General features: G+C 41.3%; 1 protein-coding gene and 1 pseudogene across 3 annotated transcripts; both read right to left on the bottom strand.

Moving 5' to 3' along the window:
• Positions 1-15,058: 15,058 nt before the first annotated feature.
• On the bottom strand, positions 15,059-15,609 carry LOC115152253 (phosphatidylinositol N-acetylglucosaminyltransferase subunit Y-like; annotated as a pseudogene).
• Positions 15,610-29,870: 14,261 nt separating this feature from the next.
• Positions 29,871-121,656, bottom strand: LOC115152252 (polypeptide N-acetylgalactosaminyltransferase 18). 3 transcript variants are annotated; one of them, XM_029696921.1, is made up of 12 exons: positions 121,202-121,656; positions 89,228-89,423; positions 88,963-89,129; positions 86,519-86,702; positions 83,059-83,256; positions 82,427-82,541; positions 79,543-79,728; positions 79,239-79,376; positions 77,966-78,061; positions 52,685-52,849; positions 30,971-31,042; positions 30,569-30,861 (listed from the first exon to the last, which is right to left on the bottom strand). In XM_029696921.1, exons 1-12 carry the CDS (start codon positions 121,440-121,442, stop codon positions 30,838-30,840), a joined length of 1,782 nt encoding a protein of 593 aa, XP_029552781.1. In that variant the 5' UTR covers positions 121,443-121,656; the 3' UTR covers positions 30,569-30,837. The 3 variants fall into 3 exon arrangements, with proteins under 3 accessions (XP_029552780.1, XP_029552781.1, XP_029552782.1); XM_029696920.1 differs by lacking the exons at positions 30,569-30,861; positions 30,971-31,042 and adding an exon at positions 29,871-30,553 and having other exon boundaries at positions 121,202-121,654; XM_029696922.1 differs by lacking the exon at positions 30,569-30,861 and having other exon boundaries at positions 30,905-31,042.
• Positions 121,657-127,221: the final 5,565 nt, after the last annotated feature.

Genomic DNA, 127,221 nt, shown 5'->3' with positions numbered 1-127,221 from the left:
GGAGATGGTTGATATAAAACATATAAGTGGCTACATTCTACAGTTAAAGTGCATAAATATTTAACATTTATGCTATAGCTCATCAACTGTAATGATCCCTATCCCAATTAGGCCTACTGCATATAAGTATCCATGCACAAGTTACACTATTTACTAGTTATTTATACATACTAGCACAGTTTTACACCACATATAGAAATACCATGGCACGTATAAAACACGAAAATACAATCATCAAGTTAATAAACAATTGTATAACGCTTACTTTTTTCAGATAATAAAAACAATGTTTTGGTCCTAAACAGTATTTGCCCTTCCTTTTTATTTGGTTAGGATAAATAAATAGCTTGAACTACTTAATAATAAATACAAGTGCTTTAAGCTAAAACTATGGAAGCTTAGCCTCCTCACAACTTGATTTCTCCAATACCATTTTAAAATCGCATGCCCTATACATAAATAAGAGTTGTTTAAATAAAACAGAAAAACTATAAAAGTCATGAAATAGAATGAAGTGTCAAACGTGGTAGCCTACAGTCCAGACTGCAAACATCTAATTTCACTGAGCGTTGAGTAGCTTCTCCAAAATGTTTAAAATGTATTCAACTTCGTTTGGCGTTAACTCCTCCAAATCCAGGAGATCCTCGGGAAGAAGTCTTCTGGTTCTCACTTTCTCCCCCCTCTCTGCATTTCGAAGCGAGGCTGTATGGATGTCCCTCAGCTTCATTTGGAGCCAGTCTTGCCTCTCCTGCACGTGCTTGTGTTCCCCAAGGTTGTGCATTAGTTGTACTTCACTAATGGACCTCTTTCTGTAAGAAACAATACATTCTAAGTTATATGTCTTATTTTAAACAGGACATTATTATCATTTGCAAGTAGGCTATAATATAGTATCATGTCATATCCAATCATATTACAATACAATATCATATAGTATATCATATAAAGTTATTCCATAAAGTTATTTCCAGTTCATATAGGGTTCAATCCTACATCACTGGTCGTCCTTCAGATTGCGTTGAATAGTATAAAATGCAGAGTGATATGAGTACCACTTTTACGTCCAAACCTCTGATGGGAAACATTTTGATAACCTGTCAAAGTAAGAAAATAGTTTAGAACATAAACCCATATCTGTAATACATTTGTGTTTGATAAGCTAAAATGTTTCACTTCAAATAAAGTTAAATACGACTACATGTGTTTGATAAGCAACCACTTTTACTACAAATAAAGTTAAATAGGCTATAGAATTAAACTTTGAACATAGGATGTCATGCACACAAAATAATGACAAAGTTGATGAAGTTCAACTTGCCTCTTGTGCGATAGGCTTCTCTCTGGAAAGTTGTGATGTGGGGTGCAGAGGTGTAAACCCGGTTTGTAGATCAGCCTATCTGTTATGATTAGGGTAAGTCTCCCAAAGTTCCTTTTATAGCCCTCTGCCCATTGATGAGCCGCCTTCATTATTAGTGCTGATGTCATCCCTTGCCTTGATGGGGATAGGCATGCGCATGAAAACACCTCCGTAACTCCAGGCTTTCAGCACCTTTGCCCGGGGATAATTAATTGCGCTGCTTTTGAAACTTTGCGCTACTGGGGATAACACATTTTCAATAGCAAATATTTATGATAGACTACATGGATCAGACTTTCAGTGTTAATGTTTCGTTACTGACATAGGCCTATTGCAACTTTTGGGTGGATACCTAGTATACATTTTTATATTAAATTGGCTTAGTAGGCTTGTCAAATTGTGTACAGCCTAAAGTATATATTTATATTGTATAGCTTATAAAGTAGATTATACATATATTGTATTAAGTATATATTTTATATTTATTGTAGGCCTATATGACTTGTCAAATTGTGTATATATTTTATATATTTATATATTTATTGTATAGATTATCAATATTATGCAATACTTGTATTTCAGTACTCATGAGTTTAAATAGATGGATGTCGGCATCTCTTGATTTTTTTCTGCCAAGACTCAAATGAGAAATTAACAGTAGACACATTTATGACTACAGGGAATTATCAAGTTTCCCTGGGATACCAACAACTATCCACTCACTTTCAATCGCTTTTTTTCCTTCTCGTTCCGACAATGACGTCAGAGAATCTTTCAGTGGGCCCAATGGTAATGAGTGAAATGTGACGGGAAAATACCAACCTACTTGGTTGATCCTCCAAAGTGCTATGTTTTGGAAAGTTTGAAATGTGTAGTTGGCGGCTCTGTGTGCAACATATTTTCACAGTGGGACATCTAGTACGGGAGACCAGGGTTGGTTGCAACACTTTTTACCCACATGTATTTCTCTTACAATAGGAAATGGGGAACCTTTTATCCTCATATCTTATTCCAACATGGAGTTATAAGCCATCAAACACACTGTGTGACAACCAGCCTCATCACAGGGTTAGATGTCACACAGTATGGGGTTGGTTGTCACAATGTTTTCTGGTAACTTATTCCTTTTGTAACAGGAAATAAAGCAATATAGCAAACAATCTTTAAAAAAGTCAATCCTTTCTTTGATCGAACAATATTCCTAACAAAATTCAGCATTTTATGCCTTGAGAATTACATTTTGAGACATTTTTTGTGTACGCATGTGTTGGTGTGTGACAGAAAAAAATATGTTTGTGAGAGAGAGGCAACAAAGGGTGCTCTTTATAGCACAAGCACCAAATGACTTGGGATCTATTGTATACCGGCAGTGGTAATGTTTGGTAGTGACAACCCACCTGACATTTCATGTGACCACACTATAGCTCTCCCTTTCCTCTTTTCAACAAACATCCCACTTGGCACAGACATCAATTCAATATCTATTCCACGTTAATTCATTGAAATGATGTGGAAACAACGATGATTCGACCAGTGTGTGCCCAGTGGGATAATTTTTCATGGATACTCCCATAATTCAAACATTTACAAAGAAAAGACCAATATATTTTTTTACTTTCACCTATGAAAAACATACATTCCCCTCACCTCAATGTTTTATCATGCTGACATGAATTGACCAGGTGGATGAGCTCTTTCAAAGAATTCACACATATTAACCGTAAAATTAGTACACAGCGCCAATTAGATTGGAGGTAATTAGTACTGTGACAACCAACCCTTGAAACAACCAACCCTGGTCTCCCCTAATTCATGACTTAACTCAGACACATCGTTGCAGTGTTTAAGATTCAAATACGGCTCAGATGGAAACATAAACCATAAAGCCTAATAAAATGATTCATGCTATATAGATTTTTAAAATGTTTGTAATGCAAGTTCCCTCAAATGTAAACCTACACACCTCATTGATTCAACATCATTGCCTTATATGTCACATTTTCTGTAAGTCATGATAAAATAATACCAATAATTCATAAAAGTGGTTGAAAAATAATCTTCAAAGGTCAGTCGATCAAATGCATTCCAAACCTGCAGAAACATTTTAAGAAGACCCCCCACACCCACCCTGTCTGTCCAGTAATTGATGTGCAGTGTCAACTCCCTAACTAATATCAACTCTAGACCCCCTCCATCTTCCAGATGTATGGACAGAAGAAACCCCATTGGTCTTCATCTATCCAACTGATGAGCCACACATCAGCTCTATTGACACATGTTACGCCATATAATAGCCATAAGTCATTATAGCCATACGTCAAATCTCTCCTTTTCTGATGCCCCGGAGTCGACATATCCTGCTGTAGCTACAGGTGTTTAGGATGATCCTTGGGACACGAGCGACCCTGTCCTACTTTTATGGGCGCTGGGCGGGCAATTGCACATTAGGTAACCCTGAGGGAATCTTTCTAAATGTGGAAGAGGAATGGCTATGTCATGACACAGAGAATACATCCCAGAGAGGAACCAAACAGGTCCGACCTATAGATCTTCCCTCATGGACTGGTTAGGGTTTCTGTCAAGGCTGCCGGCATGCATGCCCCCCAAAATAACTTGCTAACAGAGAGCAGGCAGTCCTTGGCGTTATGTGAGGACATAAGCAACTTTCAGGTGCTTCTGGGCAAAGAACATAATATTTGATATTCACTATGGGGGAGAAACAATGCAGCTTGGGCGTTGGAAAGTTCTGGAATATTTTTCAAGGTGCTCTTTGATGCACTCTGGTGCACGTTGGTTCATGCATAGTTGCACATGTCTCAAGCAAGTTCAATGCACTCATCCCTTTAAGAAAATTATAATCCCTTTATTAGATTGGCATATCCATTTTAGTAAGTGACTTTACTGTTGACCAAATCAATGTCCTGAACTGCTATTATTGATAATGATGCTCCGAGACTGAAACTCAATTTGCACAATGCACGTTTTGGATTTACTATCTAATCATTCTATAAAACAAACTTCCCAGGTGGTGGGCAATTAAAGTTGTTTACATACCAGTTCAACGAGATTGATGGCCAAGCTGACATGCACGTTAAAGATGTTGCCCTCTTACTGGTTTCTCTTGATACTATTATGGACCGCAGCAGGCATGTTTAGATGACACCCACCAAACAAAATGACCTTTGAACTTAGCATGAGATCCTAAACCATGTAGTTCTCATTACCTCATGTTGGTTCAATGCAAGCAATGTCACCGGTGGTATGTGACAGCATTGGGGTGCATGGAAATTCTACCGGGATTAAATAGAAGGTATTGCTAACGACATCTACCCATACAATAATGACAATCATGACTAGCAGGTGCTTACTTATTAATAATTCAATCAATACAGTAAATAAAATCAGTAATTAGTGTAGCAGTACTATTCATAGGTTTCCTTTCGGTTTCGTAGACTATAAGAAAAGCTGGAGGAGCCAGACTTAATGCATAACACCACAGAGATACTCCTCATAAGTCATCAAAATAGTACGTTATGGGTTAGTTAAAATTACACTTCATGATTTATATTGTTTTAATTTTAAAGGATCTACAGATGATCTATAGATCTGCAGATGCATGGTTTGAAAGATTTGCATCATAGCTATGATGGCAAAGTCTGAGTCCAACCGAAATCATACCATACTTAACCGTATGTATTGACATGAGATGATCTTGATACCACAGGGTGTGACCTATATGAGAATGTATACATGGAATGCACCTGCATGACAAAACGCGAAATGGTCATTTGTTAACTGTATGTTGATTAGTATAGCCTACCTTTAGGATTTGCGGTGCAAGGCAAAAGTGTAACCAGGAGAATCTTTCAACGTGAAAATACTGTCAGCTATCTCTGACACTACAGACACCACATTCATCTTGCTCTAGTTAAGACTGACCTTTTTTCCACCCCAGATGTGTCCAGGTGGCAGTGCACTATGATGGGCATCACTGTAACTCATGGCAAGCCAGCATCGACTTTGGTTGATGGTCTGCAATCCATCACCTTCTCGGATCCGGTGCTCTCTAGTACTAACTCTATTCTGCACACGCTTTGAAGCATGTAAAGCAGCCCCCAAAAGTATTTTGTTGTGTGCAGTAGCATGTGGATAACTTTACACATTAGAGGATGCTTGAAATATAATTGATGGCTTATGACGTACATATATATCTGGATTTCTTCTGTTAGGAGTATTCTCATACACGTGTTTTCTCATCAATTCTCTTTTGAGCAGACCTTTCCCACCAGCTTTGAAGACGCATGCAACTTGATTACATTAATAAAGCAAGATAAAATAACACGTTTCCAAGTTACTTCAGAGCCACCAAAACAAATCTTGTATGCCTGACTCATTGACACTGTGTCGGTTGGAATTGACCAATAAGCCAATCATACTAGCAGTAAAAAAGCCTAAATATTCAAGACCTTATCTGTGGAAGCCATCTGAAATGAAAACAACAGCATGCTGTGTAGATATCTGAATGACGGCAGAGACTTGCTGTGTTTCAGCAGGATTCACGCGTGACTGAGAAGGAAAAACGTTATTCTAAGCACAACATTAGACATTGAACATTTCCACTTCCTTTGACTCAGACTGGGGTTTGGGTCCAACAGCTGAGGGGAAGCCGGCATTTGTTCATTTAGAACGTCAGTACATGACCCTGAAGAAATCGACTGGGCCGGTCCGCACATCTTGGAGGAAAGGCATGGCATTATTGTATGAGATATAGTACAGTACTGTGCACTGGAACTCTGGGTCTCTGTGGTGCCGTCTATTAAAGGCCTCATCCCAATTCATCACAACTGTGAAGCTGTTCGCCACACACTTCACTCTCACATGTCTGAATGATCTATGCGTGTACGACAACAGAAGCGTGTGCATTTTCAAAGGCTATCCCAGGGAAGCACGTGCGTCTCACGGTTCCGTTTGCAGCCGGTCACGGGTTGAGGGCTTTCATGCCAAGTGTTACGCAGAGAACAGGTAGTGGCCGCACCATTACAAGCACTTCCTCAGCAGTCAGCACCTTCACACCTGATATAAGTTGCAGAAAGATCCCGCTGGGCTACCTTTGTACCCACGGGATTCCCACGGCAACACAACAGTCTCACCAGATGTGTTCGCAGAGCAAACCAATGCATGATTTTGATTCTGAAGACTCATTGAACGATGTCAAACATTTCTCACTGTTTCATCTTTTTTATAATTGTCCCTGTCCTAAATTAGTCATGGAAGGTCATCGACTGACCCATAGACCCAGACAGCGTGGGCACGTGGAACAAATGAAATGATGGAAGGCATCTGACAATAATGCAGCCCTGACCTTCCCTGTAATTCAGGGATCTAGGTAGAGCTGTAGCATCCACTGCATATTTCACCACTACCTTGGTAATGGCTCATGAGCACCACAATAAATAGCCTGGTTACTACTACTACTACTAAGACAATAAGACAAACAGTCTGGTCACATTATGTGCTATAGCATTAACAAGCTAGCATATTAGCACATTATTTTATTTATAGCAGGGGCCCACTTGTTTGGAGGATCTGATACTATGAATTATATTATTCCATATCCGGAACCATTGCTGGACTAGTGAAAAAGGCTGTAGCTATATGCTGTGTTTTAACACTTAAGGGGTAAAGTTTGCTTCCAAAAATAAGCAAAGCCCATGGTTTTGACACATTCTTCATTGTACCTCCACAGATAAAGAGAATCCCTTGGGTGTGTTGAACATTTACAGGCAGAAGTAATGTAGCGGTCAGACGAATGGAGCATCAAGAGTGGAAAACAGATGAGAGTCTCTATCTGGAAGTCATCCACACATTAGTCAACCAATCATATGTGCAGTGTCTAAATATGTCAAATACATCCGATTCAAAACAGCCACTGTAAATGTGAATAACAACGTCAATGTCAGAAAATGAAATCCCATGTTGTTGATCTAGATATAATATGAAAAATACACAAACATTTCTAAACAGTAGCATAAAATCAACAGCAATCCTATCGATAAGAATATGTCTTAACATTCAAGAAGATATGGAATGTTATTTTCGGACAATGCTATGGCAGTCCTAACTAATAAAAACAGTCAGATTCATTTTGGCATTGCAATACCTAGATCAAACAGGAGGTTATGGATAACTTAAAAACACAATTACATGTATTGCCATTCATACAATGTTGGCACTCTTCATGTCTACTACTTGTTAATGGCAGTCAATGGTCAGACACCGTAGCCTACGTGTTGTGATGACAGAAACAGGGCCTTTAAATCACCCAAACACCACCAACAAATTCTCGCTAGCGGGTCAGCCAACCGGACGTCGGTGTCATCCGCCCACACTAGTGTAAAACTGGAGCCATCGCTGCCTATTATCTAATCTACGCACCAATTAACACTTCAACAACTATGTTAGTTTCAGATATAAATACTTTCCTTCCATGTTATATTGCAGAGATGTTCCCATGTGTGACCAGGTGGTAGAAAGTCACAGTGTAAGCTATGCTATTGTCTGTGTTCTAATTTGGGCAAGCAGGATACGCGGCAACAGTTTCAGAATATTTGCTCCACTGAACTTGGATCCTTTTCAAAACCCAAATGTGGAGCAAACTCAAGAACCTTAATTATTTACCGTACTTCCATTATAATAAAACGTATGGTAAATGTATGGTTTAATACAGCATCATTAGACAAATGATGCTAAACAAAATAGCATAGTGGATGTAATGTTATTGCACCTGCTTTTTTCCCCCTGGCTCTCTAATAACTACGTCACACGCACCAAGTTGTCACCGGAAAGAGGAATTTCCTGAATAACAACCAAAAGCAGTTCTCAATGACTAAGCTTTGCGCCGAACAACACTGGACTATTACTGTATCAATCTGATCATACAAAGAGCGCGTTCTATTTTCACAGACAATATTCTCAATCACCCTTGATCATGGCTTTTGTTGACTGACATCATCAAGGCCACAGACAATAGTAAAGGGAAACTTTTTTCCCACAATAAAAAGAGAAAGGAGTCCTCCCATTATTGTGAGCAAGACATTCCCCTCTCAGCTTGTGAAAACAGTCAGCACAGTAGGATTTGAAGGTGACTGAGACTATGCTATGAGACTTGATGGAAGCTAGACTGGTGACTCATAAAGGACTGAATTGGTGCAAAAAGGTTACATCTGTATTTAGCACCCTGCAGAACACTGAAGGGAAACTGGAAAGGTTGCCTATACAGTACACTGACCATATCAATTTGTAGGGTGATTTAGTATTTGGATATTGTATTAACTTATTATGAAATCTGCATTGAGATCTGCATTGCATGCGGCAAGTATTCAGACCCCTTGACTTTTTCCACATTTTGTTACGTTACAGCCTTATTCTAAAATGGATTACATCGTTTTTCCCCCTCATCAATCTACACACAATACTACTTAATGACAAAGCAAAAACTGGTTTGTAGAAATGTTTTCAAATGTATAAAAAAAAAAAAAAAACGAAATGTGACATTTACATAAGTAATCAGACCCTTTAATCAGTACTTTTTGAAGCACCTTTGGCAGCAATTACAGCATCAAGTCTTCTTGGGTATGACGCTACAAGCTTGGCACACCTGTACTTGGGGAGTTTCTCCCATTTTTCTCTGCAGATCCTCTCAAGCTCTGTCAGGTTGGATGGGGAGTGTCGCTGCACAGCTATTTTCAGGTCTCTCCAGAGATTCTGGCTGGGCCACTCAAGGACATTCAGAGACTTGTCACTAAGCCACTCCTGCGTTGTCTTGGCTGTGTGCTTAGGGTCGTTGTCCTGTTGGAAGGTGAACCTTTGCCCCCCCAGGTTTTCATCAAGGATCTCTCTGTACTTTGCTCCGTCCATCAATCCCTCGATCCTGACTAGTCTCCCAGTCCGTGCCGCTGAAAAACATCCCAACAGCATGATGCTGCCACCACCATGCCTCACCGTAGGGATGGTATTGGCCAGGTGATGAGCGGTGCCTGGTTTCCTCCAGACATGACACTTGGCATTCAGACCAGAGAATCTTGTTTCTCAAGGTCTGAGAGTCCTGCTTTTTGGCAAACTCCAAGCAGGCTGTCATGTGCTTTTTACTGAGGAGTGGTTTCCATCTGGCCACTCTACCATAAAGGCCTGGTTCGTGGAGTGCTACAGAGATGGTTGTCCATCTAAAAGATTCTCCCATCTCCACAGAGGAACTTGGTCACCTCCCTGGCCAAGGCCCTTCTCCCCCTGATTGCTCAGTTTGACTGGGTGGCCAGCTCTAGGAAGAGTCTTGGTGGTTCCAAACTGCTGATTGAGACCCCTGTGTTCTTGGGGACCTTCAATGCTGCAGAAATTTGTTGGTACCCTTCCCCAGATCTGTGCCTCGACACAATCCTGTCTCTGAGCTCTATGGACAATTCCTTCGACCTCATGGCTTGATTTTTGCTCTGACATGCACTGTCAAGTGTGGGACCTTATATAGACAGGTGTGTGCCTTTCAAAATCATGTCCAATCAATTGAATTTACCACAGGTGGACTCCAATCAAGTTGTAGAAAAATCTCAAGGATGATTAATGGAAACAGGATGCACCAGAGCTCAATTTCAAGTCTCATAGCAAAGGGTCTGAATACTTATGTAAATAAGGTATTTATTTATATGTTTTATTATACATTTGCAAATTTCTAAAAACCTGTTTAAGCGTTGTCTTTATGGGCTATTGTGTGTAGATTGATGAGGAATTTTATTAATTTAATCAATTTTAGAATAAGGCTGTAACATAACAAAATGTTACAGAATGCGCTGTATATTGACATCTTCATTATTACAGGGTTTAGACATGGATTAAGAATTTTAGCTGTAACTTCATACCATGTCATCGTAATGCCAAGCTGAGATTTCTTATGGTAGGCCTACTAGTTCCAAACACATTTATATACAGACCAGTGGTGTGTAGTCATGGATGCCAAGGCCCAAAACAATTACCAAGAAAAAACCAAAAAACATTAAATAATTGATCTTTCGTGTCTGTGTTTCATAATTTTCATTCAATTCGCAAGAGGCTGAATGTATATCGTCGGAGCGAGCGAAACAGCGCCCCCTCTGTCTTTCTTCGTGTAGGCCATCTATCTGATTGGCATTGAGCTAAACTGAGCGAGCTCAACGGTGAACGGTCCTGGCGCACCAAAATAAAGTGTCAAGGGAAGCCAGCTTGGATTCGGCATCTCTTCTATCAAATCGCATTGAGAGCGTATGTCATTGACAGAACAACTTGAATTGTTGCATATCGTTGTGTTATTGCCCTCCGGTGGATGGAGATAGGGATTTGGACTTGTGGTTTTACTTAATTCTCCGTACTGGCCAATGATTTTAAAGGCGATCCTGATCCAACCATTAATTCATACATTGTTGTGCCCCTGGCCTGAGAGGATGGAAGTTCAATATGTAGCTAGATGTAGAAAGCTAATGTTAACTAGCTAACGTTGCCCATGAATTGAAGTTAGGCTAGCGAGAAATAATTTTAGCCCGGTTGCCTAGGACAACAAAAAATAAAAGCGTGTATTTTATGACAGAGTGATAGACCGTTTCGTCAACATGAAAGAGATGAGGATGGCATTGGAGTTTCTCTACAAGTAGGGTGTGTCAACATGGTTTTCTACTTGCATGAACGCACACATGCACACAGAAATCAGAACCACGGACAGCCTCATCATATTTAGCTTATGTTGATTGGACCAAATCGTTTTTGGTATATTTTAGTTGTCACTGTATTCGACTAAGCTAAGGAATACCTGGGATAGGATAAAGTAATCCTTCTAACCCCCCTTAAAAGATTTAGATGCACTATTGTAAAGTGGTTGTTCCACTGGATATCATAAGGTGAATGCACCAATTTGTAAGTCGCTCGGGATAAGAGCGTCTGCTAAATGACTTAAATGTAAATGTAACTAAGCTCCTGTTTTCTTTGTGACTTGCAGCAACTCTCTGTGGTTCTAAATCAATAGTTGTTTAGTGGTCCAGAAAGTGTTTAGTGTCAGTAACATTAACTTGCTTGACCATGCTGTAGGTCATGTAACTGTCTGTTACATGCTATATGCTTTGCAGTCTTCAAAGGACAGAGGTTGCTGTCAGGTTTTGTGTTAAAACAACGGTGTGGTTGGTTTGGGGGGGGGGGGGGGGGGGGGGTGCTTGGCTTCCCCAGTGATTTTACCCACGCACTGCTACTGAGACAAACCACCTTAAAAAGAATCAGTTTGACACTTTAGATTGGCCAACATTATTCTTGAAACCTAATATTCTCAGTGAATTACCCTATAGCCAATGTGCAGGTGAGCAATGGGCAAGATTCGCATACAGTAGGTGTGTCGAGATCAGCCAGTAAGTATCCTTGTCAAATGAAACAGCATGAGCACTAGAAAGAGGCGCTCTCGTTGAAGTTTCAGGTAGGATGGTGGGAGTCTGACAATTCAAGTGTTGGGGCCGGAGGATCACTTATGGAGGTAATTCATCGCCATGATTAATATAATTTCTGAAAATGTTAATTGGTATAGATTTCAAAATTCATAATCTCAGTTTTCCATATTCCGGGCTATTTGGCGTATGGTAGCCTATATTTTTATAGCCTAAACAGTATATCTGTATTGCCTAAACAGCTCATTGTGTCGTTGTAGTCGGTCTCCTTACTTTGAAGATCAAAGCCGGTAATATTTTCGAAGTTAAGGCTACTATTTTCTAAGTACTAGGCAACTGTAACAAGTTCCATCATGATTACAAAAAATCTTCAATGTTTAATACAGGTGCTGGGTTACATGGTTTAAAGAAGAATACTAGTAACAGCTCGCCAACATTGGAGGAATAGAAGGTGTCTTTAATATCTGGTAAGAATCAAATACATTATTGCTATAATAAAGTCAGAGAATTCTAATTTGATAAACAGCTTAAAAGCATATACAGTTGAAGTCGGAAGTTTACATACACCTTAGCCAAATACTTTTAAACTCAGTTTTTCACAATTCCTGACATTTAATCCCAGTAAAAAATCCCTGTTTTAGGTCAGTTAGGATCACCACTTTATTTTAAGAATGTGCAATGTCAGAATAATAGTAGAGAGAATGATTTATTTCAGCTTTTATTTCTTTCATCACATTCCCAGTGGGTCAGAAGTTTACATACACTCAATTAGTATTTGGTAGCATTGCATTTAAATTGTTTAACTTGGGTCAAACATTTTGGGTAGCCTTCCACAGGCTTCCCACAATAAGTTGGGTGAATTTTCCTCCTGACAGAGCGGGTGTAACTGAGTCAGGTTTGTAGGCCTCCTTGCTCGCACATGCTTTTTCAGTTCTGCCCACAAATTGTCTATAGGATTGAGGTCAGGGCTTTGTGATGGCCACTCCAATACCTTGACCTTGTTGTCCTTAAGCCATTTTGCCACAACTTTGGAAGTATGCTTGGGGTCATTGTCCATTTGACCCATTTGCGACCAAGCTTTAACTTCCTGACTAATGTCTTGAGATGTTGCTTCAATATATCCACATAATCTTCCTTCCTCAGGATGCCATCTGTTTTGTGAAGTGCACCAGTCCCTCCTGCAGCAAAGCACCCCATAACATGATGCTGCCACCCCCGTGCTTCACAGTTGGGATGGTGTTCTGCGGCTTGCCGGCCTCCCCCTTTTTCCTCCAAACATTACGATGGTCATTATGTCCAAAAAGTACGATCTTTGTCCCCATGTGCAGTTGCAAACCGTGGTCTGGCTTTTTTATGGTGGTTTTGGAGCAGTGGCTTCTTGCTGAGCGGCCTTTCAGATTATGTTGATATAGGACTCATTTTACTGTGGATATAGATACTTTTGTACCTGTTTCCTCCAGCATCTTCACAAGGTCCTTTGCTGTTGTTCTGGGATTGATTTGCACTTTTCGCACCAAAGTACATTCATCTCTAGGAGACAGAACGCGTCTCCTTCCTGAGCGGTATGACAGCTGCATGGTCCCATGGTGTTTATACTTGCTTACTATTGTTTGTACAGACGAATGTGGTACCTTCAGGCGTTTGGAAATTGCTTCCAAGGATGAATCAGACTTGTGGAGGTCTACAATTTTTTTCTGAGGTCTTCAAGGTAGACCATGAAATACATCCACAGGTACACCTTCAATTGACTCAAATTATGTAAATTAGCTTTTCAGAAGATTCTAAAGCCATGACATCATTTTCTGGAATTTTCCAAGCTGTTTAAAGGCACAGTCAACTTAATGTATGTAAACTTCTGACCCACTGGAATTGTGATACAGTGAATTATAAGTGAAATAATCTGTAAACAATTGTTGGAAAAATGACTTGTGTCATGCACAAAATAGATGTCCTAACTAACTCTACAATGAGATAATTTGTTAACAAGAGTGTTTGAAAAACGAGTTTTAATGACTCCAACCTAAGTGTATGTAAACTTCCGATTTCAACTGTACAAATCTATTGTGAGAGGCTACCTCCAGCAGGTCTGGGGTCAATTCCATTTAAATTCCAGTCAATTCAGGAAGTACACTGAAATTACACATTTCTTCAACGCTTTTCAATGAGAAAAATGTGGAACTGTTATTTAGTTTACTTTCTGAATTGACTTGAAAAGGAATTGACCCCAACCCTGACCCCCAGACTATATACATGGGAGTTAGGTCTATGTAATGGAAATGCAATTGTATAATTATGTTTTGATGTAAAAATGGCACAATGATCATTTTCTCAATAAATAGTTCTTTTTTCCAGAGGGAGATGTCTGAAAGAGCGGAGACGGAGCACACAGAATCTGACACATTTTTGGATTTACCCAGGAGACAAAAAAATTATAATTAAAAAAGACAAACATCTAAAAAAGGACAAAACCCAGAGGTGAAAGAGCCTGGGATTGAAGAAAGAAATTCAACCAAAAAGTCCAAAGGTAAGCACAAGAACATTTCCCTGGGAAAGCCCTTAGGGTGACAATGAGATACACTTTCCTGGGACTTATCAGTGGGAGAGGGACAATAAAATGGGACAGAGTATGGAGGGGAAAAAAAACTCAAATGACTGCTGACAATGCCAACGGTGAGAATCTGTTCAAAACTCAGAAGAAATTTATAGTACCATCTTCAGATCACTCCGGCAGTGGAGGCACTGGTGAAGCTATCGCCACAACAGTGCCCAGACATACCAAGTCACCTCTACAGCCAAAAGAGGAGCCACTGTTCTGGAAGTCTACATATCAGGCAGCCACTCAAAGAGAGTACTTCTTTATCTCAGAGATCTCCACATTCCTCAGCTTTCACCAGTCGTGTGGAGCTGCCGAGTGCTCAGAGCAACCTACCGACCTGTCTGGCTAAAAGGATGAGAGCAAAGACTGGCCTACATTGCCCATCCTCACCTAGAAAGGTTAATGACAAGGAAACCAGCCTCCAGAAGTCAGACACAACATCCAGTAAGTAGAATGACCCATTCTGGTGGTGCAAGAGTTGGGTTAAGACTGTATGAATCCTTCTTTAAGATGAAGGACGAGAGGCAGTCTCCGAGACCATATTCTCCCTTGATGAAGCTAACAGTCCAGTAGTGGGAAAACAAAAAAAGTAATAAGTGAAGTTCTTCACACCCACATTTTCCTTTAGAGGGGACCCAAAGGTTCAACTAAAATGTAAAATTCAATCACATTTTATTAGTGGTCGTAATCCACAAGAATACATTTGTTTGTTGATAGATGCTCTTGCTCATAGGTTTCCTCTCCAAAGGTTTCCATTAAAAACATTCAAATGTATTGAATTTTATGGAAGAAATTGCATATCACTCATCAAATAAAGTTGATTAATTTGTCATGGAATGTCATTCCATTTATTACTTACAGAATCATTTGCTGGTTTTGGTAGCGATAATATGCAACGCAACATTCCAAAACATCCATGATATCCACTTCAGTACCAATAATCTAAAACCTTTATTTAACATCATTCTGCTGTAAAGGTATTCATGTAAAATGTACACTAGTTGTGCCTGAACAGCTTGATTCCCATCCATTTCCATAGATTGAAAAATACATAGACAGGAATGGTTACTGGTTACAAAAGACTGTAGAAACACACTGTTAGTGCTGGTGCAACCCTGTCGAAAAATCTCATCTACTGCCACAGAATAGAAAACTCAAAATAGGGAGACTATGGGAACCAGTACTGTAAGGGTAGACAGAGAAAACATCTCGACTTTGGCTTACAAGTTATTTTATACACTGTTCAGGGTCAATATCTTATGTCTTTGGTGTTTCATGCCTTTGTGCTGGTTCCACTGGTGTTTCAGGATCGTTTTTAATCAATCTAGCATCTGTGGGGATCATGTTTGGAATTCCATCAATGATTGGGTATGCGATTCCAAGCTCCTCGTTGATGAGTTCATTGGTCTTTTCCTCGTACCTGAGAGTGAAGAGTACAACAATTAGCTAGCTTGTTGGCTGGCTATCTAGCTGATACGTAGCTAACTCTGGCTGAAAAAAAAGGTGTTGTTTCTGTCTCAGCTAAGCCATGGCAAAACAATACTGTCGTTGGATAAAGTACATTAGTATTGAATTGGCTTTGTATAATAACTCACCTCAATTGCTTTTTGGATAGTGGACAAACCAGAAACTCGAGCAAGGAAGTGTCAAAGGGTAGTGTGTCCTTCACATCTGCCAAATGCCTTGCAGACACAGGCAGAGGTCTTACGCCCCATAACAAACGCACATATTTGACAGACGTTTGAAAACGTAGAGTTTCATTAGATAATCTTCTTAAAGCATTCTGAAACATGACTAAAGTAGCCCGTAGGTGAGCCCTTTAATGATGTTGTGAACGAAATATCCAACAGTTCAAGCGAAGTAGGAAGAACACAAGTAATAGTTTACTGTAGTGCATCCACAAATGCAGTCGTCAGTAACCCCGGTATTTGATTAATCTGTTCCGTCCTCCAGAAATACAACTGCCCATTTGAGACTTTCAACAGCAAATTGTGAAAATATTAAAAAGCATATTTTCAGAGACAGTGTCAAATTGTCAACAATATGAATTATTATTCACTACTGATACATTATAATATAGAACATTACGACGTTGACGTTTGACAGGTATTTTACTAACCACGAGATGGCAGCACGAACTAACGAAATATTTTACTTATCACACTGCCTAATTATATTGCGTGATTAATATCCCACAATATCTCCTTATACATGATATGGAAATGAGTCAAGTAGACACCATGTTTACTAACCACGAGATGGCAGCACGAACTCACAAAGGATTTTACTTATCACACTGCCCAACTATATTGTGTGATTAATATCCCACAATATCTCATTATACATGATATGGAAATGAGTCAAGAAGACACCATGTTTCATGCAAATAAATAAATAAATACATCATCACAGGCTTTATTGTTCAAATGCAGCTTTGACAGTCACACAGATGATATCCAAGATGGCGTAGCAGTCGGACTTGTGTTTTGTCTTGTCCCGTGTAAATAGTAGTTTCTTGCTTTTTCCGTATATATTTCGTATATATTTTAATCACTCTTTACATCCTGAATATACTTTCCTGCAACCCGCCTCACCCAATGTGGCACGGATCTGCTATTTTTATACTTCAGAACCGGAACCCCCATCAGAGGTAGCCAGCTAACTAGCTACTAGCTTGTAGGCATTTAGCCACTGCTAGCGGTCTTCACCTTAACAAGGGCACCAGCCAGCTTCAGCTCAGGCAATACCTGCCAGTCTTTACAGCGCAATATCAACCCAGAGCATATTGGACTGCTTTTTCTCTATCACATCAACGGATTCCTACTGCAAGCTCTGGACCAGTACACCGGATCATCGCAGCTAGCTAGCTGCAACCTGAGTGGATACTCCTGGCTAACGCCTCTGTCCTGAAGCAAGCACCAGTTAGCCTTGAGCTAGCCTCGAGCTAGGCCCATCTCCCGGCTAGCCGAAGAGGTCTACCAGCTAATACTTGGGCTACAATACCTCTTTTGCCAATTAGCCTGGTCCCTTTTTGCCGACACGGAGCCCCGCCTATCCATCACGACTGGTCTGCCGACGTAATCGTCCAAGGGGGTTTCAACAGGTTTTTCCGTTGCAACGTCGCCGTAGACACATCTGCTAGCCCCGGCCCGCTCGGTTTCTGAATCGCCATGTCTCCAGCTCGCCTAGCGTAGTAGCGACTACCGAACGGCTCCCTGACCCACCTATTGCTGCTCATTGGACCCTATGATCACTCAGCTACACATGCCTCTGCATAATGTCAATATGCCTTGTCTACTGCTGTTTAGGTTAGTTATTATTGTTTTATTTCACTGTAGAGCCCCCAGCCCCGCCCTACATGCCTTAGATAGCTATTTTGTCCCACCCCCCACACATGCAGAGACCTCACCTGGCTTAACTGGTGCCTCCAGAGACACTACCGCTCTCATCGTAACTCAATGCCTAGGTTTATCTCCTGTACTCACATCCTACCATACCCTTGTCTGTACATTATGCCCTGAATCTATTCCACCATGCCAACCCTGATGTCCTAGCTGTGTCTGAATCCTGGCTTAGGAAGGCCACCAAAAATTCTGACATTTCCATCCTCAACTACAACATTTTCTGACAAGATAGAACTGCCAAAGGGGGCAGAGTTGCAATCTACTGCAGAGTTCTGTCATACTATCCAGGTCTGTGCCCAAACAATTCAAGCTTCTACTTTTAAAAATCCACCTTTCCAGAAATAAGTCTCTCACCATTGCTGCTTGTTATAGACCCCCCTCAGCCCCAGCTTTGCCCTGGACACCATATGTGAATTGATTGCCCCGGATCTATCTTCAGAGTTTGTACTGTTAGGTGACCTAAACTGGGATATGCTTAACACCCCGGCCGCCCTACAATCTAAGCTAGACCAACTTGCCCTCTAAATGCCCTCTAAATACACCTCTGCTGTCTTCAAACAGGATCTCAGCGATCACTGCCTCATTGCCTGCGTCCGTAATGGGTCCATGGTCAAACGACCACCACTCATCACTGTCAAAAGCTCCATAAAACACGTCAGCGAGCAGGCCTTTCTAATCGACCTGGCCTGGGTATCCTGGAAGGATATTGACCCCATCCCGTCAGTAGAGGATGCCTGGTTGCTCTTTAAAAGCATCTTAAATAAGCATGTCCCATTCAAAAAATGTATAACTAAGAACAGATATAGCCCTTGGCTAGTCACCCCAGACTTGACTGCCCTTGACCAGCACAAAAACATCATGTGGCGTACTGAATTAACATTGAGTAGCCCCTGCGATATGCAACTTTTCAGGGAAGTCAGGAACCAATATACACAGTCCGTTAGGAAAGCTAAGGCTAGCTTTTTCAAACAGAAATTTGCATCCTGTAGCACTAATTCCAAAAAGTTTTGGGACACTGTAAAGTCCATGGAGAATAAGAGCACCTCCTCCCAGCTGCCCACTGCACTGAGGCTAGGAAACCCTGTCACCACGATAAATCTACGAAAATCGATAATTTCAATAAGCATTTTTCTACGGCTGGCCATGCTTTCCACCTTGCTACTCCTACCACGGCCAACAGCTCTGCACCCCCCGCAGAAACTTGCCCAAGTCCCCCCCGCTTCTCCTTCACCCAAATCCAGATAGCTGATGTTCTGAAAGAGCTGCAAAAACTGGATCCCTACAAAGCAGCTGGGCTAGACAATCTGGACCCTCTCTTTCTAAAATTGTCCGCCAAAATTTTTGCAACCCCTATTACTAGCCTGTTCAACCTCTCTTTCGTATCATCTAAGATCCCCAAAGATTGGAAAGCTGCCGCGGTCATCCCCCTCTTCAAAGGGGGAGACACTCTAGACCCAAACTGTTATAGACCTATATCCATCCGGCCCTGCCATCCTGCCCTGCCTTAACAAACAGATCACCGACCATTTCGAATCCCACCGTACCTTCTCCACTATGCAATCTGGTTTCCGAGCTGGTCATGGGTGCACCTCAGCCACGCTCAAGGTCCTAAATGATATCATAACCGCCATCGATAAAAGACAGTACTGTGCAGCCGTCTTCATCGACCTAGCCAAGGCTTTCGACTCTGTCAACCATCGCATTCTTATCGGCAGACTCAATAGCCTTGGTTTCTCAAATGACTGCCTCGCCTGGTTCACCAACCACTTTTCAGATAGAGTTCAGTGTGTCAAATCGGAGGGCCTGTTGTCTGGACCTCTGGCAGTCTCTATGGGGGTGCCACATGGTTCAATTCTCAGGCCGACTCTTTTCTATGTATATATCAATGATGTCACTCTTGCTGCTGGTGATTCTCTGATCCACCTCTACGCAGATGACCCCATTCTGTATACATCTGGCCCTTCTTTGGGCACTGTGTTAATAAACCTCCAAACAAGCTTCAATGCAATACAACACTCTTTCCGTGCCCTCCAACTGCTTTTAAATGCTAGTAAAACTAAATGCATGCTCTTCAACCGATTGCTGCCCACACCTACCTCCCCCGACTAGCATCACTACTCTGGACGGTTCTGACTTAGAGTATGTGCACAACTACAAATACCTAGGTGTCTGGGTAGACTGTAAACTCTCCTTCCAGACTCACATTAAGCATCTCCAATCCAAAATGAAATCTAGAATCAGCTTCCTATTTCGCAACAAAGCCTCCTTCACTCATGCTGCCAAACATACCCTCGTAAAACTGACTATCCTACCAATCCTTGACTTCGGCGATGTCATTTACAAAATAGCCTCCAACACTCTACTCAGCAAATTGGATGTAGTCTATCACAGTGCCATCCGTTTTGTCACCAAAGCCCCATATAATACCCACCACTGCAACCTGTATGCTCTCGTTGGCTGGCCCTCGCTACATATTCGTCGCCAAACCCACTGGCTCCAGGTCATCTATAAGTCTTTGCTAGGTAAAGCCCCGCCTTATCTCAGCTCACTGGTCACCATAGCAACACCCACCAGTAGCACGCGCTCCAGCAGGTATATTTAACTGGTCATTCCCAAAGCCAACACTTACTTTGGCCACCTTTCCTTCCAGTTATCTGCTGCCAATGACTGGAACCAATTGCAAAAATCACTGAAGCTTGAGACTTATATCTCCCTCTCTAACTTTAAGCATCAGCTGTACACAGCCCATCTGTAAATAGCACACCCAACTACCTCATCCCCATATTGTTATTTATTAAAAATGTTTTGCTCTTTTGCACCCCAGTATCTCTACTTGCACATCATCATCTGCATATCTATCACTCCAGTGTTAATGCTAAATTGTAATTATTTCGCCTCCATGGCATTTTTATTGCCTTACATCCCTAATCTTACTACATTTGCCCACAGTGTACATAGATTTTTCTATTGTGTTATTCACTGTACATTTGTTTATCCCATGTGTAACTCTGTGTTGTTGTTTTTGTCGCACTGCTTTGCTTTATCTTGGCCAGGTCGCAGTTGTAGATGAGAACTTGTTCTCAACTGGCCTACCTGGTTACATAAAGGTGAAATAAAAAAAACAAAATAAATAGAGAGAAAGTAAAGGCCAGATAGATATTCCATTGAAATCGTTTCTCAATCTCTTTAGTAAATTAACAAAGCTCAGGAGAAGAAAGTGATGTATTTTCATAGAGTTGATTATATTGCTCTGAGAGTTTTTAGTGGAAGCATCCACTAAGCAAAAAAGGCCATACTAAGACTGCTCCCATACAGTATTACCTGTGTACCTACATTGTCCAACAGACTAATGACAATTATTGCCTACACTCACAGGACTATATCTCCTTGACGGTACCCTAGGCCTGTACAGAGCTAGGTAAAAATAGCATTCCAGTACTCTGTCCCCTCTACTTGGAATGAGCTACACAATGACTTAAAACTACAGGAGCTCCTCTCAATTATTTGAAATCTAGGGTAAGAATAATGGTGGAAAATCATTTAGGGTTCTGTCAACGTTTTGAGCTCTAGTTGAAACACTCAATGTGCCTTATCAATGTGTAAACATGTTTTTAAACTGTAGTGCTTTGTGTTTTATGTTGTACATTTTTGAAACTTTGACTGCTGCTTTTCTGGCCAGGTCTCTCTAACAAAATTGATTTTTATTCTCAATGAGACTAACCTGGTAAAATAAAGGTAAAATAAAATACCTAAAAAATGCTAACATAAAAATAATGCCTCCAGGCTCTAAACTTCAGCAGTGTAATTAAATTGAAACCTTTGAGTGTCCAGGTCACTTTTACCACCACTACACTATGTAGACCCTGCCCACTGGGCACAGATGTCAATTCAATGTCTATTCCACGTTGGTTCAATGTAATTTCATTGAAATGATGTGAAAACAACATTGATTTAACCTGTTTGTGTCCAGTGGGTAAAATCAAATCAAAGTTTATTGGTCACGTACACAGATTTGCAGATGTTATTGCAGGTGCAGCGACATGCTTGTGTTTCTAGCTCCAAAAGTGCAGTAATAACACCTAGCAATTTTAATTTGACAAAACAACATGCACATACACCAAAAAGTTAAAATAAAGAAATTAAGAATTATCAGAACGAGCAATGTCAGCGTCCAGAATATATATATCTATATATACAGAACCAGTCAAAAATTTGGACACACCTACTCATTCAAGGGTTTTTCTTTATTTTTACTATTTTCTACATTGTATAATAATAGTGAAGACATCAAAACTATGAAATAATAAACATGGAATCAAGTAGTAACCATTTTTTTAAAACAAATCAAAGTATATTTTAGATTCTTCAAAGGAGCCACCCTTTGCCTTGATGACAGCTTGCACACTCTTGGCTGCTTTTCCTTCACGCTGTGGTCCAACTCATCCCAAGCCATGTCAATTGGGTTGAGGTCGGGTGATTGTGGAGGCCAGGTCATCTGATGCAGCACTCCATCACTCTCCTTCTTGGTCAAATAGCCCTTACACAGCCTGGAGGTGTGTTGGGTCATTGTCCTGTTGAAAAACAAATGATAGTCCCACTAAGCACAAACCAGATGGGATGGTGTATCGCTGCAGAATGCTGTGGTAGCCATGCTGGTTAAGTGTGTCTTAAATTCTAAATAAATCACTGACAGTGTCACCGGCAAAGCACCCCCACACCATCACACCTCCTCCATGCTTCACGGTGGGAACCACACCTGCAGAGATCATCCATTCACCTACTCTGCGTCTCAAAAAGACACGGCGGTTGTAACAAAAAATTTCACAATTGGACTCATCAGACCAAAGGACAGATTTCCACTGGTCTAATGTCTATTGCTCGTGTTTCTTGGCCCAAGCAAGTCTCTGCTTCTTATTGGTGTCCTTTAGTAGTGGTTTCTTTGCAGCAATTCAACCATGAAGGGCTGATTCACACAGTCTCCTCTGAACAGTTGATGTTGAGATGTGTCTGTTACTTGAACTCTGTGAAGCATTTATTTGGGCTGCAATCTGAAGTGCAGTTAACTCTAATGAACTTATGTAGCAGAGGTAACTCTGGGTCTTCCTTTCCGGTGGTGGTCCTCATGAAAGCCAGTTTCACCATAGCGGTTTTTGCGACTGCACTTTGAAAGTTCTTGACATTTTCCGGATTGACTGACCTTCATGTCTTAAAGTGATGATGGACTGTCGTTTCTCTTTGCTTATTTGAGCTGTTCTTGCCATAATATGGACTTGTTTTTTTACCAAATAGGCTATCTTCTGTATACTAACCCTACCTTGTCACAACACAACCGATTGGCTCAAACGCATTAAGGAGGAAAGAAATTCCACAAATTAACTTTTAACAAGACACACCTGTTAATTGAATTGCATTCCAGGTGACTACCTCATGAAGCTGCTTGAGAGAATGCCAAGAGTGTGCAAAGCTATCATCAAGGCAAAGGGTGGCTACTTTGAAGAATCTCAAATATAAAATATATTTTAATTGGTTTAACACATTTTTGGTTACTACATGATTCCATATGTGTCATTTCATAGGTTTGATGTCTTCACTATTATTCTACAATGTAGAAAATAGTAAAATAAAGAAAAACCCTTGAATGAGTAGGTGTGTCCAAACTTTTGACTGGTACTGTATATAGTGGTGCGTATGGACAGTATATGTAAACATTCTTAAAGTGACCAGTGTTCAATGACTTCATGTACATAGGGTAATGCATTCTGCAAGGTACAGGGTAGAGTACCGGATGGTAGCCGGCTAGTAACAGTGACTAAGGTTTAGGGCAGAGTATTGGGCAAAGTTAGAAACTTTTTATCAATCAACTGTTTATCAGTCAAGGCAAAGGGTGGCTACTGTCACGAAGTCTACCGAAGGTGGCTCCTCTCCCTGATCGGGCGGCGCTCGGCGGTCGTCGTCGCCGGCCTACTAGCTGCCACCGATCCGCTTTTCCTTTTCGTTTGGTTTTGTCTGGTTTTGTGTTACACCTGTTTTGAGTTAGGTAATTAGTGGGGTATTTAGTCTTGCTGTCTGGGTTTAGGTTTTTGTGCGGGATTGTTCGTTGTTTGCCGGTCGTGGGGTGTTTTTGATTTCTACTGTCTTTTTGATGAAGACATTTATTTTGTTGCTGGACTGTTTTCCAACCCTGTTGAGGTGGACATTGTTATTTTTGTCTGGTTCATTTTTTCCTTGTTCATTTCCTATTCTGGATTTGTTGGAATTAGGAAAATAAACACCTGACTTCACCCCATCATTCTAGTGAGCCGTGACAGCTACTTTGATGCACCTTTACTGTATCCTCCTAGATGGTAGCGGGGTGCATAGCCCGTATCTCGGTTGGCTGAGGCCCTTGATGATCTACTTGGCATTCCTGTGACACCGAGCAGTGTGCCCCCGATGATGAGTTGGGCAGACCGCACCACCCTTTGGAGAGCCATGCGTTTGTGGACTGTGCAATTGCCGTACCAGGCGGTGATACAGCCAGACAGGATGCTCTCAGTGGTGCATCTGTAGACGTTTGTGAGGGTCTTAGGGGCCAAGCCAAATTTCTATACTCTCCTGAGGTTGAAGACACGCTGTTGCACGTTCTTCAACTCTGTCTGTGTGAAGGGAGCATTTCAGGTCATCAGTGATGTGAACGCCGAGGAACTTGAAGCTTGAGTAACAAGAGGACAAGCGTCTGCTTCAGGCAGGAACACATAACTTGATGAGGCTGAGGCTCCTCTATGATTAAACTCTGTAAAGAAAAATCTGCTACCCAGTGGAGTCTGATATCCTACTTCTGGTGAATACGTGCATACCGTAGCCTAGAGTTCATTGTGTGCAGATAGTGGAGAAAATTATCCATCTCTCAGCTAGCAGGCTATCAAGATTATTTGATATCTCTCTCAAAATATAGATCAAGGGTCTTTAAAGTAAGTCTCTTTTAAAGTATGTTCACATGTACACATAAAAAAACCCAGATAGTGCCATTTTTTTCTCTCCAATCAAGTCCAATTAGCCTCTCTCTTGCTTCAATCATTTTAACTGACATCCTTTCATCCAGTAGTCATTGGTCGTATTCCCCTGCTCAGACATTGCACGCAACTACTAATGGTTGTGTGCCACGTCATCAACTGTGCAGTTGGGAACCAGATTGCAATAACATCCCAGCTAGCACGTTTGCTTCCTTGGAAGATGTGGCAGTGTCTGTTTTTGGTCTCACATTGGTTAGAGTAGTGGTTCCCAAACCTTTTATAGTCCTGTACCCCTTTGAACATTCAACCTCCAGCTGCATACCCCCTCTAGCACCAGGGTCAGCGCACTCTCAAATGTTTTTTGCCATCATTGTAAGCATGCCACACACACACTTTATGATTCATTTATTAAACATAAGAATGAGTGTGAATTTTTGTCACAACCCAGCTCATGAGAAGTGACAAAGAGCTCTTATAAGATTATTATAATAATAATCAATAATTTTGCTCGTTATTTAACCATCTAACATATAGAACCCTATTCGTTCATCGAAAATTGTGAATAACTCACCACAGGTTAATGAGAAGGGTGTGCTTGAAAGGATGCACATAGCTCTGCATTGTTGGGTTGTATTGGAGAGAGTCTCAGTCTTAAATCATTTTCCACACACAGTCTGTACCTGTATTTAGTTTTCATGCTAGTGAGGGCAGAGAATCCACTCTCACACAGGTACAGTACGTGGTTGCAAAGGGAATCAGTGTCTTAACAGCGTGATTTGCCAAAGAAGGATACTCTGAGCACAGCCCAATCCAGAAATCTGGCAGTGGCTTCTGATTAAATTCAATTTTCACAGAACCACTTGTTGCAATTTCGATGAGGCTCTCTTGTTCAGATATCGGTAAGTGGACTGGAGGCATGACATGAAAGGGATAACGAATCCAGTTGTTTGTGTCATCCGTTTCAGGAAAGTACCTGCGTAATTGCGCACCCAACTCACTCAGGTGCTTCTTTCTATCACATTTGACATTGTCAGTAAACTTGAGTTCATTTGCACACAAAAAAATCATACAATGATGAAAAGACTTGTATGTTGTCCTTGTTAATGCAGAAGAGCTCCAACTTCTTAATCATAGCCTCAATTTTGTCCCGCACATTGAATATAGTTGTGGAGAGTCCCTGTAATCCTAGATTCAGATCATTCAGGCGAGAAAAAACATCACCCAGATAGGCCAGTCATGTGAGAAACTCATCATCATGCAAGAGGTCAGACTAGTGAAAATGATGGTCAGTAAAGAACATTTTAAGCTCGTCTCTCAATAAAAAAAAACGTGTCAATACTTTGCCCCTTGACAACCAGCGCACTTCTGTATGTTGCAAAAGTGTTACATGGTCGCTGCCCATATCATTGAAAAGTGCAGAAAATACACGAGAGTTCAGGAGCCTTGCTTTAACAAAGTTAACCATCGACGACACAAGTTGTTCTGCTTCCACGAGCACATACAACGCTAGCATCAGTAATTCTACATGTTGTTAGCCCAGCTAGCATGGACACATTCTAGCTGGGATTCAGCCGAAGAGCTACTGGCCCCTTACCCGGGAAAGCACCGAACAACAGACAGGGACGTTGGACCTTTGAAAAGGCACAAATATGATGAGAACTACATTGATTTGGGGTTCACTTATATTGGGAGTAGTGCCTTTCCTCAGCCACAGTGTGTTATATGTGCAAAAGTACTCTCTCACAACTCGATGAAACCTTCACTCTTGAGCAGACATTTAGAAACAAAACAATTTGAAAAATAAGCCACGGGAGTTTGACATGTATAAAAGCAACAGATACCATTAATAAGAAGGGGCTAGAAGCGTCTTATATGGTGAGCAACCGAGTGGCTAGGACAGGCAAGCCCCATACTATTGTGGAGGACTTCATTCTTCCTGCTGCCACAGATATGGTTGGGACAATGCTGGGGGAAAAGGCCAAAAAAACTATACATTGCAGGAGAGGTTTTTAAACAATTACTGCTTCGCATACAAGCCAGTGAATTCTATACGTTACAGCTGGATGAGTCAACAGACGTGTCGGGCCTGGCACAGCTCCTGGTATTTGTCCGTTACGTTTATGGGGGGTCAATTAAGGAAGACATCCTCTTCTGCAAACCACTGGAAACCAGGACAGCAGGATATTACTGGACAGCTTTGTGACATCAAATGGACTTTGGTGGTCAAGATGTGTTGGTATCTATACTGATGGCTCAAAAGCCATGACAGGGAGACATAGTGGAGCCACTTGGGTACACTGCAGCATCCATTGAGAAGCTCTTGCTGCCAGTGGAATGTCTGCCAGCTTGAAAGACGTTTTGGACACCACAGTGAAGATAGCAGTACTCTACCTGGTATGTGTCTCTATGTTTCAAAGTCAAGTAACTATCCTGCACCATTCCCAGGAAGTTGTGGGAAGCTTGTACGCAAAACAACCATAGGACAACCACACTCTCACCAAGTTCTAAGAAACATATGGTTCTCAGAGCGTTATGTGCTAGTTGGGATGTTACTGTACAGCCACTGCATTCCAATTTAGCTGCTTATCAGTGCCCAAATCTGCCATTTTCAACCTGTATACAGGTACGAGTGTAAAGGGCTCCGGTAGTTATTAAAAAACAAAAAAATACTTTTAGGGAACCAGAATAAAATTTTGTCAGAACCGCCCTGCAACCTAAACATTTATGTTCCCAGAACAGGCAGCATTTTCACTTCTGTTCTCAGTACTTAAAAGAAAAAACTGAATTTAATAGTCAGGAAACTTATGGCTTTATTTCCACAACCAATGTGAAACCAAAAACAAGGAACCAAATGTGCTTGCTGGGTGGTGTGGTTGAATTAACAACAAATGACAACTAGGAGGCTTCCACAGAAAGTGTCTGGTTGAGAACAACATCGCTTCTCCACTTGAAATATTCAGGACATGAAGGCTCAAACATCAGTGCATTTGAGTCAATTTAATTAGAGTAGCTCAAAAGTGGATATTTCAGTGAGAACACAATAGAAGGAAAAACAATCTATCATACAGAGGCTACTATTACTGGACCTTTTAATCATGCTCCATTTCCCAGCTGCTGCTATAAACAAGTCATTTATTTCTCTCAGCTTATACAGTGCATGAAGAAAGTATTCAGACCCCTTGACTTTTTCCACATTTTGTTACGTTACAGCCTTATTCTAAAATGGATTTAAAAAATCCTGATCAAGCTACACACAATACCCCATAATGACAAAGCAAAAACAAGTTTTTAGAAAATTGTGCAAATTTATAAAACTAATAAACATAAATACCTTATTTACATAAGCATTCAGATCCTTTGCTACGAGACTCAAAATTGAGCTCAGGCGCATCCTTTTTTCCATTGATCATCCTTAAGATGCTTCTATAACTCAATTGGAGGCCACCTGTGGTAAATTCAATTGATTGGATATGATTTGGAAAGACACACACCTTTCATTTTCACATTTCATGTCAGAGCAAAGAACCAAGCAATGAGGTCATTGGAATTGTCTGTAGAGCTCCGAGACAGGATTGTGTCAAGGCAAAGATCTGAGGAAGGGTACCAACACATTTCTGCAGCATTGAAGGTCCCCAATAACACAGTGGCCTCCATCATTCTTAAATGGAACAATTTTGGAACCACCAAGACTCTTCCCAAACAAACTGAGAGATCGGCGGAGAAGGGCCTTGTGATGACCAAGAATCCGATGGTCTCTCTGACAGAGCTCTAGAATTCCTCTGTGGAGATTGGAGAACCTTCCAGAAGAACAACCATCTCTGCAGCACTCCACCAGTCAGGCCTTTATGGTAGAGTGGCCAGAAGGAAGGCACTTCTCAGTAAAAGGCACATGACAGTCCACTTAGAGTTTGCCAAAAGGCACCTAAAGGACTCTCAGACCATGAGAAACAAGATTCTCTGGTCTGATGAAATCAAGATTGAACTCTTTGGCCTGAATGCCAAGTGTCACGTCTGGAGGAAACCTGGCACCATCCCTACGGTGAAGCATGGTGGAGCCCGCATCATGATGTGGGGATGTTTTTCAGCGGCAGGGACTGGGAGACGTGTCAGGATCGAGGGAAAGATGAACGGAGCAAAGTACAAAACCTGCTCCAAAGCGCTCAGGACCTCAGACTTGGGCGAAGGTTCCCCTTCCAACAGGATGACCTTAAGCAAGACAATGCAGGAGTGGCTTTGGGACAAGTCTCTGAACGTCCTTGAGTGGCCCAGCCAGAACCCAATCAAACATCTCTGGAGAGACCTGAAAATAGCTGTGAAGCAACACTCCTCATCCAACCTGACAGAGCTTGACAGGATCTGTGCCAAGCTTGTAGTATCATTTATTTAACTAGGAAAGCCAGTTAAGAACAAATTATTATTTACAATGACAGGCCTAACAGGGAACAGTGGGTTAACTGCCTTGTTCAGGGGCAGAACGACATATGTTTATATATTTTTTTAACCTTGTCAGCTCAGGGATTTGATCCAGCAACCTTTCAGTTACTGGCCCAACGCTCTAACCACTAGGCTACCTGCCGCCTATCATACCCTACACTCAAGGCTTTAAATCTCTGCCAAAGGTGCTTCAACAAAGTAATGAGTAAAGGGTCTGCATACTTATGTAAAAATGACATTTCATATTTTTTTTTTCATAAATTTGCCAAAATGGAGAAAAAAGTTTTTGCTTTGTCATTATGGGTTATTGTGTGTAGATTGATGAGGGGGAAAAAAACAATTTAATCCATTTTATAAGGCTGTAACGTAAAATAGCAAAAGGTCAAGGGGTCTGAATACTTTCCGAATGCACTGTATGGGGGAAATAATTGCATTCCTTGCAAAAAAAACATCACTATTTCTATGTGTTGTGAAAAATATACGTGGTATCAAATAAACTATTTGACTTCATCACCTACAGTATGATTTTATATTAAGGTGTCTTCACAAAAAAACATAACTGAGATGGACAATCTTGATTGACTTTAAATAAAAGTATGAGGAATGATTCAGGAGATGGAAAACCACCCACACAAAATATTATTTGTCATCAGCATTTTTACTGTAGGTTTTTATAAATATCCAGTATACACTTAGAAAATAGCTTGTATATTCTCCCAACATATTGGCAACAGTTCTTTGATACCATCGACTCGATTTCATAATAACATTCAATCTACAAACCTGAGAAACAAACAAAACAAGAATAACAAAGGTTTTTCAAAAACATGCTACACAGTAGCATCAATTACAATGTACATTAGAGCCAATGCAAGCCTGAATTCAGTGTGACAAAAGACAATCTGCTCAAAATACATTGAAACATTTAAGTCTCATTATAGACCCAAGTCTGCCGGTTCAATCTCATATATTAACAAAAGACATTGTTTACATTTATCAAATGATGTCTTTGAGTCTAAGAGACATCAAGGTACTAAAAGTGTCAGCATATTTATAATTCAATTATTGCCTCAATAAATATATCTTTAAAGAAGCAAAGCTTCTATGTCTGTCAGTTACAGATCCAGTGTTCACCATGGGCAGCTCTTTCCCCTGCAGGACGCAGGATCCCCTCATTGGAGAGTGTAGGTTGACAGTAGGTTGGTGATTGTCCATTTCTGACCAGAGCACTTCTGTATGGCCAGCTGGTAGCCAAACTCCGTTTCGCCGTTCTCTACCAGCTCCAGGCAACGTTTGGAATTCATGTTTTCTATGGAGCCTCCCTTTAGGACACAGAGCAAATAGCAAATGTTGAGTCATGCAGTCATTTCACTTTGCTCATATACATTGTGTCCAGTCATTTCACTGTGCTGAAATACATTGTGTCCAGTCATTTCACTGTGCTGAAATGCATTGTGTCCAGTCATTTCACTGTGCTGAAATGCATTGTGTCCAGTCATTTCACTGTGATGAAATGCATTGTGTCCAGTCATTTCACTGTGCTGAAATGCATTGTGTCCATCAGGAGCTCCAACTTGTAATGGCAGGCCAATGAGGCCATTTAAAATCAACATGATATTAAGGTGTACATCTGTAATCACAGAGAGAAAATTAATGCAGATGGATCTTTTACATTTTAGTAATTTAGCAGACGCTTTTATCTAGAGCAACTTCAGTAGTGAGTGCATAGATTTTCATACTTCTTCGTTCTGGCCCTCCGTGGGAATCGAACCCACAACCCTGGAGTTTGCATGTGCCAAACTATTCAGTTCCTGCAGGTGACAAAAACATACCCATAAAATGATGCTGCCACCACATTACTTGAAATTGAAATTTGAACGTAGCAAAACATGACAATTGTGAAAGGGGTGTGTAGACTTTCTCTACCAACAGCCATAAGAGAGGCCATTTGATAATGTCACCTGGGGAATAACGAGAATCTATATAACTGAGGCTAGTCTACAATCACTAAGGATGACGATCTAAACGCTTTCAACCCCAGGTTAATGTCTCTGTTAGGTCCTGCTTTTCCTCTCCCTCTTGCACCCCAGTATCTCTACTTGCACATCATCATCTGCACATCTATCACTCCAGTGTTAATGCTAAATTGTAATTATTTTGCCTCTATGGCCTATTTATTTCCTTACCTCCCTAATCTTCTACATTTGCACACACTGTACATATATTTTTCTATTGTGTTATTGACTGTATGTTTGTTTATGTGTAACTCTGTGTTGTTTTTGTTGCAAGGCTTTGCTTTATCTTGGCCAGGTCGCAGTTATAAATGCGAACTTGTTCTCAAATGGCCTACCTGGTTAAATAAAGGTGAAATAAATACAAATATATATATATATATATATATATACACACACATATACACACATTACTGTAACAAATGTAGACTTCTGCAGGTGCCAGTGGATGTGGAGGAGGATTTGTCCAATGTAAAAAAACAAAATGGCTTGATTGTGTCTGCAGGAAAACTGAAGATCTCTGATTAAGTTAATTAAGGATGTTAAATGGCATCCACCAGATGATAAAGAAACCACTTTAACTGCAGGTTATTAGTACTTGAATAGCATCTGCCGTGGCATGTCACTCAAAGACAGATACAGTGCCTAGTGAAAGTCTACACACCCCTTTCACAATTGTCATGTTTTGCTGCCTTCAAATGAAAATGTATAGTAAATGTGGTGGCAGCATAATTGTATGGTACACTGGTCACCTGCAGAGACTGAGGAGTTTGTCAGCATCCAAAATAAATATGAAAAGAGCAAAGACCAGGTAAAAAAAACCTGCCTAAGTCTTCTGAATGCCTAACCCTGGGATAGAGGTGGATTTTTTTGTGGGACAACTACACAAATGTGAATGCCAAAGACACCATAATGAATTTGCAATAGGTGTTGAGTGTTCCTGAAAATGTCCATTCTCAGTCCTGACAACCTTTTCATATGTGGGTTCCAAATATCTCTAACGGTCGCCCCAGCGTGAGTTGTTTGACGCACACGTGATGTCAGAATGCACTCACTGTTCCAGAAATGTGATTATTACGCAGCAGGAGAGTTAACAAGCACTGCCTGCTAATTATCTATAGGCTGTTTCAACTTGTCAATTTCAAATTCATTTCTAACACGTTGTATTTTCTAACAACAGTTTGAATTGAGGCGTGTTCCGCCTCATTATTTCACATAGAAGTAGCCAATTTCAGCGTTGCAGACAATTTATGTTTGAGGCTTTACGAGCCGGTGTTTGCGTAGATCAAGTACACAGATATTTGCGCGGTCTTGCACGAATTAGAACATTTTCTGAATGAATTAAATCGCTTTAGCCGTGATTGCAAAATGAATCAAGGCTCCTTTTGCTATTTAGTTTTAGAACTAAAATGCTTGACTGTATTTAAAGACATGGATGACTTGTATGCTGTGTGATGACGTGCACAAATGAATGAGTGATTGATTGATGTACTGTATATTGAAGTAGGACTTTATGCCAAAAAGTAAGTTATCCTAAAACAGCTAGAGTAAGAAATGCTTTTTCGTTTTTTTTGGAATAGAAAAAAACAATATTCATCAAATTAATTAAGCTACATTTAAAAAAAAATCAATCCCATATATTCTGTTCTATTCAAGGCTCCCTTTGACTCTTAGGCCTACAGCTCTGTCATTTCAATAACTTAGCTTCTCAAAGATACCCTCTGGTGGGCAAACTAGCACTAACTACAATTAATGGTAACAATGGCTGACACTTAAATAACGTGCCATAGAATTTGGCTGCAGTATGACAACTTTTAAAGGAAGAACCACTGTACGCATCAGCAACCACAGCTAATGAAGTCACTGAAATCCTTAACAAAGAGTTGAGGACTGTTTTGGAATGGGTGGCCAGTAATAAACTGGTCCTGAACATCTCTAAAACGAAGAGAATTTTCTTTGGTACAAATCATTCCCTCAGTTCTAGACCTCAGCTGAATCTGGTAATGAATGGTGTGGCTGTTGATCAAGTGGAGACTAAATTACTTGGTGTTACCTTTGATTGTAAAATGTCATGGTCAAAAACATACAGATTCAACGGTTGTAAAGATGGGGAGAGGTCTGTCCATAATAAAGAGATGCTCTGCTTTTTTTGACACCACACTCCAAAAAGAAAGTCCTGCAGGCTCTAGTTTTGTCTAATCTTGATCATTGTCCAGTCGTGTGGTCGAGTGCTGGAAGGAAAGACCTAGTTAAGCTGCAGCTGGCCCAGAACAGAGAGGCACGTCTTGCTCTTCATTGTAATCAGAGGGCTGATATAAATACTATGCATGCCAGTTTCTCTTGGCTAAGAGTTGAGGAGAGACTATCATTGTACATAACTAATGTAAATAAAAACAGCATCTACAGTGGTACAAATATATTCTTGAATTCGATAAAATTTAAACGCACATCATTTTCAATTTTGTACTAACAAGTGGTTGCCATGTTGAATAATCCAATAATTATTGGTATGACACGGCTCTCGGGAACTCATTAAGGAGGCGGCTTCTAAATGAAAATACTTGCAGATCAATAAAATGTCCCTGTAGATCTAATTCAATTTAGAGGATTGGAGGATTCTAAATTAATATCTAAGAGGCTTTTATACAATTATAATGCAGGGTTAATAATAAATGTATATATTTGTAGGGGTTGATGCATTTTCGCTAGGGCAAATCTGGTCTGTGATATTGATTTCGAAATGTAAAACCTTACAGAACCTTATATAATTATAATGCAAGTTTAATAATAATAAATAATAATACAAATCGTTGGATAACAGACAGAAGCAGCCTCTTAATGAGCTCCGAGAGCCTATCTTCAATATAAACATTCATTCAGAAGGTTAAACCCACAGGTTTTAAGCCTGCAGTAGGTTATAATAATACATCCTGGGAATGTTAAAAAGTCCAAAGGTTATGGGTGGAATTTTGGCTGTCAGAAGTATTCAAATCAACCAATGTCAGCCTTTAAATGCTTTATTATCCAAATGTTTGAAGTGCGTGTGGGCGACGGAGAGAAACAAAATGGTGCAGTTTGAGGCCATGAGGCGGAGAGTGATGCGGGCGCTGGAGATGTGAGCAGGTGGGTCTGGGCAGGTGTGATGTAGTTGTCGTTTGTATGTGTAGGTGCCGAGGCTACATAGAGCATGACTACATGGAACTCTATTCCACATCAAGTAACTGATGCAAGCAGTACAATTTGATTTTTTTTTAAACATTAAAAAAACACAGCGGAGACTGTGAAGCAACACAAACATAGGCACAGACCCATGCATACACACACACACACACAGATTTAGTACTGTAGATATGTGGTAGTAGTGGAGTAGGGGCCTGAAGGCACACAGTGTGTTGTGAAATCTGTGAATGTATTGTAATGTTTTTAAAAATTGTACAAACTGCCTTCATTTTGCTTGGCAGCTAATGGGGATCCATAATAAATACAAAAATACAAATATGACTGCACCATCAACTTGATTCTTCATCAGACATCACTTGCTGATTATATTCAGTCAACACATATATCTTAAGAATTTCATGGAATATAATTGAACATTTTTGTTTCTCTTAGAATAAAAACCTTAGTGTAACAACAGTTTTAGTAAGTAATATGCTACAGTCTAGTTACAACTTCTTCTGACCAAGTAAACACAAAAAAACAAGTGTCTTTTTTCGGGTGTGCGTGCAGGACAGAGGAATAGCAATTCTTACACTATTGTTCTAAATTCAATCACCTTCATCCTCATCATTCTGTTTATTAAAATTCAATTTTGAACAATTATCAGTTTCTATCTGGTTTATATCGCCCATTCATTGACAGCATTCATTCAGGTAGAGACACATTAGCGCCAAAAAGCATAATCATTGCTCTAACTCCCCCTTGTGGTGGTCTGGAGCAATGAAGCAGTGGCGCAGGGTAACGTAGTAAATCACAAATTGCCTCTAAGTCCCGCGGCATAATCTCAAAAGTTTTGATTGAGGAACCACTGTATATGGTTGTTTAATGCTTTGTTTAATGCCAGTGGCAGGTCATTGGTAAAAATAGAAAAGAGTAGAGGGCCTAGAGAGCTGCCCTGCATGCAGTACACCACACTTTACATGTTTGACATTCAAGAAGCTTCCATTAAAGAAAACCCTTTGAGTTCTATTAGATACTGTAGATAGCTCTGAATCCACGATATGGCATAGGTTGAAAAGCCATAACACATGTTTTCTCAACAACAGCTTATGGTCAATAATATCAAAGGCTGCACTGAAATCTAACAGCACAGCTCCCACAATCTTCTTATTATCAATTTCTTTCAACCAATCATCAGTCATTTGTGTCAGTGCAGTACATGTTGAGTGCCCTTCTCTATAAGCATGCTGAAAGTCTGTTGTTATTTTATTTACAGATAAATAGCATTGTATTTGGTCAAACACAATTTTGTCCAACAGTTTGCTAAGAGCTGGCAGCAAGCTGATAAGTCTTCTGTTAGAACCATTAAAGGCTGCTTTAACACTCTTGGCTAGCGGAATTACTTTAGCTTCTCTCCAGGCCTGAGGATAAAGACTTTCCTCTAAACTCAGATTACAGATATGACAGATAGGAGTGGCTAAGTTGTCAATGCCAGAAGGTTTGTCCTTATTGACCAATAACAATTTTTCCACCTCTCCAATACTAACTTTACAAATTGGAAATGTTTTTCTTTCATTATTTTTATACATTAACATAATTGCTCATTGTTTGTCGTGGGCATTTCCTGCCTAAGTCTGCCCACTTTGCCAATTAAATAATCATAAAAAATAATTGCCAACATGGAATGGTTGTGCGATGAATAAGCCATTGATTTCAATGAAAGATGGAGTTGAATGTGTCTTTCTGCCCATAATTTCATTTAAAGTACTCCAAAGTATTTTTTCCATCATTCTTAATATCATTAATCTTGGCTTCATAATACCGTTTCTTCTTCTTCTTGTTGAGTTTAGTCACATAATTTCTCAATTTGCAGTAAGTAAGCCAGTCAGATGTGCAGCTAGACTCTATTAGCCACTCTTTTTGCCCCATCTCTTTCAACCATACCGTTTTTAAATTCATCATCAATCCATGGAGCCTTAACAGTTCTAACAGTCAGTTTCTTAACAGGTGCATGTTTATCAATAACTGGAAGAAGCAATTTCATAAATTTATCAAGTTCAGCATCTGGATGCTCCTTATTAATCACACCAACAAATACTTTTTACATCATCCACATAAGAGTCAGAGCCAAATCTTTTTTATGATCTCTTATACACTATTTTAGGCCCAGCTTTTGGAACTTTTACTTTCCTGGATATTGCCACTGTACTGTGATCCAATCGGTACGTATACAGCTTTAGAACAAAGTTCTACAGTATTAGTAAAAATGTGATCGATACATGTGGATTATCTTGTTCCTGTAGTGTTTGTAAACACCCTGGTAGGTTGATCAATAACTTGAACCAGATCATAAGCACCGGTTACAGTAGAACCTTCTTCTTGAGCAGACCGCTTGATGAAAACCAGCAATATTCAGGTGCCCAAGAAAGTAGACCTCTCTGTTTACATTCACACATATTATTTAGATAATGACTGTTAGCACTTGGTGGCCTATAGTAACACCACAAAGAAAAGGCTTTAGAACTGCCAAGTGAACATGCAACCACAACACTTCAATAACACTTGACATAAGATATTTTCAAAGCATTACAGGGATATGGCTCTGAATATATACAGCAACACCTCCCCCATTTCTGTATCTTCTATAGATGTTATATACTTGCATTGCTACTGCTGTATCATGAAATTAATGAAGGAATCACTGTATATTAATTTTTTAAGTGAGTCTCAGAAATGGCTAATATATGAATGTTATCTGATGTTAGCAGCAAGTTATTGATTTCATGAACCTTATTTCTAAGGCTACATATATTAATATGGACTATTTTTAGCCCTTTCCTGGGTCGCTTATAAGAGATAGACATAATATGGAAAAGAGCAAACAAAGCAAGAGAAAAAAATCCACATTCAACAGTCCATTAATGAATTCAGCAGTCCATTAATTAACTTAAAGGGATACGGCGAGATTGAGATTTAGGTCGTTTTTCTACTTACCCTGTCAGACGAACACATGGATACCATTTTTATGTCTCTACATGCAGTTTGGAGATTATTGAAGTTAGCATATAATATATATATTTTTAAATTGGCAAATATTGTACAATCCAGGTATGGAAAGCTCTTAAAGAACTTATCCAGAAAGACTCAAAGCTGTAATCGCTGTCAAAAGGTGTTTTTAACATGTATGGACACAGGTGTGAATACTAATGTACATGAGATATTTCTGGATTTAATTTTCAATAAATGTGCAAACATTTCTAGACATGTTTTCACTTTGTCATTATTGGGTATTGTGGATGGGTGAGAAAAAAACATGTTGAATTCAGGCTGTAACACAACAAATTGTGAAATAAGTCAAGGGGTACGAATACTTTCTGAAGGCACTGTACATAAAGGCGGCATCATTGGTAGTAGGCCTATGTTGAAATGTTTAAGACATTAAATGTACTATTAGAATAATAAATTAGGCCTACACTGCTAACTAGACCCTATTGATCTAGCAAGGTTTTGAGTTTCCACTGTCTTAAAATGTTGATTAGCCCCAAGTGAAAGCTGAACAGAAACAAAACATTTTATTTGCAGGAGGGGAAATTGCATTGATCAAATAATTTGTTTACAATTATTAACTGGCAGTAGGTACGAGGTAACGCTAGTTGTCTAATATCCCATATTCTGTGGCTATTCAAGTTTAGTTTATTAATTTGACCATTTAAAAAAACAAGCACACATACAACTTGAAAAAGCCATACGTGCACATGAGTAAAATCATTGAGGATAACATAGAATAAAGTCTGGGAATTATTTCCATTGTGGTCCTCTTGAGACAAGATGGCTAGACAAGATCGAACACAGTATTGCAGTGAAATAATAAAAACAAAAACAGAGAAGAAAAACATTTCATCAATCCAGTTACATCATAGGGTTTATTCATATGGGCACAGAAGACATCAAACATATTTTTACTTTATTTTTTAAAGCTGTCCAGAGAGGACGTTGTTTTTATGGGCAGAGGCAACTCATTCCATTCTGAGGCTCCAGTATACAAGAAAGTACCTTTCCCAGCATTACTCCAGAACCTGTATAAGCACACATCAGCAACACCTGATCTGGTGCTATGATTGTGTGCATCCCTAACACGAGGAAAGTAATCTGTTAGATATCTGGGCGCAGGACCATAAATACTCCTGTAAACCAAACCTAGTCTAATCTGGGACACCCAAGCCTCAACAGGCAGCCAGTTTAGTTTCTGAAACAAGCTCCTGCCTATGTGAGTACGTGAACTCACTTTCAATACTACCCCGATCAGCTTATTCTGGGATATCTGGACCTTCCCCTTCATACGTTTAGATAAGCCCCCAAACCAGAAAGTACTAGCATAGTCAAAATGGCATTGAATGAGGGCAGTAGCTAGCACTTTCATGGAGTCCTTATCAAGCAGCTTGGACTTTCTAGCCAAAAACGTAGGTCCTGACATTAACCTTCCCTAGCACTTTATTAGCTATGCTCACACCTCCCAAGCTTCCATCAAGGATACATCCCAAGTAGGTAACAGAGGGTTTAGTAGTCAGCACCTCTCCCCTTAACTCCACACTGATTTCAGAGGACGTACTCAATTTAGGTCTGGACCCAAAAATAATTGCTTCAGTTTTCCCTAAGTGCAGAGATGGCTTATTATCTCCAAGCCATTTGCTAATGTTAGTAAGCTCTGTGCTAAGTATGCTCCCCAACATAGTTTTACTTTTGTGAGACACCAGAAGTGTCATCCGCATAAAGAAAAAGACGGCAAGAACAAGCATCTTTCATATCGTTAATATACAATAAAAACAGCAGAGGCCCAAGCACGGTCCCCTGTGGAACGCCACAACTCATTGGTTCTACCTGAGACAGTGAACCATTAACCTCTACTACTTGCTCCCTTCCTGATAAATAGGACTTTACCCAGCCTAGAAGGATACTGCTTAACCCCAGTGCCTCCAGTTTAGAGATTAGGAGACAGTGGTTAACTGTATCAAAGGCCTTCTGTAAGTCAAGCAGTACCATTCCACAGAGATTTCCCTCATCAATCTTTTCCTGATGAAGTCAGTCAAGTAAAGTAGACATGAATCAGTGGAGTATGTTTTTCTAAAACCCGACTGAAAATCATACATCAGACCCTGTTTGTTAACATATTCATGCATTTTCTCATGTACAACTCTCTCCAGGATCTTTGATATTACACAGAGGATAGATACAGGCCTATAATTCCCAGGGTCAAACGTTATCCCCTTCTTATACAGAGGTATAACTCTAGCTTGTTTCATGTCCCTGGGAAAGGTACCTTGTTCAAGAGAGAGATTAACGATATGCGTAATACAAGGGCCAATTTGCTCAGCAGAATCTATAAGAAACCTTGCAGGAATATTATCCAGGCCTGTGGCTTTGGAGCATTTAAGCTCTGCCAGCATACTGACTAGTTTGACTGTTGCTACCTTTGCAAAAGAAAGAGAGTTTGGCTGAACCCCTAACACTACATAATACTTCTGGACTTGGTTGCTTCCATATAAACCAGAACCGGTGGGCAGCTTGCTAACCAGCTTGCTGGCAACATAAAAAATACAAATAAAAGAGTTGAATTCATTGACAACCTCTACTTTTTCATATACCATCCCCCCTGATGTTCAGTCCAATACTGTTTAGTTTGTTTTTGGTAGTACTACCACAGCCTAGTTCCTTAAATGATTTCCAAAGCTTTTTAGGGTCATTTTTGTTTTCAATTATTTTCTCAGCAAAGTAACCCCTCTTAGCTTCATCCATCCTGCTCTGTGCTTCATTTCTGTCCAAGGCAATCAGGCTAGTTTGCTACTTGGTTGATTCCACCTACTATGACATCATCTTGGTTGGTTGTCCCTACCATTACATCATCTTTGACATAACGACATCGATGATTTCACAGACCTGGAACAAGCTTTAAAACTGTTCTTGAGCTGTGTTTATCAGATCATCTGCAGAGATAAAGCTCGTCAAAGATTGTATTGGTGTGTATTCTCCCAAAAATGGTTATTCTACGGAAAATGTTATATAAATACCAGAATTCGTATAATACCCTCTAATATTCTGTATGTGCAACTTATGATGGTATTTTGGTTGCTATAACATTTGGTTTGAAGTGACATTGGGCATGATTATTGAGGCATCCTGCCATGGACCCTACCACTCCCATTGTTTCACTAGTAGCGATGCTAACGCTGGCTAAGTGTGTTCAACTTGAATGTGAAAAGATTGATCCGCTAAAGGTTCCTTAATGAGATACCAAACAGATTTTAGCATTGAAAGTAGAGTTTTGTTGTGATCATCTTACTAGAATACTATAGTATACTGTTTCTATGTCTTTTTTCAATGTGTTTTGGAAGGGTTTCTATAAATAACCCAATGATGATCAAGTTGTCATCTGCAAAACATAAGGCAAGTTCACAACGGTTAACCCACAGTTTCCCAAACTCGGTCCTCGGGACCCCCCCGAGGACCGAGTTTGGGAAACACTGGGTTAGCCCCTTTTAACAATTGATCAAATGCAAAACAGTCCAATGATTGCATATTGCTGTAAGTCTCAAACAAATTACATTAGATTTTCATTTCTCAGCAGTGCATCTCGTAATTTATGCTGCTACAAACCATTGTGCCCAGACAGGAACTATTGAACTCCAATACCAGAGGGCCCTTAAATAATTAATTTAATTTGATAATTAATCTCTTTACTCAGATAGGAATGATTTATTGCAGACTGTTTACCCTGCACACATATTTTTACCTTTGTGCAGTGTGCTCAGGAGTGTGCTCTTCCCCTGGTACCAGGGGAGAGCTGGCTGTGAGGCCTATGTGACCCGTGCTCTGATTCTGTAAAGGCACATCAGGGAGCGTTCACACTGTGTATTGGTTTGAAAGTAGAATCAAAACTTTTCCAAAGTCACAAGTGTCAATATTGTCCACACACTGTTTTTAATGAAATAGCGATTAATTTTACATTACAACAGAAAGTGGGAAACTTTTTAGATAGGATTGATCATTTTCAATTCCATGCACTGGATCAGTCACAGAAGGTACCCAATGTTCAAAAATGGAAATGGTGGACGTGTTAGACATTTAATGGGTCTTTATTTGGCAGTATTATATCAGTATGAGTTCTCAGCAGAAAGCATTGGATATGAATATAGGTAACAACAACACATTCTTCTAAAAACATCTGTTTTTGAACCGTCTGTGTAGGGTAGATGGAGGCTGGAGCAGCTGTGGTAGTAAATTATTATGTACAGCTGAGTATCCTTGCTGACTTGTCTCCAGCTAAGCTGCTCTGGCATGTGAGGCCTGGCTCAGTGTGCTGTAGTAAGGACAAGCACTCTAACCTGACAGAAGAGCTCACACTCCGCGTTGCCTGTCCCACCTCCCTAGGGGCATCTTCCTGGTAATATTCACTCCACCCTCCCAACTGAATTAAACATGTGTTTACAGCAAGTGCGCGTCACGCCTCGGTTATTGTGCTTAACATTTCTGTAATTCACGTTTTACTGCGGATTTGAAGTGGTGTCTGTAAAGGGGCAAATCAAATGGACCAATAAAATAAGAAGCTGATAAAAATCGATGTGGGTTCTCATAGATTTACGACGCAACACTTCCCTCAGGGTCAAACACAGTTCAATATTTCAAAAAGATCCCTTATAAATAATTCTCAGCTCCTGACTGTCCGTTTCAGATTAAAATCTCTCTCTCTCCTTCTCTCTCATCATAAAGGACCTCTGGCTTCAAAAACACACACTAAGCTTTCCACTGGATGTTAAAGCAGGAGTCCTTGTGCCCTCCCAAGAGGCAGTCCCACAACTTTTGATCAAACAGCCACCGACAGCATTACTTTAGAATGGTGGTCCACTACTCACAGTGACAGTTATTCATGGGATTATAGGTTGAATACTAACTAACCACTCTCTGTTCTTCAGTTGCCTTCTGGAAACAAAGCTTGGTAGATAATTATTTGGGTTCCTGGATCCTTTCGCAGCATTATAAGGCTGCGTTGAGACAATGACTTATCAATGATCCAAGCCCAGCTCAGTTAATCCTTACCATTATGTCCGTGAGTTGTCATGATGCATCAACAAATGCACATTATCCCAGGGGCGTTGGTAGACACAATGTAAGTAACCTAATTTATGTCCCTCTAACTGCCCTGAATGCCTCTGCTGATTCTACAGCTATTGTATGCAGTAATCATATGCATATGAGCAAGAGTTATACTGTTAGCACTGAGGCGGTGTGCCCTAGTAGGAAGTCCACTGTGTGCAGCTCACCCTGCACTAACATAAATAACAAGAGCATGTCTACTTCTGCTAAGCTTCCCAGTAAAGAAATTGAAATAATCAAGCATCCCAGAAAAGTGCTAAAAAACACTGATTCTGTAGTTAAGAAACAAGGTTCATGAAATCAATAATTTGCTTGTAACCGATGACATTCATATTTGTACGATCTCTGAAACTCACATAGATAATACCTTTGGTGGTAAAGTGGTAGCAATACAGTGGTTGCTCCACTAAAACTGTTGCGATTATACTGCGGGACTTAGAGGTAATTTGTGGTTTAGTACGGTACCCTGTATCACCACTTCATTGCTCCAGACCAGCGCAAGGGAGAGTTAGAGCACCGATTATGCTTTTGTGTCCAACTGTGTCTCTAACTGATAATTGTGCACGACTTCAGTATTACTTAAACTGTTGTTACACTAAGGTTTTTATTATTTTATTAGGACTTTTTTTCTCTCTTACTGTAGTACTGTAGCCCACTCCCGACCAGTTACATTGTACAGCGCCTGAGTGGTGCAATGGTCTAAGCTGTGTTGCTACAGATGCTGGTTCAATACCCGTGCCGGCCTCGACTGGGAGACCCATGAGATGACTGTAGGTTTTTGGCTTTCTCTCCCTTTAAAAACAGAAATAAATAATTGGAAATATCAAACTGGCTTTATTTACAAATTAGTAACAATGTCTCACCCCATGTTCAAGAATGGCATTTTTCCCCCCCTCGCTCATTTTACGTTATTTGAAAAATAATCTCCAAAATATTGTTCTTTTTAAAAAAAAGCGATTATTATTATTAATTTAGAAATATATAAAAGCCCCTTGGATATTCTCACAGATATATTATCAACCCTGTTATAAGCAGGACAATATATATTGGTCATGGCTCCCGAGTGACGCACAATGGGATTACCTCGCAGTTCTCCAGCTGTATCCACTGAAAACACGCAAGGTTCAAGGCATGAGGGCAGGGGGCATGGGATGGGCCGCAGAGCCGCGCACAGAAGACCGACCTAGCCCATGGGGGAGGGGGGGATAGACCACATCCGACGTGATTGGGAGTCCCATTGGGCGGCGCACAATTGGCCCAGTATTTCTCTCCCTCTAAAAACAGAAATAAATGTTTTGGCCTTTATTCAGACTACAAATCGCATTTTTTTTAAACAAAATAACCTCCAAAATATAATTATATATTATCAAGTTGATGGCACAGTCATATAGCCTGGCACCTATATAAAGTGACTCACTCATTCCTGGCTATGGATCAAAATAAATAAGTACCAACATTGTTTCTGATAGTCTTTAATAAAGAAATGCTTTGGTTATCCTGACCTGGACACTATGTACAGTATTATAATAGCCCATTATGAGCTATTAGCAGGACAATATACCTTTACCAACACCTCTCTGTATTTTGATACTTTGTGGATGGGGCCTCCTCAGTGGCGCAGCTGTCTAAGTCACCGCATCGTAATGCAAAATGCGTTGCTACAGATACCCATGCCGGCCGCCACCAGGAGACCCATGAGGCGGCTTTTGGTTTTAATTTAGAATCCTCCATTCCTCTACAAGTAATTATTGGCGGAGAGTCACAACATAGTTTTTTTATATACTGTAGGCCTACCGTAGGCGACATGAGTCTCACTAGTGTTGAGTAATGTGCTGTTAAAAGTGGTGTAGGTCTTATTAATTTAAAGAGCATACTGAAGTTAGAAGCATTAGCCTACAACTATTTTAGCACTGTTTCATGCTGCTCTGAGTCAAGCATGGGGACTGGTCTTGATAAATCAATGAGATTTTTATTTTGACTAAATCTCTGTTTGGCTATTGGTTAGACTACAATTATACAATTAGGATGTTGAAATGTTATGCTCTTAGTGTAACCTTTATTTAACGTGGCAAATCAGTTAAGAACAAATTCTTATTTACAAGGACAGCCTACTCCTTCCTCCCCACCTGGGAATTGAACCCTGGTCTCCCGCGTGCCCGCACGACACGGGGATTCTTTAGCTAAATTGCCAAGTACTGTAGCCTACCCCCGACCCTCACGTTGTATAGCGCCATATTTTCCGTTCCATCCTAACAGAAACCCAGAGGGTTTTTCATTTTTCTTGGAATAGAAACACCATAATATTAAGCAAATTAATTAAGCAAAATTTATTCAAATCCGTCCAATATAATATGTTCTTACATTATTTATTTTTTTATTCTCTTGTACAGCCACTATTGAAGGCTATTAAATGCTTCTCAAAGATGCCCCTGGTGGTCAAACTAGCATTAATGGCACCAGTGGCTCACACTTAAATAACATGTCATAGAATTCTGCGGCACCATGCAAGCTGCGCCGCAGTACGCTGCAACTTTTAAAAGGACAAACCAATGTACATGGTTATAATAGAAAAGACAGAAATGCCAATGGTGGAGGTGTTCCTGTAAAGCTTAGAGATGGCTACAGCTTTATCTGCCTCATCTAAAGCCCATTATTGATAGAAGCTGCTATAGACCACCAAGTGCTAACAGTCAGTATCTGGATAACATGTGTGAAATGCTTGATAATGTATGTGATATCAACAGACCGGTATATTTTCTGGGTGATTTAGATATTGACTGGCTTTCATCAAGCTGCCCACTCAAGAAAATGCTTCAAAATGTAACCAGTGCCTGCAACCTGGCTCAGGTTATCACTCAACCTACCAGGGTATTTACAAAGAGCACAGGAATGAAATCATACATATATGTATTAATGCTGCAGAAATTTGGTTGAAAGCAATATTCAAATCCATCGGATATACACTGCTCAAAAAAATAAAGGGAACACTAAAATAACACATCCTAGATCTGAATGAATGAAATAATCTTATTAAATACCTTTTTCTTTACATAGTTGAATGTGCTGACAACAAAATCACACAAAAATAATCAATGGAAATCCAATTTATCAACCCATGGAGGTCTGGATTTGGAGTCACACTCAAAATTAAAGTGGAAAACCAAACTACAGGCTGATCCAACTTTGATGTAATGTCCTTAAAACAAGTCAAAATGAGGCTCAGTAGTGTGTGTGGCCTCCACGTGCCTGTATGACCTCCCTACAACGCCTGGGCATGCTCCTGATGAGGTGGCGGGTGGTCTCCTGAGGGATCTCCTCCCAGATCTGGACTAAAGCACCCGCCAACTCCTGGACAGTCTGTGGTGCAACGTGGCGTTGGTGGATGGAGCGAGACATGATGTCCCAGATGTGCTCAATTGGATTCAGGTCTGGGGAATGGGTGGGCCAGTCCATAGCATCAATGCCTTCCTCTTGCAGGAACTGCTGACACACTCCAGCCACATGAGGTCTAGCATTGTCTTGCATTAGGAGGAACCCAGGGCCAACCGCACCAGAATATGGTCTTACAAGATGTCTGAGGATCTCATCTCGGTACCTAATGGCAGTCAGGCTACCTCTGGCGAGCACATGGAGGGCTGTGCGGCCCCCCAAAGAAATGCCACCCCACACCATGACTGACCCACCGCCAAACCGGTCATGCTGGAGGATGTTGCAGGCAGCAGAACGTTCTCCACGGCATCTCCAGACTCTGTCACGTCTGTCAAATGTGCTCAGTGTGAACCTGCTTTCATCTGTGAAGAGCACAGGGCGCCAGTGGCGAATTTGCCAATCTTGGTGTTCTCTGGCAAATGCCAAACGTCCTGCACGGTGTTGGGCTGTAAGCACAACCCCCACCTGTGGACGTCGGGCCCTCATTCCACCCTCATGGAGTCCGTTTCTGACCGTTTGAGCAGACACATGCACATTTGTGGAGGTAGCGGTCCTGCTGCTGGGTTGTTGCCCTCCTACGGCCTCCTCCACATCTCTTGATGTACTGGCCTGTCTCCTGGTAGCGCATCCATGCTCTGGACACTACGCTGACAGACACAGCAAACCTTCTTGCCACAGCTCGCATTGATGTGCCATCCTGGATGAGCTGCACTACCTGAGCCACTTGTGTGGGTTGTAGACTCCGTCTCATGCTACCACTAGAGTGAAAGCACCGCCAGCATTCAAAAGTGACCAAAACATCAGCCAGGAAGCATAGGAACTGAGAAGTGGTCTGTGGTCACCACCTGCAGAACCACTCCTTTATTGGGGGTGTCTTGCTAATTGCCTATAATTTCCACCTGTTGTCTATTCCATTTGCACAACAGCATGTGAAATTTATTGTCAATCAATCAGTGTTGCTTCCTAAGTGAACAGTTTGATTTCACAGAAGTGTGATTGACTTGGAGTTACATTGTGTTGTTTAAGTGTTCCCTTTATTTTTTTGAGCAGTGTAGTAGACTTATCTAGGAAACCAAAGTTCCAAAGGCTGGGCCTTTTATCGTGTATAAGAGGTCATACAAGAAGTTCTGTAGTGATTCCTACAGCATGTTGTTGATGTACTTATGAAATTGCTTATTCCAGTTACTAATTAACATGCACCCATTAACAAAATGACTGTAAAAACTTACAATCCTGTGGATTGATGAGGAATTTAAATATGGTATGGTTGAGAGGGATGAGGCAAAAGGAATGGCAAATAAGTCTGGCTGCAGACCTAGTGGTTAGAGCACTGGACTAGTAACCGAAAGGTTAGAAGATCGAATCCCCGAGCTGACAAGGTAAAAAAATAAAATAATCTGTCTTTCTGCCCCTGAACAAGGCATTTAACCCACTGTTCCTAGGCCCGTCATTGAAAACAATAATTTGTTCTTAACTGACTTGCCTAGTTAAATTAAAAAAAGGTTAAAAAAATTACAATTATGCCCAGCATAAGACTTTTTCTAATCATAGTCGCACACCTCATGTAACCTAGCCCATAAGGTCTATATGTTTTAATAAGGTTAGTATCACACCTCATGTAGCCTAGCCCATAAGGTCTATATGTTTAAATAAGGTTAGTATCACACCTCATGTAGCCTAGCCCATAAGGTCTATATGTTTAAATAAGGTTAGTATCACACCTCATGTAGCCTAGCCCATAAGGTCTATATGTTTAAATAAGGTTAGTATCACACCTCATGTAACCTAGCCCATAAGGTCTATATGTTTTAATAAGGTTAGTATCACACCTCATGTAACCTAGCCCATAAGGTCTATATGTTTTAATAAGTTTTGTATCACAACTAAAGTGGCCAAATAACTTCCTAAAATTAAGCAGAATCTGCTTTACAAAGGTGTAGATCCTAACTAGCATACATGAGCATCCCGTGAGTTTTAAGTTTGGGGAAGATAATTTTCACCATAAAAATGCACCTTTATAATAAAAGCATTACATGCATAATCGCATTTGTCATCACTTTTGATAATGGTGTTTTCCGCTAATGGAACATTCGAGCTAACAGCCTACTGCCATGTGCGCATTGCTGCACTTATGTGAAGAAATAGCCTACTAGATGATCAACATTTAAAGCTAAACGTTCTAATCTGTTGTGTCATCTACATCGCGTACATTTTTGGGGGGGATGCTAGTGGTTGCATTATTTTGAGATCTTTCGCATCCCACAACTGTCCCAGTCTATGTTTGGAATATTTATTTTATCACATAAAATATATCAACTTTTGTACTATGGCGGATAGTAGATTGACATAGGCTAGTGCTTTTACTGTTCGTTAGGCCAACTCATATTGTTGGCTGACGAAAAGTAAATGATGACAGTTCTTCTAACAGCTTCAATATGCACCTTGGAATTGGCTAAGGACGCACGCAGTTGCATCCCTGATGTGTCTGTCAGGTTGCTCAAAGTTAAATATTGCACCTTCAAATATTTCTATAAAGTTTAATGACGCTTTTTTCTTTTCAAGTCCTCCTACTGTATTAATCATTTATCCAGATGTTCCTACCACGATAACGCGTTACTCATTTGACTGTCTTTGAATCTAAACTTTCCTCTCACTATTAAAAATGAGGGGCCCTTATTTGAACCTTGAAGTACACCTAATGGTGATGCTCTCAACATTACAAAAGGCCAAAGAAGTACATTTTCAGTGTGATCATGAGGGTGACGTTAGGCCTAATTAGAGTGAGATTTAATGCCAGCGTATGCAGTGGAGAACAGGAAGAATCGTTAGGCGATGTTCATTTTTCTCCGCCTAACGTGTTTAAATGAGACCGGGTTCAATGACCTACGATGGCTTTTCATATGGCACTGACGCTTTTTGGCAACACTCCGTAATGAGAATCAAGGCCACTTGAATGCAGGCCGGTGAACCACACTTTTAACCCATTAACAGGCCAATCTCTTCACATCTGCTCCTCTTCTTGAAATGCTCAACAGCCCAATGCAGTGTCTTATTAGCCTGGTTCATCTACCACATTTGTAACTTTGCTAGTGACGAGTGTTGGAGGTAACACGTTACAAAGTAACGCTTTACAGTAGTATTACTTTTTGCTCTAACAAGTAATATAATACTGTTCCAATTTGAGTAATAGTATTACAGTTACTGATCAAAGATATGTCATCATTATTTCATTACTTTTGTTTTCCTTCCCTTCCTAATCTAACTAAAGTTATTGATCCAAATAAATATTTGTGCTGGGTTGACGGTAGCTGAAGGGTGGTACTAAAAACAAATAAACACAAATAAAAAAAAAGATGACTATGGTAAAATATACGGTGTCCGTAAAATTTATATAGCATGTACATGCCTTATTCTAAAATGGATTAAATAAATAACAATTCTCAGAAATCTACACACAATACCCCATAATGACGAAGCGAAAATAGGTTTAGGCATTTTTGCAAATGTATAGAAATTCTAAACAGAAATACCTTATTTACATAAGTATTCAGGCCCTTTGCTAGGAGACTCGAAATTGAGCTCAGGTGCATTCTGTTTTTATTTGGTATTTTATAAGGGTCCCAATTAGCTGTTGCAAAAGCAGCAGCTAACCTTCCTGGGGTCCACACAAAACATAAAACAGAATGACATAATGCAGAACATCATCAGACAACAACAACAACGACAGAACGACATTAATTTTTATAAAGGCAGATGTAGCCTACATATCAATGCATACACACAAACTATCTAGGTCAAATAAGGGAGAGGCGTTGTGACACGAGGTGTTGCTTAATCGTTAATCTAGACCTCTCCCCATCTTCACAACCACTGAATCTATATGTTTTGACCATGACAGTTTACAATCTAAGGTAACGGCAAGTAATTTAGTCTCCCTCAACGTGTTCAACAGCCACACCATTCATTACCAGATTCAGCTGAGGTCTAGCACTTAGCATTGTACCAAATACAATGCTCTTAGTTTTAGAGATGTTCAGGACCAGTTTATTACTGGCCACCCATTCCAAAACAGACTGCAACTCTTTGTTAAGGGTTTCAGTGACTTCATTGGCTGTGGTTGCTGATGCGTATATGGTTGAATCATCAGCATATATGGACACACATGCTTTGTTTTACGCCAATGGCAGGTCATTGGTAAAAATAAAAAAAAAGAGTAGAGGGCCTAGAGAGCTGCCATGCGGTACACCACACTTTACATGTGTGACATTAGAGATGCTTCTATTAAAGAAAACCCTTTGAGTTCTATTAGATACTGTAGATAGCTCTGAATCCACGATATGGCAGAGGTTGAAAAGCCATAACACATGTTTTCTCAACAACAGCTTATGGTCAATAATATCAAAGGCTGCACTGAAATCTAATAGTACAGCTCCCACAATCTTCTTATTATCAATTTATTTCAACCAATAACCAGTAATTTGTGTCAGTGTTGAGTGCCCTTCTCTATAAGCATGCTGAAAGTCTGTTGTTAATTTGTTTACAGAAAAATAGCATTGTATTTGGTCAAACACCACTTTTTACAACAGTTTCCTAAGAGCTGGCAGCAAGCTTATAGGTCTGCTGTTAGGACCATTAAAGGCTGCTTTACCACTCTTGGGTAGTGGAATTACTTTGGCTTCCCTCCAGGCCTGACTTTCCTCTGGGCTCAGATTTAAAATATGACAGATAGGAGTGGCTAGAGAGTCAGTTACCATCCTCAGTAACTTTCCATCTAAGTTGTCAATGCCAGGAAGTTTGTCATTATTGCATCTCTCCCATACTAACTTTACAAAATTCAAACTTGCACTGCTTTTCTTTCATTATTGGTTTTTTATACATTAACATAATTGCTCATTGTTTGTCGTGGGCATTTCCTGCCTAAGTTTGCCCACTTTGCCAATGAAATAATCATAAAAATTATTGCCAACATGAAATGGTTTTGTGATGAATAAGCCATTGATTTCAATGAAATATGGAGTTGAATTTGTCTTTCTGCCCATAATTTCATTTAAAGTATTCCAAAGTATTTTTTCCATCATTCTTAATATCATTGATCTTGGCTTCATAGAAAGTTTCTTCCTCTTTTTGTTGAGTTTAGTCACATACCCTCTCAATTGGCAGTAAGTAAGCCAGTCAGATGTACAGCCAGACTTATTAGCCACTCCTTTTGCACCATCTTTTTCAACCATACAGTTTTTCAATTCCTCATCAATCCACGGAGCCTTAACAGTTCTAATAGTCAGTTTCTTATTGATCATCCTTGACATGTTTGTGCAACTCGATTTGAATTTACCACAGGTGGATTCCATTGACATTATTTGGAAAGGCAAGCACCTGTCTATATAAGGTCCCACACTTAACAGTGCATGTCAGAGCAAAAACCAAGCCATGAGGTCTTTGGAATTGTCTGTAGCGCTACGAGACAGGATTGTGTCAAGGCACAGATCTGGGGAAGGGTACCAAAACATTTCTGCAGCATTGAAGGTCCCCAAGAACACAGTGGCCTCCATCATTCTTCAAAAATGGAATAGGTTTGGAACCACAAAGATTTCTTAGAACTGGTCGCCCGGCCAAACTGAGCAATCGGAGAAGGGCCTTGGTCAGCGAGGTGACCAAGAATCCGATGGTCACTCTGACAGAGCTCTAAAGTTCCTCTGTGGAGATGGGAGAACCTTCCAGAAGGACAACCATCTCTGCAGCACTCTACCAATCAGGCCCTTATGGTAGAGTGGCCACTCCTCAGTAAAAAGGCACATGACAGCCAGCTTGGAGTTTGCCAAAAGCCACCTAAAGACTCAGACCATGAGAAACAAGATTCTCTGGTCTGATGAAACCAAGATTGAACTCTTTGGCCTGAATACCAAGCGTCACGTCTGGAGGAAACCTAGCACCATCCCTACGGTGAAGCATGGTGGTGGCAGCATCATGCTGTGGGAATGTTTTCCAGCAGCGGGGACTGGGAGACTAGTCAGAATCGAGGGAAAGATTAACGGAGCTAAGTACAGAGATCCGTGATGAAAACCTGCTCCAGAGCGCTCAGGACCTCAGACTGAGGATGAAGGTTCACCTTCCAACAGGACAACAACCTAAGCACACAGACAAGACAACGCAGGAGTGGCTTCGGGACATGTCTCTGAATATCCTTGAGCGGCCCAGCCAGAGCCCGGACTTGAACCCGATCATGTCTCTGGAGAGACATGAAAAAAGCTGCTCAGTGACGCTCCCCATCCAACCAGACAGAGCTTGAGAGGATCTGCACAAAAGAATGGGAGAAACTCCCCAAATACAGGTGTGCCAAGCTTGTAGTGTCATACCCAAGAAGACTTGATGCTGTAATCGCTGCCATAGGTGCTTCAACAAAGTAATGAGTAAAGGGTCTGAATACTTATGTAAATGTGAGATTTGCGTTTTTAATTTAATCAATTTGCAATAAATTCTTAAAACCTGTTCTGCTTTTTCATTATGAGGTATTGTGTGTAGATTGATGAGGGGAAAAAAACTATTTCATCAATTTTACAATAAGGCTGTAAAGTAACAAAATGTGGAAATACTTGTGAATACTTTCCGAAGGCACTGTATAAACAAAGTAGAAGCATAAGTATCATTGTCCATGAGTTTAATCCATTTAGGAGAGGAATGGTAGGAGAAGACAGGAGTAGCCTTTACCTGAGTAAACAGCCAGGCGAGCTTCATGCGCTTGGCTGTGGCGTAGCTGCATTCCAGGAGCCGCGGCCGGTTGTTCACATCCACCAGGCACTTGTTGTCATCGTCATCGATGGTGGGGCTCAGGACCCCCAGGTGAAGCTGATGCGAGTTTGTGTAGTACACGTTCTGGAGAAGGAAAATACAAAAAAGGACAAGTACCAGATGAGTGTCAAGCAAACAGAATGGAACAAGGAACAGAAATGGCATCTGAATGGAAGCACTGAAGCCAAGCATCAGGGAGGTAATTGGGTGGGATTATGTTTGCCTATCACAAACAAGACATTTAGAGAAGCAATTATCCAAATGTAAAGCAATGTTTGAGCCTTTAATCTGTGATCTCGTATCCTGGAAGCATATAGCTGACGTGGGATACGGTGATAAGTGGTTATTAAAACAGGAGTCTGTCTATAGATTGACATTCCATTCCAACAGAAGGCTTAATGGTGTTTCCTCACCATTCAGAGCTGGTGACAGAATCTCATTAGTCTGAATCCCTGTGAAGAGAGGACTCTGTCCTTCGTTACCTGCCAGGTCCTTTGATAGGTCCTAATGGTGTTTATTGTAATAAAGCCACAGCTTGAAGTGTTTACACACTTTACAAAAACCATTGTAATTCAAAACAGCAAGTAGTAATAAGGAACTCATAAAAATACATACATTCAATGATGGACATTTTTCCTATACAAATAGTGGTTTCACTATACAATAACTGTCCCTAATATTATCTAATTACACTGGTACAGTGAAATTACAATGTAGGTACTGTGCATGTTGGTACATAGCAAACCTGTTATTCCTGTACAACAGTTTGTGGCATGCACTCAGTCAAGGATTTACAAATTCATTCATAATTATGATATACTGGGTGAGAGGAGGTTTAGCCACAATTAAATATAGTTTGCTGTGCAATCTAATGCACAAAAATGATAAATACCATTCAAAATCGTCGCTGACCATGACAGTAACCATCTCTTTCACACAGCCAGCCACATTAAAACGCTTTCCGATAAGAAAGAGGAATCTAGTGGAGTGATTATTTACAGAGGCTTAATTGTAGTGGGACATCCTAATTGCTGGTGTTTGGCAGCACCACCTGTTCTAACAGTGAAGAGGAGGTGGCAGGACAGAGACGACAGCTGTGCTGAATAAAATAGCCATGTTGTCTGCATATGTGATGAAGAGGTTTCTCAGTGTGGGCTGAGCAATGAGGTTAACTCTAGCAGCTGGGATGGGGAGTGAAGAGAGAGAGAGGGGACATCACTATAGTTAGCAACATGGCTCAGAAATACAGATATGCATCTGTTTGTCACAGAGACCTTTAAAGTAGTAGCCAGCGTATCTTCATCATGTGTTGTTCCTTCTCTCTTTCTAGAAGCAATCAGTTACAATGCAAAAATACAGATTGATGCCTTCAATCAAACTGAGGACAGAGAAATATATGTGGACCAGACAGGTCAAGGCTTCTTTTTTTTCTTTTTCTTTTGAACATTTACATTTAAGTCATTTAGCAGACGCTCTTATCCAGAGCGACTTACAACACAACAAATACAAAAAAAACTGAAATATACAAACAAGAGTACAAACCTAACAGACATATTACATATCAATATTCATTTTCAATTTGTTAAATACTTTTATGGTGCGTATTGCTTTTTACATTTACTGATCATTTCAAAATAATATTTCAATTCTATCTTAAATCATGTGAAAAGGGGTTTGTTCTCTGCCCACTTCATTTTATGGACAAAGAATCTTCCATGAACGATAAACAAATTAACAATGAAAGTTATATCAGGGTCCATATCATTTGGTTCAAAATAAAACATAATATCAGAGTCTTTCAAATTAACATTAATAGTTGTTTCTTTTTAAAATGAAATCTTCTAACTCACACCAAAATCTTCTGACATAAGAGCAGCCCCAAAATAAATGGTCAAGAGTCTCTGGGTCACAATCACAAAATACACATTTGTTATCAATAGCTATTTTAAATCTGTGTATAATAAAAGGTCTTTACAGGGTAGATTCTATGAATGAATTTGTATGATACTTCTTTCACCTTATTAGATATACAATATTTACCAGATAACAACGAAACTTTGTTCCAGTTCACTTGTCCTAGGGCTGCATTCCAGTACATTTTAGCAGAGGAAATAGTAACATATTGGCATAATTTCCTTATAAATGTTATTACATTTAAAGTTTAAATGTCAATTCCTTCTAATTGTATTGAGGCTACAAAATCCTCAACAGTTGCACTTGGAGTATTGTTATATTCTCCTAAAAGAAGAATAGCACCTTTAGGGACAGCTCTAACAACAATTTGATACTCCTCAGGAGTGAATGTAACATTGTGTGTTCTAATAAATTCTGATTAATCATATAGTTGTCCATCGTTGTTCAGTAATTGTTTAACCCAAATAATGTTGTTGTCAAACCAGTTCTGGAAAAACAAAGACTTGTTTTTGTATTTTATGTCGTAATTATTCCAGGTTGTATACCTATGAGGGGAAAAATTGTGTTTGTACATGAGGTTCCAAGTTAGAAGTACTTGTTCATGAAAGTTTGCAAGCTTAATAGGGATTTTACCTATATCAAAGTTGCATTTGAGTAAGAATTCTAGACCACCAATTTGTTGGAATATTAAATTAGGGATGATATTCCAGATGCAATCCTTATTTCTTAAATAGTTTTACATCCATTTCATTTTAAAAATTATATTAGAGGTTTTAAAATCCAGAGCATTCAACCCTCCCTCACTTTGGGTGCTACATATTACCGCTTTTCTTAAATAATGTGGTTTATTCCTCCATATGAAGTTAAACAATTTCATATCAACCATTTTAGTTACTGACAGAGGAACATCCAAGGCAAGGGAGGTATAAACTAATCTGGACAGACCTTCAGATTTTGATAAAAGTACACGTCCAGATAAAGATCTCTTAATAACCAGGAGTTAAATCTCTTTCCAATTTTCTCTACAATAGGAGAGACATTTAAGTTGGCCCTTTCTTTCTGATCTTTGCTAACTGTAATACCAAGATATGTGATCACATCTTTTACAGGGATATTACATACTGAGTTTAAGTCACATCTTTTCAACGCAAATAATTCACATTTCCTAATATTCAGAGATAAACCTGATACATGTGTGAAGGCATTAATACACTCAATAGCTTTCTTGACTTTATTATGAACTTTCAAAAACATTGTGGTGTCGTCAGCCAATTGTGAACATTTTCTCTCTTTGTCTTGTATCCGAATACCCCTAAAACTATCCTTATTTATATGAAGTGCCATAACTTGTGTGACCAATAAAAATAAGAAAGGAGAAATTGGGCATCCTTGTTTAACCTCTCTAGGATATGTGGGACGAAATCGTCCCACCTACGTAACAGCCAGTGGAATCCTGTGGCGCGTTATTCAAATACCTTAGAAATGCTATTACTTCAATTTCTCAAACATATGACTATTTTACACCATTTTAAAGACAAGACTCTCGTTAATCTAACCACACTGTCCGATTTCAAAAAGGCTTTACAACGAAAGCAAAACATTAGATTGTCAGCAGAGTGCCCAGCCAGAAATAATCAGACACCCATTTTTCAAGCTAGCATATGTCACAAAAAACAAAACCACAGCTAAATGCAGCACTAACCTTTGATGATCTTCATCAGATGACATTATGTTATACAATACATGCATGTTTTGTTCAATCAAGTTCACATAGACCGGCATCATTGGGCTAGCTATTTAAACACCCACCAAGTTTAGCCCTCACCAAAGTCAGATTTACTATAAGAAAAATGTTATTACCTTTGCTGTTCTTCGTCAGAATGCACTCCCAGGAATTCTACTTCAATAACAAATGTTGGTTTGGTTCAAAATAATCCATAGTTATGTTCAAATATCCTCTGTTTTGTTCGTGCGTTCAAGAAACTATCCGAAGGGTAAATAAGGGTGACGCGACCGACGCGTTGTGACAAAAAAATTCTAAATATTCCATTACCGTAATTCGAAGCATGTCAACCGCTGTTTAAAATCAATTTTTATGCCATTTTTCTCGTAAAAAAGCGATAATATTCCGACCGGGAATCTGTGTTTTAGTACAAAGAGAGAAAATAAAAACATGGGGTCGCCTCGTGCACGCACCTCAGTCTGATTGTCCTCTGATAGACCACTTACCAAAGGCGCTAATGTTTTTCAGCCAGGGGCTGAAATTACATCATTCAGCTTTTTCCCGGGTTCTGAGAGCCTATGGGAGCCGTAGGAAGGGTCACGTTACAGCAAAAATCCTAAGTTTTCAATAAACAGAGTCAAGAAGCTCAAGGAATGGTCAGAGAGGGCACTTCCTGTACAGAATCTTCTCAGGTTTTTGCCTGCCATATGAGTTCTGTTATACTCAGACACCATTCAAACAGTTTTAGAAACTTTAGGGTGTTTTCTATCCAAAGCCAATAATTATATGCATATTCTAGTTTCTGGGCAGTAGTAATAACCAGATTAAATCGGGTACGTTTTTTATCCGGCCATGTAAATACTGCCCCCTAGCCCTAACAGGTTAATTCCACGTCTAATGTCGAATCTTTGTGAAGTTCCATGGGATAATTTAACAGAGCTGTTACTATTATTGTAAAGTGTCTTAATTACATTTTGAAAATATTGACCAAAACCCAAAAATGGAAGAGTCTCAAAAAGAAAATAATGTTCAACTGTATCAAATGCCTTGTAAAAGTCTACAAATAAAATAAAGCTATATTCCATAATATGCTCATTGTAGTCTATCAAGTCCAATACTAGTCGAATATTATTATATATATATATATGTCTGCCCTTCATAAAACCAGACTGGGTATCGTCAATGATTTGGTCAAGACCTTTTTTAAGTCTTTCTGCAAAGATGGATGCAAGTATCTTTCCATCATTGTTCATTAATGTGATTGTCTCCAATTTTCTAACATCATAGAATATTTGTTTGGCTTAGGTATTACAGAAATTAGGCCCTGTGTCATAGAAACAGGCAGCACCCCTAAATCAATTGCCTCCTTAAAAACATTAAATATAAATTCAATAATATCCTCCTGAAAATATTTATAGAATTCACTGATAATGCCATCATTCTCTGGAGATTTGTTCTCTTTTAACTTGCTGATACATTTTTTTATTTCATTAATAGAAATAATTTCGTCACAAGACTTTTGGAAGTCTTCATCTATGAATTTTGCACAGTCTTTGACAGAGTCTAGAAAGGCAGATATTTCACTAGTAGGACAGGCATTACTGGTATAAAGGTTACCATAGAATTCCGAAACATATTTTGAAATATCTTTGGGGTTTTCATTTTCTTTGCCATCTATATTGAGCTTATGAATAGATGTAAATTCAGAATTCTTTCTTTCTAAATTGTACAAGTATTTTGTATTTTTTTCACCTTCCTCCAACCATCTCCTTCTTGATCTTACAAATGCCCCTTTTGCTCTCTCTTCATACATTCGGTCCATTTCTAGTTGTAAAGAGAATAACTGACCCTTTCCTTCTTCATCAAGGTCCTCCATAGAAATTAGAGAAAGTATTTCCTTAACAAGTTTATCTTCCCTCAATCTTTTAAGTTCAGCAATTTCTTTACCTCTCTTCATGGCTGTTTGTCTTATTTCATACTTCATTAATTCCCAATATTTCCCATAAGACTTAAATAGTTGGGCTTTCCTCCAATTGTCTTGTATAATATCTTTGGCTTCCATCTTGAAATTATCATCTTCCAATAACTCCGATTCGGTTTAACTTCAGATCCATTCATATTTAAAGATAAGAATATAACTTTATGATCAGTAAGAATTGATGGTTCAATTGATACCTTGACTACAGAATTATCTAATGAATTGGAAATCAACCAGAAGTCAATTCTTGACTATCTGGACATGTCCTTGTTATTCCAAGTGAATTCCTTTTTATCAGGATATGTAGATCTCCAAATAATGACTAATCCAAGACAGGTTATTAAACTCAGGATTAACTATGCAGGATCTGTTAGGAGGGGGATATCTGTCAATCATCACATTAGATACGGAATTAAAATCTCCACCTAATATAATTTTGATATCCTGAAATACACCTATAACTCTTAATTTCTTCTTCAAATTCTTGAAATAATATCCTGTTGTTTGGTTTGTTGTTGGATGAGTAAATATTCCCTAATAAAAACATTTCACTGTTTAAATTCACTGTTAAAATTAACCAACGTCCAGAGTGGTGAGTCTTACTACTGATGACCTTCCCTTTAAATGCACCTCTTAAAACTGCTACACCTGCAGAGTGGTTGTTGCCATATGATAACCAGATATCGTTACCCCATTGATTTTTCCAAAAAGATAGATCGGAAGAACAAGCATGAGTCTCTTGTAAAAAGTAAAAGTCTGCATTAAACCATTTGCAATACAGGAAAATAGCCTTACGCTTGAGTAAATTACGAATACCCCTGACATTAATTGAACAAAGAGATAAAGACAAACTTCAATCAACAACCTTGTTATGCTAATATAAGCTTTTCCTAAGGATATGTAACTCAAAAGGATTCCCATCCCATAATTAACCCCTCCAACAACAAAAAATATTGGTCATAAAATTACCAAAGCATTGTTACTCCCACAAGGGGGAGACATTGTGTATACTTTACAATAAGCAGTTATTCACCTATAGTTAGTGTTTAGTTTACCAGTTCTCAGGTCAGCCTTTTCTCATTCAAGTGCTTGTGTACATTTTTATAATAAAAGGCTGCTTTTCACCTGGTAATCAGTTTTTTGGCCTGACAGTTCTGTCCGAGTTAGACTGATTTGGCCGCATTTCTTTCCCATCGATGATCACTCTTGCACCGATAAAAAAAAATGCAGTTTTCCCTGCCTTTCGAGCTGCAGCCACCATCGGCCACAGTTTCTCTCTTGTCACTTTGTCTGCTGAGGTCAGATCGTCCGTGAACCTAAATTCTTGTTTGATGAGGAATTCACAATTCTTTGCTCGCCTCCAAAGAAGATCCCGTGTAGATCTGTTGGTGAACCGGATAATGGTTGTCCTCGGTCTCTTGTCTTGATCCTTAAGTCTTCCCAAACGATGGACGATGTCTATATTTTCCTGAAGTTTGGCTTTTGATTTGGGAATGACAGCTCCACAAATGTCAACAACTCTGCATTTGATGTCCTCACCTGCTTGTTCTGGAACTCCATGGAACCTCAGGTTCTACCTGCGCTGGTATCTCTGCCTCATTCACCTTTTGCTCGAGTTCAGCCACCTTCTTTTCATTTTCCTGGCAGATAACTTCCACTTTCTTCATGTCACTTTTGAGGGTTTTCACTTCTCCAAAAATAAAGTCAACAGATTTTTAAATGGCCTCAATTTTCATCGTATTCTCCATAACCATGACCTCCAAGCCATTTGCCCTTTCATCCATCTTTGCTGTCAAACGCATTACAATATTGTTTTGCATCTCAAGAAGTGACATACCCTCTTGGCCTCTCATCTTTTTCCCCTGGGGCTTGACTGGAGTGCCGGGGTCGTAAGGTAAAGGCCTGAGCTGGGGACTGGAGGGGCGCAAGATGTGAGCATTGTTGTCAGTGCTCACCGCATTTTCGTCACCCATTGCAGTATTTCCCCCCACAGTTACATTCTGAAGAGGAGTACCCAAAATCATACTATCTTTTGTGGATAACTGTCCATCTGACGATCTCTCCATTTCTTTCCTTTTGGTTCTGGTCGTGGCAGTTTCCATGTACGTTCGACAAGGTAGTTTATGAGCTAGCTAGCTTATCAGGCTATCTAGTGTTGTCGCAAACTTTATTTTAGAGGTGAATAACTTGCAGAAAGTAATCAATTACTTTGGTAAATAACCTAAACCATATTCATACAGGGTTTTATGACCGTAGAAATAATCCAATGGTCATAATTGAGTAAGGAAATCCAATAATTCCTTCAGCTACCAAAACAAATTATCAGCACTGACCGCCATCTTGCGCGCCATTCCAGGTCAAAGCTTCTTGCATGCATGGCTTGCATGCATGGCTTTGAGATGTAAGTTGGGTTGTTTGGATGAACCAATTGCTGGGTTGCAGGCATTGGGTCAATAGTTGTTGTTTTCTGTAAATACATCAAGGTTGGGTTGTTGGGTTATTAAGGTTGGGCTATGGATATTTGACCCAGCCAGTGGGTTAATTCTCCTGCCACAAGGGTGTGAAGTCCACCAGAACACTTGCAAGTATTCTAGTTCTAATGCGATTCAGTGACTGACGAGTGGAAACCGGCAATTGTTATTTCGACAGACTAAGGGTGTTTTGGCTGAATGAAATCTGTGAAAACGGTATGCAACAAAATGTTACAAATTATACATTTGATTGTATTTCAGGTTATAGGTTGTCCTATCATAATCAGGTAGGTAGCGTTACCTAGCTATCCATTTTCTGTGCTAATAGCTGACACTTCTTCTGGACTGTCTCAGACATTGTTTCACATGTTAGCTAACGTTAGCTGGCTAGCTAGCTAAGTTAACATGGTTAGATTTTACTTATTCTCCATCTGGGTTAATTTAACCAAGATATATGCTGGCTTGTCTCATGCTTGCATGGTGATTGATTGAGTTAGCTAGTGTTACTGTACTGGTTTTCAATGATTTCTGACAGTGGGAGTATTAGTCGAACTTGTGAAGTTGAGGAAGATGGATGCAAATTCTATTAGCTAGCAAACAGAGTTTACCTTAAATTTTAGTTTAGCTAGCTAGATATGGTTCTAATATTTCTGTACTTAAATGCAGAAGTCAAGGCCAATGAATGGACAACAATGTAAAAATACGCTGAATGAGTGGAACCTGGCCTCTGATTCCAAAGTAACTAAAAGTGAGAAATGTATTTTTGAGAGTGGGGACAGAGCTTTGGGGAGGAAAGAAACACTGATTTTCATTGACCCTGTGGAAAAACAGCATCTACGTCTTCCACATTGTCATTGATAACCAATAGTACAACCTTAATGGAAACATGAAAGATTTAACTTCACCAGAGCCTCTTACAACCATGCAGCCACTTTGGGACTAGTTACATTACATGCACAGCTACCATAGATTGTCTGGCATTCATTTCACCATACTTGCTTTATTGGTAATTTCACAGATATTCTGTCACAGTGACCAACCTGACACACAAACACACATCACAGGCTGGGTGCAGCTCATGGGCACTTAGGGACAAAGCGCCTTGCTTAAAAGGCACAACGGGAGTAGCTAGTATCCAGAGATATTGTAGCTGGTAAACCTTTGGCTGATGGATCACTCCCTGCCAATTTCCCTGCAGGCAGCTCGGGGGTTCGAATTTTGGCCTGCCTTTCTAAACTCAAAACTACTAACGCCTCTATTAATTTGGCGCTTTCCTCACTCCCTTGCCTTCGTACAACTATTTGATATGGCTTATCAACCCTTCCCTCAAAGTATTTAATTTAGAAATGTGGGTGAAACGTTCCCTTAAAATCACCCCCCTAGCGGTTAAGCCTAGCGGTTAAGAGCGTTGGGCCAGTAACGGATAGGTAGCTGGTTCGAATCCCAGAGCTAGCAAGGTGGACAAATCTGCCGTTCTGCTCGAGCAAGGCAGTTAACCCCCAACAACAACAACTGCTGCCCGGGTGCCAAAGACGTGGATGTCAATTAAGGCAGCCCCCACCACCTCTCTGATTCAGAGGGGTTGGGTTAAATGCGGAAGACACATTTCGGTTTACTACATTCAGTTGTGCAACTGATTAAGTACCCGCTTTCCCTTTAACCCTCTCATTTGGAACGGAAGAGATGGACCAGGAAACGCTCTTGCTTTAGGACGACGACTCGACTATAGCCTGAAGTTAAAGAAGAACATAAAAGCCTTACATGCAGTGAGTATTCTGTAAATGACACCTTTTTTTATACACGAGGGGAAGTCCTCGACACACAGACATGAATACTTAGGACTGTGGACACACCAAGCTTGAGCAGTAGCTGGGTCTTGCCAGGTACATGTTGAAAGATTTATGTATTTTGAAAACTGATTGTTAAAAGGAATTTATAATTCATTGAATACTTTGTGCTCACAACAGAGTCAAATGTGAGAGGGTAGCCCAGATGACCAAATGGCTGAACATCTGGCCGGCAAACCAGGTTGCAGAGTACATGAAGGAGACCGTGATCCAGAGGGCTCAGCGGACCAGACAGAATGGGGCCAAGACAGTCGAGATAGTCAGAGTTTCCGCGTCTGCTGGATACTCCAGGCATGGTGGGTCATTTTTTATTTTTTTTTTATACAAAAACAGACTTTAATTTGATTCTGTTTTCTGGGATTAACTAGCCTGGGCTGGCGAAGCAACGTTTTTTGTCCTTGAAGACCACGATCCAGTTACAATTTATTTAATCTGTAGCCTAATAAACTGCATGCTTCCCGAGTCGTAGTGGGAGGACCACACAACATATCATCGCGTGAGTTTCCACCGCCATTTCTCGCACAATTAATTTAAAATGACACTAAAATATCGCCCCATGTCAAAAAAAAACTAATTGTCTTCAGGCATTTATAGAATTGTACCGGAATTTCATGTTTCCATCAGCCCGGTCGTGACTTTTTTCATGCGTCAGAATTCATCTGCATGAAATGGTTGACTGGAAACGTGGTTAGTGTTGTGCAAATTAACCTTTGATCCCCAGTCTCAAATGAATGAAAGATGTAGGCATCAAACAGGGATTGGGTGTTGATGTAAATGGCTATAAAATATACAAAATGAATTGTGTGTGATGGCATTGTCAGTGTGCCTCCGTGGTTTGCACAAGTCCTAATATCACTAAGGTGGAGGTGACCAGACCCTACCCATTTGTGTTGGCTCTTGGGAACTGCTCACAGGTGTTTACAGTCATTAGTGGACTGGCATTGGAGCAAGATACACTGCTTGGGGCACTGGATGTGTCCTATTATGTGTTTGATTTATAGTTAGCTTTTTTATGCCTTTGTTCCTGCTTTTTGCCTATAGTACGGTATGTGGCTCATTTTCCTTTAGTTCAATTACTGAAGCACATTCTGGTATGCTTTCATTCTTTCACACCAACTTACTTTTAATACAAATGGTACATTTTGGAGATTGTGAAAAGTGCTTTATGAATGAAATACACTTATTAAGTAATGAGTCATTAGTCCATGTCCTTAGTAGAGTGACATTCAAATGTAATATTTTACACTTGTTCTGTGTAACAATGTTTTAACGCTATCCAAATGAAGACTATTATTGTATGGCAAAACAGCATGGTGTGTGTGTGTGCTGTCACCTAAGATGTGCCAATGAATGTGATTATCTATTGATTAGCTCTGGCACTGTCTGATAGACAGATCTGTGTTAATACCACTTAAGACAGACAACGTCACACACACGCACATGCTTTGTTTTTCTCCGATTGCAATCGGAGTGTGCACACCAAGTTCAACTGAGGCGTTAGTCTGATGTTTGGACATTAAAGAATATGAATCAATTCTAATAAGCATTCCTAGCTTATGAAATATTATCTTGTGAAATATACTGAACATAAATATGAAACGCAAAAATGTCAAGTGTTCCATAGGCACAAAAAGCTTATTTGTCTCAAATTCTGTGAACAAATTTGTTTACATCCCTGTTAGTGAGCATTTCTCCTTTGCCAAGATAATCCTCCACCTGACAGGTGTGTGTCACCTACAATCTTCGTTTTAGAGAATTTGGCAGTACGTCCAACTGGCCTCCCAACCACAGACCAAGTGTAACCGCGCCAGCCCAGGACCTCCACATCTGGCTTCTTCACCTGCGGGATGGTCTGAGAACAGCCACCCGGACAGCTGATGAAACTGTGGGTTTGCACAACCAAATGGTTTCTGACAGTTTGTGCAGAAATTATCTCAGGGAAGCTCATCTACGTGCTTGTCGTCCTCACCAGGGTCTTGGCCTGACTGCAGTTCGGCGTCGTAACTGACTTCAGTGGGCAAATGCTGACCTTCAATGGCCACTGGCACGCTGGAGAAGTGTGCTATTCACAGATTAATTCCGGTTTCAACTGTACCGGCAAATGGCAGACAGCGTATATGGTGTCGTGTGGACGAGAGGCTTGCTGATGTCAATGTTGTGAAGAGTGTCCCATGGTGGCGGTGGGGTTATGGTATGGGCAAGCATAAGCTACGGACAATGAACACAACTGCATTTTATCAATGGCAATTTGAATGCACAGAGATACAGTACCGTGACGAGATCCTGAGGTGGTCACACCAGATACTGACTGGTTTTCCGATCCACGCCCCTACCTTTTTTTTTTTTAAGTATCTGTGACCAACAGATGCATGTCTGTATTCCCAGTCATGCGAAATCCATCAATTAAGGCCTAATGAAATTATTTAAATTGACTGATTTCCTTATATGAACTGTAATTCAGTAAAATCATTGAAATTGTTGCATGTTGCGTTTATATTTTTGTTCAGTGTAAAAATAGACAATAGGGCTTTCAATGTATGTTCTGAAATGCAGGCAATAGAAATTCATTATTTGAAATTCAACATTGTATATTGATTGTGAGGGGGTGGGATGGTAGAGTAGGCAAAAATATTCAAGCAAAATTGAAATTAGGATTACATAAATTACCCAGCTGTGCTGGGTCAATCTCCCAACCCAATGTGCTGGGTTTGTCACAACCCAGCAATATAGACTAATTTACCCAAAAGTTGGGTTAAGCTCTCAACCCAAGGGACTGGGTTAGAAGCACTACCCAAACCCACTAGGTTGAATTAACCCAATGCTGTGTTAGCCCAATATTGACCCAGCACTGGGTTGTTAAATATGAATTGCCATATTAGGCATAACTGAATTTCTACCTTTTAAGATGCCAAAATATAAATTGGTTTTCAGTATCCTAATTTTGTTTTGTTTTCTGATAGTTTCAGTGCATGCATTCAACAAGCTTTGGACAAAGGACTTCCATAGGGCAGCCATCTCCAAAGTTCACTCAAAAGGCAATAGTTCTGAACTGGGTTTGATTTAGTTTTTGTTGTTTTAATTATCTTTTAAACTTCCATTGCTTAATCTATTGCTCAGTTATCACCTGGCTCATGTAAATAATTATGTAGTTGTCCCTTTAAAACAGCTTAAGGTCAACATCCCCATATTGTTCACATTTCTCCCATGTAAAAAAATATTAATTCTTTGCCATTTTCTTCATTACCATGCTGATGATTTCAAGTTGTATTGGATTTATTTGAGACATTGAATACATGTTGTTTAGTATATTTACTACATTTGGGTTTTTCCTCTCTGTGAAGCAAGTTCATATAAAGTAATTATTTGGTTTATGTACAGTGCCTTCAGAAAGTATTCAGACCCCTTTACTTTTTCCACATTACAGCCTTATTCTAAAATTGATTAAATACATTTTCCCCTCAATCTACACACAATAACCCAGAATGACAAAGCAAAAACAGTTTCTTATAAATCTTTAAAATTGTAAACAAAATGACATACCTTACTTACAGAAGTATTCAGACCCTTTCCTATGAGACTCAAAATTGAGCTCAGGTGTATCCCGTTTCCATTGATCATCCTTGAGATGTTTCTACAACTTGATTGGAGTTCACTTGTGGTAAATTCAATTGATTGGACATGATTTCGAAAGGCACACACCTGTCTATATAAAGTCCCACAGTTGATAGTGCATGTCAGAGAAAAATCCATGAGGTTGAAGGAAGTGTCCGTAAAGCTCTGGGACAGGACTATGTCGAGATACAAATCTGGGGAAGGGTACCAAAAAATGTCTGCAGCACTGACGATCCAAGAACACAGTGGCCTCCATCATAATTAAATAGAAGAAGTTTGGAACCACCAAGACTCTTCCTAGAGCTGGCTGCCCGGCCAAACTGAGCAATCGGGGGAGAAGGGCCTTGGTCAGGGAGGTGACCAAGAACTTGATGTTCACTCTGATCGAGCTCCAGAGTTCCTCTGTGGAGATGGGAGGACCTTCCAGAACGACAACCATTTCTGTAGCACTCCACCAATCAGGCCTTTATGGTAGGGTGGCTAGACTGAAGCCACTCCTCAGTAAAAAGGCACATGACAGCCCACTTGGAGCTTGCCAAAAGGCACCTAAAGACTCTCAGACCATGAGAAACATGATTCTCTGGTCTGATGACACCAAGATTGAACTCTTTGGCCTGAATTCCAAGCATCACATTTGGAGGAAACTTAGCACCATCCCTACGGTGAAGCATGGTGGTTGCAGCATCATGCTGTGGAGATGTTTAGACTAGTCAGGATCGAGGGAAAGATGAACAGAGCAAAGTACAGAGAGATCCTTGATGAAAACGTGCTCCAGAGCACTCAGGACCTCAGACTGGAGTGAAGGTTCACCTTCCAACAGGACAATTACCCTAAGCACACAGCCAAGACAACGCAGAAGTGGCTTCGGGACAAGTCTCTGAATGTCCATGAGTGGCCCAGCCAGAGCCTGGACTTGAACCAGATCGAACATCTCTGGAGAGACCTGAAAATAGCTGTGCAGCGACGCTCCCCATCCAACCTGACAGAGCTTGAGAGGATCTGCAGAGAAGAATTGGAGAAACTCCCCAAATACAGGTGTGCCATGCTTGAATCGTCATACCCAAGAAGTTTCGAAGCTGTAATCGCTGCCAAAGGTGCTTCAACAAAGTACTGAGTAAAGGGTCCGGGACATCAAGGATTCCAGATAGCACTAACCATACAGGTGATGAGAAAGAATGGAAAGTCATCAAGGTAACTAAACTCTGTGTCTGCAACTCTGGTATGCTCCCATGGTGATTTAATCAGATGCACAATAAAGACAACCTTTCGATCCGAGTTGGATCTTCGTCAGGTCATACACCACTGTGAAACACACCTACCTAAATAACCTCTAGATGCATGAACATCCAGTCACTTGAATGCATATAATACATTAACCTCACAATAAATATTACACAGACATTATGGAAAAACAATTACATGTACTTTTTTTATCCATGTCAAGTAGGCTAATATAGATAGGTAAAAGACTAAATGTGTCAATCATTTTGTATACAATATGATATACAGGGAAAATGGGGAAACAGCACCCCCTATGAGCAGAACACATTTTATAGAAAATATTTTATGTCTCGTTCTTCATTTAGACCTCTTGGAGACAGAGTGTTGAGGAAATGAATCCAAAAGGACTCTTGTCTAAGGAGGAAATTGTCAATATTACCCCCCGGCATTTTCACATGTTCAATGCCCAGATAGGGGAGAAAGGACAAGTTGTGCTTTGCCTGGGAAAAATGCAGAGTAAGAGGACTTTTGATATCATTATGTCTAACGCAACTCCTGTGTTCCGTGATTCTTGTTTTAAGCACTCTACGCGTCTTTCCCACATACGACAATCTGCATGGACACTTGATCAAATAAATTACATTTGTGGTGTTGCAGGATATTTTGCCTTTGCTATCTCTGTCAGTCTCTGGGTCATAAAAAAATGCATTTATTACAGTGGTGTGGGGGCTGTGCTTTGGCAAAGTGGGTGGGGTTATATCCTGCCTGTTTGGCCCTGTCCGGGGGTATCATCGGATGGGGCCACAGTGTCTTCTGATCCCTCCTGTCTCAGCCTCCAGTATTTATGCTGCAGTAGTTTATGTGCCGGGGGGCTAGGGTCAGTCTGTTTCATCTGGAGTATTCTCTTGTCTTATCCGGTGTCCTGTGTGAATTTAAATATGTTCTCTCTAATTCTCTCTTTCTCTCTTTCTCTCGGAGGACCTGAGCCCTAGGACCATGCCTCGGGACTACCTGGCATGATGACTCCTTGCTGTCCCCAGTCCACCTGGCCATGCTGCTGCTCCAGTTTCAACTGTTCTGCCTGCGGCTACGGAACCCTGACCTGTTCACCGGACGTGCTTGTTGCACCCTCGACAACTACAATGATTATTATTATTTGACCATGCTGGTCATTTATGAACATTTTAACATCTTGACCATGTTCTGTTATAATATCCACCCGGCACAGCCAGAAGAGGACTGGCCACCCCTCATAGCCTGGTTCCTCTCTAGGTTTCTTCCTAGGTTTTTGGCCTTTCTAGGGAGTTTTCCCTAGCCACCGTGCCTCTTTCACGTGCATTGCTTGCTGTTTGGGGTTTTAGGCTGGGTTTCTGTACAGCACTTTGAGATTTCAGCTGATATACGAAGGGCTATATAAATAAATTTGATTTGATTTATTTGATAATTATAATGATATCAAAAGTCCTCTTGCTGTACATTTAGTTGGATGTGCATATTTTTCTCTCCTTTCAACTAAACTCTGTAGGCCATAAATGAGATCAAGCTCTGCATCTCGTTTTTCACAATAATGGGAATATTATGTACAGCTGCATCCCATGATTGTAAGATATGTGCTGTAAACATTCACTGGTTTCAATGGATTTTCCTAGGGAGAGCGCAGGAGAAATACAGTAAGTCCATATCTCGTTGCAAGCTTCAGGGGACCATGTGATTATGTTAATCTGTTGTTGATAAGATTACACCCCGTCTTAATGGGCCTCAATGGAGTTGTCTTTGAAATGAGCTTGACTTAATAAAATGACAACCATTTTCATGTCTTAATTTCACATTCCCTTTCACAATACCTCAGAATACTAAAAAGGGAGTTATTTTCACAAGTTCTGATATGATGCACCATCTCTCCTGAGCAGAAAACAAGTTAAATAAAAATTGCTTGGGGATACAATTTATTGGCTCTGAAAAAAAAGCTCTAGGATTGATGTGACATTTTTCAATAAGAGAGTTAATATTTTGATCCCAGTTGTGATAAATTATTTGCTTTTCGAATACGTGCGAAGTCGTTCTGGAAGAATAACGTTTTTTTTATAAGCAAAATAACTCAGATTTTTGTTTTAATCATTAATATTCCAAAGTCAGACGAAAACATAAATCATTGTCTTCAGTGCTTTAAAGCGAGGTTTTTCTAAAGTATAAGGGCTGCTTAAATAAATATTTTCTGTCTATTAAAGACGGACTGTTTTTCAATCAGATGGTTGACATACTGTACAAGTCAAAAGTTTGGTCACACCTACTTATTCCAGGGTTTTTCTTTATTTTTATTATTTTCTACATTGTATAATTATGGTGAAGACATCAAAACTATGAAATAACACATATGGAATCATGTAGTAAGCAAAAAGTTTTTTTTTTAAAATATATTTATTTGAGATTCTTCAAAGTAGCCACCCTTTGCCTTAATGACAGCTTTGCCAACTCTTGGCATTCTCTCAACCAGCTCATGAGGTAGTCATTTCAATTAGGAGGTGTGCCTTGTTAAAAGGTCATTTGTGGAATTTCTTTCCTTCTGAATGCGTTTGAGCCAATCAGTTGGGTTGTGACAAGGTCGGTGTGGTATACAGAAGATAGGGCTATTTGGTAAAAGACCAAGTCCATATTATGGCAAGAACAGCTCAAATAATCAAAGAGAAATGACAGTCCATCATTACTTTAAGACATGAAGGTCAATCAATACAGAACATTAAGAACTTTGAAAGTTTCTTCAAGTGCAGTCGCAAAAACCATCAAGTTCTATGATATAACTGGCTCTCATGACGACCGCCACAGAAAAGGAAGACTGAGTTACCCCTGCTGCAGAGGATAAGTTCATTAGAGTTACCAGCCTCAGAAATTACAGCCCAAATAAATGCTTCAGAGAGTTCAATTAACAGACAAATCTCAACATCAACTGTTCAGAGGAGATTGCGTGAATCAGCCCTTCATGGTCGAATTGCTGCAAAGAAACCACTACTAAAGGACACCAATAAGAAGAGACTTGCTTGGGCCAAGAAACACGAGCAATGGACATTAGACCGGTGGAAATCTGTCCTTTGGTCTGATGAGTCCAAATTAGAGATTTTCTTTCTCCCTTTTCACTTTGTCATGATGGGGTATTGTGTGTAGATTGATTAGGATTTAAAAAAAAATGTCATCCATTTTAGAATAAGGCTGTAACGTAAACATTTTTGGAAAAAGTGAAGGGCTCTGAATATATTTTCCGAATGCACTGCACAATATTGCGGAGACGACACTATTACAGAAGCATATATGATATCCATTATCTTTAAGATTTCAATATACTTATTCTGGCCTACACTCATATTGTTACCGATACCACAGCATTTCAGTCTCTAAGATTCATTGAAAATAACTTCTACGTTTTTTATACTGAGCCGTGTGGAACAATGGCCTCTCTGTACGAAGAATACAAAGGGAGCGTGTCAATCCCTAACATATAAAAATCTCATAGCGTATTCATTGCGAGAAAAGCCTCAATCCCGATGGAACATTTCTGTTAAATGTAACAATTGTGAAATAACAGACAGACAGAAAGTAATTCAGAGCGATGGGCTAGAACAAAAGGCCCTTGTGTTAATGAGAGCTCTTTATTAATGTTCCTCTTTGTTTTTCAGCAGGCTGAAGTTGATGACATAGGAGCTCCTGCTTTCTATTACTGAGCTACTGTACATATGATGCTTCATTAGGTTAAATGTCAAGAATTGTGTGTGTGTCGGTTCTTATATCCTTGTGGGGACCAAAAATCCCCCAAACGTCCCCATAAGGATAGTAAAACAAGTAAAATTATTCCTCATGGGGACATTTCCCACATCCCAATAAGGACAAAGGCTATTTTAAACTTAGGGGTTAGGTTTAGGGTTTGGGTTAAAGGGATTTTGGAAATCTACTTCCTCAGAGTCAGATGAACTCGTGGATACCATTTGTATGTCTCTGCGTGTAGTTTGAAGAAAGTTGCTAGCGCAATTGCTAACTAGCGTAAGCGCAATGACTGGAAGTCATTATGCTAACGCTAGTTAGTTTGCCAGCCACTACTATCTTTAACATCCTTCTTACTGGACACAGAGACATAAAAATGGTATCCACGAGTTCATCTGACTCTGCGGATGACTTCGTCAACCATTTTGAAAAGAAGGTTGACGATATCCGATCCTCGTTTGCTAAGTCAAACGACACCGCTGGTCCTGCTCACACTGCCCTACCCTGTGCTTTGACCTCTTTCTCCCCTCTCTCTCCAGATGAAATCTCGCGTCTTGTGACGGCCGGCCGCCCAACAACCTGCCCACTTGACCCTATCCCCTCCTCTCTTCTCCAGACCATTTCCGGAGACCTTCTCCCCTACCTCACCTCGCTCATCAACTCATCCTTGACCGCTGGCTACGTCCCTTCCGTCTTCTAGAGAGCGAGAGTTGCACCCCTTCTGAAAAAACCTACACTCGATCCCTCCGATGTCAACAACTACAGACCAGTATCCCTTCTTTCTTTTCTCTCCAAAACTCTTGAACGTGCCGTCCTTGGCCAGCTCTCCTGCTATCTCTCTCAGAATGACCTTCTTGATCCTAATCAGTCAGGTTTCAAGACTGGGCATTCAACTGAGACTGCTCTTCTCTGTGTCACGGAGGCTCTCCGCACTGCTAAAGCTAACTCTCTCTCCTCTGCTCTCATCCTTCTAGACCCATCTGCTGCCTTTGATACTGTGAACCATCAGATCCTCCTCTCCACCCTCTCCGAGTTGGGCATCTCCGGCGCGGCCCACGCTTGGATTGCGTCCTACCTGACAGGTCGCTCCTACCAGGTGGCGTGGCGAGAATCTGTCTCCGCACCACGCGCTCTCACCACTGGTGTCCCCCAGGGCTCTGTTCTAGGCCCTCTCCTATTCTCGCTATACACCAAGTCACTTGGCTCTGTCATATCCTCACATGGTCTCTCCTATCATTGCTATGCAGACGACACACAATTAATCTTCCCTTCTGATAACCAGGCGGCGAATCGCATCTCTGCATGTCTGGCAGACATATCAGTGTGGATGACGGATCACCACCTCAAGCTGAACCTCAGCAAGACGGAGCTGCTCTTCCTCCCGGGGAAGGACTGCCCGTTCCATGATCTCGCCATCACGGTTGACAACTCCCTTGTGTCCTCCTCCCAGAGTGCTAAGAACCTTGGCGTGATCCTGGACAACACCCTGTCGTTCTCCACTAACATCAAGGCGGTGACCCGATCCTGTAGGTTCATGCTCTACAACATTCGCAGAGTACGACCCTGCCTCACAGGAAGCGGCGCAGGTCCTAATCCAGGCACTTGTCATCTCCCGTCTGGATTACTGCAACTCGCTGTTGGCTGGGCTCCCTGCCTGTGCCATTAAACCCCTACAACTCATCCAGAACGCCGCAGCCCGTCTGGTGTTCAACCTTCCCAAGTTCTCTCACGTCATCCCGCTCCTCCGCTCTCTCCACTGGCTTCCAGTTGAAGCTCGCATCCGCTACAAGACCATGGTGCTTGCCTTCGGAGCTGTGAGGGGAACGGCACCTCCGTACCTTCAGGCTCTGATCAGGCCCTACACCCAAACAAGGGCACTGCGTTCATCCACCTCTGGCCTGCTCGCCTCCCTACCTCTGAGGAAGCACAGTTCCCGCTCAGCCCAGTCAAAACTGTTCGCTGCTCTGGCACCCCAATGGTGGAACAAGCTCCCTCACGACGCCAGGACAGCGGAGTCAATCACCACCTTCCGGAGACACCTGAAACCCCACCTCTTTAAGGAATACCTGGGATAGGATAAAGTAATCCTTCTAACCCCCCCCCTAAAAGATTTAGATGCACTATTGTAAAGTGGTTGTTCCACTGGATATCATAAGGTGAATGCACAAATTTGTAAGTCGCTCTGGATAAGAGTGTCTGCTAAATTACTTAAATGTAAATCAAAGGGTCTAATTGCCAAAACCCCAAAGTATGGTTCAGGTTAAGGTAAAGGAAAAAATGATTTTGAATGGAAATCAATTTTAGGTCCCCACAAGGATAGAAGAACAAAACATGTGTTCGTAGCACTCCAGTAACTGTCAGGATTTGTACATTACACAGCCAACATGTACTAATCCCTCTTCAATTAACTCAGCAAGGACTTCATTGCAAATAAATAAATATCTCTTTCTCCTCCTGACAGTCACTTTTCTGTGCATATGCTAGGCAAGGAAGAGATGGTGCTGTCAATTATCAAAGCCAACTCTCAATCCTTCATTATGGAACTAATTTCACACAGATATATCATATCAATGCATCTAACGTTAATTAGCAAAGATGCCAAAGTAACTTTCAACAAGTGTAACAGACGACTGAAAACAACCACCCCGTTGGATTAATAAACATTGTAAGACTCCAACCATCTGCCTCCTGTGTCTGCATTTGGGTCTCGCCTTGTGCCTTGATACCACCTTTGGTAGTACCACAGTATAGATCAAACCAGTCAAGACAGAATTACACATTTCTTTCAGTGTTTTTTCTGTAGTTAGGTCTCCCCTTCACTCTGCAGTAACCTGTAGAGTGCTCTTTGATAAGATCCTTTGATAAGAAATATGGATCTCTAAAAGGTTTCTCCTACCCAGTGCAGTGCCAATTGGGATTTTCTCCATATCTCCACACAGTCTAGGGTCTGGTCTCCTAGGTAACACCAGTTCTAATGGGGCGATTCCATGCGAAAAATATTTTTGGTATCTTAGAATGTTGTTTTAGCAATTCTCACATAGAAACTTAATTGGGTGGAAGGATGTTAGACATGCTTTTTACATTTGCATCACAAACCATACATTATTAGATTTTTTTTTAAGTGGCCATTTTAGGTATTTTTTAGACCTATATACACGCCTCCTATTTACATGCCTCCTATAAGACCCTATGATCTGTGAACCGTATATTATACAGACAACATCTTGGTGTCATTATACTCCTTATAATGTTCTCTCAAATATGGATTATGTCTAGTTTCTGAAATAAAAACATTCACATTCATTTATTCAATAAAAAATATGAATATCATAAATATTTCTTACATAAAGAAATTATATTTGGAACAATATACTCTTCAAACACCACATTTCCTGGGGGAGCTCTCTGGTACTTTTATTGATATAAGCCATTTTATACATAGAAATGTACATAATAGGTAATTAACCAATCACAAGCCTCCTTTAGGATTGCACATTCAGCAAATCACCAGCAGAGAGACTTCCCTTTGAATATATTTACCATTCACTGTGTTGGTAGTGCTAATAAAATGCATCAGAACTTCAGAATTAGCACAGAGCCCATTCTGGAAATGTAATGTACTTGTAGAGTACGTTGTTCCAAACAATAGGACTTAAAATGAACAAAATCAAAAAGGTGTATTTTAGGGGGTAACATTAACTTGCTTGACCATGCAGAAGGCCAAGTAACTTTGTTAAAAGCTAATTGCTTGTGGACTTCACCGAACATAGGTTGCCCTCTGGTTTTGTGATGAAACAAAAAGGTGTGGTCGAATTTATTCTGCCACTGTCGTCTTATTGTCTGGGCCTTAGTTCATATGCCTTGCCACCGTGATATAGGCCTAACAGGTTACAGAGCAAACAACGCAATTTCCACAACACATAGGTTGTAATATGGCTTTTTTTCTGGCTCGGCTTCCCCAGAGATTTTACCCACACATCGCTACTGGAGGCGAGGAATTTCCTGGTGGCATGGCAGACCATCCGTTCCCACAGGAAATACTCTTCTACCTCCCCCATAGTAGACACGCCATCACTCTGATTGGTTGCTGGTTCATGGTCAATGACATTCACCACCGTCATAACTCTCCTGTGAAGATCTGAAGGATCAGGTTGCAGTGGGTCCGCTCTACAGTGCCCTCTCTCTCTCTCCCGCTTTATGGCGGTCGTAAAATACACTGCCTCTGGGCTCAGTAGTATTGAAGATTGGAATGTAACTGTGGAACACAGAGAGACACTTGGATGTCAAAAGGTTGAATAATTGAACAGTATTTCTGTATTCCAAGCAGTTGGAGTGGTCCGTGAACACTTAAGGGACAATCATGTTGAGTTTGTTTCATTTGGTGACCTCATGAGGACAGGAGACACACATTACTGTTCCGTTGTTTGTATACACTTCTCAATTATGGGGTTTGCATCTGGATGTTGTATAAAATAAATGATTGAGTATAGGAATACTTTTGAAAAGATTAAATGTGATGTTAGCCTTCTAAATGAGAGTATGGGTTTTCATATAAAGTTTTAACTAGTCAGTGACCACAGACATTTACATCGGTGTCATGGAACGCCCCCTTTTCTACTCCAGAATAAAAGGACGTGCGACAAAATGTACATTTAGTCAAGATAACGCCGGGACGAGGTCCCCACGTTGAAATGGCTACTACTCTCTGGAGACACATAAATAAATGTATGTAACTACGCAAGTCAGTTCAGAACAAATTCTTACTTTCAATGACGGCCTACTGGGGAACAGTGGGTTAACAGCCTTGTTCAGGGGCAGAATGACAGATTTTTACCTTGTCAGCTCGGGGATTCGATCCAGCAACCTTTCGGTTACTGGCCCAATGCTCTAACTACTGTGCCGGGTGAGGCTGGTGTGTGAAGTGGTTCAAACTACTCTAGAGACCAGAAAACATGGAAGCTGTCGCTACATGTTGAAATGGTTGGCAACTCTACCAAAGGACAAGACCAGAAAAGGTGGAGATTATCCCCACGCTGAAATGGTGAAGAAATCTACCAACTAAAAACCAATTATTCAGGCTTCAGCTGTTTAAATACTTTATTCTGGTAAACGCATCTGTCCTAAGAACATTTCCGAATGATACTCTGAAGTACCCATTATAACAACCTACAACTACGACAGACTTTGATCTCTGGTGGACAAACCAGAGGTTTTCTGTCGACTGACTATCCAGCAGACAGCTTGGCAATCACAGAGATGGACAACAAAGGCATACACTTGTAAATATGTAAATTGCAATTTCTTTTTGAATGAGCGGCTGTTCATGTTAAAAGTATTAGCATTTCATGAGTGTAGCTATCAACTGTATTACAGTGGGTCCACTCTGAGTTTCCCGCTCTTGAGCTGTCCCCACCCCTTTCCTTTTTCTACCAAGCTGTCATATCAGTTTCGTCCACTAGGGACTTGGATTTGTGTCATGTTAGTAACCAATGTATGACCTATTGTGTGTGTATTTATGTCATTCTGCGATTGATTAGTTAGCTTGTAACTAAGCCAATTTGTATATCGCTGATTCCTGATTTGATGCTAGGGTTATTGCAGATAAAGGGTTTGCGACGTTCAGGATTGAGAATGATGAGGTAATAATACATTAATAGAAGACTGTAATCGATAAGATAAAATATCTGAAGAGTTATAGTCGGGAAATTTAGACAAACATTTTCCCAAGGTGCCCCAACTTCCTAGTTAATTACTATTCGGTGATTTGTTTAATTACGGAATAATTACACAGAGAATTGGTTTGATAATTGAACAGTCTTCACATTTAATGATAGTCAACGCTACAAAACCACCTTTCACCTCCATCAAATACCCAGATAATGCTCTGATAGAGTTTGTATAGGCTTACACACTGATGGAGTGCAACGGTATTTTATCCTAACCCCTAACACTCCATCATAGTACAGAGGCAGGATTCAGCCTGAACACCCAAATGTAAAACATCTCTGTTTGTATTCTACAGTCATTCCTGTAGAGTTACTGTCTAGAACTAAACTGCATTTTGGACTAATCTCATATCTTGGGTTTCAGCAACAAAAAATAATGTGAAAGTGTTATGCATAATAATTCAATTAACTATCATGAGCCAAATGTACGTCTCAGGGAAAAATGAAAAATGTATAACGACAGTGAGACAGAATAGTGAAAGTGCAGCAGTTTGGAGAGCTACAGTAGCTGTGTAGATTGATTTCCATCCATGGTTTAACATTTCAGGCACCAGTCGATTATATTGACATCTCTGAGAATAGTGGAACATAGCGTCCTCAAAAAAATTCAAGATGCAGTACTAGACTGTCTTGTTGCAATTATGAATTATGCAATGCGAACATGTAGACGGTCAGACGTTCATTGTTTATGATGCGTTAAAATCCAGCACATTACCAAGAGGTAAAAGGGACAAGTAGTATAAAAGCACAAGGCATTGAGAAACACTAATACCTTTTCCAAGAGCTTTTACATTCCACAGACAAGGAAACAAGGATGAATAGCTTGAGTCATAGTTTGAGCAAGGATCTTATTTTGTAAGTGGGGAAAAGACACAGTAATAATTGCTGTGGGGTTTGCGTTAGGACCAGGACAGAGTTGGGAGTGACCTTACAGATAGAGGGGTTAGAGGGCACTCACCTGTGGTGTCATCCCATGACAGAGGTACAGGATGGGGATGTTGTCTGAGTCAGGCCCCTGGTCTAGACACAGGTCATTCCTCAGCATGTTCTTTAACTGGAAGAGACAGACAGAGAGGAGGAAAATAATGCAATAACCATGAAGGAGGGACTGAGACGGATTAAGAACGCAGAAGCTCGTTAATGGACAATCTGTTTCTGGAAAAGACGTCAAGCTCGGCCTTCTTCCATCTGGCAAACGACAATGGATAATTAGTCCTTTAACAATAGAATGATACAGCACAAAACTGGTTTGTGTGACGAACAGTTTGACAAATGGAAGCACTTTAGGCTAATTACTGTTTGCCTCGAAAGACAAAACACAATAGTGTAAACAATTGGTTTCCATTATCCTCACATCAACAAGGGAAGAAATATGTTTTTCCATTAAATAATTGTGACAAAAATAGTCCTGCAGCATCTGTTTGACCACAAATTGAGTCAGGAGAAATTTGCAGTTTGCAGCAGGGTTTAGAGCTACAGCTACAAAAAGAAATAACGAATGCACTTTTCCAACTACGCCTTATTTATGTTTCTATATTCTGTCATTTTTCAATAAATGATTGTGGAATAATGTCCTTGTTATGTTAATATCATTCTCAACAGTGCACTTCAGATTATCATGTTCACTTTTCAGAAAACAATCATGTGAGATTTAGTGATCACATCCTTGTCAAATATGTATTCATATGCGTTTCACCAAGTTGTTTTGATAGCTGCCAACATAATCACATGCACAGCTTGACTCCCATACATGCTCAGTAGTGTCATGATTTGGCATCAAATAATTCAAACACAGTTGTGATGTGAAGTGCTCATCAAACGACCGAGCAAAGCGTTAGAAGGGCGGACAGCTTATTTTTGGACCGTGTCATTACTCATATTTCAATAAAACTGACCTATTTTTTTTTTAATTTCAGGCATCTTCAAACTTTCTTTGCTTCAGTGGAGGTATTGTCCACAAGCTGTGGCTTGAAATGGACTCCTAGGATAGTCATGTTTTATGTTCTCGTTAAGATATTGCAAAAGACTGTTTCAGCATGAAAAGTATGCACGCCTCACATTACATGCACACTATAGCATTACGTTTTATGACTGACATTGTCAGTATACTGATGATAAACTAGTCCTCAGATGACTTTTTTTTTTTATTACAAAAATGCCTCGAGATTTTGCAAGACGAAAAGGGACTTTAATCCATGAAACAACGCTGAGCACAGATATAACACACTCACCACTCCATAAGCAACAGTGTCACTGTAGGTTCTCATCTCAGAGTAGATGTTGGCCAAGAACCACCTGAAAGATTTACACTGCAGTCTGTTCCTCAAAGCCTTCCTCTCCGTGAGGTCCCCTATGTCAATCCCGGAGTCCTAGAAAGAGACACATGGATACCCACATGACAATTTTTAATAAAACATTATTTTTTTTACATAGAACATTTATGGAATACACATTTAGACTGAAATGACTCGGGCCTGGAGTTTTCCTGGTCGGGGTCGCATTTTCAGGAATAACTCAGGAGGCTATGGTCTTTACCTGTGGAGGAATGTTCCAGGCCATGTAAACGTGGTTCTTGTATTCGTCCATCCACACCTCGGCCACCCTCAGCGCATTCCGCCGCACATGAGCAGTCAGATCTTGAGTGTAGGGCTTGTGAGCACGCTCGATATGGGCTATCCGAGAACAGGGCAGGACCTCCACACTGCCCCCACACTGCCATACCTGAAGTTACACACACAAAAATGGTCCAAATAAAATATTTAAAAAAAAATAGGTAGGAAGCTGAGTTCTAGCCCTGGAAGTGTTCAGAGCTCAGTAGTACACATAGGGTTAGATACAAGGAGGAAGTCAGTAACCAGATTTCCATCCTTTTTATGCAAGTAAAGTACATGTCGGATAAAAATATGTTACGACAGGCCTGAAGGAAACAGCAAATCTGTCGGTAAACTTTTTGTGTCATTAAAATGTATTATGTAAATGCCTTTATGCGCAAATATTGATATAATAACCATCATAGCACAGAAAACTTGGAGTCACGCGATGATATGTTGTGTGTTCCTCCCACTACGACTCGGGAAAGCATGCAGTTTGTTAGGCTACAGATGAAATAAGTTATGATAAACTTCACAGGGTGGGAAAATGCGCATATTGTTTTCATGCGGATTTTAGAATATTCACTTGAAACTTTGTCGCCAAATGGATAGAAACCTAGCTAGTGTCAGTAAATTACCTGTGACATATTGTCTGCCACGTCTCACTCAAATCAGACAACAGTAGTGCTACCGCACCTCATAGTATGAACGCTTTTAAGTGCACAACCGTCTCCAAATGCCTTTTACGAATCACCATATTTTGTAAAGCGACTTACTGTACAGAGTTATGAGGAGCTTTTATTTAGCATACAATGTATACTGTGTAATATCAGCCTTTGTGTGTTTGTATGTTTATTTCGCCCACCCACTGTACTCTTGCTGACTAGAGCCCTCAAGAACTCTTTTTTCTTCTCTCAGAGGAAAATCCATCTTATGGGGATTATAAAATGGGGCACATGCCTACTATTTTGGACTGGAGACAACTATCTGCAGACAACATTACACCTGGCTGTGGAAGGTATGACGAATAGTGGCTGAGACTAGAAATATATTAGTTCTGAGTGCTGAATAGTTTTTAACGGACGTTCATTGTCAAACTAAACACACAACTTGGTCAGGAGCTCAAAGGAAAAATGTGCTAATTGAGATGTTGAGTGTGGGCTAACTAACAAATGCATTGTAAATTGCAAAGTCTGCCTGCTGAGATAAAATGCTAAAATAATCAAGTGGCAGTAAATAAAACAAACATAATGAAGATAGATCTATAAATAAAGTATTTATTAAAAGCACAGCATGTGGTTATTGGGTACCAGGGAGGAAGAATCTGTAGAAAAACAGAAAAATCCCATCCCTTGTTTTGGCGGGCCTAAATACAACTATTCATTAAGGGGGATGTAATGCCCAGTGGACAGATGTGCAGTTCCTGATTCTGTCAAGAAAATGCCTCATTTATATAATAACTGACAACAACACTGATGATCCATGACTGGATGTCTGTTAACTGCAACAGAGGTGATTACGAAAGCGCTCGCGCACATAGGTCCTGTTAAGAGAGCGCAGATAAGCCATTCCATAGAGGATTTCAAGTTGGCCACACACTCAACTCAACACTAAAATCGGTCGGTCCTTGAACTTTTGCCGTACTGTATTGAAAAATCACTCCAGCATACTTATCTTTATGCTCCACCGATTCAATGGATTTCTATACCATCATTTCAGTCAATAGGATTATATAGACAGTCCTCAAACCTTTGCCATATTTCCACACAATAAGTATTTCCCATTCAGCCAGGTCCCTAATGCAATACAGTTGCTAGAGAGCACATTTCTCCCTCTGGCAAGATGAAGTTAGCCAATCAGAAAAGCTACTGGAAGATACAGTCTGTGGAGTGACAGCTTGAACCACCGCTGATCTGACCCATGATCAGTATATTAACACCCAGTCTTGAAGGGATTTTTGACACCTACCAAAGAGTAGGCTGCTCCCTTCCCTCCTGATGCCACAGGACCACAAAGCTGCAAGGGGAAGGAGGCACAAATACCCCCACAAGACGCACTGTGTAGGTCTCACTAATGTGGAGTGTGCATGTATGTCCCATAGTAATTTCTAAGGGTTCGTTTGATGTACTTTTAGCTCTTTGGAAGTGTGCAAGTCGCTGAGCTGGTTGAGTTTCAAGCTTGCTATGGGGGGGTTCCCTAGCACACTGCAGCTCCTCCCATGGCCCATCTGGAGGAGGGCTGAGCTGACTGGCTGTATCGTCCAGCAACAGACAGCAGTGCAGCAGGGACTCACACAGCAGCAGATCGTTACACACACTAATGAGTCCAAGAGTCCTCAATATAGGCCAAATACTAAATTGATATTCCGGGTTTGTACGTAACTCAGGTTTTTGTGTAAATTATTGTTACAGGTTTTGGTTTTTCCATTTATATTTCGAGGTTGGACCTCAGGATGTTGGGTGCACCGATTGGCGTCACCTCATTAGTATGTGTTACACCTGTGCGGGCTTGTCATCTCGTTAGTCAGAAGGCATTTCACCTGTGCTGGCACAGGGGATATTTAAGAGCAGGTGGCACATGGCCAGTTGGCTTGAGAGATGTAGAGGGTTAACACCTTTAATTGGCTCGCTCTATTTTGATTTCTAAAAAAAAAAACAATCATTTATATTTTCATCCCTGTTTTTGTTTTGCTCAACTTTTTGGTTTGCTTCCTGTTAAGTTTTGGTTGCTGTTATTGACTCTTAGCATAGATGTCAATGGGGGACCGATCTCAAGTTAGGACTTGGCATATTACTGAGCTGATTATAATTATTTTGCACTCCACTCACCCTGATGCCAAGCTCCACATTCTCTCCACCATAGACCTCCATTCCCTCATCCAATAGGCCAATCTCCTCAAAGTACTTCCTGTCCACCACAAAACAGCCAATAAGAGCTGGGCTCCTGGTACAAAGAAGTCAAAAGAGAGAAACAGTCAATTATGCACTGTGGTTGTATGAACTACTTCCTAGTACTTTCTAGCGTATTTGTAACACCTCTGAGCTCAGCTGGAGACTTTCCACATTTGATTTCTTGATATGTTTTCAATAATAAACCTGCAAGGTTGTTTGCCTATTTCTTTTTTTTTGTCGTCAAGAATGAGGATTAACGGCTGTCTAAAAACAACCAGGAGAAAGAAAACAAGAGCTTTGATCTACATCAAACTGATGCAACAGGATTGCACACGTTCTTACTGGTTCTGTTATTAAAATGAGAAAAAAGAAGGAACCCGCATACTGCTCGATAGTATCAATGCTCTTTAATCAGCTTTACGTATGGGCCTCACGGCCTCCGTCAGAGCTTTTCTGTTATTAAAATAAAATAAGCCACAGACACAACATTGTGTGGATCTCAATGCAACACAGTGCCTGTGAAATAGCACAAGACAACTGTTGATTCCTAAGTCTTTGCTGACAGTGACCTGATGGGGGCGGTGTGGTTGTACTGGGTCCACCAGGCTTTGGGCGGGTTCAGGTAGCGACACCACAGCTCCCAGTCGAAGCCCTGAGCAGACAGCGGATACTCCTCGATCTCAAACGTGTCATACTTGATGTTGTCAAACGACGGCGAGACGATGCGCGTTCTGTCTTCCTTGATCCTGAGAAGAATGGGCTCGGCCCTGTAGGGAAGACAAGGCATAGTGGGACATTGTGTTGCTGTGAGATAAATTTGGTGTCTTTTTCAATGAAAACAATATGGAGGGGGAACACAAGCACTTCCTTAACATCACAGAAGATATGGGGAAACAGTGGGAATGAGGGTCTTTCATCCTGACCACTAATTGTTAATGGCTCATTACGGAATCTCGGCCTATGGCTATAGCGTCCAGTATCCCGGGCCACACCCAGAATATTAACCCGATTCGGAGTTTGAGATATGTTGATTTGGTGAGGGAAACAAATGAGGTTGGATAAATATGGCCATGTATTGTATGTCAGATCACAATCCAGACATGCGTAAAAGCCACAGCTAAGGAAATACACTTCTTATCACAACATTGAGTGCCTAGTGAAAGTTTGGGCTGCCTTTAATAAAAAAGAAAAGAAAAAAGGGATTCAATTAGATTTTATCCCTACAGATCTACACAACCTACTCCATATTTCCAAAGTGAAAGAAAATTGTACAACACCCCACCCCCCCATGTCCTGATTGCATATGTCTTTTGGCACTTTTGGCAGCCATTACAGCTGTGAATAATTTATACTGAATAAAAATAAAACGCCACATGCAACAATTTTACTGAGTTACAGTTCATATAAAAGGAAATCAGTCAATTGAAATAAATTCATTAGGCCCTAATCTATGGATTTCACATGACCGGGCAGGGGCACAGCCATGGGTGGGCCTGGGAGGGCATAGGCCCACCCACCGGGGAGCCAGGCCCAGCTAATCATAATGAGTTTTTCTACACAAAAGCCTTTATTAAAGACAGAAATACTCCTCAGTTTCATCAGCTGTCTGGGTGGCTGGCTTCAGACAATCCCGCCGGTAAAGAAGCCGGAAGTGGAGGTCCTGGGCTGGCATGGTTACACATGGTCTGTGTGTGAGGCCGGTTGGACGTACTGCCAAATTCTCTAAAACGACATTGGAGGCGGCTTATGGTAGAGAAAGGAACATTCAAGTTCTGAAAAACAGCTCTGGTGGACATTCCTGCAGTCAGCATGCCAATTGCACGCTCCCTCAAAACTTGAGACATCTGTGGCATTGTGTTGTCTTACAAAACTGCACATTTCAGTGGCCTTTCATTGTCCCCAGCACAAGGTGCACCTGTGTAATGGTCATGCTGTTTAATCAGCTCCTTGATATTCCACAACTGTCAGGTGGATGGATTGTCTTGGCAAAGGAGAAATGCTCACTAACAGGGATGTAAACATATTTGTGAACTAAATTTGAGAGAAATAAGCTTTTTGTGCATTAAGAATATTTCTGGCATCTTTTATTTCAGCTCATGAAACCAACACTTTACATTGAGTTTATATTTTTGTTCAGTATATAAGATTCTACCAACTTTGCACAACACTTAAAGCAACATACTGTATTATCCATAGTTTTTGGCAAAATTGCTCAAGCTCAGTAAATTTGGTTGGGAATCTATTGTGGTGGCAGCATCATGTTATGGGTATGCTTGTCACCGGGAGGGACTGGGTTTGTCAGGATCAAAAGAAATATGAAAGAAGCAAAGCCCAGGTAAAAAGTTACGAGCATTGTCTTCTGAAAACCTAACACTGTAATAGTTTTATTTTTTAAAACGGGACAATTACACACATTTTAATGCCAAAGACAAACCAGAATGGCTTTCCGAGAGGTGGTGAGTGTTCCTAAATGGTCCAGTCTCAGTCCTAACTTAAACCTGCTTGAAAATCAGAAAGGTTTGAATTTTCTTATCCATACATTTTTGCATTTTAACAGATGCTTTTTATTCAGAGTGACAAAGTAGTGAGTGCATACATTTTCATACTTTTTTATAGTTCTGGTCCCCTATGGGAATCAAACACACAACCCTGGCGTTGCAAGCACTATATATATATATATATATATATCAACCAACTGAGCCACACGGAACCAATCAATGATTCCCAATCAAATTTACTGAGCTTGAGCAATGTTAATAAAAATGTATGGATATATGTTACCCTAATAAGAGTTGTGCAAGGTTGGTAAAATTGTATTAAAAATGATTCACAGTTATGGTCATGGCTGCCAAAGATGCTTCACCAATTAACTCTGGATGTTAAGACATATGCAATCAATACATATTTGGTTTTTTATTCATTTGTAAAATGTTCTATAAAATGTTTATTAGTTTGAAAATCTAATTTAATCTGTGAACAGATGCATATATCTATTCCCAGTCATGTGAAATCAATAGTGTCGGGCCTAATTTATTTCATTAATTTGACTGATTTCCTTATATGAACTGTAACTCAGTAAAATCTTAGAAATTGTTGCATTTATATTTTTGTTCAGTGTCGTTCTACTCACTAAAAAGTCATTTGAAGTCTTCTACATGGGTGTTTTGAGTTTTCCATTATAGACTAGATAGACAGAAAATCTGTTGCTGAATGGCACTTAACTGGTATTAGACAAAATGTGCACCGTTTCTGATAATTTAATGTAGAATAGAGTGATGTGATAAATAAATATAGCAGTCAGTCACCCTCTTGTTTAACGACAGCCATTTTTCAATCAATCATTCAAAATAAAAACGTTAGAGCTCCACAAAATCGTATGGAATGACAGGTCATCAGCAGCCATCACAAATAGCGTCAGCCTTGTTCTATATAAAAGGCCTCAGATCAACGTTAAAATGAATAGCCAACATGTTTTGTGTGCATAAAAGACAAGCTGAGAGCCTCATGCGCTCTCCTTTTCAGGCACTGCCGTCGCATTGAGCCAAATGATTTCATTAGTCGAAGACACACAAATCTGGTAGCTCAGAAGACCGAGAAGGCCTCTGAAATGTCTGTTCTGAGAGCTGTGCCAAAGCACCTCAGGAGTTTTTTGGGATTGAGCCCGGGCTCTTCAGAGATATACGTGTCGGTCGGTCGACCTGTCAAGCTGTGGAGAGAATGATTAACAGACACGTACACTCTGTCAGACGACAGAAAGCCCCGTTTCACTACATTGCCATGAACAACACATCTCAACTCCAGTCAGCAGTACGTCAACCCTTTGAGCACTCCAGCGCTGAGGGCAGTCACATATATTATTCTGACATCCCTCATCTAATCACAGTTCTGTAATAGCTCTATTAAGTAATTACTGAGAAAATGCAGCACATATCAATTATACCGCACATACAGCAAAGATAATAACTAGACATGAAATGTTTTAAGCTGTTGTATAGATTGGAACATACACGTGGAATTCCAGTCCCTTACCATCCAATGTTAAACTCCACGTGGGCATCGAACAGGGCAACGATGGGGGCGCTGGCGGCCCTCCACCCACTGACTCTGGAGCGGATCAGCCCCTCCTGCTTGTCGTGGCGGACCACCTTGATGAAGTCTGGCCGCTGGGAGTTGGTTTCCTTCACAAAGTTCTGCAGGTTCTCCTTCAGCTCAGCTATAGAAACATTCATAGACAGTACAGAAAGAGAAAATGGAGAGACATTTTATAGAGTCTGTCTGACCTTAACAAAGAACCACAGTGGCTGAAACATTGTTGAATACAACAAAGGGAAGCCTTGAAACAGCGTGCAGGTATTTCTCATTATGTCAAATCAAATTTTATTGGTCACATACATGTGTTTAGCAGATGTTATTGTGAGTGTAGCGAAATGCTTGTGTTTCTAGCTTCAACAGTGCAGTAATATCTAACAATTTCACAACAATAAACACAATACACACAAATCTAAGTAAAGGAATGGAATTAAGAATATATAAATATTTGGATGAGCAATGTCAGAGAGTCAGACAAAGATACAGTAGAATAGAATGTCTTATAATATCCTGCACCAGTGAAATCTGCTGAAGGCATGTACCTTGGACTATCGACTTTAGCCACACAATTGAAAAGTACTTTACAGTCCCAAATTCTATTTGTGAAGGGGATTTCAAATAATATTGCGGTTGGGATTATTGATGTCTATCAGCATCGTCTGGTTGAAGGAAGTCAATTCTGCTTTCCCACAAGCTCCATCTGCCACCTGTTTGTTTTCATTTGCTAAGTGGTCGTGGCAGTGTCTCACCATGGCAACCAGATGGAGTGATTGGGACATGAAGGGCGAGGACCGGACATCAATGTCTGTTTTCATTACAGTGGTGTTGGAGTTCATGGGAAAATGGCTTTCAGACATGTTCTGGATGGCAATATTGATCATACAACCATGGATATTAATAGTGATAGTTAGCGGTAAAAATACAGTAATTTCACTTTTTTTTTAAGGAAGAAAAGGTTCTCCCCAATTTCGTGGTATCCAATTGGTAGTTACAGTCTTGTCCGTACGGGAGTAGCAGCAATCAGACTCGGGAGAGGCGAAGGTTGAGAGCCGTGCGTCCTCCGAAACACAACCCAACCAAGCCGCACTGCTTCTTGACAATGTCCACTTAACCCAGAAGCCAGCCGCAACCACAACCGTGTCAGCGTGCACTGTGCCCGGCCTGCCACAGGAGTCGCTAGTGCGCGATGGGACAAGGACATCCCTGCCAGCCGAACCCTCCCCTAACCCGGACGACGCTGGGCCAATCGTGCGCCGCCCCATGGGTCTCCCGGGTGCAGCCGGCTGCGACAGAGCCTGGACACGAACCCAGAATGTCTGGTGGCACAGCTAGCACTGCGATGCAGTACCTTAGACCACTGCGCCACTCGGGAGGCCCACAGTCATTTAACTTCTTAAGAAATGAAAAGGACAAATAAAAGGACTAAGGTCGATTTGGTTACTGGGATTGTCATGGGAAGTAATCCCAGCTGACACTATGAGACACCCCACACAGGATGGAGAGCCGTTAGCCAGACTCCTGAAACTGTACAGAATGGGGAGAGTCACATTATTCAAAGTGAGCCAACTGCCAAGGAATTAATTAGAATACCAATGGCCACAAAGGAAACTTTTACAGCTTCATTTCCACTCTCGACAATACCCTGCATCTCAGCTATTCAGCTCCGTTTTCAGACAATTTACATTACAGAAGCGCCTCTCTTTTTAATGTAATGATTCAACATTTACATCCTGAAATAGGAGTCCTCAATAAAAATATACATTCAAAAGAAGTCTTCTTTTTTTTTTAAATCCCTCTGCCGGACTCTTTTGACCATTTGTCATCAACAGATATGTTTAGTAAAGTATGCAGCTAAAAACACCTTCATATGAAATGATCAGTCTAGGTAAAATAGAGCCTTTAAAATCGTCTCACTTCCCTCTGGCTCTATAGCTGATCAACATGCAGATCTGTCCTGCTGAAATAACTAGGCTAACAAATAACTTAATTCGGAGCCGTGTGAAAGTAATCCATTAAATTGGCAGGCAACGCCAGCGCATTTTTTAAAGATATTGTGAATGTGTATGGAGTAAGATACATTTCATGAGTTTATTACCAGTAATAAGATTATAGAGAAACTCCTGATGCACTGTCGGTCCTCAAGAATGTCAAGTGTGAATGGATATACAGTGCTTTCAGAAAGTATTCACACCCCTTGACTTTTCCCACATTTTGTGTTACTTCCTGGATTTAGAAGTGATTTAATTTAAGATAGTAAGCAGTCTGAATGGATTCCTGTATACAATGCAGTGTGTATACTTTGTAGGCTACATTTAGTAGGAATATAGGAGTTACCCGACTTGCCTAGTTAAATAAAGGTTAAATAAAAAAAATACAGGAGTTACCATTGTTGCTGTTGTCGTCGACCAGGATGATCTCCTTGAGGAGGTGGGAGGGAGTCCTGTTCATGGCTGTGTGGATGGAGCGCAGGATGACCGACAGGGCCTCATTCACAAAGATAAATATGATACTTACTTGTGGGAGATTGGTGGGGTACGACATGTTTCTGCACCTGAGGAGAAACAGCAAACAGACAAGATATGAACAAGAAACTTTGTTTTTTTATGGACAATGAAAAAGGAACCAACAAAAGAGTCAAAGGTCATGTACCCATCAGGTCTGAGGTCTGGGATGGGTCTGGCCAGAGAGAGGCGGTCACTGAGGTAACCGTTGTAGCCATAGTACTGGAACTTCTTCAGCGCCACACGACGACTCTCAGGACCTAGGTCATGACCCCAGCGGACAAACAGGGAGGAGTCTGAGAGGGACTCCCCTACTTTTTCATCACTACCCTTCTGAGGCACCTCTGTAGGCGAGAGTGAGAGAAAGGAGAGTGGTGAAATGGTGTGTGCCTGGGCTATAGAAATAATAATGTTTACATTCATGCCGCATACTGCAGCTTACATGAAAAAGATTTATACCAGTGGGGAAAAAGTCACTGTATTCAGCATGATCACATACTGTAGCAGGCACACTTCCTGGAATTTATTAGCATTTGAATTGATCCATCTAAAACGCTGCAATGTGTTACTGCAGCCTTGGACTACTCATACCAGTCTTGCATATTCCTACTTTTCCTGTGGTTTACTGAAAGCAGCAAAACAAAAAACAGGTTAGTCCTACTAGATCACATTGTCTGGACAAGACAATCGTTTCTTCTTCACTCAACACCAGTATTGCGAGCTTGAAAGAACGCAACGCAACGGAATGTTCCTAAGTTATTTATGATGCCGGGAAATGTCCTCACAAACCACAGCGAGTGATGAAGGACTCGGTGCAGGTAATTACTGAATGCTAATTGTCAGCCAAGGTTATTTAATTATAACCCCTGCATTGCACTCTCTCTCAGCACTAACTATGTCGGCCACGACTGGGATCCCAACATTTGCTAGAACTTCATCTGAGGAGGAGGATGTTGACATGAAGGGCTCGGCCACACAGGGGCTCCTCACAGCACCATAACACTCAGATCCTGATCAAATGTATATTTCTATGGATAGGTGTGGTTTTGGGTTAATATCCAATGACAATGTCTCTTTGATAGAATTGGAGCCTGAATCAATAATCTTTCGCACACAGTGTTAAATTAATTTATATGGAGTCAGATAATCAATATTTACATAGAGGCTTTACGGATAACAAAAAATCAAGAGTTACAAAGAAAAAGCCATATATCAGACTGGCCAATAAAAAAAAAAGATGGACAAAAGAACACATACACTGGACAGAGGAACTCTGTCTAGAAGGCCAGCATCCCGGAGTTGCCTCTTTACTGTTGATGTTGAGACTGGTGTTTTGCGGGTACTATTTAATGAAGTTGAGGACTTGTGGGGCGTCTGTTTCTCAAAACTAGACACTAATGTACTTGTCCTTTTGCTCAGGTTGTGCACCGGGGCCTCCCACTCCTCATTCTATTCTGGTTCGAGCCAGTTTGCGCCGTTCTGTGAAGGGAGTAGTACACAGCGTTGTACGAGATCTTCAGTTTCTTGGCCATTTCTCGCATGGAATAGCCTTCATTTCTGAGAACAAGAACAGACTGACGAGTTTCAGAAGAAAGTTCTTTGTTTCTGGCCATTTTGAGCCTGTAATTGAACCCACAAATGTTGATGCTCCAGATACTCAAGTAGTCTAAAGAAGGCCAGTTATATTGCTTTTTAAAAATCAGCACAATTTTCAGCTGTGCTAACATAATTGTAAAAGGGTTTTCTAATAATCAATTAGCTAAGCCAAGTGTATCATTTTAAAGGGCTAACAACGTGTCATTGGAACACAGGAGTGATGGTTGCTGATAATGGGACTCTGTACGCCAATGTACAGTTGAAGTCGGAAGTTTACATACAACTTGACCAAATACATTTAAACTCAGTTTCACAATTCCTGACATTTAATCCTGGTAAAAATTCCCTGTTTTAGGTCAGTTAGGATCACCACTTTATTTTAAGAATGTGAAATGTCAGAATAATAGTAGAGAGAATGATTTATTTCAGCTTGTATTTATTTTATCACATTCCCAGTGGGTCGGAAGTTTACATGCACTCAATTAGTATTTGGTAGCATTGCCTTTAAATTGTTTAACTTGGGTCAAACGTTTCAGGTAGCCTTCCACAAGCTTCCCACAATAAGTTGGGTGAATTTTGGCCCATTCCTTCTGACAGAGCTGGTGAAACTGAGTCAGGTTTGTAGGCCTCCTTGCTCGCACACGCTTTTTCAGTTCTGCCCACAAATCTTCTATAGGAGTGAGGTCAGGGCTTTGTGATGGCCACTCCAATTACTTGACTTTGTCCTTAAGCCATTTTGCCACAACTTTGGAAGCATGCTTGGGGTCATTGTCCATTTGGAAGGCCCATTTGCGACCAAGCTTTAACTTCCTGACGGATGTCTTGAGATGTTGCTTGAATATATCCACACTTTTCCATCCTCATGGTGCTATCTATTTTGTAAAGTGCACCAGTCCCTCCTGTAGCAAAGAACCCCCACAACATGATGCTGCCTCCCCCGTGCTTCACGGTTGGGATGGTGTTCTTTGGCTTGCAAGCGTCCCCCTTTTTCCTCCAAACATAACGATGGCCATTATGGCCAAACAGTTCTATTTTTGTTTCATCAGACCAGAAAACATTTCTCCAAAAAGTACGATATTTGTCCCCATGTGCAGTTGCAAACCATAGTCTGGCTTTTTTTATGGCGGTTTTGGAGCAGTGGCTTCTTCCTTGCTGAGCGGCCTCTCAGGTTGTCGATATACTGTGGATATAGATACTTTTGTACCCGTTTCCTGCAGCATCTTCACAAGATCCTTTGCCTTTCTTCTGGGATTGATTTTCACTTTTTGCACCAAAGTATGTTAATCTCTAAGAGACAGAACGCGTCTCCTTCCTGAGCGATATGATGGCTGCGTGGTCCCATGGTGTTTATTCTTGCGTACTATTGTTTGTACAGATGAACGTGGTACCTTCAGGCGTTTGGAAATTGCACCCATGGATGAACCAGACTTCTGGAAGTCTATCATTTTTTTCTGAAGTCTTGGCTGATTTCTTTTGATTTTCTCTTGATGTCAAGCAGAGGCACTGAGTTTGAAGGTAGGCCTTGAAATACATCCACAGGTACACCTCCAATTGACTCAAATTATGTTAATTAGCCTATCAGAAGCTTCTAAAGCCATGACCTCATTTTCTGGAATTTTCCAAGCTGTACCTAGTGTATGTAAACTTCTGACCCACTGGAATTGTGGTACAGTGAAATAATCTGTCTAAACAATTGTTGGAAAAATTACTTGTGTCATGCACGAAGTAGATGTCTTAATCAAACTATAGTTTGTTAACAAGAAATGTGCGGAGTGGTTGAAAATTGAGTTTTAATGTCTCCAACCAAAGCGTATGTAAACTTCCGTCTTCAACTGTAGATATACAGTGAGGGAAATAAGTATTTGACCCCCTCTCAAATCAGAAAGATTTCTGGCTCCTAGGTGTCTTTTATACAGGTAACAGGCTGAGATTAGGAGTGCACTCTTAAAGGGAGTTACCTGTATAAAAGACACCTGTCCACAGAAGCAATCGATCAATCAGATTCCAAACTCTCCACCATGGCCAAGACCAAAGAGCTCTCCAAGGATGTCAGGGACAAGATTGTAGACCTACACAAGGCTGGAATGGGCTACAAGACCATTGCCAAGCAGCTTGGTGAGAAGGTGACAACAGTTGGTGTGATTATTCGCAAATGGAAGAGAAACAAAAGAACTGTCGATCTCCCTCGGCCTGGGGCTCCATGCAAGATCTCACCTCGTGGAGTTGCAATGATCATGAGAACGGTGAGGAATCAGCCCAGAACTACACGGGAGGATCTTCTCAATGATCTCAAGGCAGCTGGGACCATAGTCACCAAGAAAACAATTGGTAACACACTACGCCGTGAAGGACTGAAATCCTGCAGCGCCCGCAAGGTCCCCCTGCTCAAGAAAGCACATATACATGCCCGTCTGAAGTTTGCCAATGAACATCTGAATGATTCAGAGAACAACTGGTGAAAGTGTTGTGGTCAGATGAGACCAAAATGGAGATCTTTGGCATCAACTCAACTCGCCGTGTTTGGAGGAAGAGGAGGAATGCTGCCTATGACCCCAAGAACACCATCTCCACCGTCAAACATGGAGGTGGAAACATTATGCTTTGGGGTTGTTTTTCTGCTAAGGGGACAGGACAACTTCACCGCATCAAAGATATGATGATGGACGGGGCCATGTACCGTCAAATCTTGGGTGAGAACCTCCTTCCCTCAGCCAGGGCATTGAAAATGGGTCGTGGATGGGTATTCCAGCATGACAATGACCCAAAACACACGGCCAAGGCAACAAAGGAGTGGCTCAAGAAGGACATTAAGGTCCTGGAGTGACCTAGCCAGTCTCCAGACCTTAATCCCATAGAAAATCTGTGGAGGGAGCTGAAGGTTTGAGTTGCCAAACGTCAGCCTTGAAACCTTAATGACTTGGAGAAGATCTGCAAAGAGGAGTGGGACAAAATCCCTCCTGAGATGTGTGCAAACCTGGTGGCCAACTACAAGAAACGTCTGACCTCTGATTGCCAACAAGGGTTTTGACACCAAGTACTAAGTCATGTTTTGCAGAGGGGTCAAATACTTATTTCCCTCATTAAAATGCAAATCATTTTATAACATTTGATATGCGTTTTTCTGGATTTTGTTGTTGTTATTCTGTCTCTCACTGTTCAAATAAACTACCATTAAAATGATAGACCAATCATTTCTTTGTCAGTGGGCAAACGTACAAAATCTGCAGGGGATCAAATACCTTTTTCCCCTCACTGTATAATAAAAAAAAGAAATCTGCTGTTTCCAGCTACAATAGTCATTTACAATGTCTATACTGTAATTCTGATCAATTTGATGTTATTTTAATGGACAAAAAAAAGTGCTTTCTTTCAAAAACAAGGAAATTTCTAAGTGACCCCGAACTTTTGAACGGTAGTGTGTGTGTGTGTGTGTGTGTGTGTGTGTGTGTGTGTGTGTGTGTGTGTGTGTGTGTGTGTGTATATATATATATATATATATATATATATATATGTATATACACACACACACACACACACACACACACACACACACACACACACACACACACACACACACACACACACACACACACACACACACACACCTCAATAAAATAAAGGGAACACTTAAACAACACAATGTAACTCCAAGTCAATCACACTTCTGTGAAATCAAACTGTCCACTTAGGAAGCAACACTGATTGACAATACATTTCACATGCTGTTGTGCAAATGGAATAGACAACAGGTGGAAATTATAGGCAATTAGCAAGACACCCCCAATAAAGGAGTGGTTCTGCAGGTGGTGACCACAGACCACGTCTCAGTTCCTATGCTTCCTGGCTGATGTTTTGGTCACTTTTGAATACTGCCGGTGCTTTCACTCTAGTGGTAGCATGAGACGGAGTCTACAACCCACAAGTGGCTCAGGTAGTGCAGCTCATCCAGGATGGCACATCAATGCGAGCTGTGGCAAGAAGGTTTGCAGTGTCTGTCAGCGTAGTGTCCAGAGCATGGAGGCGCTACCAGGAGACAGGCCAGTACATCAGGAGACGTGGAGGAGGCCGTAGGAGGGAAACAACCCAGCAGCAGGACCGCTACCTCCGCCTTTGTGCAAGGAGGTGCAGGAGGAGCACTACCAGAGCCCTGCAAAATGACCTCCAGCAGGCCACAAATGTGCATGTGTCTGCTTAAATGGTCAGAAACAGACTCCATGAGGGTGGTATGAGGGCCCGACGTCCACAGGTGGGGGTTGTGCTTACAGCCCAACACCATGCAGGACGTTTGGCATTTGCCAGAGAACACCAAGATTGGCAAATTCGCCACTGGCGCCCTGTGCTCTTCACAGATGAAAGCAGGTTCACACTGAGCACATGTGACAGACGTGACAGTCTGGAGACACCGTGGAGAACATTCTGCTGCCTGCAACATCCTCCAGCATGACCGGTTTGGCAGTGGGTCAGTCATGGTGTGGGGTGGCATTTCTTTGGGGGGGGCCGCACAGCCCTCCATGTGCTCGCCAGAGGTAGCCTGACTGCCATTAGGTACCGAGATGAGATCCTCAGAAACCTTGTGAGACCATATGCTGGTGCGGTTGGCCCTGGGTTCCTCCTAATGCAAGACAATGCTAGACCTCATGTGGCTGGAGTGTGTCAGCAATTCCTGCAAGAGGAAGGCATTGATGCTATGGACTGGCCCGCCCGTTCCCCAGACCTGAATCCAATTGAGCACATCATGTCTCGCTCCATCCACCAACGCCACATTGCACCACAGACTGTCCAGGAGTTGGCGGATGCTTTAGTCCAGGTCTGGGGGGAGATCCCTCAGGAGACCATCCGCCACCTCATCAGGAGCATGCCCAGGCGTTGTAGGGAGGTCATACAGGCACGTGGAGGCCACACACACTACTGAGCCTCATTTTGACTTGTTTTAAGGACATTACCTCAAAGTTGGATCAGCCTGTAGTGTGGTTTTCCACTTTAATTTTGAGTGCGACTCCAAATCCAGACCTCCATGGGTTGATAAATTGGATTTCCATTGATTATTTTTGTGTGATTGTGTTGTCAGCACATTCAACTATGTAAAGAAAAAAGTATTTAATAAGATTATTTCATTCAGATCTAGGATGTGTTGTTTAAGTATTCCCTTTATTTTTTTTTAGCAGTATATATATATATATATATATATATATATATATATATATATATATACACACACATACACACACACACACACACACACACACACACACACACATACATATACACACACACACAAATATATTTTAGGGGGTAGATCAGCTTTAATACCGCAGATGAATTGTGGCTTCCATCAAGGTAATTGTCTGCATCATTTCCAATCCTCCATTTTTTTATTGAATATTGTCAGTAAAAGATTGGGACATGTTCTCAATTTGAGACTATTTTTCAGCCTATTATTACCGATAGCATGCTGTGGAAATTACACTATAACATTTAAGCTGAGGTAAAATAAAATCTTCAGGCACCTATAGTAATTATTTCCTACTTTCCATTTGTGCAATAAGCAGTTTCCCCCGGAGTCTTGAAAACTGATGAGTGTAGTAAAGTCCTTGCGGCACAGAGAACAATGTTTGCCCACAACAGAAAACATGATTGTATTTTTGTGAAATAGTGAGTGCAAGATGTGCATCTAGTCTTGTGTATAACACAAATACCACAAGAAATCAAAAAACGGAATATTTCTATGGCAGGCATTCAAATCTTTTTCTCCATACTGTCAACAGTACGTCTATGGGAAATGGACTAGATTCCGTAGCTTTTCAATGCTTAATGAAGGTAAAGGAGATGTGTGATTTCCGCATGATGAGTTTCAGTATTAAATTATACAATCTGCTCAATCTTCAAGATGAAATAATTTGACACAATCCTATTTCCAGTAAATGTGTGTAATAATGTAAAGCTCAGAAAAAGTAATTGCCTCTCCACTTTGGTAATGGCATTCACTGTGTACTTGGAAGGAAAACAAAAAACACAGTTCAGTGTCTTTTTTCACCTCAAATTCATTAGCAGCCGTAATAGCAGGGTAAATGTTTACCGTGTGCTCTGGCCTGGCCTGGCCCCCACAACACAACACACCTCTGGGCCATAGTGGACCTCTGGTTAATCATGTGGAAAAGAGGAGCCGTCTAGGCACGTGTGAAGGTTTCAATAGACAGGAACGTTTTGGACTGGGAAAAGTAGCCACTTTGCGTGAGTCTTAAGTAATTTAGTAATGAAGTACAAATACAGTAATGAGATTATAGCTTGTCTCGGAGGCCTACTATGTAGGAGTCGGATTACCGTACTGCCTTAACGTTTTGGGGGTATGTATCCTCCCTCTGAACCTTGTACAGTACCCTTACCCCCTTAGATCACAGAGGCTAGAGTCTTTCATATATAGTGTCATTTGTTTAGGGTTGGGAGGTGGTGGGGGTTTGTGAGCTCCGGGGTACAGCCCAACGAGCTACTGCCACACTGATGTCATCATGGCAAACAGCAGGCTGAAGTGACCTTGCTGAGAAAACACTGGCTTGTTTTCAATGGTTTGCTCAGCTGGAGTAACACAATATAGAAAACACTCACAGTCTGTAGAGCTTCCTCCCACAGAGAGCGGCGAGGATGAACATGAATATGATCAGTGTAGGTAGAATTTATAGCTACATCATGATGAAACTCGGAAAAATGTAAAAGCATTTATGTTTTTATCTATTCATGAGAACACAGCACGTCACAAGGGCTTAGGTTATCATTAGATCAAACTTTGTGCCGCTTGCAATGGCAAGCAGGGAGGGAGTATTTTTACCATCCTTTTGTTACCATAACCAAATGGCAATGTCTTGATCCAGCACAAGAAAACTACATTATGCAGATGGTCTTGGACAACTGAGTTGCCAGAGAAATGTAGGAGGCGAGTTCCAGGTTGGTCATTTTACGAGGTCACTCTCTCATTAGAACACAACACTGGCTGACAGACCGACAGAGCTGTCTGGAGGGCATGTCTGTCTGTCTGTCTGTGTGTATGTGTGTATGAATCTACATGACCCCTATGAATTAAAAACAGTTGAATTCATGCTGCATTACATCAGAGCAAATACATCACTTCTGGGTTTGATGAAAGTTACAGATTGTAGTACAACTTTTATGTTAACATTTATTGGAGGCTTACACTGTCAGATTTGAGTTTAATGATTTTTTTTACAAAGTCAAATTTTGGGGGGGATAACTATATGTTTCCAAGTCAATGGGCCTAGGGCAATTCCACAGGTGCTCAGTGGGTGAGGATGCTGGTTACAGTAAATGGAAAGAACGGGGGCTTATGGGTAAGTGTCAGTAAGAGCTGGGAGAGAGAGGCAGGGGTTGTCCAGAACTCAAAAAGAGAAAGAAATCAGTTATGAGCTGAACATAACAGTATACCAGTGGAATGGAGGACTATAGAGCTGAACATAACAGTATACCAGTGGAATGGAGGACTATAGTACTGAACATAACAGTATACCAGTGGAATGGAGGACTATAGTACTGAACATAACAGTATACCAGTGGAATGGAGGACTATAGTACTGAACATAACAGTATACCAGTGGAATGGAGGACTATAGTACTGAACATAACAGTATACCAGTGGAATGGAGGACTATAGTACTGAACATAACAGTATACCAGTGGAATGGAGGACTATAGTACTGAACATAACAGTATACCAGTGGAATGGAGGACTATAGTACTGAACATAACAGTATACCAGTGGAATGGAGGACTATAGTACTGAACATAACAGTATACCAGTGGAATGGAGGACTATAGTACTGAACATAACAGTATACCAGTGGAATGGAGGACTATAGTACTGAACATAACAGTATACCAGTGGAATGGAGGACTATAGAGCTGAACATAACAGTATACCAGTGGAATGGAGGATTGTAGCAGGTGACCCAACTGTGGTTTGTGACTACTATGATTTCCTATTGTATCCAATTCAGTTGCAGTAATACGTGTACTGTATGTAAATACACTGTGTACAAAACATTAAAAACACCTTCCTAATAATGAGTTGCATTCCCCTCCCCCTTCTCTTTGCCTGGTTGTCCTTTGGGTGGTGGACCATTCTTGATACACAAGGGAAACTGTTGAGCGTGAAAAACCCAGCAGGGTTGCAGTTCGAGACACACTGAAACAGGCGCGCCTGACACCTACTACCATCCCCCGTTCAAAGACAAATCTTTTGTCTTGCCCATTCACCCTCTGAATGGCACACACACACAATCCATGTCTCAATTGTCTCAAGGCTTAACAATCCTTCTTTAACCTGTCTCCTGCCCTTCATCTACACTGACTGAAGTGGATTTAACAAGTGACATCAATGAGGGATCATGGCGCTCACCTGGTCAGTCTCATGGAAAGAGCTGGTGTTCCTAATGTTTTGTACACTCAGTGTGTACTGTAAGTGTTGATATTAGTTGGCAGGGGTCTTTATGTCAACACTGTGTTTTGATGCATTTCTGATACCTTTTAAGACTTTTTCTGGTAGATGTTTTCTAAGACTCCTTTTCCATCTGTTTATCCAGAAATCAAAGCCTTTACTTATGCCTCAGTTTTAAGATGAAAATGGTTCAAATGTTTTACCTATGCCTTCATTTCCCAAAAAAATAGAGTCGTACCTTTAAATTTGATAAGCGCCTATGAACCTCACACGTTAGTGCTCATGGGTCCTTTTCTATGGAAATGCACCCTACAATCATCTGCAGTGCATTCGGAAAGTATTCAAACCCCTTGACTTTTTCCACATTTTGTAACAGCCTCATTCTAAAATGAATCAATCTACACACCCCGTAATGACAAAGTGAAAAGAGGTTATTAGAATTTTTTGCAAATTTATAAAAACAAAATACTTATTTACATAACTATTCAAACCCTTTCTGCTGAGACTCGAAATTGAGCTCAGGTGCATCCTGTTTCCATTGATCATCCTTGGATATGTTTCTAAACTTCATTGGAGTCTACCTGTGGTAAATTCAATTGATTGCACATGATTTGGAAAGGCACATACCTGTCTCTATAAAAAAGGTCCCACAGCTGACAGTGCATGTCAGAGCAAAAACCCAAGCCATGAGGTCGAAGGAATTGTCCGTAGAGCTCCGAGACAGGATTGTGTCGAGACATAAAATCTGGGGAAAGAGTACCAAAACATTTCTGCAGCATTGAATGTCCCAAAGAACACAGTGGCCTCCATCATTCTTAAATGAAAATAAGTTTGGAACCACCAAGACTCTTCCTAGAGCTGTCCGCCTGGCCAAACTGAGCAATCGGGGGAGAAGTGCTTTGGTCAGGGAGGTGACCAAGAACCCGATGATCACTTACAGAGCTCATCTGTTGAGATGGGAGAACCTTCCAGAAGGACAACCATCTTTGCAGCACTCCACCAATCAGGCCTTTCTAGTAGAGTGGGCAGATGGAAGCCACTCCTCAGTAAAAGGCAAATAACAGCCCGCTTGGAGTTTGCCAAAAGGCACCTAAAGACTCTCAGAGCATGAGAAACAAGATTCTCTGGTCTGATGAAACCAAGATCAAACGCTTTGGCCTGAATGCCAAGTGTTACTTCTGAAGGAAACCTGGCACCATCCCTACGGTGAAGCATCATGTTGTGGGGATGTTTTTCAGCGGCAGGGACTGGAAGACTAGTCAGGATCGAGGGAAAGATGAACGGAGCAAAGTACAGCGAGATACTTGTAACCTGCTCAGGACCTCATACTGGGTTGACCACCTTCCAACAGGACAACGACCCTAAGCACACAGACAATGCAGGAGTGGCTTTGGGACAAGTCTCTGAATGTCCTTGAGTGGCCCAGCCGGAGCCCAGACTTGAACATCTCTGGAGAGACCTACAAATAGCTGACTCTCTCCATCCAACCAGACAGCAAGAAGAATGGGATAAACTCCCCAAATACAGGTGTGCCAAGCTTGTAGCGTCATACCCAAGACGACTTGATGCTGTAATCACTGCCAAAGGTGCTTCAACAAATTACTGAGTAAAGGGTCTGAATACTTATGTAAATGTGTTACTTCCTGGTATTATTTTGTTATAAATTTGCTTTGTCATTATGGGGTATTGTGTGTAGATTGATGAGGGGAAAAAACATTTTAAAATTAATTAATGCTGTAACGAAACAAAACGTGGAAAAAGTCAAGGGGTCTGAATACTTTCCGAATGCACTGTACATTACCATTTCCTGTTGCAGTTATTTTCCTGATTTGTACTTCTCTCCAACATTGTAACGGGAGATCCTACTAGCTAAGAGGTAAAGTTACATTCCCCTTGACAACATCAGTTCAACAGCCTCCTGCTGTTAAAGGGACAATCTGCAGTTGCTACATCCATTTTTGGTACCCATTGATCCTTGAAAAATATAACTTACAAATGCCTCATGGCCTTAATTCAACTGTCGTATAGCATCAGAACCCAAAATAAGCTTATTTTACGCCAATGTTTCTAAAAAGTAAACACTCTATAGCCTCCAAAAACTGTAAAAACTATAATTTTGATATCATGGATGGTCAGTAGCTCCATCTATGAATTTGAAAGTGGTTAAAAAAAAAAAAAAAAAAAAAAAAAAAAAGTACACCGCCATCCCTCAGCTTTTTAACGAAAGTGGCGGTGAAAACGCTTTGTTATTGTTTTAACTACTGATTGTGGCTTTAAGGCTTCGTAGAGCGTATCCCAGCAGGCTTTGCACTTCTAAAGCAAACACACTCCCCCTAAAATAATGGAATTTGGTTTTGAAAGAGAATCTCATTTGCTCTCAAAGCTATTGAAATTCTCTCTTGCCAAAGCCTTTGTTTTATCTGTTTGTTTACAGAACTTGAATAAATCACACAGAGAAAGTTCCCTCTTTTACACTAAGGCTTGTGGAACAGTGGTGCTGAAGTGCTGCTGTGCCTGCAGCGCTGTGCCTCAGCTCTAAAATGATTAATTTCATCATCATTTAAACAGATGGTCTTCCCACCTATTTCCTCAACCGTGAATAATGATCAGCCATTTGCAATGCATCTTTCAAGAGCTTTAGTTTTGTTTGCCAAACTGTTCTTTTCAACTATCAGTCACCATTTGTAGCACATCCTGATGTGCTTACATAGTGTGACGGCCTACTGAATCTGTCCAAATGGGCATCGTATTTCACTCTGTTCATCTGTCCTAAATCCCTCTCTGTGGGCTTTGGATCACTACCCTCTGCAGTCAGGGCACTATCAGTATCCATCATGTCTGAGGATTACCCACAAGGCCTGTCGGGAGGCTCTTACATGCACACACATCGCTTGCACGTGCGCACACTAGGCTTGGGCGGTATCCAGATGGTCGAGACGAAGGTATGACATTGTGCCATACTGGAATATTCGGTAATACCGGAACTGAACACAAGGGCGCCATTTTTAAACTCACCTGAGCCTTTGTAAATCCAAGGTTAGCAATGCTAACAAGTACATGTAAAATCCCATAGAAAATGTAACTAAAATGCCAACAAGCTCATTGAACATTTTACACAGTCTGACCTAAAGCATTTGCTGGACAGACATCCCAACTCAAAAGTTATAGTAGTAACAAAAATAAAAATGGTAATCACAGTTTGCTGCACACACAAAACAAAATATTAAACAGCAACGCTGTTGATCCAGGAGGGGATTCTCTGCTGTTACCAAACAAAGCTTGATTTTGCAAGAAGCTAACCACTTAGCTAACTAGTTAGTAAATGCAGAGCATTTAGCACATTTTAGACAGTTGTCTTAATAGGTTATAAGATGTTATAAGCTGGCAAACATGAAGTTGTGAATTCCATACTGTAACTAGATCACCTGGCATGTGCTGCACAACAGTGAGTGACTCACAAGCAATTTTCCCTCTAAACTTCACGCAGCTACCCCTGGACTCCGGCACAGAAGAAATACAGTATCAGCCCACTGCGAGAAGCACGAGATTGAACTTCACTCAACATTCTAGAGTTTTCCCTGTTAGTTAACCCTATCAATGTTTCCTTTTTACTGTGGCATTTGTGATCGAATCAATGCAATATTAGCCACTTTCAATGCAACATACCGAAACAAAACGAACTATGCATAATTTAGTACGCAAAACTAACTAAGCAAGAGATTTTGTTGTAGGTAGAACACATCGGTGTAGGAATAGCACTACTCAGCCAGTACTCTACACAGACCGGTGCGGCATAACTAATCAGAGCTGCAGTAGGCCTATAGTAGGCCTATATGCAAATAAAACATTGCCATATATGGATGTGCCATTTACTTTGAACTGGACTGTTTACAGCACGAGTGGCCATGAGTAGATGCACTTGGTTTGAGATCAAAGCAGGAGCTGCATGTAGCCACGTGTGCACATTTTGTTAATATCCTTTGCTAGTTAGTGAGTTATTAGCCCAGTTATAGATCATTTGCACTTAATAGGGGAGTGATTACTTCATACAAGACATGTACATTTCTAGACATCTTTGAAAAGCAAATTGGGTAAAGAGCTTTTGTCGTCTTAAAAAAGGGGCAGTGTTGTATTTTGAGACCGGCTTGAATAAGCTAAGTAGCCAATATGTAGAGGGTACCATACATTTTGTTTGATTCTCTGTAATAATGGTATGGGAATAATAATGCATTTAAAAATGTGTAAAGTGGTTTCTTGCATCAAACACCACAACATTTTCAGTCACCTCCTTGTCTGAAGGACAAGTGGATAAACAGGTTAATGGTTAATTTTTTTTCAAACGTCTAATGGAATGTAGGCCTACATTGATCACCACACACAGGCTGCTACTGTAGGCTGAATGGCAGAAAAGCTATTCCCATGTTAAAATGTTATGGGACACATTTTCTCCATTGTTTTTGATATAGACCACTCTGGTAGGTCTACATTATGATCAAATAGCCACAGTAGCCTTCTTGGCCATTGTTAAAATGGTAACTTAAAGTGGGTACTGCCTCAGTGTTCACAGTAAACGCATGTGGGAAGTTGCACAGAATTTTCACAACATTCAAGAATTTCTTTTGAGGGAACATTGCTCACAAGGCTCCGGTCTGTCGTCATTTATGTGACAAGTGAAATGAAGAACGAGCTCTTCTTTATCGCCTAACATATTGTACAAGTTGACTGCAGGTGTTACCTTAAAAAGTGGCTACAAATATTCAAATGTATAACAAAAACTTCTAAATAAATAAATAAAGTTTCAAGTTACAGCATTGTAACTTAGCATTTAATTTCTCCTACACAAGATATCAGGAGAATGTAATTGCTCAGAGTAACATTAGCTAGCTACATTTTTAGATATTACATGTTTTTAATTTTGACAAAGTGGTTTCATTTCAAGCTCAACTGCACTGTTAGCTAGCTAGCTAACGATATTGTTTCCCAAAGCCATTTTCTTTTCTAAATAGAGCCTGGTTGGTTATCTCCCAGCACTGTGGCATTGTTGACACTTTGTTTATTGTTGTTTAACTAGCTAACGTTAGCTGGCTGGCTCATTAGCTAACGTTACGTGACGTGTGTACAACACCCGTTAAATATGGCCGGTGTCTGCAAAAAAGCATTATAAATTGTTGCCAGCAGGGCTGGTTAGGCTGTTTTCATGTTATCCAGAGGTAAACTAAATCGGTCAGAACGTCAAGTGTGCGCTCCGAGAGCGAAACGAGATGGGTGGGGCTAAAGCTTAAGAGGGTGTGAACGATGCTGAATGGTTGTAGACAAAGAGCTCTTTCACTAGATACCAAAACATTCAAAAGGTGATTTTCTCAACTGTCAAAGCAAAATGACTTTCCCATTGTTCCTCAAATGCAGTTGTATGATAGACCATTTTGTAGATCTGTCTCTACTTTTATCTAATGTTGTTTTTTTTTTAAACAACTGCATTTCACTACATAAGACAGAATCCAGGTGGCAAGTCAGAAATGTATAAAAATAAAAATTACATTTCAATTCATATTTCAGACCCGTTACTCAGTACTTTGTTGAAGCACCTTTGGCAGCGATTACAGCCTCTAGTCTTCTTGGGTATGACGCTACAATCTTGGCACAACTGTATTTGGGGAGTTTCTCCCATTCTTCTCCGCAGATCCTCTCAAGCTCTGTCAGGTTGGATGGGGAGCGTCCATTTTCAGTCCTCTCCAGAGATGTTCGATCGGGTTCAAGTCTGGGCTCTTGCTGGGCCACTCAAGGACATTTACTTTCCTGCATTACCTTTGCAGGCGTGCTTAGGGTCGTTGTCCTGTTGGGAGGTGAACCTTCGCCCCAGTATGAGGTCCTGAGCGCTCTGCAGCAGGTTTTCATCCCAGACCTCTCTGTACTTTGCTCCGCTCATCTTCCCTCGATTCTGACTAGTCTCCCAGTCCTTGCCACTGAAAAACATCCCCACTGCATGCTGCCACCACCATGCTTTACCGTAGGGATAGTGCAAGGTTTCCTCCAGACGTTACGCTTGGCATTCAGGCCAAAGAGTTCAATCTTGGTTTCATCAGTCCAGAGAATCTTGTTTCTCGTGGTCTGAGATTCTTAGGAGCCTTTGGCAAACGCCAAGCGGGCGGTCATGTGCCTTTTACTGAGGAGTGGCTTCCATCTGGCCGCTCTACCACAAAGGCCTGATGGGTGGAGTCCTGCAGAGATGGTTGTCCTCCGGGAGGTTCTCCCATCTCCACAGAGGAACTCTGTCAGAGTGACCATCGGGTTCTTGGTCACCTCCCTGACCAAGGCCCTTCTCCCCCGATTGCTAAGTTGGGTCGGGCGGCCAGCTCTAGGAAGAGTCTTGGTGGTTCCAAACTTCTTTCATTTAAGAATGATGGAGGCTAATGTGTTCTTTGGGACCTTGAATGCTGCAGAATATTTTGCTACCTTTCCCCAGATTTGGTTTTTACTCCTACATGCACTGTAAACTGTGGGACCTTATATAGACAGTTGTGTCCCTTTCCAAATCATGTCCAATCAATTGAATTTACCACAGGTGGACTACAATCAAGTAGAAACAGCTCAAAGATGATCAATGGAAACAGGATGCTCAATTTCGAGTCTCATAGTAAAGGGTCTGAATACTTGAATCTGTTTGAAATTCACTGCTTGACAGAGACCTTCCAGATAATTGTATGTGTTAGGTACAGAGATGAGGTAGTCATTTAAACTATTATTGCACAGAGTGAGTCCATTCAACTTAAATGTGGCACACTTTTATTCCTGAATGTTTTTAAGCTTGCCATAACAAAAAGGGGTTGAATACTTATTTACTAAAGATATTTTATATTTTACACTTGGACCAATTTTAATTCCCATTTTACATTATGGGGTATTGTGTGTAGGCCAGTGACAAAAATCTATATTTAATACATTTTAAATTCAGGCTCTAACAACAAAATGTGAAAAAGTCAAGGTGTGTGAATACTTTCTGAAGGCACTAAACATGTAAAACAGCAGTAAGTGACCAGAAGCAGGATAAATAGATACTAATGGTAATGGGAATCAATAATCATTTAGCAGCAGCATAGTGGTGGTCAAATCTAATCAATAATCATTTAGCAGCAGCATAGTGGTGGTCAAATCTAATCAATAATCATTTAGCAGCAGCATAGTGGTGGTCAAATCTAATCAATAATCATTTAGCAGCAGCATAGTGGTGGTCAAATCTAATCAATAATCATTTAGCAGCAGCATAGTGGTGGTCAAATCTAATCAATAATCATTTAGCAGCAGCATAGCGGTGGTCAAATCTAATCAATAATCATTTAGCAGCAGCATAGTGGTAGTCAAATCTAATCAATAATCATTTAGCAGCAGCATAGTGGTGGTCAAATCTAATCAATAATCATTTAGCAGCAGCATAGTGGTGGTCAAATCTAATCAATAATCATTTAGCAGCAGCATAGTGGTGGTCAAATCTAATCAATAATCATTTAGCAGCAGCATAGCGGTAGTCAAATCTAATCAATAATCATTTAGCAGCAGCATAGTGGTAGTCAAATCTAATCAATAATCATTTAGCAGCAGCATAATGGTAGTCAAATCTAATCAATAATCATTTAACAGCAGCATAGTGGTAGTCATAAATCTAATCAATAATCATTTAGCAGCAGCATAGTGGTAGTAATGAATCTAATCAATAATCATTTAGCAGCAGCATAGGTGTGAGGGGGTGTAAGTGTGTGGCATCAGTAATGAGTGAGTGAGTGAGTGAGTGAGTGAGTGAGTGAGTGAGTGAGTGAGTGAGTGAGTGAGTGAGTGAGTGAGTGAGTGAGTGAGTGAGTGAGTGAGTGAGTGAGTGAGTGAGTGAGTGTGTGTGTGTGTGTGTGTGTGTGTGTGTGTGTGTGTGTGTGTGTGTGTGTAAGCGTGACCGAGGATAGTCTGTGGGAGAGTCAATAATCATTTAGCAGCAGCATAGGTGTGAGGGGGTGTAAGTGTGTGGCATCAGTAATGAGTGAGTGTGTGTGTGTGTGTAAGCGTGACCGAGGATAGTCTGTGGGAGAGCAGTAGTTGTTAGCCATTTAACAGTCTTATGGCCAGGGGATAGAAGCTGTTTAGGAGAATGTCGGTCTGAGCCTTGATGCACTGGTGCCGCCTGCCAGACGGGAGCATGGAGAATTGCGACAAGTTCAGAAAAAAAACGCCCTTCAAAAAGACGAAAACGATTCAAAATGATCTCGATGATACAGACCAGAGTGCACAGATTAAACTGCTGTAATAGATCGAGAGAATCAAGTTGAGAGGTTTTATAAAACGATAGGACTAATGCACGTCGTCACGTGACCTTTCATTACAGTCATTCTGATAGAAACGCAGCGTCTATGGAAATGGTATTCACTTGTCAGGATCAAACCCATATCCTTCAAAATGAAACATTCATCTTAGCGATGTGGAGTTTAAATATTCAGTGATACAGATTTTAAAATGTTTTCCTGAGAACAAGGCAGTTGCAGCACACTCCTGCCCACAATATGCTAGACTTATGCTCCCAATCAGGAAAACAGGGCCCAAGTTTAGGAAGCATTCGGCCCCCCGAGTAAGAAGAAAACTAAGTCTTCAAAAGACCAATTACTCCACAGCTGGAGGCCAATGCTGACGCCTTTGTTCAAACCACTCCCAGTCAAATCTGCACCTGATCGCATCTCCTACTGTACAATTACCACCACTGCATTTAACACAGCCAAATGAGCTAGAAACCAAATCACAAAAAAATATCTACTATAATAAAAATCATGGACTTAGTTTGAAAGCGAGGTAGCGTCTACATTTCTTTCTTTCAAATGAAATTAATATTCATTACATAACACAACCAGAATGCCTAAATGAAGATGTTTTTCTTTAGACTTAAATTACAGCCTCCAGATTTTCAAAAGATCAAACTAACCATAGCTAAGCCTGTAGCTTTTCCTTCATTATAGCTTTCAAAGCCCACTAATTAACGTGATAAAAGTTCATAACTGCGTCACTCCAACTCGGATTTCCCTCCGCCACACTGAGCTTGCAAATGGCCTTGTAAACGTGAGGAACCAATAGTTTTTCCAACAGTGGCAGTCTTGCCTTCAGGATTTGTACGGACACTGGCGAAACAGATTTGTACTTTTAGCTGCGAGTAGGTGATTCACCACTGCTGTACGGAGTATGGCACTATTCCAACAAGCACAAAGCAGATAGTGAACTGCGATAATCGATATGGCCTAATATGTGATCTGAATTCATTTGTTGTTGCTGGCAGTGGAGTGTCTTAGCAAATGCCAATGAGACTGCTTATCAAAGAAACAGCTAAATAACAGCTAATTGCCCCCATTACTGTTTTAGCTTATTTTCAAGGTAACAGTCATTTTGAATGGCTATTTTGCAATGCAGGTAATTATTACTATATATGCATTACATTTAGCATATGCTTTGAATAATTTCCTGCCCCATTTTGCAACAAAGTGATTGTGTTGATGTCGAGTTCGTATAATTTCCCCTCCTCTGCAGGTCCACATTCCCACATCTCAGAAAGTGTGAATGAAATGGATCAAAATGCTAAGTGTGCTTCCTCAAACTAAAACAGACAGGGTCTCTCGAGGCCCCGTGGGCCTGAAGGGAAACGAAAAATGTTTGAAAGAAGAAAAAGGCCTCGCTCTCAAGTCCTACCCGTCACATCAGGGACAGTGGTTGACTGAGGGAATAGTAAGAGCTAATGTGAGTGAAATCAAGGGCTACACAAGCTCCATGTTGAGTTTAGAACGTGCGGCACAGTTCGGGTGCACGGTTACCCTTGCAATGTAACAACACTAAAAGGTCAAGACAACTGCAATGATATTAAACCATTCAATAATATGCCAAACTGAAGGAGGGCAGCCGGCGGCAACCTCTGTTCTGCCGAGGCCATTGAGGAAAACATGACCTGACAGACTAAATACAACATTTGCACGTATACGCCCTGCCACGTCCCCGCCAGAGAGGCTAAAAGGAACAGACAGCCCACTCACATATCCTGGGAAATATACATTTATTAATTTCTTGCAGACACAAATCTACTGAAGCTTTTACAGGGGGTCGGGCCCTTCACTGAGACGCTGGGATGGGTTGGGCAGGGCGGTGGTATGCTGGGCGGGGGGGGGGGGGGGACTATGCGCGGGAGATTCAGACGTAGGGCTGAATGGGATTCTTGCTGGCCATCTGCCTGACCAGCCAGGGGAGGCATGGCAGAGTGCCCACATCTGTGGGATGGGAGGGCAGTTGTAATTTTTTGTGCCCCTCTAAGCACTACAATAACCAATCTGTTTACCATGCATTTATGTAAACGGAGCCCAGGACTTCAAAAACACACAGCAAGAGGTAATTAACCTATTTAAAAAGGTTGTTGAGGAAATTGACCCACTACTGTTGTTTACTTCGAGCATATATGTCATCGCGAGTCGACTATTAAAGCCTTTATGTGCTAATACACCCAGAGTGTCCTCCTCATCCCTGTCACAGATGCATGTCACCCTGGAGTGTACGCACAGCCTTCAGTATCAGCCTGGCTCGATGGGTCGGATTCTAAATCTGACGGATTAGAGAAAGCCACATCCAAATCAGCTCAGTCAGAGGGGTTAAGTATCTGCCTGATGTCCCTGACCTCCGGGTGGCGCCACCCGCAGCAGCAGGCAAGAACACATCCCAACCACCATTATCAGGCACCTCATTTAAAGAGAGAGTCGGGACAGCTGACAGAGGCTGGTGGCAATCTCTTGCGCCATTACCTACTGTTTAGGGCCCGCCTTAACTTTAAGTGTTCGGAAGAAAATACAAGAAAAAAGCTTAATAAATAATGCAGGTAAGTCATTGTGTAAGGTGAGGGTTATAGATAGACATCATGTGAAGGTCAGAGCAGAGGAGCCTATAGTGCAGCGGACTTCTTGGCCTTTAGTCCTCCATACTGTTTTGTAGGCTGTTTGAGATCCATCAACTAGAGTGGAATATTCAAGAGGTGCCTGAAAGGAAGATCTGATCTGCGGGTGTCACCGAGTCACTGATGAAATCAAAATGCAACGCCCCCACACGTCAAAGAGGATTGGATATGCATCTGAACTTCACACTTGTGAGCGTGCTCCACTCCTCTCAGTGACAACCCGAAAAATAACAAGAGGCGTAAGATCCCCAAAAGCTCCCATTCCATCAATCATCTGTTGGCGTCAGAGATGTACGGTCTCGCTCGCCAAATCGCAACCATTAGCTCACTAAACCCAGCACACAGCGAGAGTCATCTGGCAAAACTGGCAAGGGCACTCCAACTCCACACACGCTCTCAGAAAAACAGACACTCAGATGCCCACCGCTGCTTCTATGCCCATTGCACAGTCATGCCCCAGGTCAGTTGGCACAGCTAGGCCAGTATGTGGGTGGATCAGTAGGTCAACGTGGGGGTTTAGGGTGATTCATCAGATTAGTGCATATGTCCGCATCAGTAGGTTACTGGGACATAATCAATCACAACCCTGGTGGTTTACATAGGAGGGTGTATACGGTGGCGTTGTCTGTGGTTGATTTATGCTACATCCTAGCCTACAACAGCTGTTTCAAAGCAGTGTACTCACTTTAACAGCCAATTCATAACGTTGATTAATCCACTGCTTCGTTCACACAACGGCGTTAGTGAGGCAGGATAAAAAGCAGCGACATTCAGATGACGATGAGAAGTGCGCTCGCAGAACGGATGCCCAATTAACCTCCATCGCATGGCTCCGTGGAGGGGCCCCGGAGTTATAATAAGCCCACTGGAGAGCAGCCTGAGCTGGCCAGATGGCAGCGCACAAACCCCTGAGGAGGACGGAGGAGGATGCAGGTGCTACATGTTTCTACTGAACACTTTACAGAGAAGCCACAGGTGCTTTTATGCACATTGAATCGAAAGGCTCATAAATGAGAATACACCTCTTCTGTTGCTACAGCATATTTCGCATGTGCATAATGTAAAGCTAATTAGATAGCATTCAATTTATTGTGGTTAGAGGGATCTTTTCCTTGACATGGTAAAAGGCAGACTCAAGCCACTCCGGGGACAAATTACAATTTTGTAGCAATTCAAAACATGTCAAAAGGAAATTATTTCTTAAATTTGGGCAACTAGGGTGTCTTGAAGGCATCTCCGGAATTCACATTTTTTGAATTTGAGTAAGACAAACTAAATTAACTTCCAATGAATTATTTTGAGCTCAAATGATTTCCAATACACTGTATGCTTTCATGGGAGCAGTATAGAATACAGTATTCTGCATGTTGCTTCTATGAAGTGCTATCACTATTCTATACATCTCTCCCCTGTGGGATTCTCTCTGTAGCACAACGCTCCACAAATCAAACGGCACAATCTTGTGATGCACTGCTGAAAATCGAAATGGTAAAATGCAAAAGAATACTTCTCAGACTGACTATAGTACAGGTCATCCTACTTGACCAAGGTCATCTCTCTCTGTGCTATATCCTGTGTTGAACAGAGTAGCTCTCTGACTATTGATTGACTGCTCTACTAACCCGGGTCCATTTCCATCTGTTACGGAAACATTCGCCGACATGCTTAAAACTGTTACATGTTTCAAAAGCTGCCTCATAATATATTAATTGTATTTAGGTTCGGAAAAGAAGAACTATCCACACACAGGAAGCTGGATTTCTGCACAACTCGAGGTTGAAAAGGAATTGTGCAAGAGTGGCACTGAACTGTCTTCTTCCTGTCCTGGCAGCGTCATGCAATCGGCCAATCATGGGTTACCATGGTAATTGTGGGCATGAACAAAGGTAAGTATGTTGGAAAGAGAATGTAATTGGGTTCAAGCATATAGTGATGCATTTCTGGTAAAATAGCATAGGACATGATGCACTGTGAGCATGTTTGTATGCAGGCAATGCTTGGGAGTCACAAAGCAAGATGGTGGGAGAGAGTTGGTAGGCTTGTGTGAGCGAGAGTGTGTGTGTGTGACACGGCCAAACGAAACAAAATGCGAACGAGCAAAGAGCATGCACACGCTGGAATTAGAATGCACGGTAGCGAATGACTGAAAACAGACGGGCCGTCAAAAGCGTCATACGCTTCAAATTAGAAAGCAAGTCTATTTCTCACATCTACGCGAAGCAATGCTCGTTCGCGGTTCGTTTGATTTGGCCTACAAGAGTGTGTGAGTGTTTGAGAGAGACAGAGAGAGACAGAGAGAGTCCGTGGGTGGGTGGGTGAGAGAGAGACAGAGAGAGTCCGTGGGTGGGTGGGTGAGAGAGAGACAGAGAGAGTCCGTGGGTGGGTGGGTGAGAGAGAGACAGAGAGAGTCCGTTTGTGGGTGGGTGAGAGAGAGTCCGTGGGTGGGTGGGTGGGTGGGTGAGAGAGAGCGTGTGTGTAGTTGTTTGCTTTGTTTCTCATCCTCTTAACTTTATCCCAGTCTGTACGCTGCTACTTATCTCTGATGAGTTTTAGAGATGAGAACACTCTCGCTCGCTCTGGTTTACCCAGCACTCTACGCAGGTTTTCTGTTTGCCTAATTCATCTGGAGTTACATCCCATTGCCTCTAATTACAACATTCATCCCATAATCCAGGAGAGAAGATAGTAATTATTATTGCCCTGTGCCGCTTGGGCTTCATCTGGAGCAGTATCACCCTCAGTCTGTGGTAGTACTCATGACAGCAGGAGGAGAACTGTCTGTTCGTGAGACTCAGATGATTCATCTGGCGGTCTCAGAATAATTGGCTTTTTCTTTTCTTACACAGACATGAAATATCCATTTTTTCCCCAACCACACTCAAATTCACTTATGGTGGGATGCTGAGTGAGCCAAAACAGATCTCTCCACCTCCTGTGTGGTCACCGTCACAGCCTGACAGTCACAGGCTGGTTTGTCACAGGTCAGTAGAGACCTGACAAACAGGAATAAGTGGCAAGCACCATTCAACATTGCTCGTGTCATATGGAAGGCACAACTGACCACCTAAGATCAATAAAAAAAAGGTACATATTTAAAGAGGTATATTCACACTTTAAACACATACAACAAAACCATGAACTATACACATTTCAGTTTGTGTAGCAGATCTTTGGATGTACAGTCCTACCATCATCATAATCTTCTAATTCCACAAGTGGTGAAAGGGCAGGAATGTTATTATCACACAGCACAGTCAGCCACAGCAGCCTGAGAGGACCGGAACCCCAGAGATGAGGTTCAGAACAAGGTTATCGTCAAGGACAGGTCGCAATTGTAAATGAGAACTTGTTCTCAACTTGCCTACCTGGTTAAATAAAGGTGAAATAAATAAATAAATAAATAAAAAATGAGCGGTCATGGGTCAATAGATAATGAGACAACCTCGTCGCCAGTTCTAGACAGTAAATGCTTACCTGCTATTACCTTTCTGTATAAACAAGTTTCTTGTTAAATATGTATTTGGCGTACAGTATAAAAATAAGCGATCCTCTGCTTTCTTTAAAAAAAGGTCAGAGAATCTAAGTTACAGAACTTTGCTCTGCATTGTATGTGTTGCCTTGCAAAGTAAGTGAATACTTCCTCTCTGGTGTCCCTGGGTAGTTTGTGGGCGGAGACAATTACTTCCTCATTGCCAATGGAAAACGACAAACTATTTCATTAAGCGAAGAGAAAGACCGCTATAAACATGGTCTGTTGAACTGGAAACTTGGGACAAAACAAGCACCTACTGTCTCTGGATGTGAAACATCAATATCAAGTGAAGGCTGGGGCCCAGAAATGTTTTTCCTTTTCTACAGGGGAGATTAAGGTCAATAATCAGTACACTACAGCACAGATGGGTGGACGGGCAGATTTATCCACTACCCAGCAGAGAAAAGCCTCAGCAGCTACAGAGAGAGAGAGTGTGTGTTAGCAATTGATGTTATTCTTCAATAACACAAACTCCAAAGCATATCAAGGGGAGAAAAATAGGTTTATTTGAGAAGGAATAAATCAAGAGGTTATGCTGGGAGGTAGATGTTCAGTCTCCCCTGTCCTCAGCTTTTCTCCACTGAACAAAGGAACAGGATGCCATTGATTAAACCCCCCCACACTAGCCTGGGGTTGACCAATCAGAAGTCCTTGCAGTACAACTGGCCATATAACAAGTATCCTGCTCCCGACTCAATGTACAGAACGTAGCAGTTCAGAGGTCAGAGTTCAGGAGTGACATTCCACAGATTCTAAACAGCGGTTGAACTGAAACCCAACTCCTTTTTACAATTCACCATTGACCATTAGCACTATATTTAGTTTAGTACTCTCATCCTTTCAAACTCTCCATTGTGTATTTATCTCCAAAATATTCTTGTGAGAGCTTACAGCAGAAGCATAACTAGACAACACCCAATAAAAACCCAATTCTGGTTCATTTGCCATTTACAATTAGTATATAATAAAACTGGGGAGTTATTTACACTAAAAACTGAAATCGGCTTCTGAACCTCAAAAAGGTTCAACGGCGTGCTCTGTCAAAAGCTGTGCGGTGTTCTTTCATTCAAGCAACAACTTCACCGTTGACAGGCTGGGGGCAACTATAGCAAAGCCCCCCCTGCTGTGCTCATCTACATCGTATGGCCAGATTACACCAACATACTCTACTGTGAAAACCATCTAGTCAAAAAAGGAGACTTGTGTTAAGATCCTTTGATTCTGCATATTTAGCAGGATATCCAGACGCGAGAAATCCTAGTTTGAGCACTGACCTCAAGGAGAAAGGTACTGTAACGTACACATCAATGGAGGAAATGAACATTCCCAATATAACCTTGAAAAACATTGTTTGAACATTTCAGCTAGCCGTTTGTAATCACTGGTTTCAGTGGGATCGGTGTCGGTCTAACTTGTGGAAGGATGCATTCACATCATAATCTATTTTATATCATAGAATGTAAGATAAGATGATACTCTGACAAACCCTGTTTGTGAATGAGGTCAATCAGAGTCCCAGCTCAATAGTGATTACAGATATATATTGATTCACAGACATCAGCAAACGTGTGAAGCTCGAGACATCAGACAAGGGTTTTGATTAGACAGATGAAAAATGACAAAATTATGATTTTGCAGCATTGATCTAAATATAGAGATTTTTTCAAAGCTTTAAGAAGTACCTTCTGTACAGCCAATAAAGACCTTTCAAAACATCTGATTGAAGAAAATAACATTGTCAATTCAAACGAAGGCGGCCTACTATTTAAAGTCCCACAGCTTTCTCTTTCGACATATTAAATCTCCTTTGTGATGTTTGTGAAAGGGTGCTGTGGGTCATCATAAAGCAACCGTACAAAAACAGGGGCAAAGTAGCACAAATCTTCCTCAGGCAAAATAGGGAGCAATTCATTGTCAAGCAAAAACATAATGAGCTGACCCAAAATAAATTACTGCCACTGCTGTGCACTTGAAAGTGGTGAATGGTAAAATCTCAGATAAAATTGTTACACTATTTCGACACCCTGCTGATCCCTTCTAGGAGTCAGAGTGAGGATATGGCATGAAAATGAATATCTTATTTCTGCTCGATGCAGCACTATTCTTCCTGAAGACACAAAACACATCAGCAGTTTTCATTTTTGTGAATGGGGTGGTGTACCTAATAAACTGGCCACAGTGTATATCTCATTACACTAGCAATTTTGTCAAAAACAACTAGTGATTAGATACTAACACCAGAAAAAAATATGTACACTCTGCACAGCAGTATATTCTACAGAGTAGTCTGTATGATAGAAAGCGTGTTAACTGTGAGGCAGGTTGGATGACCTGAGAGAAAGTGGGAAGAATAATTTCTTATCTTGCCAAAGGGCTGTCAGTCACATAAATAGCCGCAGGGCAGGAGCACAGACACCTTTCCTCCGCTGCTATGGGGAGCACCAAAAAGGGTAGTGACAAAGTCCCAAATGATAGTGAATGACAGTGACAGAGTCATCCAGTATTGGATTCCAAGTCAAACAGATCATGTGTGAAATGTCACCGGATCCTCAGAGCAACCCATCACGGCAAAGTGTATTTTTTTATTTGACAAACTTGGTGACACACTGCTTAGGTAAGAGTGAGACAGGTGTACTTTATGCATGACTACCCCCCCCTTCCCCTGCTCTAGAGGAGGTGGGTGTGGAGCGGGTCATAGCTCCAAACTGCTCCTGACTGTCCCCTATAGGGGTTAAGTCCATTATGAACCTCCCGAGGAGGGTTTTGGATCGACTGCAGTGTGGCAGTCCCTCTTATGTTTAATTAAAGATCAGCGTTATAGGCCTAGCGAGGGCCGATCGAGCCGCTGAGAGAGCACCCTTCTGCATTTTAATTGTGTGAGAGAGGGTGTCAGCTTGTGTTAACTGTCAGTCTGTAATACCTTCATGTTTCAAGCAGACCACCATAGTCCCTGTGCCCAAGAACACCAAGGTAACCGGTCTAAATTACTATAGCATTCACATCTGTAGCCATGAAATGCTTTGAAAGGCTGGTCATGGCTCACATCAACGCCATCATCCCAGATCCACTCCAATTCTCATACCGCCCCAACAGATGACGCAATCTATATTGCACTCCACACTGCCCTCTCCCACCTGGACAAGAGGACCACCTATGTGAGAACAATACATCCGCCACGCTGACCCTCAACACGGGAGCCCCTCAGTGGTGCGTGCTTAGTCCCCTCCTGTACCCCCGGTTCACCCACGAATGCATGGCCGCACACGACTCCAACACCATCATTAAGTTTGCTGACAACAACGGTGGTAGGCCTGATCACTGACGACGAGACCGCCTATAGAGAGGTGGTCAGTGACCTGGCAGTGTGGTGCCAGGACAACCTCTCCCTCAATGTCAGCAAGACAAAGGAGCTGATCGTGGACTACAGAAAATGGAAGGCCGAGCACGCCCCCATCCACAGGGCTGTATTGGAGCGGGTTGAGAGCTTCAAGTTCATTAGTGTCGACATCACTAAGGAATTAACATGGTCCACACAGGTTGAGGCTCCTCAGAGGAAGGGGAGGACATCCTCCTCAGTGAATTTCATAAAAATAAAAAGTCAAACATTAAAAAAGGCAAACATTAAAAAAGGCAAACATTAAAAAAGGCAAACATTAAAAAAAGTTTTCCTTTTTAGATAAAACGATACTAAATATAGTCATGTCTCCAATTAATTGATTAAAAACAACTGTTTTGCAACAAAGGTCTACAGTAACCTCAGCAGCACTCTAAGGTAGCACCATGGTGTAGCCGGAGGACAGCTAGTTTCCATCCTCCTCTGTGTGTAGTGGTTAGCGGTCATGATATGAAGGTTTGGCTTGGAATACATTTTTTTGCCAGGACACAGAAAGCTGACGTGTTGTGCACTGAAGTCCACAAGCGATGGGAAAAGGTGAGAGGAGGAGAGGGCATAGATGCAATAAGGAATTATACAACAATCAAATGGATCATGCTGTTTGTATGTGGCTGCTATGAAAATGAACTGTGTTTGTGTGTGATCAGGGGTGTATTCATTCCTCCGATTCTGTTGAAAAACGTTTCTTAAAACGGAAGCAAACAGAACAGGGATAAAAATACCTGAATTTGTTCAATAGAAACTGGTTTGCAACTGTTGGACTAATGATTACACCCTAGATAAGCTAGATACAGGCAAGAGTGTGCAAGGTGGTGTTGAATGTGTCAATGTCTGTCACCTTGATTACAAAAAAATAAATCATTATTGACCTGTGCACCTGCTGTAAGCTTTCATTCATAGGTTAGGTTTTAGTAACCTCATGATGGGTATAAGGAAATGTTGAGTATCATGTAGCAGCCTAAACCTATCGATGTTACATTGAGCTGGTTGAATGGAATATGAATGACAGTCATCCAATGCTGTAATAAAAATAAGGCCATGCTCATAAAAAATATAATCGTACTCCCTCATCTTAAAACGGCATTGACTGTCACTGGTCCACACACACCAACATAGTCGTGAATAAGGCATGACAACGCCTCTTCCCCTTCAGGAGGCTGAAAAGATTTGGCATGGGCCTTCAGATCCTCAAAGTTCTCCAGCTGCACCATTGAGAGCCTATTGACTGGTTGCATCACCACTTGGTATGGCAACTGCTTGGCATCCAACTCAAGGCACTATGGAGGGTAATGCGTATTGGCCAGTATATCAATGGGGCCCGAGATCCCTGCCATTCAGGACCTCTATAGCAGACGGTGTCAGAGGAAGGCCCTAAAAATGGTCAAAGACTCCAGTCACCCAAGTCATAGACTGTTCTCTCTGCTACCACCGCACACAGCAAGCAGTACCGATGCACCAAGTCTGGAACCAACAGGACCTGAACAGCTCCTACCCCCAAGCCATAAGACAACTAAATAGTTATCCAAACATCTACCTGGACTATCTGCATTCACTCTATTTGCAACATTTTGACTCATCACATGCTGCTGCTTATTATCTAGCCTATTGCCTAGTCACTATACCCCTACCTATATGTACATACACTACATGAACAAAAGTATGTGGACACGTGCTCGTCGAACATCTCATTCCAAAATCATGGGGATTAATATGGAGTTGGTCCCACCTTTGCTGCCATTACAACCTCCACTCTTCTGGGAAGGCTTTCGACTAGCTGCTAGAACATTGCTGCAGGGATTTGCTTCCATTCAGCCACAAGAGCATTAGTGAGGTCGGGCACGGATGTTGGGTGATTACGCCTGGCTCGCAGTCGGCATTACAATTCATCCCAAAGGTGTTCAATGGGGTTGAGGTCAGGGCTCTATGCAGGCCAGTCAAGTTCTTCCACACCAATCTCGACAAAGCATTTGTGTATGGACCTCGCTGTGTGCATGGGGGCATCGCCATGCTGAAACAGGAAACAGCCTTCCTCAAACTGTTGCCACAAAGTTGGAAGCACAGAATAGTCTAGAATGTCATTGTACGCTATAGCATTAAGATTTCCCTTCACTGGAACTGAAGGGCCTATCCCGAACCATGAAAAAAACAGCCACAGACCATTATTCCTCCTCCACCAAACTTTTCAGTTGTCACTACGCATTGGGGCAGGTACTGTTCTCCTGGCATCCGCCAAACCCAGATTCGTCTGTCGGACTGCCAGACGGTGAAGCGTGATTCATCACTCCAGGGAACGCGTTCCCACTGCTCCAGAGTCCAATGGCAGCGAGCTTTACACCACTCCAGCCGACGCTTGGCATTGCGCATGGTGATCTTAGGCTTGTGCTCGGCTATGGAAACCCATTTCACAAAGCTCCCGATGAACAGTTCTTGTGCCGATGTTGCTTCCAGAGGCAGTTTGGAACTTGGTAGTGAGTGTTGCAACTGAGGACAGACATTTGTTATGCACTTCAGCGGTCCTGTTCGGTGAGCTTGTGTGGCATACCACCTTGTGGCTGAGCCGTTGTTGCTCCTAGACGTTTGCACTTCAAAATAACAGCACTTACAGTTGACCGGGGCAGGTCTAGCAGGGCAGAAATTTGACTAACTGACTTGTTGGAAAGGTGGCATCCTATGACGGTGCCACTTTGAAAGTCACTGAGCTCTTCAGTAAGGCCATTCTCCTGGCAATGTTTGTCTATGGAGATTGCATGGCTGTGTGCTCAATTTTATACACCTGTCAACAACGGGTGTGGCTGAAATAGCCAAATCCACTAATTTGAAGGGGTGTCCACATACTTTTGTATATATAGTGTATCTACCTCCATTCTCATACCCCTGCACATCGACTCTGTTCTGTGACCCGTGTATATAGACAAGTTATCATTACTCATTGTGTTATAATTTCTCTCTGAAATTCTGGGAAAGGCCAGTCAGTAATAAATTCACTGTTATTCTACACCTGTTATTCACGAAGCATGTGACAAATAAAATTGTATTTGATGGTAGCAGGGCTGGGTGGTAACTAGTGGGAAACAAGACCTGACATGTCTTCTACTGTACACATGCAGCACAAACTGCTGCCATGTACTCTATATTTCAAGAAGCAGCACTCACACGTGAGAATCTGACACCCTATCGTCCACTGCAAAGATGTGAAACTCCATGCTATCCCTCATTTCATCATAAAGGGCTAAATTGGACAGACAGACATTTTGGAGAGAATTAGGCTAGGTGTTAAAGGTATTTTGAGGTCTGACAGTTTGTCAAGTGATCTCCTCAGCTCCCTCCATGCTAACAGATATCATTGACAACATAAACAGATCCACAGTAATGTAATATGGCACCAGCTACAGGAGTGCATCTATGTGAGACTGAGTACTTGGCCAAATGCATGCTCCAAGTGCTAAATTTACTCATCAGTCCACCCCAGCATCGGCACTACTCTGCATTCTGACCGCCAGTGTGAAGTGCACTGCACTAATTCATATTTCCTATTTGTCCATCTTATTGTAACACATGCCCGCAAGCGATTTTTTTTTTTTGCCACAGGATTTTTGTTTTTGATACAACATATTTACAATAAAACCACAAAGAATTCATCTAAAATTTGTTTAGTTTAGGAAATATGTTCCCAAGTATTCCAACAAATACACAATAAAACCACAAAGAATTCATCTAAAATGAGTTTAATTTAGGAAATATGTTCCCAAGTATTCCAACAAATACAAGGTATGAAATGATTGTATTGGAAAATAACAATCTATTTTCAGGCTTCGTTGTTGTCAATTTGCAGTGTACACATTATTTTAATTATGTTCCGGCCCCAACCATCCCCCGACAAAAATCTGCCTGCGGCTGAATCTAGTTACCTACCCCTGTTGTAACCTATTATTGAAAAAAATATTAAGCCTCTATCAGCATGGTGTTTAAACCACTGCTTAGTTCGTCTTACGGTACTTGTACTACACAATGTGGTTAAGATTGATAACCACATTACAAGGAAGAGTTTTGGTTCCATTTTATTTTACATTAGGACTACATTATTTTCCAATTTACTTGGCATTTATTTAATATAATATTCTAAATATGTAACGTTACTTGCTAAAACAGAACTCTGGACATATCCTATGCATTATCCATAGAACGGTACATTAGCATGTAGCCTACCTTGGATGTGTTGGTTGACCACATTTTCCAGTCGGTCCAGTCTCTCTATAATCTTCAGAGTTTCTCCCTTGTTGTCATCTTCAAACTTTCTCTCCGGTTCTGTCTCTGAGACTTTGGTGTTCACATTGGCCACATAATTAGTGATCCAGCCGACGTAGAGAAGACAGACAATATTGGTCATGCCACTCAAAATTACGCATGTCGACACCAAAGTTTTGGTTCTCCTAGAGCAGACCATCATCGCGACATCCCTCCATACGGTCCAATGCGTATACAAACGCAATATAAAAAGCTCACAAAACTAAATCACAACACCGTAGTTTCAGATAATCCAGGATTATAGCCTTCCAGCTGCTGAGATTGACAGCAACGTAAATTCGTAGATGCACTATACTATACCGTATCGGGCACCAGCTGAAATCCGCTGCTACAAAGTAATCATAGAGCTGGCGGCCAATGAAATCCTCCGGAAATGTACAGTGCATATCCGATCATTACACTATCCAATTGTAGCATGGGAGGCGTGTTCTCCACAATTCTCTCGTCCTTCAAATGGGACAGAATTTTCACGTTGGTTAGGGGAGCATTTTGCGAACCCTAACCTCATTCTCCCAACCTTAACCTCATTTTCCCAAAAGCATCTATAAGGCTAAATTCATCGTTAGAACCATCATTAAATCTCCGAGCTGTTTCCCAAAACCATCGTTATTAACGGTGCACTTAAAAACGCTAATAATCTAACGCCTTCCTCAGACCACTCATAGAACAGCTAAATGCGTCGTCAGATGCTTTTTTCGCATCCCGCGTTACTTTATACACAGAAGAACTCCGCTAAACATCGAATCACAGTGTTTTTCAGTCTCTCTGTGACCGCCAATAACTTCACAACAAAGTTGACTACAAATACAAAGTTACTAAATTCTTTGCAATTGTTACAATCAAGCGAAGGATAAAACAATCCTTCAAATGAAAACCGAGATTACTGCATTCAAATAGCCTACCTACAGTATGGGCCTATATATTTAAACGATATTCAAATAAATGTCATGTTCATTCAATTTAGTTTTATTTAGCCATTTGGCTACTGTCAATTTTGCCCTCCATATATTTAATAACATGTGTAGCATAACATGTAAGCAATGATGTTATCACGTTTAAGGTAGGACCCAAATGCAGACAGTCGAAGTAACTCCTGGAAACAGGAGACAAAGGGCTGTGAGACAAGGTTTTAATTCTAGACACAGGAAAGGTAGGAAGTATACGGAGGGTACGGGGCAACAGAGGACAAACAGCAGAGGGGCAAATTATCTTTGGTGTAGCCGCAGGGCTATAGCGGCGTGCCAGCACATCTGGCTTGACCTTCTTGGATACCGGTCGGTGCTGCGGAAGCAAAGTGACCCGGGTCTTACTGAACCCCTCCCGGAGGTCCTGGTACTCCGCGGGACTGGCGGAGGTCCGGGGCAATTGCCAAGCCACCAGGAAGACGTCCCGGGACAGGCATTTAACCATTTACATTTTAGCAGAACTGACTTCAGGCAATGAGTGTGGCAGGACGGGCTCCAGCCCACGATGGCACCAGTAGCCCAGTTAATAGAATCCCAATGCCAAGGGGACCTGTGGAGACTCATCTAGCAGGAATTGGATCGTCTCGCTGTGGTTCCCTGACACTCATAGATTGATGGGGGTGGTATGGTGGGTGACCTGGCCTATAGAGCGCACATCCAGCGCTCTAACATCCATGGGAATGGAGTAGGGTTGTGTTGGGATGCCTAGCTCGGATGCCAGGGTAACATCCATAAAAGACTCACATCGGTCCCCGAGTCGATGAGTACCTGGAGAGACTTGGACTGGTCGCCCCACAGCAGGACGAGTAGGGGGAGAAGAAAAATTATCATTAAGACCCACCAGAGTACTCCCTCCAACGAGTGATCTAGGTCTCTTGAAGGGACAGGTAGACACATAATGACCGGCAGTACTGCAATACAGACAACTCTGGGTGTCAAGTCTGCGTATGCGTTCGGCTGGAGACAGCCTAGCCCCACCGAGCTGCATCGGCTCGGGAAGAGGTGAATCGGCAGTCTTCGTAGGCTGTTGGAGGAACTCGGGTAAAGTCGGATTCTCTCAGGGACGTAGACACCGGGGACTTCCAGAGTTCATCAGATGCAAGGTGGGATCCTTGAGTGAGCGATTGGAACCACAATCAGACCTCTTCTCCCGCCTACGTTCCCATAGGCTACCATCGATCCAGATGGTTAAAGCAATGAGTGAGTTGAGGTCCCTCTGTAGTTCCCGGGCTTCTAGCTCGTCCTTTACTTCCTCCCATAATCCGTGCAGGAACGTGTCGAACAGCGCTTCCGGGTTCCAGGCACCCTCCGCTGCTAGCGTGCGGAATTCCACTGCATAGTCTGCCACACTGAGGGAGTCCTGCTGCAGCTGGAGTAACTTCCGGGCAGCCCCTCTCCCGGACACCGGAGCCTCAAACTTATTTCATCTCCACCACGAATCCCTCCAGACTGAAGCATACGGCCGACTGTTGTTCCCAAATGTCTGTAGCCCAGGCGAGGGCCCTCCCGGACATCAGCGTGATGAGGTACGCTATCTTAGAGCGTTCCGAGGGGAAGGAGGAAGGCTGCAGCTCCATGACCAGGGAACACTGAGCGAGAAGTGCCCGACAGGTGCCCGACTCTCCATCAAAGCGCTCCGGGGGAGGTAAGCGGGGTTCCCGGGAAACTGGGGTGACGGCACTGCTACCATCCCGGTTACTGAGGGGCTGGGAGGTTACTGTCACGGTAGGCTGCCTAGTAGACAACCCATGCAATCGCTCCCGCAATGTGTCCAATGCTAGGTTGTGATGTTCGGCCATGGCCTGGAACCCTTCCATCAGGCTGCAAAGCAACTCCTCGTGCCTACCAATGGTGGCTCCTTGGGAGGAGATGGCGTTGCGGAGCTGGTCCAAGTCTGCTGGGTCAGTCATGGCCAGTTCGTACTATCATGTTTAAGGTAAGACCCAAATGCAGACTGTCGAAGTAACAATGTTTATTACAACAGGGGCAGGCAAACGACAGGTCAAGGCAGGCATGGGTCAGGGTCAGGTCAGGCAGAGGTCAGTAATCCAGAGTAGTGGGGCAAAGGTACAGGATGGCAGGCAGGCAGGCTCAGGGTCAGGGTCAGGGCAGGCAGAATGGTCAACACCGGGAACACTAGGAAACAGGAACAAATCGAGAGACAGGAGCAGAGGGGAAAACCGCTGGTAGGCCTGATGAAACAAAATGAACTGGCAACAGACAAACAGAGAACACAGGTATAAATACACAGGGGATAATGGGGAAGATGGGCGACACCTGGAGGGGGGTGGAGACAAACACAAAGACAGGTGAAACAGATCAGGGTGTGACAGATGTGCCTAATCTTGATTTAGTGCATTGTTATAGGTTAAGCATTAGAATAAAATACCTCAATATTTGCAGCCATAGGTAGCTATATAGGAGCTGATCCGTCGTCAGTATTGTGGAATAATTCTAATGTTAAGGTAAGATTTGAATGGAGAAAGCTGACCCGAGAGCAGCGCTGCCTTTCATTCGATCCTATCGGCCTCAACGACGAGCTTAACGAACGTTCTCTACGCAGTGTTTTGAGAAATTAACGTCACATCTTTGGCAGTTGTAGGAAAGATGCATCGTTAAAACACTCGTAAGCCTAAATTCCATCGGTATCAGGAAACCGGATCTACTGTATCTCCTTATCGATAAAATGGGAAATTATGATGCAGTACTCAATGAGCCCACAGGGGGCCGCCTTTTATAGACTTTATTGTTAAGCTACCCAAGCAGTTATTCATAATCCAACATCACATATTGTTTAAGACTTCACCGATTATTGAGACTTTCAAATCCCATGTAAAGTTACACATTTAAAATGTATATTGAAATGATTTCTATAACAATAATTGTAAAACACATCCATAGGATCATACATTATTCTGAATAATGCAGGCTTGTCCCGAGTAGCCTACCACCACTATACAGCTAGCTGAGAACATTTGCCAACAGCAGAGACAGGTGAGAGAGGAGCGGTTCAAATCATTTCTATGATGGCTGATGAGAGACAGAAGTTACAGGAGCCTCCCCATCACCCTTCTATCTCCCTGATACAGACCTGCTGTATGAGAGCTGGAGCGCTAAAATAACATCAGAGCACCAACAGATGGATTCCACAGATAGTGCCTTGAGGCAGCAGCTTTGATCTTTGTCTTTCATGCAATGGTTCACTAAATTACTTCTTCACCTTTACAGCCCCACCATAAACCTCATTCACCAAGATGAGCGCCTGGAAGGACGCAGCTGATGGATGAAATATGCATATGAGCACTGAAATAGTAAATTAATCCAATTGAAACTTTCACATGACTTTCTCCTGCTGCAAAAGTAGGAAAGAGTTACCATTGGAATAGCATGTCTTCGTACGAAACAGCAAAGATACTGCCAATGATATTTTGTATTTTATTTCAAGGTTAAAAAGAAATTACCTTGTGATAATAAAGTGTTAAAGGAGCAGTTGGCTAAGTCTACTGAAGGCCCATCAACTTGTTCCCAAGTCATTTGTCAACATATTGTGACATGGAATCTATGTGGGAAATACATTGGATTTGCAATAAGCCATTAACCACAGGATTATGTCATCGTGATGACACATTTTCAACAGACAATCCTTGTGTAAAATGTGGAATTTTTACCTTTGAAAGAACGTCAGATTTTCAACGTTAGATCCACTATCAGAAAAAAATCCAATAGGCTGGGCAGCACCTCCGACTGGAGTGTTGATCTACCTGTTGCTATCCCTTTGGTCCCCCATCCAGGGTTTTAACCAAGCCCAGATTAGCTTTGATATTTGTCACTGATTACTACCAATGTGCTATTGTAAAAATGATTATTGAGAGATCTCCACTTAATAACTAAACAGATTCACTTTTGCTATCGAAGTAATTCCAAAGTGTAGGTTTAACAGAGCAAATAATGTAACCATATTTTATAAGTCATATACTGTATAATCAAAGATACTATTTAGGCGTATATCGCATTTGCAAAGTCATCAACAGCTATTGTTTCAATACAACCCAGGGTTCAACTAAAAATAGACTATACATATAGACCGGTTGGCTAACAACGTCACGAAAATGATGTGCGTGCATCGATGTGGCTGGAAGGTGTGCGTTATGATTCTGAATGGTCAGATAGCTAGCAACAATGACAAGATAGCTGCCAAGTGGGGAATCGTAGGTGGCTCGTTTCAGCTTGTTGTTATAGAAAGCATGTCTTGTTTTGAGGTGTTTTGACCGATCAAATCAAATCAAATGTATTTATATAGTCCTTCTTACATCAGCTGATATCTCAAAGTGCAGTACAGAAACCCAGCCTAAAACCCCAAACAGCAAGCAATGCAGGTGTAGAAGCACGGTGGCTAGGAAAAACTCCCTAGAAAGGCCAAAACCTTGGAAGAAACCTAGAGAGGAACCAGGCTATGAGGGGTGGCCAGTCCTCTTCTGGCTGTGCCGGGTGGAGATTATAACAGAACATGGCCAAGATGTTCAAATATTCATAAATGACCAGCATGGTCAAATAATAATAATCACAGTAGTTGTCAAGGGCGCAACAAGTCAGCACCTCAAGAGTAAATGTCAGTTGGCTTTTCATAGCCGATCATTGAGAGTATCTCTACCGCTCCTGCTGTCTCTAGAGAGTTGAAAACAGCAGGTCTGGGACAGGTAGCACGTCCGGTGAACAGGTCAGGGTTCCATAGCCGCAGGCAGAACAGTTGAAACTGGAGCAGCAGCACGGCCAGGTGGACTGGGGACAGCAAGGAGTCACCATGCCAGGTAGTCCTGAGGCATGGTCCTAGGGCTCAGGTCCTCCGAGAGAAAGAAAAAAAGAGAGAATTAGATGGAGCATACTTAAATTCACACAGGACACCAGATAAGACAAGAGAAATACTCCAGACTGACCCTAGCCCCCCAACACATAAAC

Source organism: Salmo trutta, chromosome 17 (assembly GCF_901001165.1).
Source record: "Salmo trutta chromosome 17, fSalTru1.1, whole genome shotgun sequence".
Classification (NCBI taxonomy): Eukaryota; Metazoa; Chordata; class Actinopteri; order Salmoniformes; family Salmonidae; genus Salmo; species Salmo trutta.
The sequence above is the reverse complement of the archived record's forward strand: the minus strand, read 5'-3'. Positions and strand labels throughout refer to the sequence as shown.

Bases quoted from the DNA above. Each gene is read 5' to 3' on its own strand.
- LOC115152252 (XM_029696920.1), bottom strand. From the start codon at position 121,442: ATGATGGTCTGCTCTAGGAGAACCAAAACTTTGGTGTCGACATGCGTA. The intron at 79,729-82,426 runs GTGAGTGGAGTG...GTGTAACTTCAG, and splicing joins ATGTGGAGCTTGGCATCAGG to GTATGGCAGTGTGGGGGCAG. The intron at 30,554-52,684 runs GTAAAGGCTACT...TGTGTCCTAAAG, and splicing joins TCGCCTGGCTGTTTACTCAG to GGAGGCTCCATAGAAAACAT.